General features: G+C 34.5%; 3 protein-coding genes across 7 annotated transcripts in view; 2 read left to right on the top strand and 1 right to left on the bottom strand.

Moving 5' to 3' along the window:
- Positions 1–30,886: 30,886 nt before the first annotated feature.
- LOC145279299 (splicing factor, suppressor of white-apricot homolog) lies at positions 30,887–102,565 on the bottom strand. Of its 5 annotated transcripts, none has more exons than XM_080130713.1 (17): positions 102,315–102,565; positions 83,858–84,018; positions 79,440–79,556; positions 71,671–71,741; positions 68,422–68,644; positions 63,145–63,334; positions 59,664–59,876; positions 58,428–58,629; positions 57,595–57,754; positions 55,644–55,793; positions 53,850–54,044; positions 52,231–52,465; positions 48,214–48,420; positions 42,046–42,429; positions 39,850–40,062; positions 37,465–37,585; positions 30,887–31,145 (listed from the first exon to the last, which is right to left on the bottom strand). In XM_080130713.1, exons 1-17 carry the CDS (start codon positions 102,494–102,496, stop codon positions 31,065–31,067), a joined length of 3,105 nt encoding a protein of 1,034 aa, XP_079986839.1. In that variant the 5' UTR covers positions 102,497–102,565; the 3' UTR covers positions 30,887–31,064. The 5 variants fall into 5 exon arrangements, with proteins under 5 accessions (XP_079986839.1, XP_079986840.1, XP_079986841.1 ...); XM_080130714.1 differs by having other exon boundaries at positions 48,214–48,417; XM_080130715.1 differs by having other exon boundaries at positions 102,282–102,554.
- Positions 102,566–127,022: 24,457 nt separating this feature from the next.
- LOC145279283 (vacuolar ATPase assembly protein VMA12-like) overlaps positions 127,023–144,179 on the top strand; it is a 59,934-nt gene continuing 42,777 nt past the window's right edge. The window contains exon 1 of the mRNA XM_080130712.1: positions 127,023–127,418. Coding sequence (XP_079986838.1) covers positions 127,211–127,418 — 208 coding nt within the window. The 5' untranslated portion in view covers positions 127,023–127,210. The remainder of the gene's footprint in view (positions 127,419–144,179) is intronic.
- Positions 128,461–132,494, top strand: LOC145279251 (TBC domain-containing protein kinase-like protein). The gene has a single exon (XM_080130709.1). The coding sequence runs from the start codon at positions 128,587–128,589 to the stop codon at positions 131,272–131,274; it is 2,688 nt and encodes an 895-aa protein (XP_079986835.1). The 5' UTR covers positions 128,461–128,586; the 3' UTR covers positions 131,275–132,494.

Below are 144,179 nucleotides of genomic sequence, written 5' to 3'. Positions count from 1 at the left end.
CACAAAACACAGAAATTTCAGTTCAAAAAGTAAGAACCGTCCTTTTTCATTGACAAGCAAAATGTGAAATCGTCAGGTCAAAAAATAAAAATAAGATAAAAATAAAGATAGATCGTCAGGATCAGGAACTGGACGTCCGAGGGCACTGGAAGGTAGGTATCAGCGGGCTGCTCAGCTGGACGTCAGTGGATACTGGAAGTGAGCATCAGCGGGTGCTGAGCTAGACATCAGTGGATACTGGAGGCGGTAACTGGTTATTGGTAGGCTCTAGAGTGTGTAGCTTGACGTTGACCAGCACTGAAAGGGATAGTTTGATAGCTATTGGCACTGGAACTGGCAACCAGACATTAACAGGCTCTGGTGTGGTAGCCTGATGTTGACCGGCACTGGAAGGCTGAAGGAGGCACTAAGGGCTGGCTGGAAGGAACTGGAGGAGTAGGCAGGCGTCTCAGAGGCTTCTCAGAGTGCAGGCAGCAAAGAAAGAAAAACTTTCAGGAGGTTAGCCCTGAAAAGGGCTGTTTGTGAAAAATTTTCTGAGTTCGTTGTGGAAAAAATATAGCCCTGAAAAAGGCTGTTTGTGATAAACTTGAAGAACTGCTGCTGCCAAGAGCTTTGACTGGCCATGTCAAAGTGTTGACTCCTTGCTCCCCCCGACGTAGTACATTATTTATTTGCTTCCCCACTGAGCAAAGTAGGCACAAGGCCGTTTTTTAACATGGAGAGTGAGAGGAGGGGGATCAGTTTCACCGAGGGAACTGGATAGTGACAATTGGTATGAAGGGTTTCCCCTACACTGACCAAAACTGATTGCTCAAGAGCAGTGGTCTTATATATTATATATAACTTTGATTGCAGCATCTGCCGGAACAGATACTACACTTTGAATTACTTTGCCATCCCAGGCTAGCTGGGACTTGGCGATGTGATGACCGCCGTAATTTGTTATTTATTTGCTTCCCCACTGAGCAAATCAGGCACAAGGCCGTTGAATGAATAATATTCGTGAATATGACTTACTTTGTTGGTGATGTCTGGGAGTTTCGTTTGATTGTGACCAGACAGCCATCAATGGACTACAAATGTGAAACTCATACAATGATGGAAAGCCAAGCAGACCATGTCCTAGTCAAGAAAAAAGGAAATTCTATATTTTTAATTTCATATGTAACATTGTGCCCACCCCCCTCAAGAGTTTGGAAGAGTGGGAGAAAGAGAAAAAAGAATTATGACAAAGGACAAGACGAAATAGGTTTATCAGGTGAATAAAGGTATAGGAAATAGGGTTGGTGGAAGGCAATGAATAGGAAGTTGTTCAGCAAGGAAAACAAAAGGAAGCTGAGTTAGAGTTGTGAATCAGGGTGTGATAGTGACCTGCGACAAAAGAGCCGTTGATATAGTGACACTCGAAAATATTGGATATCATTATTTTCTGTTATAATTTTAGTTTATATTCGCCATTTTGGTTAAGTAAAATATCGTCAAGTTGTTTTAGTTGCGTGTAAAAGGGGAATTAAAAACTTATGGTTGAATCCATTTTTTTTTTTTTATAAAAGTTCAAAATTATGCGAAAGTATTGGATAGGTGACACTTTTTTCACGTTTACAATTGAAACTTTGTATTTTAAATTAAATATAAAATATTAAATTTAAATTATTATTAAATACTAAATTTAAATTATTGTTAAATATTAAATTTAAATTATTATTAAATACTAAATTTAAATTATTATTAAATATTAAATTTAAATTATTGTTAAATATTAAATTTAAATTATTATTAAATATTGAATAAAAATTGTTATTAAATATTAAATTTAAATTATTATTAAATATTAAATTTAAATTATTGTTAAATATTAAATTTAAATAATTATTAAATATTAAATTTAAATTATTATTAAATATTAAATTTAAATAATTATTAAATATTAAATTTAAATTATTGTTAATTATTAAATTTAAATTATTGTTAAATATTAAATTTAAATTATTATTAAATATTAAATTTAAATTATTATTAAATATTAAATTTAAATTATTGTTAAATATTAAATTTAAATAATTATTAAATATTAAATTTAAATTATTATTAAATATTAAATTTAAATAATTATTAAATATTAAATTTAAATTATTGTTAATTATTAAATTTAAATTATTGTTAAATATTAAATTTAAATTATTATTAAATATTGAATAAAAATTGTTATTAAATATTAAATTTAAATTATTATTAAATATTAAATTTAAATTATTGTTAAATATTAAATTTAGATTATTGTTAAATATTAAATTTAAATTATTATTAAATATTGAATAAAAATTGTTATTAAATATTAAATTTAAATTATTATTAAGTATTAAATTCAATTTATTGTTAATTATTAAATTTAAATTATTATTAAATATTAAATTTAAATTATTATGAAATATTAAATTTAAATTATTATTATTATGTATTAAATTTAAATTATTATTACATATTAAATTTCAATTATTATTAAGTATTAAGTTTAATTTATTATTAAATATTAAATTTAAATTATTATTAAGTATTAAATTTAAATTATTATTAAGTATTAAATTTAAATTATTATTAAATATTAAATTCAAATTATTATTAAATATTAAATTTAAATAATTATTAAATATTAAATTTAAATTATTATTAAATTAAAATTATTATTAAATATTAAATTTAAATTATTATCAAATTTAAATTATTATTAAATATTAAATTTAAATTATTATTAAATATTAAATTTAAATTATTAATGAATATCAAATTTAATTTCTTGTTAGTATTAAATTTAAATTATTGTTAAATATTAAATTTAAATTATTATTAAATATTAAATTTAAATTATTATTAAATATTAAATTCAAATTATTATTAAATATTAAATTTAAATAATTATTAAATATTAAATTTAAATTATTATTAAATTAAAATTATTATTAAATATTAAATTTAAATTATTATCAAATTTAAATTATTATTAAATATTAAATTTAAATTATTATTAAATATTAAATTTAAATTATTAATGAATATCAAATTTAATTTATTGTTAGTATTAAATTTAAATTATTGTTAAATAATAAATTTAAATTATTATTAAATATTAAATTTAAATTATTGTTAAATATTAAATTTAAATTTTTATTAAAGATTAAATTTAAATTATTATTGAATATTAAATTAAAATTATTATTAAATATTAAATTTAAATTATTATTAAATATTAAATTTAAATTATTATTAAATTTAAATTATTATTAAATATTAAATTTAAATTATTATTAAATATTAAATTTAAATTATCATTATTATATATTAAATTTAAATTATTATTATCATTATTATTATTATATATTAAATTTAAATTATTATTAAGTATTTAATTTAGGGTTCATAGAAATGTCATGGGTAGAAAGTTGTTCAACAAAAAACAAAAAAAGAAGCTGAAGTGGGATTTTCAGTCAATGTCAGGCGAACAAAAGACCAGACATAAAAGGTAGATATATTCACAGTTAGTTGAGGATCAGTTTATAGTCAGTTTATGGTTAGTTTATGGTCAGTTTATGGTTAGTTTATGGTCAGTTTATGGTCAGTTGATGGTTATTTTATAGTCAGTTCATGGTCAGTTTATTGTCAGTTTATGGTTAGTTGAAGCTGTAGCTGTGAATTTTGCAACAGTTTTATGATAGTTGGGAATGATTTATAGACAGTTTAAGGTTTGAGACAGTTGACAACAGTTTCCAGGTGGACAATGGAACACATGAGGTGGCTCAAAGGAGAATGAGATGAGCTGATGACAACTGACAAACACAACCTCGAAAGTAGATATAGATGCATTTTTTATCATGTTGAGGGTCGATGGTGTCACATACACACCCAGAATTTTTTATTTCTTTTGTTTCATCTTATTTTTTATTTTTTTTACCTGTGAACCACTGCGCACCCTTTGGCAGTCACCGACGTGAGAGATGATGATGATGATGATGATGATGATGATGCCAGAACGAGAAGAGAAGACTTCAGAAACAGTGTTGGGGTCGGTGGTCTGTCGAACAAGGAGGAGAGCACATGTTTATCAAAAAAGCATTATTTGATTGAACGACAAAAACCTAAAGATTTTTATATCCTTATTTTTTATTTTCTTATTTTTTTTATTTATTTTTTTTATTTATTTATATATTTTTTTTTTTTTTGTTTTGTTTTTTCTATAAATTTTGTCTTTATTTGATCAACACAAAAGATCTTTCAAGTGGGTCCTATTTTAATGAAATGTTTTTATTCCTACATTTTTTTTTGATTGCAAAAAGTTTATGCAATATTTCTTTTAGTTTTGTAATTTGAACTTCTAAATAAAATCGTTAATTTAAGGTCACTTTTAGCAATGGCAATGGAGACAATCTTGAACAAGACGGTCGAGGACAGTTGTGAGTTGGACACACTTCCTGATCTCCATTAATGATCTTCCAAATCACATCCTTACATCATTCGTAGACATTTATGCTGATGACACTACCATCTATAGTAGCACATCTAAGACCATAAACGACCAAGTTCTCTCCCATTCTCTCTCCTCTGATCTTGAGCAAGTGGTACAATGGAGAAAGAGGTGGCCTGTTACTTTTAATGCATCTAAAACCAAGCTTTTATCTTTACATCATCAACACTCTGATCCCCATCTGGCATCAATTGAAATGAATGGCTCTCATCTTGGGGAGGTCTCATGTTTTGACAAGCTTCTGGGATTGACCTCCTGATCTTAAATGGAACACATACATTAAATCTGTTGCCAAAGCCGCTGGAAAAATGGTGGGATCCTTCTATCGATCCAGTAGATATCTCACTGCTGATGCAATTCTCTATCTATATAAGAGCCAGGTACGTCCAAGGATGGAGTACTGTTGCCACATCTGGGCAGGAGCTGCTAGAAAGGACTTATTCTGCCTTGATAGAGTTCAAAATAGACTTTGTAGCCTCATAGGGGATGTCCTTTTCTCTTCCCTGCAACCTCTTTCTCACAGAAGAGATGTTGCGAGTTTGTCTCTGCTTTATCATTGTTTTCATGGCAAGTGCTCGACTGAGCTCCAATCTATGGTCCCCCCTCACCAAACTTTCACAAGAAACACCCGTCTATCTGAAAACACTATCAATAATTTCCCCCACTCTTTATCTGTGCCTAAACCTAAATGTAGATTACATGAACAAAGCTTCTTTCTTAGAACAGCACGCCTATGAAATTGTCTTCTGTTTTCCTGCTTTCCAGCTGACTACAATATGGTTGCCTTCAAGTCTAATGTACTCAAATTTTTGGTAAGCCGTTCCATATAAGTTAACAAATTTACCAAATTTCCATTACTAATGAGTACTATATTGTCCAGTTGTCTACTATACACTCTTTAATCCTTATCCTTGAGTGGCCTCTTGGCCTTGATAAGTGGTGATGCCTATGTTGGGGTCGGCGATGTCAAATGAGCAGGGGGGGGATACATGTGCTCAGCCTCTGTCCCATCGACGAAATGTTGCATCCCTTTGCCTGTTCAATAAATACTTTAATGGTGAATGCTCTGACGAACTGCAAGCATTTGTACCTCCTCGACGTGACTACTCCTCGACAAACCCGACAAGCAGCTAAGTCCCACCCCTTTACAATAGAGATCCCTAGGAGTAAGGAAGTCTTTTACTTCAATAGTTTCTTCACCAGAACTGCAAGTCTTTGGAACTCCCTTCTGGGATTCTGCTTTCCCAACTGTACTGATATGCAGAAGTTCAAGTATAATGTGAACAAACATCTTTCTACTCATCTCCTTTCATAATACCCTGCAACTTATGTCCCCGATAGTAGCCCCCTACTTCCAAGTGACACTTGCCTTGTTTGGGGTGAAAATTGATTTAAAAAAAAAAAAAAAAAAGTTTAATCATCATCCCTCTTTTTTTTTTTTTTCTTAACGTTGGGGGAAGGGTACGTAGTTAGTATCACAATTTTATATTGTTTTTTTTTCTTTTAATTCATTTACTCCAAACAAGACACTGACATTTAAAGGGTTACTATGAGATTAGGGGCCAGATTTATAAGGAGAATACTAAGTGGGGACTTGTGCAGCAAGCTGTTTTTTTTTTATATTCCATTGGTGCAATAGAGAAATGAAACAAAGGAGGGAGTTCCAAAAGGCAAGCAGTCCAAAGAAAGAAGCTTCGAGAATAGAGAGTTTTCCGGTAATCTACCGTGAAAAATATGTTTGATGAAAAATATGTTTGATGAAAAATATGTTTGATGAAAAATATGTTTGATGAAATCTTTTTGTGAATATTCCAAAGTTTCTGTGGAATTTATCATGTTAGCATTAATGAGACTCCCCAGTTGAAGGAATGTTATTTTAAAGAAAGTGGGGATCACTTTTCTATAATAATTTAACGTATAATGATCACCCACTTTATGGCCACTACTAGTGTAAAACTTGATTTTACGTCGCTGAAATACACATTTGCCGAATTTTTGTTGGAGGAGCGTCAACGTGTGGGTACTCAATTTACGTAAAATTCTTCATATCTTGGAAACTACTTGTTTGCTGGAATTTTAAACGCTATTTTCGTTTTCAACATCCTCAAAACCTTATGTCTTAATTTTCCAAGTTTTTTATATAGTGTGGAAAGTCGATTGTCTGCCCTTGCTGATCTTGTATTCCAAACATTCCCAATAGGTGTCGCTAGCAATGTATCATTCAAAAACTAGATGGCATGACGTTTTTCTTCGAAAAAATGTCTCATAATATTTGATTTTCTTAAATAAAAAAAACCCTACTTGATCGATGTATGTGATTTTCGGAATATGGCATTTTCATGCAGTGACAAGTACGTACATTATAAAGATTTTTTTCAGATTTTTATAATAAAAAAGATTACTTGTGGACCATTTATAGACTTCTTGCACCGAAAAATCTTCTTACGGAACACTTTACTCAAAAGAAGGCGATTTTATGAATAATTAATTGAACTATTTTGCAAACTTTCATTTTTTTTTTTTCTTTATCTGTCTCACATATAAAACAATTTTCTTGCATTTATTTCAAGCAAAAATATTTGAATTAATCGCAGGTTGTCAATATTTGCATTTAAAAATGATAAAATATGGGTCAGCCACGATGGCTTCCAAGCTTCATGTGTGAAGGCCGGAAAATATCTTTTCGTAAGACAGGAAACAAGTAAATCTCTTGATTAATAATAACCTCTCTCTCTCTCTCTCTCTCTCTCTCTCTCTCTCTCTCTCTCTCTCTCTCTCTGTTTTCTTTCATTTTCTTTCTCTCACTTTCGTCTTCTCTCCATTCTTTTTTCTTCCTCCTCTCCCCCATACACATTAATTTTGAGCTTTTTTGTTGTTTTTATAACATTTTTATATCAATTGTTTATCCAACTGTGTGTTTATTCGAATTTTCTCTCTCTCTCTCTCTCTCTCTCTCTCTCTCTCTCTCTCTCTCTCTCTCTCTCTTTCTCTCTCTCTCACACACACACACACATACATATCTGCTTGCTCTCAATCAGTTATGGACATACATGCATACATACATACATACATAGAGAGAGAGAGAGACAGACAGAGAGAGACAGAGAGAGAGACGGACATTTTCAACTATAAATTTTAATTGACAAAAAAAAAAGGGTAAAAAAAGCAATTTATTTGTCAAAACAAATTACTTTATAAATGAAATAAAGTTGTTTGTGACTTTTTCACTGACTCTATACATCGCAAAAACTGGAATAAAATCGGTTAATTCTTACAAAGTAATTCTTATCAGCTGTTATTGATGTACCCAGCTGGACACGCATAAAAACTAACGTAAAAAAAAAAAAACAACAAAAAAAAAAAAATGGAACATTTATTCAACTGGCCACAATAAGAAAAGAAAAAAACAAACAAAAAAAAAAAAATGGAACATTTATTCAACTGGCCTGGCCACAATAAGAAAAGAAAAAAAACAAACAAAAAAAAAACGATAAGTTCAGATAAAAAATACAAAAGCAAGAACCAATGTCCGTAGGATACGTCCATTTAAGTTGCGCGCTTTATGATGATAATGTCATTTAGATTTAAGCGTGACAAACTATTTCGAACTTAAAAGGCTTGAAGGGTTTTAGGCTATAGAACAGCTAGAAATATCCTCCCAATTATTAAATCCTTTTTCGCTGATAAGCTTATAAGAGTGATTATTGTCGACAGGCAGAAATCAAAAGTTCACAGCATCAACGCTGACATTGCTCACGATTTACTCCTGATCTGAAATGGAACACATGCATCAAAGCTGTTGGCAATATCGCTGGGAAAATGGTTGAATTATTGTACCGCTCCAGTAGATATCTCATTACTGATGCAATCATTTATCTATCTAAGAGCCAAGTACGTGCTAGGATGGAGTACTGTTGCCATATTTGAACAGGAGCTGCTCGGCGGGCCCTATCTTGCTTTGAATCTTGCCTTGATAAAGTTCAAAACCGACTTCAAAACCTAGTAGGAGGCGATGCCCTTTTCTCTTCCTTGCAACCTCTTTTCCATAGAAAGACGTTGCGAGCTTGTCTCTGCTCTATTGTTATTTTCATAGCAAGTGCTCGACTGAACTCCAATCTATGGTTCCCCTTTGTCAAACTTTCACAAGAACGCTCAACTAGCTACAAACACTATCAACACTTTTCCTAACTTTCTCACTGTGCCTAAATCTAAACCCAGATTTCATAAACAAAGTTTCTTTCCTAAAACTGTCCGCACATGGAACACTGTTCCACTGGCCTGCTTCCCGCCGATTACAACACGGTAACCTTCAAATCCAATGTAAACAAATTCTTGTTGAGCCGTCCCCATAAATAATCAAATTCTACCCAATTTACACCATTAACTATTACTACACCCCCACCTTACATTCATTAACCCTTATCCTCGATTAACCTTCAGGCCTTGATAAGCAGTGACTCCCTTGTCAAAACAAAAAGAAGGAAAATGCTGTTTCAAACTTGAGAGACCAAGGAAAATGTGTGACAGACCAACCAACGGATAAATGTTCTCATAAAAATACAAATGGACAACAAAAAAGTGCAGACATTTTATTGTGCGTTTGACATTTAATAAAAGGTTGTGTGAACGCCATTTTGTAACAAAAGAAATGGACACTTTGAACCACGAAGTTTGAAAACTTTAAAACTGAACAAAAACAAATAATTACACACAGCGATAGTGGAAGGGTGAAAACTTATGGAAAAGAGTTGTAAGACAACTGCCCGATTAATAGCATGACCAACCCACGTGTTACATAAATGTGACAATAGTGTATGAGAACACGAGGATCAGCTGCGTAGGCGTCTTTTTGTCGGGGTTGAAAAGTAAAGACATACCTAGGATTTGGGGTGTGGCTGGTCTTCTAGCTGGAATCGTCTTTGTGTTGGAGTCCCCCTGACTGGGACTGCTGCAAGCACCATTTCGACATTAAGCATTCAAGGCAAATCAACAATGAAACACAATTGTAATCTATATATATGTTGTGGTGGCACCCACTCATTTACATATGTGGATAATATTACACATAAATAGCAAGACTCGGTTAGTCTGAGTGTGTGTTAACCAGAAGCCACCGAAGGCCGAGCCGAGAGCAGATATGTTCTCCAGCCAAGACTCTCTTACCTGACAACCATTATGTAAATATACTGTGAATATACGTTTTCTAATACACTTCTTATTGATCTACCTTTGTTTGTTGAGTCTTCATTTGTATTGCTTTATACGTTATTTGGTTCAACCTGCAAACATAACAGTTGGCGACAAAGATGAACGTCAAACATAACAATATATGAAAGGCAAAATGTATGTATGTATGTTCGCTTTTTGTGTACGTCTGCAAAAGGCTTTTTTCCGAGGCCTGCTCAGTCAGCTTGCTCATTCTTAACAACTTTTTATATCACATCTAAATGATAATATCTTTGACTTAACAACGAGGGTTGCCTGTCTATTTAATTTGCCCGACTTTTACCAGCTCGCTGCGTCTTTCAAAAGCGAATGATGGTGCGGGGGAAACAGTAACTCGCTTGCAGTGCAAAACTAGGTCAAACATCACGCCACTTCCTCACACCTGTATATTTCACTTTATAAACCTTAATTTAATGCACTTATCAATTCCTCTCCCCTCGTGGCTGAGATGGTTAGGTGCCTGGCTTTTTCCCCCTTTCCTTTCCACCCTCGCGTCAAGGCTTCGGGGTTCAATCCTACCTTCCTACTAAAACTTTTTTTTTCTTTTACACCTCCAAACACCCGGCCAACGTTTTTTTTTTTAGACACATGCGTCAAACACCTGGGAAACGCCGGATACCCCCCCCCCCGCTAGTCTATAATATAAATCTCAATCGTCGATTAGTATGTATGTTTGTATGTCTGCCAAGAACTTTTGACAGACGGATCCTGACGAGATTGGTATCGTTTTGAAGCTCGACGTCTCGGACAACACATATCGAAAAATTGGCCCAAAATATTAATTCTCTCACCCTCAACAAGGAGGGGCCTGTTTTGTCATCGCCATTTTTGCAAGTCATTTTTTCTTTTTGATTGACTATGCTTAATTTCGACGCTCTCGACTTCTGGTCGCATGATGGAGACATTGACTAAGACTTCATGTTTTTTTTTCCTCCTTCGCGTTATGGGTTCGAGCCTGCCTGCCTGCTACCACTTTTTCTTTAACCCCTCGCGCCACTCTATTGTTTTTTTACTTGACACTCTGGCAACACCGGATTGTTTAATTTTTTTTGTTGTTGAAAGAAAATAATGCCACGGAATGTATTGGGGCTCATATGGTGTATGCAGGTGTGAATGAAACAAAATCATGAAATACCAGACAAGACATGAAGCCACTTGATGTAAGGAGCTAACGAGAATGAAATGTGATTATCACAAAGACAAAAGATGTCTATTGAACTTAGTCTTGAAAAGACCAAAGCTGTAGGTGGAAAGAAAACAGTGAACAGGAAGAGAGTTCCACAAACTTGCAGTTCTTGGAAAGAAGCTGCTGGAATATGAATTACAATGAGGTATTATTCCTTCTCATCTTCCATTAACTTTATCTCGACATTCACCCCCCCCCCATCCTTTTTCATTCATTCTTACATCTAAATGCAAACTCAAACTTATTGGATCTTATTTTTCACATTAACCGAGGAATATCTATGGACTCGCTGTTTTAATACGTCATTGTAATCAGCTCCTTATTCCAGCAGGATCTTTCTATGAAATATCTCTCTCTCTCTCTCTCTCTCTCTCTCTCTCTCTCTCTCTCTGATTACTTATTTCCTTCTACCTATAGCTTATTTCCTCAAGATTAATGTCAAGAGGCATCGGCTGTTCGTTTTTTAGAACGTTACAAGTATAGGTGTCCTGCCTTTTGATGGAACCTCTTGATATTAACTTCCTTTGACGTAATATTTTGATTGCAAACTTTGCTTTCATATTAACTGTGGTATTTATTTGCTTCCCCACTGAGCAAATTAGGCACAAAAAAATCTAAGACGCTAATTTCATATTAACTGTATCGTCTGAAAAAGTCTCTAGTTACTGGTAAATAGCTGACCGAAGCATGTTCATGATTGCGTAGCAACATATTACTGCTTATGTAAAAACAAATAAAGAGTATATATATATATATATATATATATATATATATATATATATATATATATATAGAGAGAGAGAGAGAGAGAGAGAGAGAGAGAGAGAGTAAGAGAGAGAGAGTTAGATGTAATTTGTAATAACGTTTGTTCCTCATCTCCTAGGTCATTACTCCTCTTAACCGTGTTGAGCTTTCTCTATCTTGATAGGTTTGCTTTGTTATTGGTATATTCTTTATTAGCTTCCTTTAATATATATATATATATATATATATATATATATATATATATATATTAGAGAGAGGGGAGGGAATAATAAATTGACATTAAAGAACATGAAGATGAACTTAAATTTTATCCACAAACGTTGATCAGGCATAAAATATAACTTTAATTCCTGAGTAATCGATGAATTCAAGTTAAGACTAGCTCAGTTTATCTTTAGCCAATCAGATTGTCGCACATGAAGCCATTATCATTTGGGGGCGTGTCTTTCTTCAAGGAAGGACACACAGGAGACTTATTAGTCTGTACTGAGAGGGGGATGACTTATCACCTGAATTCTTAAATAAAGGGCATACTGATGATGTTTATCCAGGGTGTTGGGAAGCACTTCTCCTTAAGGCAACGCTTAAACAGTTTGGTAAGTATGGGGGCAAGTTCTGGTTGTAATTTTTTTAACACTATAATTAAAATACCGTCAGGACCAGTTGCTTTACTGGAATCAAGGTTCTTGATTAGCTAGGCGACCTCACGCACAGATATTTGTATGTTGCATAGCGTGTTGTCTGTTATAGGAGGGAATACGGGGAGTTGATGGCCTTCGTTGCACAGGGTAAAATTTGCCGCAAAGTTTTTGGCAAATAGTTTGGCCTTGTCAGATGCTGTCGAGATGATCTCTGGTCCATTGATAATGGTTGGGATAGAACGCACGTTTCTGTTCAGGATCCTATTTGCTATTTGCCAGAACTGGTGGGAACCAAGCCGCTGCTCAGCTACTTTGGATTTAACAGATTGAGCATATAGTTCTCTTGCATTTTTTATTACTCTTTTACAGTGGTTGCTGGCGGTCCTGAAAGCAGCTTTAGTTTCAGTGCATCTATTACATTGGTAGCTATGGAAAAAGTGATTTCTGTGTGCGATGGCAGCAGCACATTCAGGGGAGAACCATGGCTGGCTGTTAGGTTTTTGTTGGAATTTTTTAGATGGTATGAATTGGTCTATGCCTACAAGTAACCATTCGGTCAGGTCTGATACTATAGAGGACACATCCTTTTTAAACATGGAATGCAGAGGTAGATCAGATATGAATGTACGGAAGCTATCCCAGTCCGCCATAGAGTATTGGTATACAGTACGGTGGAGGGGTACGTCTGGGGGCTTCTTACATTTCATTTTTATCTTAACTGATACAACGCAGTGGTCGGAGGATCCCAGAGGAGATAGAACAGAACATGAGCATAGCTCAGGGGAAGTGGATAGAAAAAGGTCTAGAAGGCTTGCATACTGACCGGTAGTATCGGGCACACGGGTGGGCTCGCAAACAATCAGAGTGAAGTCATAGGCAATGGCAAAATCATGACAGAACCTCCCCTCATCGTCTGTCTTATTTGAGTGGGTCAGCCATTCCACATTATGGACATTGAAGTCACCGCAAATGTGAATGTTAGCCGAAGGATGAGCAGACAGAATGTAGTCAATTTTCTCTGATATACTCTTAAAGACAAGAACTCCGCTGTTGTGGGGGCGATAGAGGGAAAATATAAATGCGGTGGTGTAAGCAAGTGCAACCCGGAAGCACATATAAGGTAGATTAGGGTCTTCTCTGGAGATGTCCCTGCCACATGAGAAGACATCTTTAATGTAGGCACATATTCCATGCCCGCGGCGATCTTGGGGGTCAGATTTAGATGTTAGGTTAGAGTATCCTTTAATTATGAACTCATCTAGGGAGGTGGTCGGCCCTATTCCAGTTTCGCTTAGAAAGAATATGTCAGGTTTCGTCTCCTGTAATTGGGTTTCAACCTCTGGAAGGTTAGAACGTAGATCCCTGATGTTGGAGAAGGAGACATGGTAGTAGGTGTCTACGAAGGAGGATGGATATCAGATGACGCTAGTACCCGTCGATGTCTCCTTTGTTGGTTTTGAGTGATTGGTCTCTGGGAGATCATTATCCCAATAAGATTTATTCTTTTTTTTACTTCGTTATCGAAGAATGTTTCGAAAGATGAACAGTTGCCAAGGTTTGCAGATGAGAAAGAAATGTTAAAATGTGACACTAGATAAAAAGTGGAGTTTAAATGTAGAAGAAAAAAAAACAAAAACAAAAAACAGCTCTCCAAAATGATTTAAAAAGTTCTTCGTCCCAGATCAACAAATTAACAAATGAAGGAGATAAGGCAAAAGTATGAAACGAATCTCTTTCGAAAGGAGAAGGTAATTTTAGTCATTATCAGGATGTTGAGTCCTTTTGTGACTGGAAAAACCAATTTTGGCTCTGAATAGTCGGGGACATTGGTCACATTGTATTGTGGGGGTAGATGTGGTTGGTTGGCTTTAAGGGCCCTTTATTGCCGTTTGGTTCCTATTTTCTTCAAATTGGCTTGAACCCACTTTGGTTCTGTACCTCCATTCATGTCTGTTGCTCGATGAGGCTTTAAAGGTGCTTGGATTTATAATGGCCTCACCTAGAGATTTCTTCAGGTGGTCTATGAATCTAAGCCTCGGGTTCGATTTCCTGCATTTAGTTGACTGGAGAGCAATTGCTTCAGCAGTCTAGTGTCCTCCATGCGAGTCACATGGCCAGACCATCTCAGTCAGTGTTTCATGATCACGGTCTCGATGCTGGTGATGTTGGCTCTCTCGAGAACAGTTATCTTGGACACAATCGTCCCACTTAATCTGCATAATGGTCTGCAGTTCAATAGAAATAATAAAATCATGTTGTAAGAGAATCTTTAATTTACTCCTTCTGTCTGGAACCTCTTGGCCGACAATGTTTTTTTTTTTAGCCCCATTTGTCGAATCTTTACTTTTTACGTAATATTCTGCTGACTTATTTCTCTGGTGAAGAACTGCTGCCCGTCCAAATGATTTCCAACCACTTGGAAATCATTTGGAAAAAAAAAAACTTGCTAAATGGGTAACTCTTGAATAATAATAAGTAATAAATAAAAAGAAACGCTGTTCTGACGTGTCATCTTCCTTTTTATGCAACAAGAACGACCGGGTTGTGACTTGTAATGAAATGTGGGTTCTTTACAACAACCAGCGACGCTCAGCTCAGTGGTTAGACGCTGACTAAGCTTCATGACGGTTCTTCAGGTCAGAGGTACAAAAAAAAAAAAAAGGTCATGTGACCAGTCTCATTCATTATTTTTTTTTGAATACAGGCACAGGCAAAACCATTATGGTGGAAAAGTGCTGTCAACAAATGGATGGAATGCATCAGAAACTTTAACAACAGAAAAGGCCCAATGCTCCTCCACAACAATGGCCAACTACACGTTACTAACCCGACCAGAAGAACGAATTGAAACTGCCTCATCTGTCATACTCTCGAGACCTTTCACCTACCGATTATCACATTTTCAAACTTCTGCGTGAGAAATGCTTCAAAAACCCAAGTGATATCAAAAACGCCTTCAGCGATTTCATCGTCACAGAACACAAATTTTTTACGTTACTCGCATAAATTTGTTTTGCGTTCGCAAAAGTGTTTATTCTGATGATGCTTATTTCTTTTTTTGTTTGAAACAAGATATGTTCATCTGAATTTAAAAGTTAAAAACCACAAGAACTTTGTCTACCTGATATGTTTTGATTGAATTTCTAAAAATTGATGACTTTTTTTAGATTTTGTATTCATGCTGTGGCCGATGTTGCCTTAAAGATTCTGTGTTTCGGGTGATCCCGGTTCATGCGCCCAGCACCGCTCGTAAAAGGGTCTCATTCTTCAGTCAACTTGACGTGTTTGTAGATTGTCGGAAGCGGGTAGTGCTAATGGGGGATTGGAACGCCATCTTAGACCCTGAGATAGATAAGGTAGGAGGCGATGCTAGAGGATCAGAGAGGTGCGAGTCCAGCCTGGCTGATCTGATGGCTAGATGCGGTCTGGTCGACAGGTTTTAGGTCGAGCATCCGGGGCAGGAGATGTGGACGTGGACCAATAGCGTTTTCTCTTATCCAAACACTTACTTGGACAGGATGTTAGTTAGGAGAGGCAAAGTAGACTTCTTATCTTGTCCCACCTTCATTTGGCTAGGCCAGACGGACCATAAACTAGTTATGGCCCGGCTGAAGCTAGGAAATAGACCCAAGTTAGTGGCTCACTGAAAGTTAAACACCTTCCTTCTGGAGATACAAGACTTCTAAGAGAAGCTAATAGAATTAATTCAAAAAGCACTAGTGGGGGCGGTTACCGGGAGTAAGTGGTGGGTAGGTCTAAAAGACAAAATTAGAACCTTCTCCGTCAAGCATGGCCAACGCCTCGCACTAGATAAGGCCAAAACGAAGAAGAAGCTAGAGCAGAAACTAGCCCAAGCTATGGGGGAGGGTGATAGGGTTAATCAGGAACTAGCTAAGCATGAGAATAGCGAGCGTTATGAAGGTCAAGTAGTCAGAGCTAGGCTTAGAAAGGTAGGCAATGAAGCAGTCAACTCCAACACTGATGCACGTCATGAAATTTCTAGGCGTGGCTCAGACAAGTACATTGCAAAGGTAAGACATCCGGATGGACGCACCCTGGAATCGACTTGGGAGATCTGTGAGGAGTTTCAAGAACATTTCGAGGAGCGTTTCACGCAGCAGCCCGATCTTCCAATCCTTGAGTTTAGTGACTATTTTGGTCGACTCTCCCTGCCTCGAGGCGGCTGGTTGTGAGGGCCGGGTGATGAAGCGGGAGGTTTTTACTGCGCTGAAGCAGGTCAGCTGTGACAGATCGCCGGGACTTGATGGTCTGCCATACAAACTATATTTGAGGCTGTCGCCCATGTTTCTGCCTCTTCTGACAGATGTGTTCAACCATTGGTTTGCTCAGGGATCCATCTTGGGGCAAGTCACCAAGGGAGTGATCACATTGCTGAGGAAAGGTGACGGGCATGGTGGGAAAGAGTTAGACGATTACAGGCCCATAACTCTTCTAAACACAGAGTTGAAGATTTTGGCCAAGGTCCTGTCGAATCGGCTGCAGATTGTTATCGGTGAATTGGTTGAACCGGAACAAAACTATGCTGTGAAGGGGAGATCGATTCAGAACAACTTACACCTGATACGCACGATCCTAGAGGGAGGGATAGATGACGACACGGAAGCCGCGCTGATCAACTTAGATCAGTCCAAAGTTTTTGATAGGGTTGACCATCGTTTCTTGGCATCTGTCTTAGAGACCATCGGTTTGAAACCGGACTTCTGCAAGTGGATCTCCGTGATGTATTGACAGCCCACAGCCGTCATGCAAGTCAACAGAAAGCACTCAAAACCTTTTGTTATTTCTCGGTCGGTTCGTCAGGGTTGTCCGCTGTCACCCCTGCTCTATGTCCTGGCTTTGGAGCCCCTGCTCCGCAAGCTGAGACGTGGGGAGGCAAATTCAGTCCTGCGCAGAATTGCAATACCCGGTGGCTCAGCTGCCAAGGTATCCGTGTTCGCCGATGATGTCACGGTCTTTGTGTCAAGCTTCAGAGACATCGAGATCGTGTCAGAGGCACTCACTCAGTACGAAAGAATTACAGAGACCAAGATAAGCCGCAGCAAGTCGGTAGGACTGCGGTTGGGTGCCTGGAGTGGCAACGCCAACCTCCCGGTGCCCTTCAGCTGGACGGATGGCCCGGTTCAGATCCTCGGCGTGTGGTTCGGACCGGGTCTCCAGCTTGACAAAAATTGGTTGGAGGTACGGTCAAAGGTGGAGGCTGCAGTCAATTTGTGGCTTCCTAGGAAACTTTCCTTAAAGGGTAGAGCTGAGGCGTGTGCCACTTACATCTTTCCTCTCATCCTTTACCGACTGGCCGTACTTCCCTGCCTGCACAACACCTAACAGCTCTCGTCGAACTCTTGTCCTCGCTTCTGTGGGACAGAGGAAGACACTGGGTGAGCAGACAGGTCTGTATTCAACGTCCGTGTGAGGGAGGTTTGGGAATTCCGGACTTGAAGTGTCATCGAGACGATGAGAGGCTGGCCTTCCTGAACCACTATATACAAGAGGACCAACCGTGGCACCCCGTGGTTACTGCCGCCTAATCATGCTTTCTTCGATTGCTGTGAACTCCACCGGTACTGGTCGTATGTCAGCGAGGTGACAACTCGCATTGATCCTGAGCATCCTCACCCAATTACTGTATCCAATGTCGTGGACAATGTGAGGCCGCCGTGGGACCGGGCAAGACAAATGGTCTACGTTACGATCCTGGCTATGGCGAGAATGGTGATTTGGACGTCGCATTTGCAAGGTTACCGGGGGGGTGTTGTTTTTTTCTGATCAGGATCTGATCGCTTTCTTTAAACACCAACTACAGGTGAAGATCAGATGTGATAGAAGAAGGCTGCATCGCGTGGCATTTGACAGAAGATGGATACATGTAGCACGTCTGTGTGTACGAAGATGGGCCAAATTTGAATACGTGTTCCCCACCCAGATATGGCACGCACAGTTCCGTAAAGTAAAATTAAACAAGTAGCCTCTCAGCTAGCTGAGTGTGTTCCATCCCTCCCCAATTAGGAAGCCTCCAAGATCCCCACCCTCTCCTACTTGCAATTCTTATTTTCACCCCTTCCTCTAAATTTCACCCATCTGGGAGAGAAAGAAATACAAACTAACCCCCATCCCTTACCCACAGAATTTTCTTTTCTCCATTCACCCACATCTAGAGTGCATCCCCACCTAGAGACTAACCTGCAGAAGCGAGATTCGTTTTGCAAACGTAGTGGAATGGGTAGTCTATCAACTAGACGGGGTTGGAAGGGTCTTACTAATCACCTTTTGTTTTTTCTTCCCCCACCCTCGACACGAATGAATTATTGTATGATTTTTATTATCTTTGTTTTTTACACGTCAATAAAAAAATGTTTTAAAAATTGGGAGTTGAGTAGGACGTCCCCCAGTACGAAAGGGTGAATGCGATATTATGGTGAAAGAAGATACTAGCTGGGAGAAACTTTTCATTTTTAGTTCTGGAGTGACAAGGATGACCAACGACTCCCACAATCCCCCCTTTTGAGTTGGCCATGTACCTAAGTTTTTTGTTCATTGTTGATTTTCACTGTATTTTTAACATCGGTTAAAATCAATGGAAGTAGTAAAATCTTTTCTCTCTAATTCCTCTTTCCCTCGCCACCACTTACACCGTTTCCGGTATCGTTCACAAGGGACAGTTACGAAGGAATGCTGGTTTGGGTTTTCTTTACTTCGTAGTTGCTTAAAAAAACTGGAATGGAATTTTACCATGCCTTTCATTCTATGTTCCTATTGGGTGAAATGCACCACGGAATCAACCGATACCGACATTCCCATAAACATTAATTCTTATCCCACGTGTACTTCTACGTTGCTTAATTACCATTTATATTATTTCAACAAATTGCATAGCATACTATTCAAACACACTTACAGAAATTTGTGTTCTGTAATACAACTTCAGTTTACACACAAAAAATTGCGTTTACTTAAAAAAAACAAAAAAACTAACCTTTGATTCCATGTTTTACTACAAACTCAACTGGTCTCCAACTCTTACTTACGTATCCAAATTTAATTATGACATGTTTGTTTCTCTTTCATCTTAGCTTCGTCGAATAACACTTAGCAGCCGATATTCAAATGGACTTTTATATCACATTGCATTATACAACCGTTCACTTCTTCCATGTAATTTTATCGATTACGCCATTCACGTAAAAGGCATTTACAAAATGTATAGTCCGTTTAGGCTTACCCCGTTCATTCGTCCATTGTAGAACGCCGGATTTCAATATTCTTTGTTTTACATTTTTCTTTCATGAAATACACTAACATGACCCAAATGCCACCTTTTCGCTAATTATATTTATTCAAACAGTTGCCGAAAAACGCAAATAGATTTTCCCACTTCCTTCGTTTCAAATTTTTCTTTAAAAACACACATGCATTCAGTTTCACTTATTCGGCAGTGAGGGGGGGGGGGGAGAGAGAATTAAACCATAAATTATAATGTGGGATTTTCTTTTACAGTTTTTGATATACAAAATTAGTGATTCTTTCCGCTAAAAAACATTCACATACAATTAAAAACAAAACATTCAGTTTCATCTCATTGCCAGGGGAGGGGGGGGACAAATAAATAAGTTGAGTTTCATTTCTTTGCAGAGAGGGGCCTACTGGGAACATCATGTTATTTTTTTCCCAACATAAAAAAAAAAAAAAAAAAAAAAAAAAAAAAAAAAAAAACGAATGGAATTTTAACGTTCCTTTTCGTCCTATGCTTTCTACTGGGTGAAACACACCATGGACTCAAAGGGTTATTTATGCCATATTTTTTCTTTTCGCTTTTCCGAATACGTTCATTTCTTTCCCTTATTTTTGCTTTTCTGATTTTTTTTGTTGTTCTTTCCGATTTTTTTTTTATATTTAAACGGGTTATTCGCTTATTCTTTTATTTACCCCCCCCCCACCCCCACACACACACTTCCAAACACCCGGGCATCTCCGCTAGTGTGTGTGTGTATATATATATATATATAAATAATCATTGGAGCTCAGACGAACACTTGCCATGGAAATAACGATAAAAAGACAGGCTCGCAACATGTCTTGTGTGGGAGAGAGGTTGCAAGGAAGAGAAAAGAGCATCCCCACTAAACCACGAAGTCTATTTTGTACTCTGTCAAAGCAGGATAGGCTGTTTTTAGCAACAGTACTCCATCCTTCGATGTACTTGGCTTTTATATAAACATCATTCAGAAACTTTGCGAAAAAAAAAAAAACACATGCTGGTCTCCAATTCTGCACGAATTAAAATATATCTAAGCATATTTTACAACACTATGAGTGTGTAAGATTCCAAACCCGACAGTCCCGGAATCGTAGAACTGGCTCTGAAGGGGGGGGGGGAGGGGGGGTATACACAAAAATAAAATAAAAGACAAAGACATTTTCATTTTGAGAAGTTTTACTATCAATTGAAATAAAGAAAAATAAAATTAGAAAGATCTTATGGAAGTTGAAGATGGAGAATACCTCCATAGGAGGCAGAAAAATGTGTGCTTCATTGTCCAAACGACAGTGAAGCACGAATTGAAAGGTGGGCAGCGGTCAAGATTAGAAATGTGACATGGAGTGAGTTTTTTTTAATTAAACTATTCAATAATGAAACACAAATTGCACAAAAATATTTACATTTTCAGAAGATAAAAAAACTTTATATTAAAAGAAACAACATTTACATGTAAACATTTTTGGTTCTTTCATAAATAAAATCGACATTCAACAACACAAACACTTGAATTTTTTTTCTTCAGTCTCTCCTTGTATAGAAAAAATTTTTTGTTTCAAGTATAAAAGCCTGATATTTTTCATTTTACAAAAAAAGAAAAAGAAATTCTCTTAAATCCAAAATGTCAAGAGGATTTCCTTTTTATTGCTGACGGGGTTTTCATCCGTGGAAAATATTTATACAAAAAAATCATTGCAGAATTAAAAATGTCATCCACTAAATATTAAAGCATATCTAGAAAAGTGAGAATGTGTGCGAGGACACTTCTGAACCTATATACTCAACAAATTTTTTTATCTAAAAACTTGGAATTTGGTATATAGGGTATTCAGACATGTGGAAAATTTTAATCGATTTTCATTTATAAAAAAAAAAAAAAAAAAAAAAAAAAAAAAAAAAAAAGGCTGCTCAGGGAATAAAAATTGAAAAATTGGTACTAGGGAGTCATCGAATTTTTGTCTGTAAACCATTTCACGACTGCAAAACATGACAGCTCCTTTATGTTAATAAGTAGGTTTGAAAACACTTTATAAAGATTGTGTCAAGCTGGTCTAATGGTTACTTTACTTGATTCACTGTGTAAGTTTTAGTTTCAATCTCAGCTCGAGTATATATTTTTTTTTTTTTTTTTTTTTTTACTTGCAAGAAGTGAACAGTTTAAAAAAAAAACAAAAAAAACATAATACTCGCATGCACAAGTCTCAGTTTCTGGATTAATTAAAATATAATATTTATGCATATTTTATGACCCGACAAAGCCGGGCGGCCTGTTGGTAGAAAAAAAAAAAAAAAATTCATTTTATACTGGAGTTGAGAAACTTGGAAATATAACATTAAGTTGGGTGATTAATTATTTATTTATTTTTTTTAACCAAACTTTTTCAAAAATGCACAAATATATATTACAAAAGATCAGAAAACTTGGTGCCATCAGTTTCTAATCTCAAAGAGGATCAGTATCTGGTCATGTATATCGGACTCTCTTTAACTTCTATTTATATCCATTTCCCTATAGATAGATAGAAACAGAAGCTGAAGAGAGTTCGACATACGCGAACAGAGACTGATCCTCTTTGAGATTTGAAACCGATGGTACCAAGTTTTCTGATCTTCTGTAACACAAATATAAATAGTACATTACTTTGATATTTTCTTGTAATCGAGCACTTTACTGGGGTTTATCTCCCACAAACCTCATATCGAAAAAATGTTTATTCAATTACATTTCACCTATTTATACGAGTCCTCTAAATTATGAAGCTCGATTTAACTACAGAATACAAATCAATATTTAAAGTTTATATTCAAAATTTTAACATGTTGACCATTGTTGCGATCGTTTTCTTTCAATTTTCACATTTTGTCATCATGGCCATTATTCATTTTTCTTTTAAAATGAGTTTCTATTCTTCTGTTGAGTTAAGGGCGAAATAAATAAAAAATTGACATAACTATATGAATGATTTGGCGCTACGAAACAGTTACTGTCAAGAATTGAACATTTCAACATACTTAAAGAAATAAACAGTAAGATGGTCAACATCTTGAAACTTTGCATGAATATATATATATATATATATATATATATATATATATATATATAAACCTAGACATTTTTTTGTTATTTAAAAACAAATTGGGAGAAATCCAGTTGTATACGATGGCACTGATTTTGTTACGCAAAATCTTAAAAATATTTTAAGATTTTATTCAGATTGCTGTTTTCACAAATGATATGTTTTGTCAAAGTTATAAATTTTCAGGAATTTCGAATTGAATGTTTTATGTTAATCTATGCGTAAAAAATAATCCAATAAAAATGTACAGCTTGAAATTTCCGGAAAAGTTACGAACTACAACGAAAGGAACATGAAGAGTGGAGAGCGCAACGAAGGGAAACATAATGAATGCAAGAATCGAGATGACGACGACAGTTCAAAGCGTGGCAATACTTTAGAAAGAATGGCAATACTTTAGAAAGAATGGCAAAAAACAGAAAATCTGGATTTTTTTTTTTTCATCTTGAAAAGGGTAAGAAATTAAGTGCTTCTATATTATAATAAAAAAAAAAAAAAAAAAAAAAAAAATTGAATTTCAAGTAAAATAAATGGCACCTATATAATTTATGTCGCAAATGGTAATATATCCAAAAATTATGGAAAACGATAAGGTATTGAAATAATTATCCATGAAATGTACAGCTGGAAATTTCCGGAAAAGTTAACTACAACGAAAGGAACATGAAAAGCGGAGAGCGAGAAGACTGGTTGTGTACACTATTATGCTTATTTAGGTCAACTGTGATTTGACCATCTTGGAAAGAGTAAGAAATTAAGTGCTTCTATATTATAATAAAAAAAAAAAAAAAAATTAAATTTCAAGTAAAATAAATGGCACCTACATAATGTTCATGTCACAAATGGTAATATATCCAAAAATTATGGAAAACGATAAGGTATTGAAATAATTATCCATGAAATGTACAGCTGGAAATTTCCGGAAAAGTTAACTACAACGAAAGGAACATGAAAAGCGGAGAGCGAGAAGACTGGTTGTGTACACTATTATGCTTATTTAGGTCAACTGTGATTTGACCATCTTGGAAAGAGTAAGAAATTAAGTGCTTCTATATTATAATAAAAAAAAAAAAAAAAATTAAATTTCAAGTAAAATAAATGGCACCTACATAATGTTCATGTCACAAATGGTAATATATCCAAAAATTATGGAAAACGATAAGGTATTGAAATAATTATCCATGAAATGTACAGCTGGAAATTTCCGGAAAAGTTAACTACAACGAAAGGAACATGAAAAGCGGAGAGCGAGAAGACTGGTTGTGTACACTATTATGCTTATTTAGGTCAACTATGATTTGACCATCTTGGAAAGAGTAAGAAATTAAGTGCTTCTATATTATAATAAAAAAAAAAAAAAAAATTAAATTTCAAGTAAAATAAATGGCACCTACATAATGTTCATGTCACAAATGGTAATATATCCAAAAATTATGGAAAACGATAAGGTATTGAAATAATTATCCATGAAATGTACAGCTGGAAATTTCCGGAAAAGTTAACTACAACGAAAGGAACATGAAAAGCGGAGAGCGAGAAGACTGGTTGTGTACACTATTATGCTTATTTAGGTCAACTGTGATTTGACCATCTTGGAAAGAGTAAGAAATTAAGTGCTTCTATATTATAATAAAAAAAAAAAAAAAAATTAAATTTCAAGTAAAATAAATGGCACCTACATAATTTTCATGTTGCAAATGGTAATATCCAAAAATTATGGAAAACGATAAGGTATTGAAATAATTATCCATGAAAAACAATGATAAAGTTTAAATGAAAAATAAATTGTCTGACATTTTGAATTACGTTCATCACATGACGTAAGCAACAGAACTTAATTATCTCCCCTGTCGACTTATTTCACAAATTTCTTTCATTAATAATTTTCTACCTATCGTTCCCCATAATTTTTGGATAGGTTACCCTTTGTGACATGACAATTAGATAGGTACCATTTGTTTTGCATGAAATTCAATATTTATTTTCGTTATTTCGCACAAAGAAACGTCAAAAATTACCATTTGAAACTGGTGAAATATTGCAGAGTGAAGAGATACATTACAAAGAAACAAGACATGAATTTCAAAAAAAGAAGCTATATTAACTACAACTACAAAAACGACAACTAATAGAAATATTAGTGAACAATTGCCCAGACTTGAAATTTAAAGCTTTTTTTTTTTTTCACTATTTGACATTTACGCAAAACAAGACAAAAAAAAAATGACATTGTTGGAAACAGGTGTAAAATTATGATCATAAAAAAACAAACTAAATTTGAAAGTCTAACTTTGCATTTTTCTGTTGAGCTGACTTATCAAAACAAGCTGGAATTAAGTATATATCGGCAGAGCTGGAAAATAATTATACTCCCAAAATGCAAGGTTTTTTTTTTGTGCATGCGTGTATGTGGAGGTGTGTATGTGTGTGGCGGGTACATTTTATTTCACTGTGTTGTGGAAAATCAAAACATTACGACAAATTCGACAATGTCATATTCATGTTTCAACAGTTAAACTCTACAGCATCGTTCTGAAGCCTTTCATCAATCGCTAACCTTCTGGGAATTTTGAACTGAATTCTTCATCTCATTCATAGAGATAAATAAAAGGTTCAGTTTAAAATTCCAGGAATGTTACAGGAGAACAGCCGATCAAAGATTGGAGTGTAACGTTAAGCACTAACAGGAGACAACAGTAAAAAACACACACAAATAGCAAAAACTCATACATAAAAGTATGAACAATAATGGTCATTTGAAGAGTACATCAACAAAACCATTTGAAAGTGAAGATGCCATATATATATATATATATATATATATAAGAAGAAAAAAAAAAAAATTTATCAGCATTCTTTAAAAGCGCAATTTTAATTATAGCGGAAGGAAGAGGAGTTGCTTATCTAATCAAAACTATAAATCAAATCTGTAAAACTCAAATCGTTTCACAGATTTGATTTATAATTGTAACAAATCAGTACTTTATTTTTTCGCTTCTCATTGAAATTTAAGGAATTTAAGGAATGGCGGTGAAATTTTCTGCTATCTTGTAAAAATCCAATTGGTATTATTTTCAAAGATGGAACAAGTCTTTCGGAGTTAACGACATGACTTGACGGAAACAGATTCTTTTATAGTTTCTATTTACTTGTCTACTCATTAGGTGCAATGTTGGACACAAGGTCAATTTAAAATGTGGGAAAGTCCAGTTCCCTATAAAAGGACTCTGGATTGGAAAATAAAAATAACCTCAATCTAGAAGAAAGTCTATATATAAAAAAATTGCAATCATTCAATATTTTAGCTAATTTTAAAGAATTTCCATTTCTTGTGCCATATAGTACTAATAAACACGAGACGTAGAAAAAATTAAACATTTTACATCCAGATGAAACTGGGTCAATCTGATAGTAAACTAAAATTTTTCTCTATCTCTTCAGATAATCCTGATATTAAGCCGACAGTGACAATGGGTTATAAACATAAAAGATAAATAAGTTGTACTGTTGCTGGCACCAGTCAGTTTAGAAGACGATGGGGTTGCATTTGTAGATGTGATCGAACACTCTTCTGTGGCTGAATAAGCCGTTTTATGATTTACATTGCCCGTTTCAGACATCGCAGGTGAATACCACCATAAGTAATTTCCCCAACTCTTTATCTGTGCCTAAACTTAAATGTAGATTCCATGAACAAAGCAGCATTCTTAGACTTGCATGCCTGTGGAATTGTCTTCCGTTTCCCTGCTTTCCAGCTGACTACAATATGACCATCTTCAAGTCCAATGTAAACAAATTTTTGATGAGCCGTTCCCCTTAAGTAATCCAATTTACCAAATTTCCACTACTAACGATTACCACAATATTGCCCCATTGACCCTCATTAACCCCTATCCTCGAGTGGCCTCCAGGCCTTGATAAGTGGGGGATTTCTGACCACCACTAAGTTGTACTAATTAATAAGGATTGGAAATAGAGAATTGTCACTGTTGGTTCAATATTAAACTGCGATAGTGTTCATGAGAGTTGGGGAAGCATACAAAATTTTTTCAGCAAAATTGTTGGTAAGTTCTTTTTTTTTTTTTGACACTAAACCATTTAACCCTTCATTGTGTAGAACGGTTCAAAGATACTGGAATTGTTGCCAAAGAAACATTCGTTCAGTAAAAATTATTTTATGCAAATTTAAATAATTTATAATACACTGCATTAGTTTATAAATAACACGTAATTTGGCTCTGAAAAGACTTGTTAGTTCAAAAGCTTGTCAATGTCATTCAGCCAACAGCTGCTCGGCGTCTCCTATCTTGCCTTGATAGAGTTCAAAATAGGCTTCAATCTCTTTCTCGGCAACCTCTTTCCCACAGAAGAGACATTGTGAGTCTGTCTCTGCTCTATCGCTATTTTTAGGGCAAATACTCAATTGAACTCCAATCTATGCCCCTCCCCCCACTTGCCAAACTTTCACAAAAATACAGTCGACTAACTACAACCACTATATACAATTTCCTCCACTCTCCGTGTCTAAATCTAAATGTACATTTCATGAACAAAGCTTCTTTCCCAGAACTTCCCGCGTTTGGAACACTGTTCTTCTGACCTGCGTCTCCGTTGAATATAACATGGTAGCCTTCAAATCCAATGTAAACAAATTTTTGTTGAGCTGTCCCCATAAATAATCAAATTCTACCCAATTTACACCATTAACGATTACCTACACTACCATCTTACATACAATAACCCTTATCCTCGAGTGGCCTCGGGGCCTTGATAAGTAGTGACTAAAAAAAAAAAAAAAAAAAAAAAAAAAAAAAAAAACCGTAATCTATACAATATAAATGCTCTACGTTTTTTAATTCTATTTTTTTTTTTTTTTTTTTTTTTTTACAGTATTGAAAAATTTTCAAATACATATCTGCCACACAAAAAATTGCCAGTGATAAACATTGGAATTCTTGCAAATGAACACCTGTTCACAAAAATCCTATTTGCCAGTAATTCTGTTGATTGCGATTAGTTGGGAATCCAAATTTATTGTGAAAAAAAAAAAAAAAAAAAAATTGTCATGTCGAAAATAGTAATATATCAAAAAATTACTAAAATTCATTGAGTATAAAGTTATAGTTTTAAAAAAGGTAATTTTTATGGAAAATTGGATAAAATTGCATTTTTCTTAGACATTATGAAGTAGACAGTACACGCAGGGGACATAACTCCAAAACGAATATTTTAGATTTGTTCATGGCTACAATATTTGTTGCCTACAGCGATAGACCCTTTTTTTTTTTTTTTTTTTTTTTTTTTTTAACTAAAATCATAATAGCAGTTGTTCTACTTGACTAGTTTTCGTAATTTTTTGGATATATTACTATTTTCGACAATACATACTGTTTTTTGCTTAAAACATTAAAAAAAAATCTGACTATATCTTAACAAGCAGCAAAATTTCAAACGAAAATTAAAACTATGTAGCAGTGGAGGTAGAGATTTTATACAAGTTTTTTTTCTTGATACAAAAATTTGTACGTTAAAAAAAATTGTACGGTTAAAAAAGACAAAAAAAAAAACAATACGATTCAATAAAAGGACTTAAAACTGCTGCTCCATTTTGTGATTTTTCACTTTTAGAAAAAATTGATATCGGGTTTACTTCGACCATTCAAACAAATTTGATTTTTTGTTTTACAACCTTTTCTTAAAAATCAACACTATATATGTGAGCATCTGTTATTTACAAAGTTTATGTACGACATTTCGTTTAAGTTTTTCAGTAATTAAAGGGGCAGGCTGGAGACAGAGACAGATGGGAACAAATAGGTGACGCAATAGGAATTTGAAAACTAATCAAAAAATCTATGATAAAATAAAAGATCTGCATAGAAATATCAAAGTCATCGCAAAAAATTGATGAAATACTTTGAGTTAGGGCAAAGAGAAGAGAAATAAAATTATTTGAAGTAATTTGAAATCAATCACGCAGTCTTTAAAGTTATTTTTGTTAAACTTTATCAAAACGTTTCTTTTACTAAGGCACTAAATATCACCATTAATGCCACCCACTTCCTACGAATTGCTTTTTAGAAGATGGGTGGTCAATTTGTAACCATAATTCATTGTAAAACAAGCAGAGTATGTGGGATCCCCTCCACAAGTGACAAGTTTACTTTCACCATGACTAATGTTTATGCAAATTAACAAAAAAAAAAAAATCAAGGTGTGGTTATTGAGAAAAGTATGAACGGACGAATGGGAGTGAATTACTAGGTCCAATCCCTCCTTTGTCCGGGGACTGATAAATCCTTACCCTTTTAAGCTTTGTAAACAAGAAAAGTAGTTTTCTTCAATTACTTTGTTACGGGAAGAAGAAGGGGGGGGGGTGATCAGGTTTTTAGTGTATGGTTAGAACGAGAATTAATTAATGGTAGCCTGGTTTGATTTCACCTGAACAAACAAAGCATTTCATTTTTTTTATAGAAACACTTATCCTGCCTTAGCCGAGTTCAAAATAGATTTCATAGCCTAGCAGGGGATGCCCTTTTCTCTTTCCTGTAACTTCTTTCCCACAAGAGATGTGAGCCTGTCTCTGCTTTATCGTTATTTTCATGGCAAGTGCTCGTTTGAGCTCCAATCTATGGTCCCCCTTGCCAAACATTTACAAAAAACATTCATCTAGCTAAAAACACTATCAATAGTTTCCCCCACTCTTTATCTCTGCCTAAATCTAAACAGATTCTTCTTTCTAAAAACGCCTGTTGAATTCTCTTCCGTTTGCTTGCTTTCCAAGCCGACTACAATATAGCCGCCTTCAAGTCCAACGTAAACAAATTCTTGATGAGCCGTTCCCTTAAATAATCCAATTTACCAAATTTCCACTACTAATGATTATGATATTATCCCATTGATTGCCGCACACTCATTAACTCTTATCCTCAAGTGGCTTCCGGGCCTTGACAAGTGATGACTCATTTGGATGGATGCCAGATACCCCCAAATTGCAACTGTCAATTGTTTACATTCAGTATGCCGTCATCTGTCTCAGAAAGTGGGGATTTTGTTTGTTGTCACACTTTTTTCAAACACTATGAATAATAATCAAGGCAAGTTTATGAAATGCAAAAATTATCAGTGGTTGTTTAACTATTGAACTTCATTTTTTTCAGTTTGAAGCACAATCACAGTATCATATATATATATATATATATAATATATATATAAATGATTAACTAAAATTAAATATTTTTTAATCATTTACATCGTAATTCAGATCATAAAGGGTTGAGAAGAAGCTACCATTTAATTCAGATAATATTGAGTTGCTGCTCAGCAGTATGGAGATGATTGCAAGAAAAACCATACATGGGTGTGGCAAGTGGACTCCGTGTCACGCCTCTGAGAAAACGCAGTCTCAACCTCTACTGACCTTCCCCTCAACCTGAAGCTATTATCTGTGGGGTGCAGTTGAGAAAGATGTCAACTGTATTATTTGCAACATGAAAAACAAACCAGGAGTAAATGAGTTCTCAGGCATTTCTCAAAGGATACCATGAAGGCTATGTGTCTACCTGAAGGAGGTTCAGGGCAGCTTTTTAAAATAAAGAGCTCATCAAAGAGTTGCACTTTGTATGCAGGGGTTGCATTAAGACATGCATCTCAGAGAAGGAAGACCGATATAAAAACCTGAGAACTTACGATCTTTGTCTTGTGACAATCATCTGCACTGACTGAGATTAGCAGAAGTTCCAAAAAGTGTGGTTGGTTCTACACAAAGCCTTCACCACTATAAATAATCTTGTGTGGATTTGGCGCGAACTAGTTGCTTAAACCTCATATGTCAGAAAAACTCTGCATGCAAACACATATTTTATGTATTTATTTTCAGTATTTACTTCAACAGTGCTCAGTAGACAAGTAGAGCAAGTTTTTGAAAATGTTTTTATGGCAATCAAGCTACACAGAATTTTCCACATTTCATTCTCGTGAGAATTCATTAGACGATTCTATAATTTGTATCTTCATGGAAGTTGGGATTTAGTTTACAATGGATTAACGTGACAAAAGGATAAAAAAAAAATGTGATATTTAGTGTCTAATAAACAAAAAATTTTATTTTTTAAAGTGCGTGATTGATTGCAAGTTGCAGGTGTTATAAAAACTGAAAATCTTGAAAACCGATGACTTTAAAGCAATTTTTGTCGGACAACATTTTGAGTGCAAGATTCTTGGAATGATTTTTCAGCAGTAAAACCGATTCCGGTTTATTCACAAAATGATGCTGACAGATCTTAAAACAGATCGTCGTAAAAGGAGGAAGAAAATGAATACAAAATGTGTTATGATAATGGCAGGGGATTCAGAGCTGATCACTATTGGTCCAGTTTCGTCATATATCAGGACAGTCCTTCTCTGTTAAAATTGCTTGTCGACTTGCTTTTAACATAGCACGCACTTTCGACAAGATTGTCTGGAAAAAAAAAAAAAAAAAAAATTAAAAAAAATTAGACAAGAAATCTATGGAAAAAAAGAAAAACAAAAAAACAATGAATAATAAACAAAGAAAATATTACAATACAAATTTTTTTAAAAATTTAGAAAATACTATATATATATAGTATATTATTATTTTGTATTCCTGCACGTCACCAATTAAAAAACGAATAAAGAAAAGTTATAAGCTTTTATACTTTTCGCATTCTTTTTTATTCATATATATATATATATATATATATATAACAAATTAATATACTTATATATAACAATAAAAATAATTACACGTATAAAAAAAAAAAAAAAAAAATTATATGTATAAAGTAGAACCCCGAGATAGGGTGGCCCTAGGATATGATTTTTTTTTCAGGTTATGATGTGGAATACAATGTTTTTCCAGTCCCTGGTTACAGTATTTGCCCCGCCTTATGGTGTTATTTATAATGTTATTTGATTACATACAGGTGTATTATATACTGTACTGTATTTTATTACTAATTTTTAATGCCGTATCCTGGGGGTTCTACTGTATAATAAATTATATATATAAATAAATAAATGAGAAAACACTCTAACAGAGACAAATAAATACATATACCTAAATAAAACAAGAAAAAAAGTATTCACTTGTTTACACTTGTTTTTCTTGTTTTATTTATGTATATGTATTTATTTGTCTCCTTTCCTGTCTTATTCGTCACCCCCCCCCCATGCTACAAAGTAAACTAGCGATAAAAAACAAAACAAAATGACGGGAATTATTTTTCTCTATTAGAGTAGATACAGTTAGGACTTAAAAAAAAAATGTAATTTTAATATTTACACATCTGAACGTAACGACTTTTATTCTATAAATAGATAGGAACACGTGCACAATTTACCCGGAAATAGAAATCTTACGCTCTAGAAAGACAACAACGTGCCAGTTGGCAAAAAGACGCCGGACCATTATGGCAAACAGACGTTAAGTATGTTTAAAATTCATCCTAAATGTTTTTCATGTCACCTTGTTTAAACTTGTTTTTCTTGTTTTATTTATGTATATGTATTTATTTGTATCTACTTTCTTGTCTTATTCGTCACCTCCCCCATGCTACAAAGTAAACTAACGATAAAAAATAAAACAAAATGACGGGAATTATTTTTCTCTATTAGAGTAGATATAGTTAGGACTTTATTTAAGTAATATACTTAATATATACTATTACAGCAAGCTTGCCTATATTGAAAATGCTTGCTTCCTGGCTAGCCAATCAAACCATCTAATATAGTTAGTCTTATTTTCTATTATATTCGAAATATAATACAGTGACATTAGCAAAGAAAAAGTCACCTATGAAAACGAAACTCCTAAATTAAAACCTTGAATAATTATCTAAACTCGAATGTAAATTAATATTAAGCCGACTTTACAAATTGAAAAAATTATTGGATTTTAATTATAAAGGTGAAGCTCCATTATTCAAACTCGAGATAGATAAACTTCCACCCATTAATATGGGAGGGGAGATTATCATCAAAAGTGTCCTGAATTGATAACTTAGCACCGGACTTACTACTTAGATATAAATAAGTCACTTGTACCCATTCCCCTCCCCCCTTTTTTTTTCTCTCAAATGGAGAGTAGATAATACAGTGGATGTGTTATCGGCAGCTCCAGTAACTCCCGCTTCTTGTTTTTTTCCCCTCAGTTCTCATTCAATGAGTGATTTTTCTGACAAAGGGTGAAGAAAAAGCTGCTTAAAGGTCGGTAGTACTTGGTGAACAGTAGTCTGAGATGTCGCATATTTTTCTGTCTCTGTCTGTCCTTGTGGCCATGTAACTAGTAAGGGTGCTGGAGGTAAACGTTTTGTCTGGGCTGACGTTATCCGCCTGATAGTCAGGGACCCGAACCTTGGATTAACCACTAAGGCGCAAAGTACTGGGACTGCTGTATTGTCATTTGGTGAGTGGATCTGGACCATGCAGTACCCTCTGGTGGGGCCTCTCGATGCCATACTAGTGGGTAATTGTTACGGCTTTACCTTTTCGTGTGCTACAAAAAAAAAAAAAAATTTTCCTGTCTTTTTCTCTCTTACTTTCCCTCTCTGTACTGCTCTAACCAAGTATGCCGACCTATTCCACAAATCCCAAAACCTCAACATGAAATATATCCAGAAAAAAAAAACTCGAATAAACCGAGAACCCCATCTTCCAACATAGACCCCTATTACTAGGTCTCCTTCTCCAACATCAGGGGTCTACGTTCCAACCTTCCAGAGGTTGAAACCCAATTACAGGATACGAAACCGAACTTATTATTTTTAAGCGAAACTGGAATAGGGCCGACCACTTCCCTAAAGGAGTTCATAATTATCGGATACTCTAATTTAACAGCTAAATCTGACCCCAAGATCGCCATGGGCATGGAATATGTGCCTACATTAAAGATGGCTTCCCGTGTGGCAGGGATATCTCTAGAGAAGATCCTAACTTACCCTATATGTGCTTCCGGGTTGCACTTGCTAACACCACCGCATTTATATTTGCCTTCTATTGGCCCACAACAGCGGAGTTACTATCTTTAAGAGCATATCTGAGAAAATAGACCACATCCTGTCTGCACATCCCTAGGATAACATCCACATCTGTGGTGACTTTAACGTCCATAACGTGGAATGGCTGACCCATTCAAATAAGACAGACGATGAAAGGTTTTGTCATGATTTTGCCATTGCTTATGACCTCACTCAGATTGTTCGCGAACCCACCTGTGTGCCCGATACACCTGGTCAATATGCAAGCCTCCTAGACCTTTTTCTCTCAACTTCCCCTGAGCTATGTTCCTGATCCTCTGACCACTGTTGTATCAGTTAAGATAAAAATGAAATGTAATAAGTCCCCAGACGTACTCCTCCACCGTACTGTATACCGATACTCGAAGGCGGACTGGGATAGCTTCCGTACATTCATATCTGATCTACCTCCCCATTCCATGTTTAAAAAGGATGTGTCCTCTATAGTATCAGAACTGACCGAATGGTTATTTGTAGGCATAGACCAATTCATACCATCTAAAAAATTCCAACAAAAACCTAACAGCCAGCCATGGTTCTCCCCAGAATGTGCTGCTGCTATCGCGCACAGAAATCACTTTTTCCATAGCTACCAACGTAATAGATGCACCGAGACTAAAGCTGCTTTCAGGACTGCAAGCAACTACTGTAAAAGAGTAATAAAAAATGCAAGAGAGCTATATGCCCAGTCTGTTAAATCCAAGGTAGCTGATCAGCGGCTCGGTTCCCACCAGTTTTGGCAAATAGGATCCTGAACAGAAGTGTGCGTTCTATCCCAACCATTATCAATGAACCAGAGGTCATCTCGTCAGCGTCAGACAAGGCCAAACTATTTGCAAAGAACTTTGCAGCTAATTCTACCCTATGCAACGAAGGTCATCAACTCCCCATATTTCCTCCTATAACACAGAACAAGCTAGGTAACATACAAACATCCGTGCATGAGGTCACCAAGCTAATCAAGAACCTAGATTCCAGTAAAGCAACTGGCCCTGACGGCATTCCAATTAGTGTTAAAAAAGCTTCAACCAGAACTTGCTCCCATACTTACGAAACTATTTAAGCGCTGCCTTAAGGAGAAGTGCTTTCCGACTACCTGGAAGACCTCATCAGTTTGCCCTGTATTTAAGAATTCAGGTGATAAGTCATCTCCCTCTCAGTAAAGACCAATAGGTCTCCTGTGTGTTAGTAGTAAGTTGCTGGAATCCATATTAAATAGAGAAATAGTAAACCACCTCAGCAGAAACAACCTTCTTACTGACACACAATATGGTTTCCGCTCTGCAAATCTACAGCAGATGTGCTGACGGTTATATCTCACAGGATTAGTGAATCTCTTGACAAAGGCTTCCTTTCTAGGGCAATTGCTCGACATATCAAAAGCCTTCGACAAGGTATGGCATAAGGGTCTACTTCACAAGATTTCCAGCTACGGTATAACTGGAAATGTTTTCTCAATCATTAAATCATTTCTCTCCGATAGGCTCATAAGAGTAGTGGTCGATGGACAAAAATCAGAGGCCATCAATATTAATGCTGGAGTCCCTCAGGGGTCAATCCTGGGCCCAACTCTCTTCCTGATCTACATCAATGACCTCCCTAAACACATACTTAAATCATTCGTTGACATCTACGGCAACACATCAAGGCTGTAAATGACAAAGTTCTCTGATTCTCTCTCCTCTGATCTCGAGCGCGTGGTTCAGTGGGGGAAGACGTGGCTGGTTACCTTTAATGCATCTAAAACCAAACTCCTATCCTTACATCATCAACGCTCTGATCCCCATCTGGCATCAATTGGGATGGATGGCTCTTGTCTGGGAGAAGCCCTGTGTTTTGACAAGCTTCTGGGTTTGACCTTTACTCCTGATCTGAAATGGAACATGTACATCAAGTCTGTTGTCAAGGTCGCTGGGATCCTTCTACCGCTCCAGAAGATATCTCACTACCGATGCAATTCTCTATCTATATAAAAGCCAAGTACGTCCAAGGATGGAATACTGTTGCCATATCTCGGCAGGAGCTGCTAAAAACAGCCTATCCTGCCTTGACAGAGTACAAAATAGACTTCGTGGCTTAGTGGAGGATGGCCTTTTCTCTACCCTGCAACCTCTCTCCCACAGGAGAGATGTTGCGAGCCTATCCTTGTTTTATTGTTATTTCCATGGCAGGTGCTCGTCTGAAATCCAATCTCTGGTCCCCCCCCCCTCGCCAATCTTTCACGAAAAACACCCGTCTAGCCGAATTCACTGTGAAAAATTTCCCCCACTCTATATCTGTGCCTAAATCAAAACGTGGATTTCATGAACAAAGCTTCTTTCTTAGAACTGCACACCTGTGGAACTCTGTTGCGGATGCCTGCTTCCCACCTGACTACAACTTGGATGTGTTCAAGTCCAACGTTAACAAATTCCTAATGAACTGCCCCCTTAAGTAAACACTTCATCAAATCTCCACACTAACGCAATGTACTTGCAATAACCCTTATCCCTGAGTGGCTGCCGGGCCTTGATAAGTGGTGACCGCTGTGTAAAAAAAAAAAACTCTAAGAAATAATCATAAATTTAAGTTTACCAGAATGCATTTCTTTTTTTTGTCTAAATCCATATTGTTGGTCAGTCAGAAGTTTAGCATCTGTAAGGTGATGGACTAGAGCATGGTTAATTAAGGTCTCAAATATTTACGTCCTTATGTTTTTGTGTTAAAAACTATTAAAACAGGTTTTCAATAGGGGCGAAATTCACCCCATAGGGGTTAATTTTGGGTTCTCAGAGGGTGAATTTTCAACCCATTTTTAGTTTTAACTTTTTCTTATTTATATTTACAGAATACAGAGCCCATCTATAAAATAAATCTCACCTGCGTGTTTAAATGTATGTCTGCCTAAAACTTTCAACAGAGGCGATGGATTTAAGAGATCGGTATCATTTTGAAGCTCAACCCTTCGGACAACAAATATCGAAAAATTGGCAAAAAACATTAATTCCTTCACCCTTAACTGAACACTTTTCTACAAAGACGGGTCACTTTTTTTTTGGCCGATATTTTCGAAAGTCATCCCTCTTTTCAATTGACTAGCCTTAATTTAAATCTTTGTCACTTCCGGTTTTGTAATGGACGCAATGGCAAAGACGTCACATTTTTTTCCTTTTTCGTGGTATGGGTTCAAGCCTGCCTGCCAACCATCACTTTTTTTTTTTTTTTGCTCAATACACACCGCCAAGCACCAAGGAAACACCGGGCACCTAGGCTAGTCATGAGTATAAAAAAAAAAAAAAAAAAAAATCATTCATAAAATGAACATGAATTCACATCCATCATAAATGGAGAAGAAAAAAGCGCCAATGTGTTATTTGTTGTAAAGTTTTGACAAATGATTCGATGAAACCAGCAAAGATGAAGCAACATTTGTAAAATGTTCATCCTCGTCAGAAAGACAGGAAGAATTTTTGGAATACTATGGGAATACTCTTAAAAAAGATTTTTAGTAATATTTTTTTTTATTTACGGTGCACTTTTTGAGGCAGGCAATTTTGGAAAAACAGGAAATTGGGGGGGGGGGCATTCTTGCAAATGATGATAGGGGTGCATTTACCAAGGTTGAGATGACCATGTTTTCGATTCGATCTACAAAATAGCCATGACTGGCAAAAAAGTTATAATGCATAGAAAGACGTCATTCAAAAAAAAAAAACCTATCAGTATTAACGAATGTGAAAATGGCTTTGTTCCCTTCCTTACCTCGGATACTTGCGATTCCACTTTGGTTCCTATCGTTTCTTCACTCTGCTGATTATTTGGAACAATTGAAGTATTTACATCATTTTCAGCTTCGGAAGAAAGTTCAATAAAGGAATCTGGCCTAGAAAAGAAAAAAATTGAAAAGTTTAATTGTATGGCAAACAATCGACACATCTGCTGAAATGTACTTCTTTCAAAATAAGAAAAATGATTTGTATATACGAGGTGCCTTCAATAAGTTTCCAGACGTTTTTGGTACACGCATTTAAAATTGTCGTAGACTCTTAAAAATTTGGTATCTCATTGCTATACATCTTATGAGATGACCGACCAATTTTTATGATTTCAGGTTCAAATGAACAGCTACAGCAGGAATTGGAATACATCTTACCAAAGCCAGATTGTCACAGCTGGTGAATTTAAAAAATGCAATCTGGACGTGAGGATGATTTAGAAAAATTATATGCAATAAAATTCTGTTTTAATCTTTAGAAAAAAAGCCACAAAAAATATATGGAATACTTCAAATAGCTTTTGGACTATCTTGCATGAATCGTACATCAGTTTTTGAGTAGCATAAGAGATTCAAGGAAGGCAAGGAGTTTCTGAGGGATGATGAGGTGTAGGAGGAGTAAGGAAGTCAGAACACCAGAGTTGATTGGCCAAATAAAGAATTTCATGGATAAGGACAATCATGTGTCTATAGAGACAATAAGTACACAGTTTGATGTCAGTGTGGGAACTGTAAACACAATTATTTGTGAGGAACTGAAGATGTGGAAGGTTTGCGCAAAGTTTGTCCCAAGGGTGCTCCATCCTTGTCACAGACTATTTGACCAAGATTGACATCAAGACAGTTCCTCACCCTCCCTATAGTCCAGACCTTCCCCTCTGTGACTTTTGGTTATTCCCTAAACTCAAAGAAAACCTTAGAGGCTGTCGTTATGAGATGATCGTGGAGATGAAAGAGGCTGTGACAGGAGTCATTAACATGCTCACACAAGAGGACATACATGGGGCCTTCCAGAAGTTAATGGAATGGTACAACTGCATTGCAGCCGGAGGAGATTACTTCGAAAGGGATAGAGTTTCAGGTGTGCCCTATAAGTGTCCATATGAAAAAAGTCTGGAAACTTATTGAAAGCACGTCATTTATTAGATGCAGCCCCAGAGATGCTTCAGTTTCAAATTGCATTTTAATCTTTAATCAATATTCTGTGTGACCATATTCTTCTGTCGACTGGATTATCTAGCTCTGGGGTATATATTTCAAAATGGCTATACAGTTGTGGGTTTAGTTGAGAATCTGACATACAATCTTATTAAATAGTTTTGCAATTTGGCTGCTGCTAAGATGGGATGCAAAATTACTGTTTAAACATCTATGTTTACCCAAAAGCATTGCTTTTTACGCTAACGGCAGTTATTTCGCTACCCAATATGCTAAACCCAAGATAGGGAGCATTGTCATCCACATACAGTACCGTTTCACAATTCATCAGTGCAGCTAGACTAGCAACTACCTCAAGCCAGGATTGAAACATGACCGCCTTGGCAACAGTTAGACAAAGTTATTTTACATGTCGCTAATCTTTTGTGAGAGGAAATTTTACAATTAAAAAAAAAAAAAAAAAAAAAAAAAAAAAAAATTTCACACACTTGTGTTAGAGAATGGAGAGAGAGAGGGAGGGAGAGTGTGAATTACAGTGTAGACACGTTGACAGGAAGTTAAGATCAGCTGATTGGATTGCGTGTGAGTCATGTGATCAGGTTAGCTGAATCGAAGAGATTTGGTTGCGACTTGGAGAGCGGACGGCTTTGCCGTTGTCTCCTCCCCTTCGCTGGGGGTGGGGAACGAATGTTGACGTGGCAGAAATAAGACCTAGAAGAAAAAAACCACAGGCCAAATTCACTTTCCACCTTCTGCAAGACATCTGGGAAAGTGAAATAAACTATAGAACCAATTTCTTGTCTTGGTGTGAAATAAATCTTCGTCCTCAAAAACAGGTATCAAGTCTCCCTCCCAGACGAGAATTTCCAGATGGACCAACGAAGAAGCAGAGGTATGTTCAAATGACATGTCACACACATATTCACACTTAACAGCATATGAACATATGTAATAGAAAGACTACTAGACGATCAAACACAACGACATTAACTCTGGTAAGATAATTAAACACTCAATCTTTTATAAATAGACACGTTTTAATATATCATCTCCATTCCAATTTCAACCAAAATACAACAAACGCTCAGTTTATGATACAACAACGTAACACTTGAATCTGGAAATCCTTTTAGCAATAAAAAAAAAATCATTCGATTGGAAGTTGTTTTTGCACGTTGATATATCAAAGATAAAAATTTTTTTGAAGGACTTACTTGGTCGTGAGGTCAATTGCTAGTCCTCCATTTTTGGACAAGTCCTTCTTTTCGATCACATCGTTTTTCTTCTTCAAAGAATTCTCTTTTTTGCCAGGCAAGTGAGATTTTTTATCTTTGCTGTCTTTTCGTGATTTCGATTTGGAAGTAGATTTTGATGAAGATTTTTCACTTTCTAACCGGGAAAACTTGCTTCGTTTTTTACTTTGTGATCTGAAAAAGAAATGCATAAAAAGAAATGCAAATGAAATGAACACAATCAGGCTGTATTGAAATAATATTCTCAAATAAGAAATAGTATCAAACGAGTTGTGTTTGAAGGCTATAGCAATGTGGTTCATAGGAAACGCCATGAATATGAGCACATAAAAGGATAACAATATTAGGAATAATTTTCAATTATATTAGGTTTATTTACCAACATAATGTGTTGTACAAGATGGTAGGTGTTGATGTCCCTAATTTTCGAGAGTAGTATCTCTTCTTTAGAGGAGAACAAATAAATATGTATACAATTGTTCAGTGAGAAATTTCTTTTGCCTATTTTTTTTTTCTTATTTCTTATTTGCGGAAGTCAGGGTCTCAGTCTGGCTGTCAAATCAATTTCCAGGATACAAGTTTTAATGGAAATTAAGTATTGTTAGGAATTATTGCAGTTATTTTTTTTTTATGTATATAACTTTGTATTATAGGAAGTAAAAAAAAAAAAAAAAAAAAAAAAAAAAAAAAAAAAAAACTGTCAAGAAAATTTTTTTTTTTTTTTGCTGACTTGAAAAGTTTTTAGCTAAAAAAAAAAAAAAAAAAAAAAAAAAAAAAAAAAAATCATTAATTCCAAGGGAAAACGCTTCTAACATTAAAAAAAACATGAACAAGCATTTTGGTGCTGGTTTGCATTGGTGATCTTTTAAACCAATGCATTTCAGGTGAAAACATTACATGTCATGACAAAATTGGTGTATATATATATATATATATATATATATATAAGCGGATCCAAAAGATGTGTTAGATGTACTATTAATAACAAAAAAATCAGCCACAATTATGTTCTGAAATGCATTGGCTTAAAAAAAATAAATAAAAAATGGCGGACCTTTAATTTGTCAATTTAACTTAGGAGTTATCTCCCCTATTTCTCATACTGAATTGGTCGTAGAACCATCCCACACTAAAAACATACGATAAAATCTGATAAATTATATTTTTTGTTGTAATTATTTTTCTACTTAATCATTTTTCATAATTTTTTACAAATTTCGCCATGGCATATAAGTATATAATGTTTTCACTTGTAATGCGTCGGTTTAAACGATTACTAATACAAACAAGCAGTAACTTAAAAAAAAAAAAAAAAAAAAAAAAGGACTCCAATTACTTCGATTCATTTTTATTCCATGATACGAACAGTTAGGTGCAATATAATCACGGAAAATAATTAACTACCATATATTTTGGCGTATAAGCGACCGTCAGATAAGACTAGGTACAAAATCGGAGCCATTTTTAATAATTTTATCACATATCGGTTGTATAAGACAACTGCTAAATCATGAAACCATGTTTGGTTTGCTTAAGCTAGAGATTGTTACACCTGGTATCTTATGAAATATTTGGTTTTTAAAGATTTTTTTTTTTTTTTTTTTAAGAGATTTTTCATATGCCGAAACATACGGTATGTTTTTCTAAAAATATATAAGGTACTAGCAGATTGTCCAGTGTTGCCCGGTCATAAAATACGCTTATTATATTTTAATCCAAACAGAAACGTGCTCGTGAGTATTATGTATTTTTTAAACAGTTCATTTCTTGTAAGCAAAAAATGTATTCAAGCTGAGATCAAAAGTGAAACACAAACACAGTGAATCAAGTATGATAACCATTAGACCAGCTTGCCACAATATTTAAAAAGGGTTTCAAGCCTTGTAAACAGTTGACAGATAAAATCTAATGACTCCCAATTTTTAAATTTTCATCTATTAGCACCCCCCCCTGAAAACCGATTAAAAACATTTGCACGTCTGATTACCCTAATTTCAAGTCTATAGATGAAAAAATTGTTGAGTATATAGGTTGAGAAGTATCCTCACACTTTTAGATATATATAAATTTAATCAATTTTTTTTTTTTTTTTTAAAAAGGAAAACGAATGAGAGATGAACACTCACATAAAATGTTAATTTTAAAAAAAATGCTTACCTGGATCGAGAGCGCTTGTGCTTCTTTTTAGAATTTGGAGATTTTGAATAAGATTTTAGTTTCCTTAAAGGCGATTTTGAATGACTTCGTTTCCGTGAAGGACTTTTACTATTTTTTTTCATATGGGGCGACTTGGATCGATCTCTGTGTGTGCGAGACTGGGACCGAGAACGAGACTTCTCACGACGATGAGATTGTTGCCCTCCTATTGCGGAGGATGAGGAGGTGTACTGAGATCGAGAAAGATGTGAAGGAGATCGAGACCGTGAACGATGTCGCAATTTGGAAGATCTGTTGTGAGAACTTGTATAGTTTGGGGAGTAATCTCTACGCCGACTTTGACGTCCACTTGGCGCATAACGACTGGGAGACCGAGACTGGGACCTGGAAAAAAAAAAAAAAAAAAATTGTTAATATTGTTCTATTTTCTTTTTTTAAAGGAATGTTAGAAAAAAAAAAAAAAAAAAAAAAAAAATGATGAATCAGCAAAAACGATTTACAGTCATTCCTTTTGTTAGTTGCAAAAATTTATATCATTTTCAGGTGCTTGTTAAAACAGATCAATTTTTTAAAAAGTTTTAATCAAAAACAATATTACACACTTATGTTGAAAATAGTAATATATTTAAAAATAAGAATTCATTGAGTAGAACAACTGCTATTGTGTTTTTAACAAAAGTTTATTGCTATAGACTAAACTTGTCACCATTGAAATGTAATGTAAAATGCGTTCTGAGTTATGTCCCTTGTGTGTGAACTCTTCGCTGTCTATAATATCTAAGAAAAATGCAATTTTAGCTAATTTTCAATAAAACTTTTAACTACAAATAACTTTCTACTTGATGCATTATAATTTTTGGATATATTATTATTTTCGGTATGATAATAAAGTAATATTGTTTTTGCTAAAAAAAAAAAAAAAAAAAAAAAAAAAAAAGGCAGAACGATTTATTGGCTCATTAGCAAGCATCCATTTTTCTTTATTATTATTCATCAGCAAATGTAAAAGTGTGATGAATTTTAAAGTATGTTTGTGAAGCAACAGTCTGAAGTCTAATAAATGATCGTTCATGCAGGGCGAAAATTACATCCTTCACGAGATAACCCCGTTAATATGCATACATGTAGAACACAGCTGATGTTGGAATTGATAAAAAGATTTGGTTATTATTTAGAATTCGACTTAATACAAATCTTTATCCTGCATCTATTCATCACAGAACAAAGATGTCATATTCCAAAAATCAAAAACTGTAGAACTGAATTATGTTGTAAATGATACAAAAAATTTTTAATTTAGTTACTTTAATGATTGTCTTCAAACTGAAAAAATTATGAAGTTCGATAGTTAAACTACCACTGAGAATTTTTTGCATTCCATAAATTTACTTTGATTATTATCAATAGTGTTTGAAAAAAATGTGTTTATGACAACAAACGAAATTCTCCATTCTGATACAGATGGCAGCATACTGAATGTTATGTAATGTAATCAATGGACAGTTGCAATCTGGAGGTATCTGGTATCTACCCAGATACTGAACTAATACGTACAAGGTGTGTTTGAATGAATTCCGCTTTATTTATACTGTTATGGTCATTTATTTACGACCGAACAAATTAGTTCAACCAGGTTATAAAGGGTTGAGTTTTTTGGGGTTTTTTTAACTAAGAATATCATTTGAAATTTTTAGCAATATTAAGAGTAAATTGTATCCATTATAAAGGTAATCTTGATAGTTCGAATTGAGTTGTCTCACCCTTATTTAAAAAAAAAAAAGGGGCGGATCAAAAAATAGTGTCTCACTTTGTAATAAAATTTGATTTACTTAAAAAAAAAAAAAATCCAATTTGTGATTTTTCTAAATATGACATCTACGTTCCATGACAAATACATCATAAAAATTTATCTGTATTTTTGTGTTTTATGACGTCAAATTTTAAATAACCAAAAATTCCTTTATAGGTAGTTATAGTTATGTAGAAATACACTAGTAAAAACTAGTTTGTCAAATAGCTTCACTCACAATGAACACACAGACACAATTGGTAAAAAGAAAATAAGCAATTAAATGATAGTAGCCCCTACATCAAAGTGGCAATGTGTTTTGTTTAGAGTGAAAATGTAATTAAAAAAAAAAAAAAAAAGAAGCAATTATTGCCCTTTCAATCTCACCTCTGACAGGCAGGCGTCGACACTTAACTTCTGTTTAAATATCCTTTCCCTTTTTTACTCTTTGATAATGAAACCAACTACTGCATACTGATCCAGCCTTACCGAAGTAAGCTAAACTTTGAAAAATCATGAACGAACTCTACAATCCACAAATTATTTAAACTTTTGGAATATATAATCTTAATTTACACATGATCAGCGCACACGCAACACACACGATCTCATGCATTTTCCACCAAAAGCTATTGTCTGCATAAAGTAATGTATAAATATTTTTTTACTTGTATTCAATAAAGTCCACGGTTGTACATACATGACAACATCAAGGAAGTCCATCCTGCCTTATAACCAGAAGGTGCATAGCTCTAGTTTAAAAAACCAACCTTCCTTCATCGTGACAGGATGGTAACAACATGGTGGTGTCAGGATGTTAGCAGAGAGAACTTAAGTTCAGATAAAGGCAGACACTGGCTGTTAGCCAGTTCACTTAGGATAAACATGTGTTAGTGTTGGCCGAACGCCATATTGAATATCCACTTGAGACAAGGGACATAACTAAATATATAGAAGAAAGCAACCAAGTCCAATAATTTTAACATCACTAATGTCTTCTGGTGTCAGGTGTAAACCAAAGTTCCAACAAAAATAGAAGCTGTGCATGTGTGGTTCCCCTCTGGTGCTGCATGTGAGATGACGCCACAAAAAATAGTGACAAAATGATGAATGTGAGAAGTGTGAAGGACCAACATTGCCTTCACATTTTCGCCAAGTTTCAGAAAAATCTAATGAATGGGGCAAAAGTTATGGAGTAAAAATGTGTCATTTTTTGAAATTTTCGGTCATTTGTGACCCCTTTCGAACTCCTGGGAATGCTGAATCCCAGTGAAAATGGATAAACGGTGCAGTTTCATGCCTTAACACATGTATATTTGAATTTAACACTATGGAAAACCATTATACAGACATACACATCAAGTTTGAGTAATATGAAAAAAGAGCTAAAAAAAATCATGTTTTTTTTTTCAAGTCCTTAATGTCCCAGAGGGATGCGAACCAGAATTTTGCCAGGGTTACCCATACTGAATTTATATTAAGAACAATGGCCTCCACATTTTGGCGAAGTTTCATGAAAATCTAATGGATGGATCAAACACTATGGGGCAAAAAGTGTCATTTTTGACCATTCTGAGGCATTTTTGACCTCTTTTGAACCCCTGGGGACGCCGAATCCCAGTGTAAATGGATAATGGTGTAGTTTCAGGCCTTAACACATGTATATTTGAGTTCACCACCATGATAAAACACTATATAGTCAGACATATCGTTTTTGTTGAGAAATATGAAAAAAAAAAAAAAAAAAAAGAGTCACAAAAAAGGGGCATTTTTAGCACTAAAGTCCCCAAGGATGCGAACCAGAATTTTGTCAGAGACACCCATACTAGATTTATATTAATAACAATGGGTTCCACATTTTGGCCAAGTTTCAGAAAAATCTAATGGATGGATCAAAAGTTATGGAGCAAAACAAGTAATTTTTGGTTATTTTGGGACACTCTTTACCTCTTGAGCCCCTGGGGACACAACTGGAATTTTTGTAAAAAAAATTTTTTTACTGCGCACATCTATTTAATGAAATAGAATTTGTGGCAAAATTTCAGGAAAAGCTAATGGACGGTTATCCAGCAATTGTCCAGAATAACAGACACACGGACGGACACCACTAAAAACATAGGTCTCTCTGATAAATTGGGGGGACCAAAAAAACAAAGAAAACTGGTTATTAACACAAGTTTCTTAGAATTTCAGTAGAGGCTCCCATCTTTATCAAACAGTTTGTTACCTGTTCCTGTCCCCTGATCCATTCAATTTGGATTCCTTAACGAACATTTCCTTTCCTCTGGCCACATCAACTCTCAAACATCTGTCACTCACAAGATTTGATAATTTAAAAGTATCTACCAAAGATGCGTTGTCTGTTCTGCAAAATACTCCAGGCAACTTGGGCTGTCTGAAAATCTCTTGCAGCATCGCAGCTATAAATACACCTGCATCAGCAGCTTCACTGAATGCAAGAGTCTCAGAGGCCAAGTTTTTTTGATGATCAGCATATAGGAGGCAATCTATTTTACCATCAACAAAAATGATAATTTCATCCTCTTCTGTCCATCGTTTTTACCTTTGTCTTCCTTTCTTTATATTGGAGAAAGGACACATAATTGTTTGGGTTTATAATGACACCGTCTTCTGTTTAACGCACAATTCCAGAAATTTGAAGCTTCCATTTTCATGCATTCCAACCTTTTTTTTTTTTTTTTTTTTTTTTTTATAATCATTTCCACAAAATATAAAGTCATCAAGTTCTTGGATAAATCATGCAAAAAAAAAAAGTGCATGTGCACTTACCATTCCTTTTAGTTCAGTTAATTCTTGAGTAACTCTCATCCCATGAACAGGGCACATCATTCAATCCACAAATACATCTTTTCAGCTTCTGCACTTGTGATCCTAGACATGCCTCAGACGATGGTCCGAGAAATACTCTCTAGCATATCAACTTGCAAAAATGCTGAGGTGAAATCAAGTGTCTCCACTTTCCAATTCTTAACAGAGGCTGTGAACATTACACGATGCATAGCTTCACGGCTGCATGTTGGAGAGTGTTTTTATGCTATGTTAATTTTCTTCATAGTCACATGCTACAAGACGAACCTTCGTTATCTTTCTGCTATCCTTAACTTTCTGTTATCACCCATTTTGTTGATATGCATTTTTTACCTATGTTAGGGACACATTCATACACTTCATGAGTTTTTATTTCTTTCGATAACTGTATGCCTGTGGAACGGTTCTGTTTTCCGGCTTTCCAACTGTCTACAATATGGTTGTTTTCAAGTCCAATGTAAACAAATTCTTGAGCAATCCCCTTAATCCAATTTACCAAATTTCCACTACTAACAATAGGTTTCATTTGACCATTGCACACTCATTAACTCTTATTCTTGAGTGGTCTTTGAGCTTTGATAAGTGGTGACTTCATTTAAAAAAAAAAAAAAAAAAAAAAAAAAAAAAAAAAAAAAACATCTTTTGCTTGTTCTTATTCAGTTGTGAGGAAAACATGTTCTTCATGATCTGTTACTTAGGGAAGTTCTAACCACTGATCCCAATCGGACATTAATTTTCTTCAGCTGGTTCTTTTACAATTTTATATATCTGCCTAAAATCTTACAGCTGTCACAATCTATCACACCAGCAGCTTTCATGGGAAAAGAAAGTTGTTATAGATAAAAATCGTCACAGAAAAGTCAGTTTGGTCAGAGATTGCGAGGCTGTATGACCATTTTTTCACCACCTAACATCTGACAACCACGCACACCACCTCACGTGCCTTTCAGAAATGCGAAAACACCGAGTAATTCTTTATCATCAAAAGCTGATTTGTCGGTGTGAAATAAAAGCAATATATTTTTTGTAGATCAACTGTGTTGTGATTTTTACTTTGCAGTCAGTGTGTGTATATATATATTTGTATTGGTTAATAACCTTTGATAGTTAATTATAAATTAAAAAACATACCTTGTTAGTTTCAAATAAAATCCATATTGGAAGTCATATCCATGGTTGACAAAAAGACAACTCAACATGTAGCATATTTTAGTTTTAAACAGACATTAAGAGAGACACGTCTGCTTTTATTTACATCTTGATATGAAGAGAGAGAGAGAGTACACATAAACACTTGTTTATATAGTAACTAAATTACTGAAAGTTTAAAAGATGCGAGTTAAACCCACACAAGGGGAGGCAACTCCTTATGATTTTCAAGGGACAAAACTGTTGTCTTCACAGTATTAAAAACATGTTTAATATTGACAAATTCCCATAATTTGTACGAGCAACAAAAGTAGATGTTAACAGACAAACGCATTTTCAACAACCACAACGAATACGTAACACAGAGAGAGGGGGGGGGGAGGAAAGAGATTAATACATACCGAGATTGTGACTGATGTTTTCGCTTACTAGGACTCGGTGATTTGGTTGCTGATGATTTTCCTTTTCTAGAAGGAGATTTTGAAGAACTTCGTTTCCTGGAAGGACTTTTAACTTTTTTATTATGGGGCGAACGAGATCTTTTTTCTCGAGTCTGAGATGGAGACTTTTCATTGCTGTGGGGCAACACAACTGTAGAATTATATCTGCTTAAAAAAGAAAAAAAAAAAAAAGAAAAAAAGTGAATTACTTAGGACTTTAAGCGAATCATGGATAATATTGCAGAGTTTGACATAATACACCTGAAGATGGTCGGAAGATCAATTGAAACTTTGTGAAAAACAAGAAAAGAACAATCCAATGAATCCAACTAAGACGAACAATCATCTTAAAAATTCAGAAATGTAAAAAAAATTACTATTGTTTTTTTTCACCCTGAACAAGGGACAGTGCCACTAAGTCGTAAGGGTTTACTATTCGGGACTAGATCTGCAGGGATACAATGTAGGGAGTTGGGCAACAACATGTTAGCTCACATTACATTTGAACTTTTGCATGTAAGTAGTCAGGGAAGTAAGGGCCTGGGAAGGAATTCCAAAATCTAACAGTTCAAGGGAAAAAAACTATTTCAGTCGAAGGCTTTTCAGCATCTAGCAATCTCTACAGTGTAGGGGTAGGATTTTGCTGCCTGTTGGGGGGGGGGGTATTTACGTCATGGGAGTACTTTGGTTTCATCCAAGAACTTATCATTGAAATACTTGTAAAACACGCACAAGAGGCTACATTTTGTCGATGGGACAGAGGTTGGAGTTTGGCTGCGATTCTTCTTTTTTAAAACTTATTTAAGAACGAGAGACTAACGGAAGATGCACCAGCTCAGATGTGGTGATATTCCATGCATCAGCAAATAGTGGTTTTGTAGAGAGACTGGATACTCTCAGGTGTGAGTAACCCATCTCTAGTACGGCAGAGGGAGTTCACGTTCCTTGCAGCAGCCTTGGTAATTATCTCCACATTTTTTTTCAGTTTATGTTTACGAATGTTAAATCTAAGAGCTTGAGGGAAGTACTTTAGCCATGCAATCACTGGTTAAGAAAGTTTCTTGTAGTTATTAAAGGAAACAAGCTTAGTTTTGGCAGCATTGAATGTTATCATCCAGTTTCGACCCCACCCTACTACAGACTGGAGGTTTTCCAGAGTTTTATCCGTTTCCTTAGATACGTGTTCATCTGTTTGTCCCTTTAGTATGTTATAGAGCGTACCGTCATCAGCAAATCTCCCCATCTTAGAGACAATTTTATCAGGGAGGTTGTTTACGAATATAAAAAATAATAATGGTTCAAGCATTAACCCGTGGCACACCTGCATTTATATCATGTTCCAGTTACTTGCCTCCCCACAAGGGCAGAGTTAGACACAGGGTCATTTTTTAATGCGAGAAAAATCCAGCTCCCAAAAAGGGACAGTCTGGATACAAAAATAAAAATTACCTCAGTCTAGAAGACTTTCTTCCACTGATCGAGGACAGAAAAGGTGAAGTGAAATATCAGAACAGATACTACACTTTGTTCCTGGCCATTTATATCATGTTGTTCAGATGTTTGACAAAAAAAAAAAAAAAACAACCTGGATTTTTCTCTTATCCAAGGATTTGATTATGTTAAGTATTGTCATATTCGGCATTTGTGTCCGAATACAGAAAAGTTCAGAAGGGAAGTTAAGTATACGTCAAATAATAATAATACCAAATGATTTAATTTTTATGAGAAGACTATCAAAGGTGTTAGATATGTCGAGATTGTAAAATTTACTAATTATAGAAATGACTACAAACTTTTGGATTGTGTAAGTGAATGGCAAAAAACATTGGGAACCAACCAAGGGAAGGGGGGTACAGGATGTACTAATTTATGCTTTTGGTTTTTTTACGTTTTCTAACGCCAAACAAGTTATATTGCCAGTGATGGCTACTGTAATTAAAGGTGAAATTTATAGGTGTCATTTTTAAGTGAGGAAGCAAGATAGTTCACATTACATTTAAATTCCTGCATATTGGTACTATCAAGCAAACATGGAAGGAATTACAATCTAAAGAGAGAAGCTATTAGAGGAAACGTTTTTCTGCATCCGAGGGTTTCTATAATGAAGTGATACGATTTTGTTGATTGGAGATATTTAGATTTAAGGGGTACAAATGCAGTAAGTTCAACGGAGCACATTTCATGGAAATACTGGATATCACATTGCAGAGATCGGACAGGGGCTAGATCTTGATAGACAGTGTAGAACTTGTTAGGTTAAAGACTTTTAGAAATATAAGATATTGTAAGATGTGAGAAGTTTTCTAGCCTGGTAGAGGGAGCTTACTTTCTTCATATTTCTTGTCTAATATAAATGACATTTAACCAAAATGAAATAAAAGAACATTTCAATATTTGAGTAAATTTCAATCAATTTTAAGCTAATGGGAACTGCTATCTAAAACTATGAGGATTTTCTTTTCATTATAAATATTTACTTATTGAGTTGAGTTTTTTGGAAATCCGACGATTAAAAGGTTCAAAGATGCCAGTATTATGAACCCTTTTTTGGTTCCCCGACAAAAGGAGGGTGGACCTAAAAATTCACCTTTGTCCGTTCATCTGTCTGCACTTTTCTCAATAACTACGCCTTGGAATTTAAAAAATTTTTGCACAAACATTAAACATGATACAGAACGGATTTTCCGGGAAAATACCGGTTGCCCCCCTAGGGGTACCTTTTGGGTTAAAATGGCTAAAATTGTTGTGCTTATTAAAAAAATTTGATGTCTTGGATTTTTATAAAACTTTCTAAAAAGTTGTAATTAACTCATTTCTGTATAATTTTGTTTGTCTATACTTCGCGATAACTCTTGGGTGTGCCCCAGGGGTTCTTTTAGGGGCTAATAAAAATACTCCATTTTTTAGACTATTTATCATAGTTGTCCAAAATTTCCTCTGTATGCCTATTTAGCAGTTTTGCATGGTGCTGAACTCAAATTTAAATATGTTAAAACCTAAAACTGTACCGTTCATTCATTTTCACCAGGATTTGATGTCCCCTCGGGATTTTGGGGGCTAAAGGAGGGGGGACAAGTGCTGAACTTAGTCATTTTTTTTTTTTAATGCCTCATTCACTGTGCACTCACAGGGAACCATGCATGCTTCACTTGTTAAGACTTGTACTGTGATATGACGATGCAATTTAGTTTCCTTTTTTTTCAACCGATTCGCTCCAAACAAGGCATGTTGCCATTTGTATGTAAAGGGCTTCGGGATTATATTTACAGAGACACTTTGTAGTGAATTTGAACAAAGAGATGTCTGTTCACATTACATTTGAACTTCTGCATGCCAGTCACTACAGTCTAAGAAATAGGAGACTGAGAGGGAATTCCAAAGTATAGCAGATGTCTATTTAATTTGCCAGACTTTTACCAGCTCGCCGCGTCTTCGAAAAGCGAATAAGGAGGCGCGGGGAAACGCAAAACTAGGTCAAATATCACGCCATTTCCTCACCTGTATATTTCACTTAATAAACCTTAACTGAACACATCAATTCGTCTCCCCCCCCCCTTTTGTTTCCACCTTTGTGTCAAGGCTTCGGGGTTCAATCCTACATTCCGACCAAAACTTTCTTTTACACTTTTTTTTTTTTTTTTTTTAATATAATAAATGTAAACAGAACTTTTTTTTTTTTTTTTTTTAAATAAAAACTTTTTGGTAAATTTTTACCAAAAACATTCAACATTTTCCTTTAAAATGACTGATAGATTTTTGGGTATGCTGAAAACAAATATTATATTTAAATTTTCTAAAAAAAAAAAAGAAAAAAAAAAAGGTAATTAAGCAATTTCCTTATGTTAAAAGTGGTGGTCAGTGTTGTACGTACAAGTTCACATATTTTTGGCATAATTAATATACTCAATATTCACAGCAAGCTATAACATATACTGACCCAACGGGTCACGATTAGTTCTGTATAAAATAAAAACTTACCTTCGCGACAGATGATAGGCACAAGGAGGTGTGGGCGATCTTGAGAGTCTGTGATGAATTTTGCTGTGACTTCCTGATTGATCATTTTTCTCATTTCCCTTTTCAGATGCAGATTTTGCCATTTCTTTCTTGGAAGTAGATTCCATCGGATAATCCGAAGAGTTTGTACATTCGTAATTATTATCAAGTTGTGGACTGTTCGTTTGACTTGGGATTGGGGTGTTACCACTTAAGCCTGATAAAAAAAATCAAACGCAAAAATATTTTGGAAAATCTGTCAACTCTTAGAAGCATCTTGAATAAAGTGAAAAATATGGAACAAATAGACAAACTGTTTACAAAAACAAAAAAAAACAAAAACAAAAAAAACAAAAACAAAAAAAACAAAAACAAAAAAAACAAAAACAAAAAAACAACAAAAAAAACAAAAACAAAAAAAACAACACGCTTTTAGATGCAAATAAAAAGATTCTTTTTTTTCTTAATTAATTTTTGATTTAAAATCCCTTGTCAGAAATAGTTCTTGAGTTTTAATTCTTTTTTTTTTTAAAACCAAAACTGAACTATTTCTCTGGCAGGGAATTTTAAATCAGAAATTAGGAAAAAAAATAAAATAAATAAAGTTGCTTGTTAAAATATAGTTGACAAATCAATTTTTTCAATATCATTTTAAGCAAAAATAACATTACGTACTTAATTATGTTGAAAGTAGTAATATATATATATATATATATATATATATATACATATACACACACAAAAAAAATTACAAAAACCATTGAGTAGAACAGCTGTTGTATTTTTAGTAAAAAAAACAAGTATCGCTATAGACAAATATTGCAGCCATAAACAAATAATCTAAAATATTAATTTCAGAGTTATGTCCCCTGTGTGTAGACTCTTACTGCCTACTTTATAACATATAAGAAAAATGCAATTTTACCCAAAAGTTAGTTTTAACTATAACTTTCTACTTGATTTTTCATAATTTATGGATATATTACTATTTTCGACATGACAATTAAGTACGTAATATTGTTTTTGATTAAAACATTAAAAAATTTGAGCTATCGACTATTAAACAAAAAAAAAGGGGGGGGCAGATAGAGAGGAATAAACGTGCATTGGCTACTAGTCTCTCGCTCCTTGACAAGGTTCTAAAGAGTCGCCAATCTGATAGGCCCTGAACTGGCATCTAAGCTTCAGCCTCTGTCCCATCAACGAAACGTTGCATCCTTCTGCCTGTTCTACAAGTATTTTAATGGTGGATGCTCTAACGAACTGCAAGCACTTGTGCCCCCACGACATAAACACCCTCGACAAACCCGACAGGCTGCAAAATCCCATCCCCACACTGTAGAGATCCCTAGATGTAAAAAAATCTTTCTACTCCAGTAGTTTCTTCCCCAGAATCGCTAGACTTTGGAATTCCATTCCAGGTCCCTGCTTCCCCAATTGTACTGACGTGCAGAAGTGCAACGTGAACTGACATCTTGCTGCCCAAATCCCTACATAGTACCCCACTAGTTGTTTCCCCTGATAGTAGCCCCCTACACTAAAGTGGCAATGTGCCTTGTTTGGGGTGAAAATGTAAAAAAAAAAACAAAAAACAAACGTACTCATTTCACAATGATCTCCAACTTCAGGATTTTCAGAGTTATTGCCTTGAGGCACCAATTGGTTTGAAGACTTGAGCATGTTGATGAAGAGGGCAGCTTTACGCTTCCGTTCAGCTTGAAGTTGTTTTTCTTTTGTGGCCTGAGCCAGTTTCTCCCGAGCAGCCAATGCCAGACGATCCTTTAGTTTCTCTTCAGCTAAAAAAAAAAAAAAAAAAAAAAAAAAAAAAAAAAAAATATTATATATATATATATATATATATGAAATAAAGATCAATCAAATATTTTATTTTAAAATCAAAAATATTTTTAACCTTTATTGATTATAGACAAGAAAAGTCGTATTTCTATCTGTCCAGCTAAAACTCAGAAACAACCACTGATACACTTACAAACCTTATAGTCAAATTCAGTTAATATTCATAAAATGAAATTGTCTTTATACAGAAATTTAAGTACACTCACAGACTTTATAATGCTAAAGATAATCAATTTACAAAACTAGTTGACGCCACGAGCACAGGTCACTGTGGCACAATGATAATGAACTCTTTCTGTATTTCCTTATCCTTGTGGGGAGACAAGTAAAATTAAAACTAAGCTGGTGCCGTTATCATCTCAAAATGTCAGCATACATCAGCAGGCTAGATTGACAGATGTTTATAAAATGCCAGCCATGTCAAAGCAATTGGGGCAGACAGGCGCAAAAGGTCAAACCTACTTAACCAACACCAGGAATTGTAAAACAAGAACAACATTTTAATTTTTTAATCTGTATATTTTGTTATACGGCATTCACCGCGAGTTGAACAGACTTTCTCTAAAGGAGGAAATATCAAGGGAATATTAAATTCACAAGCAATCCCCAGTCACCTGTATAATAGGCTTCTTTCTCCCTCTCGTTTTCGTCATCATGAGAGAGATAATCAGTTGATATTGGGAGACTTGAAAGTGGGTTTCAAAAAACAAAAAAAATTGAACTATTGAATTTGTCTAGAACAGGTCTAATTAAAAATTACTTCAAATTGAAAAAAAAAAATTAAAAAAAAAAAAAAAAAAAAAAAAAAGATACGCTGTTTACTTTTTTCATACAAGTGTGATTCCAGCATAACAATCCCTGCCAATACTGACATCGTTAAGAACTGTTAAGGTGACATAGCTGACGACATACTAAACCATTGATATAAAAGGGACTTGTCTTATGCTTAAAACTAAAGGAGTTGGTTGCTGTGCTCAGGAGATAACCATTTCAGATACATCCCCACGGGACAGACACACCAAATGACATTTTTTCCCCGATAAACAAAAGTTAAAGTCTATTTTAGGATCACTATTTTCATGAAATAGCTTAGCGTTAATATGAGAGTAATGAAGTTTAGATTGTTTTAATCCAAAGCAGGAGATTATGAATAAAGACGTAGTAGATGGTGTGATGAAAGTTGGGTATAGCAGACAAGTTTTTTCTATTGTTTTTATTATCTTAAAAAAAAAAAAAATGCACGCACTAAAATCCTATGTTTTACAACTGATTATTAATAAAAATAAAAAAAATGCACACACTAAATCCTATGTTTTACAACTGATTATTAATAAAAAAAAAAAATCAAGAATTTACAACTGTCTAAAGATTAATTTTATTTAGAAAAAAATAAAAATGAAAAAATTTTGATTACGTTTTAAATTAAACAAAAACTCTAAATATTTTATGCAAATTTATGGATTTTATCTAATTTATGTATTTTCATGTTCAGTCGAAACTATATTGGTACAGATTAACTATTAAATTGAAAAAATTACCTAATTTTCTATCCGTATCCTCTTGCGAAGGAGAATCTGTTTTTTCCAATTTATCATCAGAAATTATTTTAGTTTCAGTCGATTTTTTGCTTAATTGCACTTCACCCCGGTCTGTATCAGGACTGTTCGATCGAGATTGTTTAGGAACGTCTGAAAAAACAAAAATGAAATTTTTTTTTAATATAAATTGATGCAAACAAGTTGTTTTTTTTAATACCATGTCACTTCTAAATATCAACAATTCTAGGTAAAAATTAAATTTTTCTCTCTTTTTTTTTTTTTTTTTTTTTAAAGATTTTCATCTTCAAATGACATTTGAGGATGAAAATCTTTATAGCTATAAAAGCGAGAAAAATGAAAAGATAAAAATCCGATGACCCCTCCACGTAGCAATTTTTCAATTTTGGTCTCTTAGCAGCCCTTTTTTTCTTGCTGGATGACAACTGATAAAAAGCTTTCCACATGTCTGAATACTCTACATATCAATTTACAAAACTAGATAAATTTGTTGAGTATATAGGTTGAGAAGTTTTCTCACATTCTTGCTTTTATAGATATATAGATATGTATACGAAGAGTATTTAAAAAACAATGCCCCATTGTTTTTATTTCAATCGAATCGATCAAAGAGGATTACAAATTGCATTGCTATGATGACTGAACTTATGCATTCTTAACCTAAAAGTTGCAGATATTGACAGCGTGAGACTAAGAAAGCAACTCCTGTCCTGGAATTCATCCATACACAAAAGTGAACCAATCAACATTCACCGGCACCTGTTGAACATTTAAAGTCAATGCAGTCACAGAAAGCAGGTTCTGAACGTCCATGCACACACACAAAAAAAAAAAAAACACTCGTTTAAAATGGTATCAATCCTTTCTTTGTAGCTTTTCAACTTTTTGAGTAAAAAAAGCTTTACTTTTGGAACGACCCTCATATATGAAGAAATGGTTTATAACCAAAACAATAGATAACTATATAGCTAAAACTTATAATCGTGAGGAAAATATAGGAATGTTCCAGAAAAGAGGAAGAATTAGATCTTTCAGAGCTGAAGTAAATATGTATTAAACAAAATGATTTTTATTTAAAAATTCAGATAAAAAAAAAATACAAATCTTTGATATATGTACCAGTCATTTAATAAGATAGCATATTCCACAAATCATGGAAATTGATCAAATAGTTAAAAATCAAATTTTATGAGCAGGAAGAACATAGATCCATCGACCGCCATGTTTTTAAAATTCAAGGGCGGACAACTCTACCAGAATTTACAGATTGTGCTATGACTTAAAAATTGCTTAAAATCATAAAATTTTATTTTTTAATTAAAAAAAACTACTTGATCAATTTAGGTGATTTTGGGAATATGACATCTTTGTTCATGATGATTACGTATCTACATAAAAATTTTCTGTATTTTTCTTTTTAATTAAGTGTAATTCTAAATAAGCATCAACAAAATTACAATAGGAATTTAGATTTGTGTACGATCATTTCAGAGACAATATCTTCATCAGCACAAAATATATACACATATATAAATGGAAAAACCTAGATTTCGAATGTTATCTTTTTGTAGAAAAAAAAAAAAAAAAAAAAAAAAAAAAAGTGTTGGGGACGCACCCTTACTACCGGGAATAATGAACTCTTCTTTGACGTCACTTCTGGTTAACAAGAACTGGTTTATGAAATCAGAGAGACACGTGGAGAGTATGGTCTTCACTAGTTCAGCAGTGAACAATTTACCTCTTTCATGTATTTTTGTTAATACATTTAATTGTTACTGTCTTCCACACCAACACCACAACAATTTGAAAACAATATTTGAAATAGTAATTTGTTCAGAAACTTATTTTAGAAAAACAAATCAAAAAGAAAGAGTGGAGGAAAAAAAAAAAAAAAAAAAAAAAAAAAAAGAAAAGAAAAGGAAACATGGATTACCTCCTTCCGTTTCATCTTCACTGCTCTCACAAGCAAACACTGGACGCTTTTCTAATGGCACACTTTCTTGTTCTTTCGTTTTTGTTTTGATAGAAAAACTCACTCCTTTATTTTGAGCACATTTTTGTTCTTCCATTTTTTTACGTTCTTTTTCAAATTCCTGAAAAGAATTTTAATTATTCCGTTATAATGAAGTTTAGAAAACCAATACAATGCAAATTCTTTTTTAAACATACATTTATTTAAAATCAGATTTTCAGTAAATATAGCACCTTCAGGGTTAGTGTAAGTTTGTGTTTTTCTCTTGTGGCATGGTGTCATTAGAAAAAAAAAAAAATCTGATCTTTAAGGATATTTTTTAAATGTTCAAAATTAGGAACGTGCAACTCCCATGTGAAATTACGTTTTTTTCTTCTCCGATGTAAATGCTGTTTCAATTTAAATTCATAAGTTTTGAACGCTACATCACATGAAGTTTACTTTAACAAGTGACACGATGCAACGATAAAAGGCAAACCAACCATGCAAGATCCCCTTTCACAAGTGAAAAATTTACTTTCACCATGACTAATGTTTATGAAAAATTTTAAAAAACAATCCAAGGCATGGTTATTGAGAAAAGTATGAACGGGAGTGAATTAGTAGGTCCAATCCCTCCTTCGCAAAAAAAAAAAAAAAAAAAAAAAAAAAAAAAAAAAATCTCCATTCTTTTAGGTTTAACATTATATACTTCCTGTTATGACATGTTTTTACAAGTGGACAAAAAAAGACAGGTATGGGAAATTGAAAAAGTAGATTAAAAAAAAAAAAAAAAAAATTCAAGTAGTTTTCACCTTGAGATGAAGTTGTTTTTTGAACTTGTAATACGGATGATGTAAATGATCTTTGTTTAGAAATTCAAAACGTGGATCACATTTATTCTTTACGACCATCTCAAATTCTATCCCATTTTTTGCAACATAAAGTGCCATCTTGTCGATGACTGGCTGTACATCCGGGGCTGGAGGGATTATATCGCTTCGACAACCAGAATCACTTGAAAGACAAAATAGAAGAAAATAAAGATTTTGTATGTTTGTTAAAAACAAAAAGGAAAAACTTGAATTTTTATGTGAAATGCTTAAAAAAATTTTTTAATATACATTATTTCCTTTATTCTCAGTTATAATAGAAATTTTAAAGATTTATATTCTGATTTAATAATAAAATTGAGTTTTCATCCAGTTAAATATTTGATATTTTCAAGATTAAGTAGCGTTGTTATTTACAAGTTTTGGACTGTTCTCATCTCGGTTGGTTCTAAAAATTTCCAATTGCTTAAAGTATAACTAATCATTCAATGCAAAATGGAAAGACAGAACATGAAAATCAAACATGGCATACTGCACCAAAACAGTACTCACTCTTGTTCGATTGAACCCGTTTCCTCCAAAGTATAAAATTCTCAAATGATCCCTAGTCACATGTGTATGCCCGTCAGGGGAGATGACGTCATAAGTTGTCTTTTTGTAGCAGAGAGATGTTGCCATCCCCCTACATATACCCCTAATATTCCCAAATGGTTACTCATCATCTGGTACTGACCAGACTAAACGTTGCTTAACTTTGGTGATCAACAAATATGCAAATGTTTTGGAAGTCAGTTTTTAGTTTTAGTGAGAAACAGGAATTCATTTTTATGATTTTTTTTTTTTTTGCACAATTTTTGACTCTTATTATTTAATCCAACTGAGGTAGATATTCTCATCCAATTAAACATGACAATCCAAGACAAGGAGAATAGTTCAAAACAAAAATGCTTTAATAAAATTTGGAATAAAATGCTTTAATAAAATTTGGAATAAAATGCTTTAATAAAATTTGGAATAAAATGCTTTAATAAAATTTGGAATAAAATGCTTTAATAAAATTTGGAATAAAATGCTTTAATAAAATTTGGAATAAAATTTTTTAATAAATGTTTGGAACAAATTAATAAAGAAAAATAATTAGTAATTTCACAAAAGTTTTCATTTCAAAATTTAAAAGCCATGCCATCACAATTTCAACAAAATTCTGAAACAACTTACCTTCCAGCGGTGTTCTCTGGCGAATCACACGAATCATATTTGGGCAAACACAAAGGTATTGCATTATCCGTTCCTGGTGGGGGAGGTTGGTGAGATTGTGGCAAGGTGACAGGTTCAACACCAGGAGGGGGAGGAACATTTGGACCATACACAGGTTGAGCCATGAACGGAGGTTTTGGGTTCGATTTCGATTCACTCTCTTCTTTTGCTTTACTGGTTTACAAAAAAAAAAAAAAAAAAAAAAAAAGTTTTTTTTTGTAATTTTTAAAAATACTTCATCAATCACGCTTAAGCACAAAATATTTTCATCAGGGGAAAAAGTCTGGCTTAAAAATTATACATAATAAACAGATCCATCCAGATTTAGAAGTTAACTATACTAAAGGACATTGAATTATTTAGAAATATTAATGTGATACTATCAGCTAGATGACACGTACACCCATATGCTACGAACAGTTAAATATGGAATATCTGAGGAGAGAGAGAGAGAGAGATACATTGGTCCAGGTAAGGAGTCTGACCAGATAGTTATTAACGTTTCCCCTGGAAAGTGGGGGGGGGGGTAAAAGAGGGAAAAAGAAATCTAACAAAAGAGGAAACGGGTTTATCAGCAGAACAAAGGCATAGGAAATTATTCATCAACACACACACACACACACACAAAAGGCAGCTAAAATAACACTGTTAAGCAAGGTGTGGCAGTTATTTTAGGACAAAAGACTGAACAAGGGATTAGTCAGTTGATTTTAGGTGCTGGCTGTGGGTTTTGCAACAGTCCAGTTGATGGGAGTTTCCAGTTGAACTCAGTGGCTTGGAGAAGATGAAGAAATGAATTGATCAACCGGCTGATGAATACAGCTTTGACAATAGATGTAGATTTTAGCGTCAAATTTATGCATAATTAAAGTTTGATCTGAGCTTATGACGTATGAAGGAAGATATCTCATTGCTTGATTTTGATCATGTTATCAAGATGTCATTTTGAAGATCAAGCTAAGTCTTGCATAGCTCGGACAAATCTAAGAAACTGTATTGAAATATTACATAGCCAAAAACAACTCATTAAGAAAAATCCATAGTTTTAAGTGCAATATGATAAAGTGCAAGAAGCAATGTCAGCTTCTAGCTACATCAACAAACACCGTGCAGTAGCATACAGCTCTCTCATTAAGTACAGTTGATTAGGTTCTTGTCCAGAACTGAACCTAATCAACAAAGGCAGAAAAAGCTTTATGATGGATGCACTCATCATGGAAAGAAGTTGTCATATTCCAAAAATTACGTAACCTGATCAAGTAGCTTTATTTTTAATGAAAAAAAAAAAAGTAAATTTTATAAGGAAAAGGAGACTGTCTTATGTTGCCATCTAAAAAACAAAATAAGTGCAGATAACTCTACAATAATTCAAACTTACAAGATCAGTTTAAAAATGATATTCTTAAAAAAAAAAAAATAAATAAATAAAATAAATGAATAAAATGAAAAAAGGTGCAACTACACCATAATGATAAATTTCAGAAAAACAAAAAATCAGTTTAAAAAATAAAAATAAAAAATACTTAAATATTATGGCATTATTTAAAAAACACGAGTTTTCAATCTTTATCTGAATAAATCATTGCCATATTGTTTGAGAACACATAAGGGAAGTAACTCAGTTATGCTAAAAACGAAGAATGCAGCTTATATTTATGATTGTTAACGTGCAATTTATGAAACAATTGGCTATAGTTACACTTGGAACTCTCCAGTGTTTTTTAGCCAAACATTTTATTGTTGCTCATTTCATCAAAAAAAATGTTTCTTTAATAATTTTTCCTACTTTATTGTTTTTCATAATTTTTGGATAGTTTCATTACTGTGACATGACAATCAAGTAGAGACCATTGGTTTGTCTTGAAATTCAATATTTAAAATTTCGAATTTCACTATTATAGTGCAGTTGCCCCCCCCCTAATTTTTGGAATATGACGTTCTGTAACGGGTACATAATGATTTTTTTGCCATTGAATTTGTTTTTAATTTAAAATGAACTATGACTTGCCCGCATTTTTATTATAATTACCAGAAGAAAAAAAAAAAAAAAAAAAATTAACTAAACTAAATACACCTTAATTTTTTTAATTTGGTAAATGTCATTTTTATATAATTGTACACAAATAGAATTACCAAATAATGAAACTTACAAAAAGTACAAAATCAGCACTTGTTAATGGGTGAGGTTATTAGCATAAAAAATTTAAGGATTTCAAAGAAATAGGGGGGGAAAAAAAAAAAAAAAAAAAACTGAAACAAAACCGGGGAGGGGGGGGGGTTCTTATTTAAACTTCGACTGAAAAAAAAAAAAAAAAAAAAAACTCTTTATAATGTACGTACCCATCATGGAACAAAAATATATTTTTTCAAAAATCGCGTAAATGGATCAAGTAGGTTGTTTTTATAGAAGAAAAACAATTTTATGACGAGCAAGATGGGAACCGCCATGTTTATTTTTCAATTTAAGAGTGGACAACTCAATTCGACTACAGAGATTTACGAATAGTGCTAATCATCAATGGCTGCTAAAAATGATAAAATTTAATTTTCTTAGTTAAAAATAAAAATACTTGATCAATTTACGTGATTTTTGAAATATATCTTTGTTCCATTATGGGCACATACCTCATGAAGAGATATATATATATATATATATATATATATAACTACTTAATTTACTCACATAAATTTATATATGAAAGTATAGATTTATGCTTAAACTTTAAGTATTTACTTCAAAAGTGCTCAATACGTAGGTAGAGCTAGTTAGTAAGTTTATTCAGTGTAGCTTAATCGCCATATATTTTATAACGTACACTATATATATATATATATATATATATAGTTTATGATGGTTGTAAACACACACATATAATATATATATATATATATATATATATATATATATATATATATATAAATTAGAAGGGAGTATTTTTTATTTCGCGTTTCATCCACTCTAGGATTCTTCAGGCTGAAGAATCCTAGAGTGGATGAAACGCGGAATATTCAGTGTAGCTTAATCGCCATATACATTTTATAACATTATATATATATATATATATATATATATATATATATATATATATATATACACACACACACACACACACACATATACATACACACACTTTTTTTTAATCAAGTTAAAAAAAAAAAAAGAAAAAAAAAAAAGGAGGCTGATACAAAAATGGAAATTAAAAGTTGCATACAAACCATACAAATTCATGAAAAAATAAACAAAGCAAATTACAGTTTGTTAGCATTTTTGAAATATATCTTTGTTCCATTATGGGCACGTACGTCATGAAGATTTGTGTTATATATATATATATATATATATATATATATATATAAATAAAAATAATCACTTTTTTTTTTTTTTTTTTAAATCAAGTAAAAAAAATTTACGAAAAAAAAAAAAATATACAAAGCAAATTACAGTTTGTTAGCATTTTGTCTGGCTGTAGATGCTCTCACAGATCGTATAAGGTCGCCGTAAGATGTATTTTGCACATCCACTACAGGCAGTTTTACTGGTTTGCGGCATTCAGCAGGTTGAGACTTAACAGTTAAAATCGGATGCAAGTAACCTCCATCATTATCCTCATCATCATCGTTATCGTCATCATCTGAAAAAAAAAAAAAAATAAATAAATAAATAAAAATAAGATAAAATAAATCAAATGCTAAAGTGTAAAAAAAAAAAAAACCCAAAAAAACTGGCATTTGTGAAATTAAAACTAACAACAAACTTATATATTCAGTAAAATTCTTATTTGCAAAAGATTTTATAGTAATTACCAAACCATTTTTGGTCCCCCGACAAAAAGAGGGTGGACCTGTAAATTCACCCTTGTACGTTAATCTGTCCACACTTTTCTCAATAACTACGCCTTGGAATTTTTTGAAATTTTGCACAAACATTAAACATGATACGAGTAAAAAAAAAGTAACAGAACGGATTTTTCAGGAAAACCTTTTGACCCTTTAAAAATTATTTTAACCGGCTAAAGACCCATAAAAAAACGGTCCATAAAAAAATCCAATCATTTGAGACCCCTAGCGGCTTAATTTTGAAAAAGATAAAATTTGAAAACATGGAGACAGAGTTTTATAAATTAGATTATGATGAAATTTTGAACACATCACATGATGACACTTCAGATGGCTGTATTTATGACCATCTGACTTGGTAACTTATGGATTAATTAGCATACTAATTAGCATATTTAAGTTTCATTTTAATGGCATTAAGTAAAAACATAAAAACAGTTAAAAGGTTTATCATCACGCTGGACACCATCATTTGTCATCATCACACCGTGAAAAATCCAAGATGGCAACCATGACACAAGAGAAATTAACAAGATATAGTTTGTAACGTATCAAATTCAAGGAAATTTTGTACAGATTGCAATTCTGCTTTATGTTCTAATTATATTAACATCTATATATATATTTATGGTAGAGGTTTAGGCTTCTTACCGTGGGGTCCTGAGATTTCGAATCTTGCTAGATTCAGCCACTCTGAGTCGTAGACAACGAAACGTGTCAATGGATAATTATATTTTTAAAATAATATAATCATGCCGCTCCCCATTTAGGGGGTACCAAATTGGTCAAAGGGAAAAATTATTCCCAACTCGCATTTAGGTAAAAATGCACTTTCGTATAAATAATTGAATTCATACAAAAAGTATCGCTAACAAAACAAAAAAAAACATCTCTCTCTCTCTCTCTCTATATATATATATATATATATATATATATATATAGTAGAAGTCTGGGATACATTGACCCTAGAATACGTTTTTTTTCCAGGTTATGATGTGGAATACAATGTTTTTCTGGCCCCTGGTTACAGTATTTTCCCTGCTTTATGGTGTTATGTTATTTGATTATACATGTGCAATTTTTAATGCCACACCCTGGAGTTCTAATATATATAAGTTTTGTGGTTAATTCTGAAAATCAAAATATAGACACATATTCGATTTAAGAATTTATTGTTTGACAAAAGGAATATATAGAAGGGGGTTAAGTTAATTTCCTTAATCCATGGATTTTCAATAATGGGTCATACCATCAGAGGAAATGAAATGCGGTTAGCAAAATGTTCAGCTGTGAATAGACACATATTTTGCTTTGCAGCACAAATATTGAAAAAGGTTTTTGGGTGGTGAATAATAATTATATGAAAATAATTATAGGAAAGGAGTTTCATACAACCTGGGCAGTCCATTATCGGAAGGAGAACGATGTCTCCCGGGGTATTAGTGCCAGATAGGCAGAATATTGGTCCAGGGGAAACGCACACAGATGATGTAACTAAAACAGAACACAATTGCAACTACTTTTCTGATTTTGTCATTTAATTTTATATGCTCCATAGTAACATTGAGCTTCATAAATAAAAGAATTGGTATGAATAAAGTGTGAAATATAATAGAAGAAACAATTTTTCCCATATTTCTGGAAAAATAAAAAATTTGCATTTCGATGAAGCAAGTAAGGATAGATTTGGCAGATTTAGCAGGTATTAATCTACAAAAATACCAAATCTTGCAATATTCATTTTTAAAAAGTCCTAGTATTATATTTCACTTTCTTGCACATCAAATGCATTACGATTCAACTTTTGAGGTGACAACTTTTTGGTTTCCATATCCATGTTTAAGTTAGTTCACTGTGCAAAAGTTCAACCAGCTAATGCTTATATTTAAAATTTGAAAATTACCAGAGGAAAGATTAGCAAATTATTAGTGTAGCCGAGCTAAAAATTAATATTTATATTGCCTGAATTAACATGAATATATATTTTTTTTATTATTTCAACCCTGGGTGTAATCAACTTAATTCATTGCAGGTTGTTTCAATATACTCGAGGTGGAAATAAAAACGTTCAGCTCTACTAAAGTATTGAGCACTTTTTTCCTTTTACCAAATAACCTCTCTCTTTCATATATATATTATACACACACATCCACTCTTCTATAAAAGTTACTTTGTGTGTGTGAGTTCTTTCCAGGTTCCAAAACGGCTGAGCCTATCTTCAGCAAATTTCACACAAAGGTAATTTATATGTCTGGCAGTGTTCTTAGATATGATTTGTACAGAAATTCATAAGATAAGTATCGAAAACTGAAAAATTCGATCTTAAAAATCGTCTTTTTTTTATAAGAGAGAAAAGAATTTATAGAGGAATATTTTGTGTTACACTGACCAAGGGAAATAAAATCTCAGCAAATCATTTCTTAAATAAAAGATTTATTATAATCTGGACATATAGCTCAGTGGTAGAGCATTCGACTATAGTTCAAGCCAGGGTGTACCTCACCATTTTATTTTGAGTTTTTCTTATTAATGAGTTTAATTTACGATAAAAAAGAAAGAGTTACCATTTAAAGTCGCCGCATATCGTTTGCATATTTTAAAACTAAACATTAATCAGAAGTGATTTTTTTAGGGCATTCATTGTCAAGCTTAAACATCAGCTGACAGGATTGTAAACAAACACAGACAGAATTTGATTAACGACTTTTTATTTAAAAAAATCATTTTTTTTGCAAATTAGTCCATCAGGCAAATTATTCCTTTTTTTTTTTTTTTTTTTTTTTTTTTTACATGGTGGTCACTGCTTATCAAGGCTCAGAAGCGACTCAGGGATAAATGTTATTGTGTGTATAGTACGTTAGTGTTGAGATTTGATAAAGTGTTTTAAGGGGGCGGTTCATCAGGAATTTGTTTATGTTGGACTTGAAGACATCCAGGTTGTACCTATTTACTATGCCTCCCCACGGGACAGAGTTAGACACCAGGGTCGTTTTTTAACGTGGAGAAAAGGTACAAAAATAAAAATTGTCTCAGTCGTGAAGGATTTCTCCTCCACCGAAAGAGAACAAGAAATAATAGTGCAGCATCTGAAGAACAGATACTACACTTTGATCTTGTCGCGAAGGCCAAGGAATGTAGTCAGGTTGGAAACAGGCAAGCGGAACAGTTCCACAGGCATGCACTTCTAAGAAGCTTTGTTCATGGAATCTACGTTTTGGTTTTGGCACAGATAGAGTGGGGAAAATTTTTGACAGTGGTTTCAGCTAAACGGGTGTTTTTCATGAAAGATTAGCGAGGGGGGGGGCAGGGATTGGAGCTCAGACGAACACTTGCCATGGAAGTAACGATAAAACAGACAGGCTTGCAACGTCTCTTCTGTGGGAGAGAGGCTGCAGGGAAGAGAAAGGGCATCCCTCACTAAGCCACAAAGTCTATTTTGTACTCTGTCAAGGCAGGATAGGCTGTTTTTAGCAGCTCCTGCCCAGCTGTGGCAGCAGTACTCCATCCTTGGACGTACTTGGCTTTTATATAGATAGAGAATTGCATCAGCAGTGAGATATCTTCTGGAGCGGTAGAAGGATCCTATCATTTTTCCAGCGACCTTGGCAACAGACTTGATGTATGTGTTCCATTTCAGGTCAGGAGTAAAGGTCAAGCCCAGAAACTTATCAAAACATGGGGCCTCCCCTAGACGAGAGCCATTCATTTCAATTGATGCAAGATGGGGATCAGAGTATTGATGATGTAAGGATAGGAGCTTCGTAATATATAATAATCAATAGTATTGATTCTATAATAATACATATGCAATCTGCATAAATTAAAATATCATGTTTAAGCGTATTGTACGACCGGGTAACGCTGGGTGTTCAGCTAGTGTGTATGCGCACGCACACACACAGGAAAGTATGTCTGAAAATCAAAACATTTGAAGGCTAGAAAAATACGCAAAATTAGATGCCCAGCATCGAACGGTACATTTTCTGGCATTGCTAGTTACAGAAATCTGCAAAATAGAAGCACCCCAGAGAACATTCACCAGCAAAATATATGGAGTCAACCAAATGAATTACTGCGAGAGGCTGAAGGAGTCGCAATTGTATTCACTACAATGTCGAAGAGAACGATATATTACATATGGAAAATATTGGAAGGAAGGGTCCCAAACACAATAGTCGAAATAACCCACCAGAAGTGAAGGTGGCTCTGCTATATAAAAACCACACATGGGACTACACAGAGGATTAAGTCCTTCATCCATCCCAGCTTCACCTACAGTGGTACAAAAATATTCAACTGTATTCCAGCCGTAATAAGAAATACAAGGAGAGCATTTCCGACACTTTCAAGAAACATTTGGACATCTGGCTGGAAAAGATATCTGACCAACCACCAACACCAGGCTACCATAATCTAGTGGACCGGACCTTTGTATGAAGTGAACAGCCTGGGTGCAGTGGAGCTCCAGCTCAGCTGTGTCAATAACCGACAGAATAACACAAACTACTGCTAGATTTAGTGAATAAAAACTACAAATTTAAATAGAAGTCATTTAAATAGCGTTTTAAAAAAATTGCATTTCAGGTGAAAACTATTTACTTACGTGTCATTCTGAAATTAGAAATTTTAAAAAATTACGAAAAATAATTACAAATTTAAAAATTATCAAGTTTAGCGATTTAAAGTTATGTTTTAATGTTATATCATCTTTTAATTTTTGGAATTTAAAATTTTGCCATGACGCATATGTAATAATGTTTTCACCTGAAATGTGTTGGTTTAAAAAGATCAATACAAACAAGCACGACAAAGGATTCTTCTAACATAATTACAGGATAATCAAGTTATTTTACAAATAAAAAATAAAAGAATCCCAACTTACCATTTCCTTCACTGTCATTTTCAACTTTTGGCTTGTATTTTCCATTCTTTATCATTTTAATCATATGTTTGTAGTACGGGCAAAGTTTATTGTCGATGTTTAGAAACTCAAACAAAGGATTATTCGCCTGCTTCGTCTTGATCATGATCTCCATTTGACCACCATGTAACACAACAAAATTGGCCGTCTTCTCAATAATTGCGTTTATTTTATTGCTAGCAGGCTTAAAAAATAAAATAAATAAAAATTACATATTACACACTTCATAAAAATATAGAAAAAGAAAAACTTTTAAAGAATACATAATTTAATTCTCAATTTACTGAATTGGCACTTATTTAGAATTCAGCCTATTTTTAAAAAAATAAATTGGCAAAAAACAAAAAAAAAAAACAAAAAAAAAAACAAAAAAAAAACTTCAATGGAATGAAGAAAAAAAAATTTCAAAGCAGCAATGTTTGACCTAGATATAAAATTTGATTTTTCAGTTAAAAAAGAATACTTGATCAATTAATGTGATGTTTAGAATATGATACCATGATGAGTACATACAAAAATTTTTTCGCATTTGCTCCAGTTTGGAGGGAGCTTTTCGGTTTCCCAAACATGGGTGAAAATTTTAAGGTTGGAACTAATACATCTGAAAAATGCTTGATTTCAGATGAAAGGCCATCTTTTTTCTTGTTTTTCAGTTTTTTGATGCTGTCCAATATTTCAACAGTAGTGGGGGAATTGGGGAGGGGGTGATGTCACAGTCACCAACTGCAGGAGGAACAGTTGGGATTTTAAGGGGTTCAACTAGAATGGTTAAATAGTGAGGCAACGTGATCACTCCAACATTGGAGTGATTCTTCAAGATTTGTGATAGGTTCACCTTGTTGATTGAAAATTACTTATTGCAGCCTTCGAATACTTTGTGGTCGATTGAAGGCAAGTGTACAACTTTTTATTACCAACTGATGAGGCTTGTTCCATATTTTTATTACCAACTGATGAGGCTTGTTCCATATTTTTTATTACCAACTGATGAGGCTTGTTCCATATTTTTTATTACCAACTGATGAGGCTTGTTCCATATTTTTATTACCAACTGATGAGGCTTGTTCCATATTTTTTATTACCAACTGATGAGGCTTGTTCCATATTTTTTATTACCAACTGATGAGGCTTGTTCCATATTTTTTATTACCAACTGATGAGGCTTGTTCCATATTTTTTATTACCAACTGATGAGGCTTGTTCCATATTTTTATTACCAACTGATGAGGCTTGTTCCATATTTTTTATTACCAACTGATGAGGCTTGTTCCATATTTTTTATTACCAACTGATGAGGCTTGTTCCATATTTTTTATTACCAACTGATGAGGCTTGTTCCATATTTTTTATTACCAACTGATGAGGCTTGTTCCATATTTTTTATTACCAACTGATGAGGCTTGTTCCATATTTTTTATTACCAACTGATGAGGCTTGTTCCATATTTTTTATTACCAACTGATGAGGCTTGTTCCATATTTTTTATTACCAACTGATGAGGCTTGTTCCATATTTTTTATTACCAACTGATGAGGCTTGTTCCATATTTTTTATTACCAACTGATGAGGCTTGTTCCATATTTTTTATTACCAACTGATGAGGCTTGTTCCATATTTTTTATTACCAACTGATGAGGCTTGTTCCATATTTTTTATTACCAACTGATGAGGCTTGTTCCATATTTTTATTACCAACTGATGAGGCTTGTTCCATATTTTTTATTACCAACTGATGAGGCTTGTTCCATATTTTTTATTACCAACTGATGAGGCTTGTTCCATATTTTTATTACCAACTGATGAGGCTTGTTCCATATTTTTTATTACCAACTGATGAGGCTTGTTCCATATTTTTTATTACCAACTGATGAGGCTTGTTCCATATTTTTTATTACCAACTGATGAGGCTTGTTCCATATTTTTTATTACCAACTGATGAGGCTTGTTCCATATTTTTTATTACCAACTGATGAGGCTTGTTCCATATTTTTTATTACCAACTGATGAGGCTTGTTCCATATTTTTTATTACCAACTGATGAGGCTTGTTCCATATTTTTTATTACCAACTGATGAGGCTTGTTCCATATTTTTTATTACCAACTGATGAGGCTTGTTCCATATTTTTTATTACCAACTGATGAGGCTTGTTCCATATTTTTTATTACCAACTGATGAGGCTTGTTCCATATTTTTATTACCAACTGATGAGGCTGGTTCCATATTTTCAGCAACTTTCTGCCAGTAAATGATGCGATCAGCTCTTATAGAGCATGCAGTTTCAAAACGCAGTTGAAAGTCATCTGAGCTGGAAGATCGAGTTCGTTTTGTATGGCTTGCAAACTCAATTGTGTGGCTTCATATCCGATGTTTGACAGGTCTTTCGATGGTGCCAAGAGTCTGATGTGTTACGTCATTGACATTGTATTTGAAGGATTGCCACAGGTTCTTGATATTTATGTCAGTTGACTGAAATGCTTCTAAACTGTTGAAATGGATGGCTAGATAATTTGAAAAGAGTTTCGAATAGATTCACACTCGAGCCAAGTTGTGAGCAAGACCGCTGTGGTAGATAGGATACAATGCCTAAGATCTACAAGTGATTGCGTTTCTTAAGACTTGATTTTTCAGACATTCCAGCATGCAAAGTTGTGGAGTTGGCAGCAATAAAATAGTCCAGCTTGCTGATTTGACACTTGCAACACTGGGACAGCGATAGCATCAGGTCCCATGTATGTGGTAGACTTATTGGAAGTTACTAAGGAGTTTAGACTTTACGACTAGTCCCCAAACCCGCGTGTAAACCCCTGTGAAGGGAGGTTGAGTTTTTTTGTTAGGTTATGTTGCTGAACTTTTTCTTCTTCCTCCCCTTAGCTTGATATGTTCGTAATTTAACCAAATAGAAAATGAATTTCCAGGGTTTGTTGCTTAGCTGGTTCAATAATACGAATAAATATTAGTGCTATCATCTAGCACAGGAGATTAAATTATTTCTTAGCTAATATGGCCAAGTGATGATAAAAAAAAAAAAAATTTTAAACATTGCATTCGATACTGTTCGTTACAGACTAAGTTTTCTGCTCTTCTGATTCACCAAATTTACTTTTTGATTAAATGTGTAATCAAAAATAACGCAACAAACAGATCTACACGTCGTTCAATTGATTTATAATTTTAGCATTAGAGATAAGCAAACATTCAAATAACTTACAATATTCATTTCCGGAGGAACTAGCAATTCTGATGGTGCAACAAATTTCTCGACTGCAGCTTCCAAGGCAGCTATGTACAAAAAACAAGGATATTAGAATAAGTAAAAAAAAAAAAAATCGAATTTGTCCGATAAACTGAAATGAGTATTCTAAGTTAGGACGTAAAATGTCTTAATATTTAAACAAGAAAAATGCACATTTTATTGGAATAATTTAAGATTAGATTATGAAAATTTTCACAAATCTAAAACAAAAATAAAAAATTAAAAAGATACAATCTTATATAAACACATTTATATATATATATATATATATATATAGCAAACACAAATGTTTATGTATACGTATAGACAATTTTAACTGATTTTATAAAATTAACCAATTTCCAAATATGTTAACTAATTTTAACTTCAAAATACTGGAAACCATAAAATAAGTTTTGCCAAGAAATTTTATATTTTGATATTAACTTGATGAACGCATGTAACTTATCAAAATTGTGTCGATTTGAAGTGCTGATTTTTTAAAAAACTTTTATTCATCCCCAATCAAGGCACAGTACCACTTGGACGTAAGGGGGCTACTATTTGGGATTTCTCTACAGAGACACTATGTAGGGAGTTTAGCAATGAGATGTTTGTTCACATTACATTTGAACTTCTGCAGTCAGATAATTCCAAAGTCTAGCAATTTGAAGAAAGAACATGTCAGAGTAGAAGGTTTTCCAGCATCTAGAGATTATAGAGAAGGGATGGGAATTTGTTGCTAGTTGGGTTAGTAGAGGGGGGCACAAGTGCTACAAGTTCATCAGTATGTTATCTCATATTCAGTGCAATTGTATACTAGTCCAACAATATTTCGTCTTCTGCAAAAGTTTTGTTGTAGATTTTCATTTGAAATTATGTTTTTCTTTCAACTGTGTCAGTTTTTATATTTTAGAAGTGATTAAGAACACTGTTCTCTTAATATTTTTCCAAATTTTCTATTTAAACCTCAGATTTAAAAAATATACATCCAAAGAAAACAATGCATTGTAATTTATATTTCTCCTAACAGTCTTATTGCATTAATGATCCAAGTAGATCGACATTAGAGTTGATAAAAAAACTCAATGATTACTTTGTATTCAATATGTAAAAATGAGTGAAAGTTATCAAACCCATTAGAAATTTTGTTTGGAAAAAAAAAAAAATTTGGCAAAGCAAGATAAAATGTAACAACCTTCCACAAATTTTATGAATCAATATTAAAAAAAAAAATTGTAAATAATATGAACTTTATTTTTAAGAGAATTTGAAAGGATTTTTTTTTTTTTTTTTTTTTACAAAGAGTTGCTCCAGTGTCTGTAATAACTTATTTAAATTTGTTGTGTACTCCATTGTTATGACTGATTAAAATTAAAAACTTTTTCTTCCAATTTAATAAAAGTTGTCGGCTTTGATTTTTATCAGATAAGCGCGTTTGTTATCGCTTTTCGATTGGCTGAAAAACTTCATCAGCATTCTGCATATTCCGGCAATTGATGTTAGCTTCCTGTTGAGTCTAAACAGACATTTACACAAATCCAGCATGTAAATTGCAAAAGTATCACAAAGTGCATAAAAAAAAGAAAAAATAGCGTAACAAATTGAAAAAAAAAAAAAAAAAGAAAAGTAACAAATTGAATTTGACAACAACTTTTACCCATGTTTTGTTTTTACAAGTTCATTTCAAAACTGAAAGAGTAAAACTCTCCAATTTTTGTTTCTCACCTACAAAATGAATTTTAAAAGATTTTATTTTAGGTTTCCATGATTCTGAATTTAAAATTGGTTCCATTATAACAATGTCAAATTTTAAAAACAAGGAAACAAAGAATTAAAAGAAAACAATATTAATGTAATCTTGCAAATTGGCTTATTATTATTATTATGCACAATAACTGTTCTCTATAGAAACGAATATGTACAAAATGTTTACGATAGCAAATCATAATTTTTCACAAAATATAATGGTCAGCATAAATTTAAAATTTGTATAAACAATTCAAAGCAGAGAAATTTTATTTATTACTTATTATTATTATAACAACAAGAGTTAAGGTGTGATTAATTTAGAAAATTTGAACAAATTTTCAACTTTTTCTTAGATCCAAAATTCTGTGAAAGTTCTATTTCCACTCTAATTGATAGCAATATTTTGAAATAAAATTCATATTAATGTTATCAGATCTGAATTCTTGTATTCATGAAAGCACTATAAATATTTTACGAGACATGTATCTACATATAGGTGGGATTAACTGAAACTAATTTACTGATCATTATAAATTTTAGAACACAGCTTTCAGGCCATGCGGGTTATTTTAAGTTGAATTTACATGTATGCAAAGAGTTGGAAGCATAAAAATTCAGATACCTTGATTTTCATGGGAATTAAAAATTATTTTCAGAATTTTATTTTGGAGTATTAAAGAGTTATTTAAGGGGGGGGGGCAGTATAGGAACAACCACCCATTTGAAAATGCTGTTATTTTGTATTCAACCTCCAAAAAAATACAGAAAAATCTTTGATGCATATAATTATCATACTAAACAAATTCAATTTCTTAAAACCCTACTTTTGCTAGCCACTAAAAAAAAAAAAATAATAATTATTTTTTTTTTAAATTATATATCTTTAAAATTGTCAATAAGTTCACTAAAAAAAAAAAAAAAAAAAAAAATCACATAAATTGATGAAATAGTTTTATTTTTAGATAATCAAATTTTATGACTGAGAATTAACTGTCACCATTATTAAAAAACAAAATTATCAAGAATCCAAGGGAGGTAATTTCATAGTTACTGGATTTGTTATAATGCCAATGAACTCAACTTCACTTAAAAGTGATTTTCTTTATAAAATTAAAACTACTTAATTTATGTGATTTTTGGAATCTTTCTGTTACGTGATGGGTATGTACATGATTCTGAATTTAAAAAAAAAATTAGATCAAATTCTAAATAACAAAAAATTCAAATTCAAAAGTGCTACAAATTTCATCTTCTATTATATAAATCTCGGCTGTGCGAGTGTGTTTGTATATCCGCTAAAAACTTGTCATCCGCATTAAAGCAGCACGAACATGGTATCATTAAAAAAAAAAAAAAAAACGAGCTCGGACACAGATCTAAAAATTAGAAATAATCGTCAATTATCTCATGTAAAAAAAATTGTTTCATTTGAAACAGGGAAGTCAGGTTAAAATGTTAGTTTTAACATGGTTTGTAAATCTCCCGCATGAAGAGCAGACTCGTTCTTTCATTTTAAAAAGATAAATTTGTAACGTCATAACATCTGCGTTGTCATGGTACAATTGATAACATGTTCGCTTATGAACTTTTTCAAGTTTGCATTCACCATGCAGCATTTTATTTTTTTTTGCTTACAAAATTTTGCTTTTGATTCTGACTGATGGCACCAAAGTCTTTTTTTTTTTTTTTTTAATTAACTATATTTTGCAGCCAGACAATGCTGGGCGCTCCCTGCAATAATTATTATAAACTAAACTGCCACTCCTGTATACTAACAATAGATTTATTTTTGACAATTTTTAAGATAATATATTAAAAAAACCAAAAAACTATAAAAATAATAGTAATGCCTTTTTTTTTTTTTTTTTTTTTTTTAAACCCGTTTTTATTTTTAATGGACAGCAAAATTATAGAGGATTTTGAGAAATTAAATTTATTTAGTTGCTTTATTAAAATAATAAATATGAGATGTACATAATTACAACAAGATTTTTAACAAATTTTCTACATCCGAGCAATGCCGGATCCATCTGCTTGTAATCCTTAAAAGCAAAAAAAAAAAAAAAAAAAAAAAAAAAAAAAAAAAAAAAATAACTACAGCCTTTGATCCAGGAAAAACGATGGATTTCTTACGAAAGGAGAGTCAACCATTAATTTGGTCCTTCATGTTATCACAGGGTCATAGGACAAGTTGATATATCACCACAGTGTTGATTACCTGAAGCGTCTGGTATCATGAGGATTGCCCCTTTCCAGCAAGATGGTGCTCCAATTTAGCGAGGAATCTCTACAACAGGACAAGATTTTCCCCATTGACCGATGGATACAAAATCATCTCCAAGAAGCCTGGATTATATTCTGACGGACTTCTTTTTCGATGAGACTGGTCGAAGGAGAATGTTTAGCAATGGAAAACTAAAATTTTCAATCAACTGCAGGAAAATAAGGCTGTCACAGAAGGTATAAATAAAAATGAAGACTTATTTTTTAAAACCTTTTGAAAGATTTGTGGCATAGAAAAAAAAGACGTGCAACAAAACAGTTCAAATATTTTGATGAAATGAACTGAAAAATTTACAAATTCAAATTACCTCATTCCTTACCTTCCTGAGAAGCAAAAATAGAATTCAATAAAAAAGACCTTGTTCAACATCTGTTATTTGAACCAATAATTTCATTGCAACTTTTATTAACAATATCTGGTTACAAGAACACACAGATTAAATTTAGTAAATTATTTGGTTTAATCAGAGAAATTTGTAAAATAAGTAGATTTTCAAAACGGTTATTTTTTTTTGAAATTTTTTGTAGCCCCCCCCCCCCTCTCTCACCGACTTCTTGAAAAAAAAAAAAATTGACTGAAATTTTTTTTTTTTTCAGTACGTAAGTACCTGTTTTTCTGTGAATGTTGTGCTGGCATATTCAAGCAGCCTACATAAACCACTGGAATATGCCAAACGCTGATCAAATGTGAAAATGTTAAAGAAATTAAAAACATCATATATTAATTTCAATTAGAAAACTGGAAATACAATAAAAAAAAAAAATCTATGGTAAATTTCATGAATAGTTATTTTTTATTTTTTTAAATAATGTGTATCGACAAATAAAAACTTTTTTCATAAGAAAGTTTTTTTAAAGGGGTAAGAGAGGGGGGGGGTTATGACAAAAAGTTTTATTTTTCTGTTAAGTAGGAAATGTGCCATATATTTTTTTTTCTTCAGATTTTTCTGTTATCTGCTGCGGATACCTAACGAAATACTCTTGGTATTGCAAGAAGCTTTCCACATTGGTCATGGTGTTCCGAACCACTGACATACTGTGAATTTTGAACAGTGTCTATGTCGTAAGACTACTTCATCCAATTTATCTGCTGCATTGGTTGAGCGTTTAGTCATATACTCCAGTAGTTTACCTAAGCTGCCAGAACATGTCGAGGCAACATTAACAGGGGGGAAAAAAAAAAAAGGTTGTTCTCTGCATAAATATTTTAACGACCCCAAAATTTATTTTCTACCATTATTACTAAATTTAGTTTTTTCAGTTGAATTTTGAAAGTCACAATTTTATAAATAATAAGAATTTCATGCAGAGATCTAATATCAGTTAAATTTTATATTCTATCTTGAATTAAACCCACAAACTCTACACAGAATCTAATATAACTATTAGTGATGAGATGATTCCAATACAATAACCGATTCTGTACTAAATTTCAGATTCCGATTCTTTATAAATCTCTAAATATTTAACAATAAAGTTATTTAATCCGATTACTATAAAAATGTTAAATGTGCAGATATTTTCTACAAAATTAAAAACTTGTGGAGACGATTTATAGCTTTTAGTTTTACTGATTAAGATCAATAAGTATTATTTTATTATTACTAACAGTGGGGGGGGGGGGATTAAAAGAATTGTTTCTGGCATCAGAAAAAAAGGCACAAATTTTTCAGATTCTGATACCCCAAAAATTCCGATTAATTGCCTCACCACCAATAAACATCCACTCAGTCATATCTTATTTGCAAATCGTATTGTTAGATTAACTTTACGCATCCACGACCTGAAAGTTTCATCTCTAATAGAGATGTTGACAGTGTGAGACTTTAAGAAAACAACCAGTCATGGATGTGCGTCAGCAGAAATGTATCATTGAATTCCTGGTAAAAGTGCATCGAAAATGACTATGTAGAAAAATAAATTCTATAGCACAAAAGGCTTCTTTTAATGCCATCACTCCGTCTTTGTACCTATTTACTATGCCTCCCCACGGGACAGAGTTAGACACCAGGGTTGTTTTTTAACGTGGAGAAAAGGTACAAAAATAAAAATTGTCTCAGTCGTGAAGGATTTTTCCTCCACTTGAAGAAAAAATGGAAGTGCAGCATCTGAAGAACAGATACTACACTTTGATCTTGGCCCGTCTTTGTAGCTCTTCAACTTTTGGAGTAAAAAAAAAAAAAAAGAAAAAAAAAAAGAGGCTTCACCTTTGGAACAACCTTTGTACTATGCATAGGTGCAAAGTTACATCAGAAAAATATCACTGGTAGTCGACAGAAGTTTTGTAAACATTTTTGTTAATACGTTCAGCCATAATGATGTGCATGGCAGTAATAACAGCAACATGACAGCAAGAAGAATCTTTTTGTCTTGTGTTGAAAACTGTTGTTTCCGTCTTTGTTTTATAATAGTTACTCGCTTTTTGGCATTCAATTTCGTTTTTTTTATATAGCATGCTGTAAAGTTATTTTTTATATAGCATGCTGTAAAGTTACATATGTACAAGTTTGAATTTGTCCGCTCTGGAAGGGGTTTTTGGAAAAGTATATGAATATATTCAGATCACTAGCCAAAAGAAAAATTCTGCTATGACGTTATATTTTAAGACATATTAATTTTTTTAATTTAACTTTTAGAGAAAAATCTGTGGTTCTTATTTAGAATTCAGTGTAAAAAAATCTTTTCTCAACTTTTATATTCTAAAATTAAATATTCTTTCCTTAAATACAAATTTTAATTTTTATAAATAGATACTAGAATAACAGACTTAAATTCTATGCGCTGATATAACAAATTTAAGAGTTTAAGACAAAAAAAATCAATTGAAATCCTAAATGTAGCATGTAAGTTTAAAAATAATTTGATTTTTCTAGAAAAATCAAAAAGGAGTTCTCATACAGAATTCAACCTAAAAAACAAATATATATTTTTTTTTTGTTTTTACACACACCTGTCACAAAACAAAACAAATGTCATATTCCAAAAATCACAAATTGATAGTATTTTATAGAAAATAATTTTTTTTGATTTAATAATTTTAATAGTAACTAGTAGCCATTACAAAGCTGACTTTGATCTCAGTAGTTCAAATTGAGTTGTTTTCACCTTATTAAAACATGGTAGATCAAAACGTTTTTTTTTAAGAAAATCCAAAAGTTTTTTACTTTATCAATTTATGTGATTTTTTAATATTTTCGTTCCATGATGGGTACGTACATTAACGATTTTTGTATTTTTTTTTAACGAGGTTTAATTCTGGACTTGCACCAAAGAAGCAAGGAAATTGCTGAAGATACTTTATTAAGGACACACACAAGAATGCCCTCATTGAGAATGGCAAACATGTTTTGGGGATGATGCAGCCAACAGCAACTCTTTAAAAAAAAAAAAAAAAAAAAAAAAAAAAAAAAAAAAAAAAAGATCCCAAGATGTTGAGATTAAATAAAATATTTAAGATATAAAAGTTATCGTCATTTCCTATGAAAGTAACACCCCGACCGCATCAACAAACGCGGACACAAAAAAGAAAAAAAAAAAAAAGCAACAACAAACGCTTCAAAAGATTTCTAGCAAAAGCAAGTCTCATAAATTGTTACACAAAGAAAACATTTAAATAAACACAAAAAGTACATAAACTTTTACACATAAACTCAAGTTGTTTGGTTCGATAAAAAAAAAAGGACAAATATTAATCATCATGCAAGACTTACCAGTTAATTCTTGATCATCATCCGTCGGAAGTGAAGGATCGTATTGTTGCTCATAAACAAAACCAACGGCATTAAAACCTTCCGATAGAGATTGATAATAGCGTTTCCATTCTTCCTCTACAGAAAGAAAACAAAAAGTGGTTTAGAGAGAAAATGGAGGGAGGGGCTGGCATTCATCGTTATCAATTATTTGTACTGGTGCATATTGTAAACCAGGCTTAACAGTCACAGACAACATGAATTAGAACAACTACATTGAGGCAATCGCTAGGGCTGCTGCGAGGAAAGTGGGCCCTTTCTACCACGCTAAAAAGCTACTCACACCCGAGTATATCCTGTATCTCTACAAGGCCACAGTTTGCCCATGCATGGAGTATTGTTAGTGCATCTGCGACTAGCTTCTCGCTCCTGAACAGGGTTAAAAAAAAAAAAGTTGCCAACCTAATAGGTCCTGAACTATCAACTAGACTCCAACCTCCCCATCGCTGAAATGTAGTATCCTTGTGCCTGTTTTACAAGTATTTCAATGGCAGATGCTGCTTCCCTGACTGTACTGACATGCAGAAATTAAAGCGTAATGTGAACAGACATCTCGCTGCCCAACTCCATAAATAGTACCCTTGTTAATCTGGTCCCAAATTTAAAACTACCGGGGTACTATGTAGGGATTTGGGCAGCAAGATGTCGGTTCACATTACACTTGAACTTCTGCATGTCAGTACTGTTGGGGAAGCAGGGACCTGGAATGGAATTCCAAAGTCTAGCTGTTCTGGGGAAGAAACTATTGGAGTAGAAAGATCTTTTACATCTAGGGATCTTTACAGTGTGGGGGTGGGATTTAGCAGCATGTCGGGTTTGTCGAGGGTGCTCACGTCGTGGGGGCACAAGTGCTTGCAGTTCATCAGAGCATTCACCACTAAAATACTTGTAGAACAGCCGTGGCCCTGTGCCTTGTTTGGGGTGAAATGACAATTAAAAAAGTCATATTCCAGCGTTTGCTCAGCTTTGGCCAGAACATGACGTCAACAGCCAGATTATGCCGAGTGTCACCAATAAAATTATGCTATGTAAAAAAAAAAAAAAAAAAAAAAAAAAAAACTACTGTAATTTGGTCTTATTTTTTTTTAATAATAACTGTCAAGAAAAGGTTAGAAAAAGTAAAAATTAAGGGTTTTTTTTTTGGGGGGGGGGGGGGGGGGCGCAAATAATTTTAAAGAAATGTTTTACAAAAGAATTCAAAGAAAATCATAAACCAAGCGAACACGGAGATACATCAGTTTCACAATATACACCAGTACCCAATTATTTGTAATTTACTCAACTGTACTCTGAGGAAAAAAAATCTGTTAAAAAAGTCAAACGATGACAAAGAAATGGGAAAAGCTTGTAAAAGTACATTATCTGTCAATTTTAGGTCTACAGACTCGAAATTTGATATACAGGGTACTAAGATTTGGGAAAATCTTTGTAATCCATTTTCAGCCAGAAATTTGGCTATTAAGGGGTCAAAGTTCAATGATTTGACCTTTGAGAACTCTACCAAACTCCTCCGCCAATTTTGAATATAAACACTTGAAATTTTAGATATAGGTTCCTTGGACATGGATCTAACTTAACTTGATTTGAACCCAAAACAATAAATGTTAAGGAGTCATAATAGGGGTCAAAGTTAAAAAAATTGACCGCTTTTTTTTTTTTTTTTTTGCTCAACATACACCTCCAAACATGATTGAGAAACACGAGATGATAGGTAAATCCTCCTACCAAACACTAATTTTTTTATAAACTTTTTATCTTCACCCCCCCCCCCCCCATTTCAATTAAAATTTGTAAGTAGGAATAAATAATTAATCTTTATTTAAAAAAAAAAAAAAAAAAAAAAAAAAAACTAACCCTTTAGGGGAGCCCTAATTAGTAAATTAAAAAAGTGACCGATCAACATACATTCATCATAAATATTCTCATGGTGATCGATTATAACAAACCTGCTTACACGGCTTCGTAAGTATCTAAATTCACTTCTATTTAAAAGTGGAGTTCCCAATGGTCAAGAGGAAAAACACTCGGCAACAAAACCAAAGTTAGCTTTGTTAACTAGGTTCAAATCTCCTGACCAGCAGTAACCATCATTTCCTGCACTGATGATTACATAAGCATAACACACTAAAAGATATAGAAAATTAATATTTTTTTTCAGAATGGGGCCTCAACATTGGATATAGTTCAAGGTCATATCCACCAATTCTGTACTAAATTCCCAATTCCGATTCTTTATAAATCTCCAAATATAAAACTATAGAGTTGTTACCCCCCCCCCGATTACCATAAAAACACGTTAAATGTGCAGATATTTTCTCAAACGTAAAAACATACTCGTGAGTAGATCTACACAATAATTTTACAAGTCGTTTCAAATCAATTTTTTTTTTACAACCAAATAAGTGGAAGATTTTGTTTTATAAAAAAAAAAAAAAATTGTTTTTGGCATTGAAAAATAGGCAGATTTTTTAAATCCGATACACCTAAAAGTTCAGATTGTTTATTTGACTCCCGATTCCGATTAATCATTCAAACATTCGTGACAACAAAATAATGTAGTAACAACGAAATAATGCAGTAACAACGAAATAATGCAGTAACAACGAAATAATGCAGTAACAACAAAATAATGCAGTAACAACGAAATAATGCAGTAACAACGAAATAACATCAGTTGAAAAAGATTTACAACTTTTTATCAAACTTAAAGCAAATTTGAAGGAAGATCAAGTCTGAATATATAGGAAATGTTTACAGGACAGCAGATATTGGAAAAAAAAAATGGACGAGAGTTCTTGGTCGATGAAGACTACTTGAATTAGCAGAGTTAGTTGGCAGAGAAAACCCAAGGAAAAGATAGAAAATGAGGATAAACTTTCTATAAAGAGAGATAAATAAAGACTTGACCAGAGATAGGTTAGAAGTCAGATTTTAAAAGCTGTCCAACACAATTTTAATGAATATCCTGGGAAAGTTGGATTTTTTTTTTTTTTTTTTTTTTTTTACATATGTACTATGTGTTTGTATTATACACAACTAGTAGGGTCACCCAAAAGTCTTAATCTCAAATTATTTAGATTGCAGAAAAAAGTAAACAATTTGTTGAATCGTATCATTTGGATTCATCAGACTAGTGTTCTCATCTTGGGTGTAATTTTCACGTTTCGGTTGATGTACCCATTCGACCATCTTCAGATGTATTTTGTCGAACTTGGAAATTTGGACGAAATTTCAAAAAAGAACAGTAATCCGAGGAATCCAAAGAATACGAATAATCAATCCGAATCTCAAAAATTCAGAAACGTAATTTGCTTAATATTGTAATTTGAAAAAATGTCCAAACTCCTGTATGGCAAAATCCAGAAAAAAAAAAAAAATAAATAAATAAATAAAAATACAACACATCTGAGTATAAGATCGAACTCACGACCACTATTTTTAGTTTTGTTCAAGAAATCATGGTGTTAACTTTGTTTAGATGCATAAACCAGAAGTGTTTTCTTTTGAATCAAAATTAGGGCAATGGCCAGAAATGTTTGACAGCTAAAAATAGATTTATTTAGTTCAGAAGATTTTTTTTTTTTGCCACACACACACACACACACACACACACACACACACACACACACACACACACTTCATCTGTTGAAATTTTGGATAAAATCAATGGTCAGAAAAAAAATTCTGATAACTATGAATGTAATGTAATGTAATATTAATCATGCAAATGAAAGAGATTAAATTTGCAATTTACAGACACTTTTGGCATAATCTATAGAAATAAAACGTGTGAAAATATTTAGCTGATAAACTATTGGTCACACAAAACTGAGATTGACAGGAAATAATCATATAACAAGTAAAAATCTTTGGATGAATAACACGTACAGAAATATATCGGCAAGTTGAAATACAAAATGTTTGCTTCAATTTGCCGACATTTATAATACTTCTGTGCGTGCGCAAATGCATTCATAGCTTGAAGTGGCTTAATTTTAAATCTTATCTATTTGTCGATAGCTCAAATGGTAGGGAATGCAGTTGCAGTGCTAAATGTTTTGGTTTTGATTTTAGCTGATGGCACTAAAATCTTGAACTTTTGAAATTGCTACTATATATTAGGTACAATATAATATTCAATAGAGAATTGGCTCTGTAATAAAAAATATGAAATCTGCATGAATTAAAATATCCATAAACATTACGACCAGGCAATTCCCCACTAGCGTTGAATAAAACTAGCAACACAATTAAAAAATTGTGTTTAATAAACAAGCGTAAAGTTTTCACACAAATTCTTAGCAAGAAAATATTGAAGAGTAAAAAAAAAATCAGAAGAAACATTGCCAGCACTAAATAAAAAACAAAAGAGGACAAACCTTCATAAAGGGCTTGTTCCTGTACATCTGTATGTAGTTCCAGGTATCTCTCCTGGTCACACATAGCTTCGATGTGCTTCTCATCTTCAGAGAGTGCATCAAATTTTTTTTTTTCCGCATCATAAGCGCTCAGGTCATACAAGTGACCTCGACCGTCATACCTGGAGAAGAAAAGGTGGAATAAAAAATCAAGTAACAATGAAACAAAATTGGGGAAAACAAAAAAGAAACAATGGACATCACGACGAGAATTACATGGAGACGGTATAAAATAAACCTTTTTTTGCATCATCTTTTTTCAGTTAAAAACAAAAAAAAAATCCAATTTTTGTTTTCCTATAGATTAAAAAGATGACAATTTTTATAGACTGCATGTTCATTTTTTTTTTTTTTTTTTTTTTTATAAAAATGAAAATATAAAAGACAGTTATGCCAAAAGCATAAAGTGCTTGATGTTAAAAAAAAGGGTATTTTTAAAAAATCCTTTGCGATGTGTAATTTCTGTATTTATTTATTGACCGTTATCCTTATCTTTATATTTTTTGTCGTTTCATCACGTGGCGAAACAACTCTGAAGATGAGGATAACAGTCCACAAATAAATGAAAAAGGCAGGCGAGAGGAAAGAAAAGTTCAATTTTATAAGAGAGTCAAAAACTATTACTTCCCTTTTTATTTTGGGAGAAAAAAAATATTTTCACTTTCATTCAAGCCAGAAATTAGGAAGTTAAAAACTGAATTTATCTAAACTTATTTCAATCAATGTCTCTTTAATTACACCCCCACACAGTCAACAGAGTACATTTTTATACCTTACCTCAAAGTTTGACATTATAGAAGGTGAAATTATATTTTAGGTTGGGTACGAAAAATATATGGCGTCTCATTCAGTCCTAGATGTCTTCAAATCCAACATAAACAAATTCCTGACAAACCGCCCCCTTAAGTAAGGCATTATCAAATCTCCAATACTAATGATTACTACAATACTATCTCATTGATTACTGTACACACAATAACCCTTATCCCCGAGTTGCCTCCGGGTCTTAATAAGTGGTGACCCCCCCATGTAAAAAAAAAAAAAAAAAAAAAAAAAAAAAAAAAATTCAGTCCTGGGTAACACCAGAATGTTCCTGCTAGTAATTATAGAGTTATAAACCTGATGTACTTCCAACTACTAGTAAAGATAATGAAAAATCTATATAAACTTACATGTCTTATATCAAATCTAACTGAAGAGCTGCATAACAAAAACCATGTTTGGAATAAACCGGTTACTTTTAGCGAATTAGTAGTTTCTTTCTATTTAAGAAACAGAAGAGTGGAAAATAATTGTACAAAATCATTCAATAAATTATATAAACGCGTTATTTTCTCTATCCACAAATGACAGTTTATTGTTTAATGTTGTCTCTTGTACGGATTATATATTAAAAATTTCCATGGAAATAATTGATCGTATTCATTAAGGCGGAATGGACATGAGAGTCGCAGTGAAAGAGGAGACCATGGCTGCCTTTAATGAGGTCTACAAAATCTGAAGAAACAATAAATTTACACTCAGATGTAAATAAAGATTTTATAACAGCAACGTCTTGTCCATACTTCTACATGGAAGTGAAACTTAGCATCTCAAAATCAACCAAAAGAAGAAATTGGATGCGTTTGATTCCAAGTGCCTTAAAAAGATTCTATGGATCAAATGATCACACTAACCAACAGATAATATCAGAAATAATCTGCAAACGATGTTTAGACTGGCTTGGACGTGCCCTAAGATTGGGCCGAGAGAGAATTGCTAACCAAGTTTTCCAATGAGAACTTAGTGGAAAAAAAGGAAAGAAGGAAGACCAAAAATGGAAACAAACAACCGAGAAAGATTTTATTGCAACGGGAAAAAAAACTGGAGGGATGCTGTGGATGTGTCTTAAGATTGAAAATGATGGCATAATTTAATCGTCTCATGTGCTGCAGGATGCTGAGCTCTCTAAGTTTATGTGAAAGTTTTTATCAAAAAAATTAAAAACTTAGATTTTTATGTATAAATATTCAATTTGTAGATAGTGTCAGAAGTTTTAACAAGTTCCATTTTTACAAATTTCATCAATTGTTTTTTTTTAATTTTATTTTATAAAGAAGTCAATGAAATTATTTTCACAATCTATTTTTGTTGTAACATTAGAGGAAATGAACTTTATTTGTTGATAAATTAGTTCAAACAAATACGCTGTATTTATCGAAAAAGGCACGGGAATCGTTCCAATTAACATTTCCCACCCTCTTTACAATTTCTCTTCATTTGTGATCAAATGTTAAAATTTTTGAAAAGATAATTCCAGAAGTCATTAAAAAAAAAAAAAAAACGAAAAAAAAAAACGAGTTATGCAGTAAAATAAGACGTTTTACAAAAATGTTGAAATTTAAATCAGATACTCAAATTCTTTTGACAATAAAATATATTAAAAGATATATAAGAAGAAAAAAAAAAACAATTTTAATAGCTGTTGCATGACATTACCACCCTTCCTATTCCTACTTGTGAATTTTAATTGAATCGCGTAAAAGTAATTGATCATTAGTTGAATAAAATTGTTTAAAAAGTTTGTTTGAACATTAATTGCTACAAACAATAACTTTATATGACAATTTTCTGATATAAAAGAGAAGATTATAACCAAAATCATTATCGATAGCAGATGTGTTATATTAAAAAGGAAATATATTGAATGACTCGATTTTTTTGTGTAGAGTCGGATTAGAGGTTTCACCTTTAAGGTTACATGGAAGAGGTAAGTTGTTAAATGAAAATGGACATGAATTTCATTGAATTCATTGGTGGAGGTTGTATATTGTTAATCTTTCATGTGAAAGACAAGGTTTTCTGGTTTTTTCTTTTATTCTCATTCAGTTCACAAGATATATAGCCACTTGCACGTAAGGGGGGAGGGCTACTACTATTTAGGAGCATGTCTACAGGGACACTCTGTAGAAAGTTAAGCAGCAAGCTATCTGTTCACATTACATTTAAATTTCTGCATATTAGTACAGCCAGGAAAACGAGGAATGGAAAAGGAATTCCAAAATGTAGCAGTTTTGGGAAAAAAACCTATTAGAAAAACTTTCCGGCATTTAAGAACGACAGTGAAGGGGAGAGATTTTGCTGCTTGTTGGATTAGTCAAGGGTATTTTGGTCAATGGGGCACAAGTGTTACGAGTTCTTTAGAGCACATTCTACTATAGTACTAGTAAAACAGGCAGAGAAATGCAACTGCAGTGATAGGACAGGGGTTGGAGCTTGACTAAAAGTGAGAGATTCATTAGGTTGGAGACTTTTAGACGTCTGTCACAGCGGGAGAAACTAGCAATAGATGCATGAGCCCAGATATAATAATACTCGATGCATGAGTGAACAGTGGTTTTGTAGAGGTATAGGATACTGTCAAATGTGAATAATTTTCTAGCATGGTAGAGAGAACCCGTCTTTTGTTCAGCAGCCTTAGCAATGCCATTAATGTATTTGTTCCAATCCATGTTGCCTGAGGATGTTAAGCTGTGGAGCATTTTATGGTGGATGCTCCGACAAACTACAAGCCCTTGTAGCCCTTCAACGTAAATACTCCCGACAAGCAGCAAAGTCTCACCCCTACACAGTAGAGATCCCTAGATGTAAGAAAGCCTTCTACTTTAATAGTTTCTTACCCAGAACTGCTAGACTTTGGAATTCCCTTTTAGTTCCTGCTTCCCCAACTTTACTGACATGCAGAAGTTCAAGTGTAATGTAAACAGACATCTTGCTGCTCAACTCCCTACATAGTATCCTTACAACTTATGTCCCTGATAGTAACCCCCGACATCAAAGTGGCACGGTGTCTTGTTTGAAGTGAAAATGTGAGAGAAAAAAAAAAAAAATACCAATTGATATTGATTTCTTGGAGTTAATACAATTTTAACACAATGTCATAACTACCAAGCCCCATTCCTTAGTTAAGGTCCCTTTTTGGGACACTAAAAATATAGAATACAACCAAAAAGAAGCTTTAAATCTTATGTCACATGACTAAACTAACCAATCAGATTTCTATTCAGTTGACCCTAAGTTCAGACCTACGTCAGCATATATATATAGGGTGAGCCAAAAGTAGGTGGACAGTAAAAATCAGTTGTAATAATGAATTACATTAATATAATCGATACATAAACCTACTCAAAATGCTGTCCACTTACTTTTGACTCCCCCTATATATTAATTATATAAACGTGGCAAATTTTATATCTGCATTGAAGATATCAAGTTATGCTTTCAACTTTCAATGCAGATATAAAATTTGCCATTCATATTTTCATAGCAACAAAGTTTAAATGCAAAAACTAAAATAATCAAAATATACAAGCAAATTCATTTTTTTTTTTTTAAATGAATTTGCATTTTACAATGTAATTTTTAATTTTTCCAGTCAATAATTTGAACCATAATTTTTTTTGTGTCATGAGAAATTACGCCCTTTATGTCACGACTTGAAACTAGATATAAAGCATTCTTATCTCCCCATCCTTTTTTCGTGATGATTAAAAAACATTACGCTCTAATCTACTGTTTATGTCACATGACAGCATTTATAGATATTTAATTTCCCTTAATTCCTGTGTTAATTACTAGTAGCCTAGAAGTAGAATACTAACCTACAGAGTCATGATTTGACTGCATTCAAGTCTCCTGACCAGCAGTAATTTTCACTCCCTACACTGATGATTGCATAAACATGAAGCACTATTGTCACTATCTAAAAAATCAATATTTATTATGTCGAATAAGTTAAATATTTAAAAGACATTAGTATTCCCACTCTCCAACCTTTTTTCTTGATTAAAAAAAAAAAAAAAGATAAAATTCTTGATCATTGATAAAATGATCACAACCATTTGTTTTGTAAGCAGAAAAAAAATTGTTTTTGTTTCAATTTGTTCAGTTGTGTTTTTAAAATTTTTTTTTAAAAAACACTTTTTTGCCATTTCATTCAAATTTCAAACATTCAAATTTAACTTTTTCTGACAAAATTAAAAGATTTGATAATTTACCAATTTCTTTTTTGGTTAAAAAAAAAAAAAGAAAAGATATATATATATATTCTCATTGTAATCAAAACTTTTTATCATACAGAATGGATAAAAACTCTTAAAATTTGAAACAAACTTCTTGTCATTTAAAAATCTTACCCTGTCTTACCATTTTTTATTTTTTTATTTTTTTTACTCCGGGAGGTTCAAACGTACATTCTCTGCAGTTACCTGAAAATCAACGCAGTTGGAGAAAGAGGTGGGAAAGGAGCGGGAAGTGATAGACAAAGAATAAAGAGGTAAGGGTAGGTGTTGGAGGGGAATTTGGCAGTAGAATCGAGAGAATCTACCAAAAGCTCCTCTGTGTGTGTATAAGATGTGAAGAAAAGGTTTCAAAACAAAATAACACAATAAGATTTTACACGCATACAATCCGAACATGTCAATTTTTTTTTTTTTTTTTTTGAAAACAGACCTAAATATATTTTAATATTGTACGTAAAAAAAAAAAATGCCATCTATATAATATTTAAACTGATCTTGCTTGTTTGCACATTGAATGTTTTAGTGAGAGAAAGGCAGAGATAAGCAGGCTGTGAAGAGTGTGAGAAATTACATTACTTTAATTGTGTCCCTTCATTCGTGGATTGGTTTAACACATTGTTTTCATTACAGCTTTTCTCATTGGTTGCTTTAAATTTTTAACCCGCAAGTGCGGACAAGTTTAAACTGAAAACTTGAGTCTGAGCAAATCTTTCATGCATGATAGACTCATTTTTAATATTTTTATCGAGTTAAGGGCTTTGCCGCCCAATATTGTCATGGAGATAATGTAACCTTGAAGAAGTCTACAAAACTATTTGTTCACCAATTTATTTTTCCTTTCTATTCTCTTAATTTAGTCCGTTTCTCGTGCGGGACTGGAGTTGCTCATATGAACATAGTTATGGCTTACAAGGAGGAAACGAAATTCTGGAAAAAAGATTGGCTGTAAGTAAGCGTTGATTAAAATGAGTTTTTCTCTCTCAACTGAAAATTTGACCATCATTGTTTATTATTGATAATGGCTGTTATTTGGATTCAGCCAGGTCAAAGGTGTTGCATTACTTTGACCAATACCCTTCAGAAAGACTCCTATCCTCCCCTCAAAATAGGGTTAGGTTATGTCATAATCCATGCACAATGTAAATCCATAGACTCGAGGAAGTATTTATCAGCAGGCTTTGATGGTTTAGGCATGCACTTTGTCGTCCACCAACAGACCTGATTCACAAGGCAATAGCACCAACACTGCTACCGGGACGATGCAAGAAGAGTGATGATCAATTGGACCCAGTAAACCACTTCCTTCCTGATTTTTCTTTGCTGACACCACTAGATGATCCGAATCGATAATAGCAACATTGCTATCAGGATGACGCAAGAAGAGTGATGGTCAAAGCTGATTTGAAAGCTATGATCGGCATTCACATTTTCTGTGTGTGACAATCGAATTGCGTCTGCTGAAGAGTCAGCAGTGTATAGACTTGGATAAACTGCCTTCACTTGTGATGTATGGAATTCACTTGAGCTGACTCAACCCATCTTAGGTGAATGCCATCATAAGTACAAAAGGTTTACGACAGTCAACCAAGAGAACAGTCTTTCAGGCACGTGTGTGAAGCATGATGATGTACAGAAACGAAACCTAGCCAGTAAAGGTTGAGGAGATGCATTGCATGAAGAAACAATGTGTTATACAAGTTTCAAAGACAGTCTTGATCTGATAACATCGAAAGGTGTTATACAAGTTTCAAAGACAGTCTTGATCTGATAACATAGAAAGATTAAATCTGGACATTATTGGGTCGGTTGTTTTTGTTTTACGGCATATCAACCCTTTTCAGGTTATTTAATGCCGAATCCAAAGATTTTGAAGAAAATTTTTTTAATAGAATATATTTGTTGTTTTCAAGTCGGTTTCTATTCAACCCATAGTTGGGACCCTAACAGGTACTACCACTCCGGGTCAGAGTGGACCTGGGAGCAATGGCAATTAACGGGTGGCTCCACACTCCCCAAAGACCACAAGCTGGGGCCTCACCACTGGATATAGTTTAAGGTCATATCCAGAACCAGGACATTATTGGGAGACTTGTGCAGAATAGATTTTGATGGTCTGATTACAATGAAAGAATGAACGAGGATTCTTAGAAGTAGAATGATCGAGGTAGCCGAGTCAAGACAACATAAGTGATAAAAATGAATTTGAAAGAAACAGATTAAGACTGGACCAGAAAAATAATAGTTTGGAAGTGAATTTCTAAAAGCCATCAAACATATGTTGGCACATAAAATGAATGTTAAAATACATACAATATTTTTTTCCTTTAACAAATAATCACTTTTCCAACGCTGTGTAATTGTGTGAACATGACCAATCTATCTATGCATCTATAAAAGTGAGAATGTGTGAGGACACTTCTCAACCTATATACTCAACAAATTTTGGATCTACAGACTTGAAATTTGATATATAGGGTATTCAGACAGGTGCAAAACTTTTTAATCAGTTTTCATCTAGAAAAAAGGCTGGTAAGGTGTCAAAATTAACAAATTGGTATGTGGGGGGGGGTCATCGGATTTTAATCTGTCAACTGTTTCATGAATGCGTATGCGTGAATCGTTCACGTGGCAGATTTCTTATGTTATGTTTTTTTTTTTTTTAAATTAAATGAATAAAATTAAATTATTTAAACAATAAAAGTTTAATAGAACAATGTAATCTTTTTTTTTTAACAAAGGCTGTTTAAAAAAAAAAAACATCTGAAGAAATTAGAATATTTACACCTTCAAGTATATACAGAAAAATCTTTATGATGTATAAATTCATCACAGAACAAAGATGTCATATTCTAAAAATCATGTGGGTTTGGCTAGTAACTTTTCTATATGGCTAGTAAAAAAAAAATATTTAGTTGTCAAAGATTAACTAAAGATAAATTTGTCCATAGATCTTTGTTGCGCATAATCTGATGATACCATCTTTCAGGTCGGCCATCTTACTTTTTATCGATATACTGCACAATTTTTTTTTTTTTTTTTTTTTTTTTAAATCGATATACTACACGTTTTTTTCCCCAAAACATCTACTGGACTATTTTGTCATTTTTGTAGTTATAATAATTTAAACATGAAATGTAAGTATGTAATAATGTTTTTCCATGAAATTCTTTTGTTTGAAGATAGATTATTCAGTGAGACAACACTATAGTAAAGTTGCACCCTGGTTTAATAGCAAGCGATAGGAATGAATGTAGTAAGTTCAGGAAACCATTACAAACCAGCAAAGTGCTATTGCTACCAGGCATGGATGGTGTGGGAAGATGATGAGAACTAGCAGCGAACCGGATGTTAACGCATCCACCATGAGAGACAAAATGAAAAATTGTCATTTGCACATGGCTCCGCAGATCGCTTCCGCTTGGGAAGATAAAAATAAGATAACTACAAAATAATTATCGACCAATGGCAGAGCTCCGCACCTAAAATAAACACCTCAAATATCACAGTCGCTGGGAGCCGGTTTGCCACTATAAAATGAGGGGACCAAAAAGAGGAGAGGGAAGTAGATTCGCCCAGCTGCGTCAGTGAACGCACGGACGGATTCTCCCACCCGACCTAAAGAGATGAAGAAAAAGAAATAAGGCACCAGTGAACTGAAGCCGACTACGCTCTCATGTTATGGGCCAAACACCTTCAATTCTAAACAATGCCTAATTCACACAAACCAAAGAAGAGAGGAGGAGAAAGAAGACGAAGACGCCGGGCTGCCCACTGCTGATGAAAAAGCCTCTCGCTTTCCAGTTACAAGCCGGGATACGCATCACCAACAGCAGGATGACCGACCCCTACCCTAACCCTCTCCATCGTCCAAAAGATAAGTTACATTTTATGAACATTCATTTCTTGTCAATTCATACATACCTACAAACATTTTACGAACATTCATCTCCTTTGTTAAATCACATTCCATCCTACGAACACTTTGCCTCTCCTAATACAAATTGTTGGTAGCAAATAAAGTCTGTTCTCAACCTTCAACATTCGTCTGTCTTTAATTATATGGAGTCAGAATCTACACACTTCCAACATTATTCATTTCATAGATTCTTGGTTGTGGCCTCTATGGCATCCTTTCCCACCCCTAATCCCCTTTTCATAAAAAAACGAGAAAAAGAGTGCATTGAAAGAATGTTAGAATGCCTTTCGTAGTAGGATTAGTTGGCAAGCGAACGCCAGCGAAAACATGGAAGTGATGGGGAAGAATTAAAGATGTGGTCACGGCTAGGTTAGAAGTCAATTTCTAAACACCAGTCAACTGAATAATATAAGGCGTTCGAAACAAAAGAGATGTGTGCAAAAGACATTTATGTCACACGTGTAGGTAAACAAAATTGTCCCGATTTACAGAATACAAAAGTACAATAGCTTTATTTAATGACAGATTTTAAAGATGAGGAAAAAAAAAATCAGTGTTTAATTATATTGATCTTTTTAATCAATGCATTTCAGGTGAAAACATTATGTACTCATGTGCCATGTCGAAATTAGTATACATTCAAAAAATTGGTCCAGTAGATGATGTGCTATAAGTATTACGAACAAAATTAGCCACAGTTATGGTGCCAAAGTTGTAGAGATGGAAAAAAAAAAAAAAAAAAAAAAAAAAAAAAAAAAAAAAAAAGAATTTAGTCAAAAAACATGGTTGCAGATACCTGCCTCTTCCCGGATTTTGCAAACTCTCCACTAAAACATTCATTAAAACTTAAATCACTAAACTCGAAATTTCATTTTTACATGTAATTATTTTTTTCTACTGGATCATGTTTCATAAATTTCAAAATTTATATTAATTTTGGCATGACATAATTACATATTAATGTTTTCACCTGAAATGCGTTGGTTTAAAAGATCAGATATAAACAAGCACGAAATCCAGTTCCTCAAACAGAACACTCTGGATAGGTACAAGAATACTAGCCCTATTAGCACTCCCTCGTGAATGAGAAGTTCTCATACAACAGGAATACACTCCTTTGAAAAGAGAAGGCTTGGGAGGATGCTTTCCCCATACACTGAAAATATCTATTTACCACCTCCCCACAATGGTTGGATGCGATCAAGTTAATGTGAGAGATATTCAGCTCCCCAAAAGAAGCCTTGGAACAGACGTGCTTTTCTTAAAATATTTACTTTATTTCCTACAAAGTCATTTTTAAAAATCAAAACATGAGCAGATATCCAGTTGTTATTTACAAGGTATGGTTATAATCAAGTTCCATAGTTCTTTGCCATCTGATCTTGTATGTATTAATGCCCTGGAAAAGTCACTTCTGATTAAGATTTACCAGTTTTAAAATATAGGAAAACAAACAAAAACACAAAAACAAGCCAAGTTTGTTTCCATATTTTAAAACTGGTAAACATTAACCAGAAGTGACTTTTCCAGGGCATTAATACATACAAGATCAGATGCCAAATATGTTAAATTACAAACTTGTTTTTAACCAAAAGTTTGTATGTAGTATACAGAAAGTACTATTTATCAATTTTAAAAATTGTAAATTTTCACTTAATATTTATTAAATAGTTTTCTGATTGTCATCTTAAGAAAAAAAAAAAAAAAACGAAAAAAACAAAAAAACAAATCTTACTTTCTCGCTCTAAACGTTCGTGATTGTTACATAAAAAAAATGTCATTAAATCGATATTGTTATTTATAACTAATACGATTAAGAACTGTTGGATTATACACAATTAAAGACAGCAATTACATTAGCAACAAAACTTACTAACAAGAAACTATTACTGAGGACAGCAAAAAAGGTGTTTGCTAAGATACAGCCGACAGAATGATTTTTTTTTTAAATCATGCAGTTTTAAGCAAAAACAATTAAGTCGAAAATAATAATGTATCCGAAAATCACGAAAATTATGTAATACTGCTTAACATGGGCAGGTTGAAAAGAAAATACCTTTCGGAATAAACACCCTCAACCTCTCCATGTTAAGAATGGCTTTCAGAATAAACAGGTTGGACAACCAGTGCACATTGACCTTATAAATAATTTTCTACTCTAATTTTCGTAATTTTTGGATATATTACTATTTTCAACATGACAATTAAGCACTGTTGTTTTTACTTAAAACCACACATTAAAAATTTTTTTTTTAAATCCATTTGCTTTGTGCTAGGTCCGTACATCATAAAAATTTCTGTAGATTCTTTTCATGATGAATTCTAAACAAGAACCGGAAAAATAACTGGTTTGTTTTACAATCCTCAGAGATTGTAAAGTCGTAAAAAATTCAAATACATACTAAATAAATGTTATCAAAGGCAAGTTACTCTTCTACCTATCTGGAAATGTTTTTATTCACTTTTTTTTTTATTGTTTTATTTTTATAGTTTTGAAATTTTAAATTTTAATGATTTTATTTTCTATTAATTTCTTTTATTTCAAAAAACAGTGTTTAATGTTATGTGAGAACATGAAAAGTGGCAGCAATTTGGCTCGTAAAATTCAAAGTTTTGAAAATGATTTAAAACTAAAGAATTATACAAAATAGTGTTAGAAACCCACCAAACATGTCACTGTAATATATATTAAACAACTAAAAACTTTTCCAGATAGGTAGAAGAGTGACTTGCCTTTGATAACATTTATTTGGTATGTATTTGAATTTTTGAGGATATGTGGATTGTAAAACAAACCCAATAACTCAATCAGAACTAGTTATTGAATAATAAAAAGTGAAAAACAAAAACGTGTATCAGCATTTAAACTCAGTTTTATACAATTGTTTTATTTTTGTAGTTTTGAAATTTTAATGGTTTTATTTTCTATTAATTTCTTTTAAACAACTTGATGTGATCGCTACCTGAAATGTTAGAACCCTTCTAGATTGATACAGAAAATCGCCCTCGGTGTCGCACCACCCTAGTTGCCATGGAGCTCGCCCGCTACAGCATTGACATTGCTGCCCTTAGTGAGATGAGGTTTGCTGGTGAGTGGTCACTTGAGGAGGTCGGCGAGGACTACACCTTTTCTGGAATGGTCTCTTAGAGGATGCCTGTCGCATTCATGGTGTTGGCTTTGCCATCCAGTCATCTCTGCTTCGCTACCTACCAGAGACACCAACTGCCATCGATGGTGTAAAAAAAAAAAGGAACATCTACAGATTCCACCGACCAAGAGTCATTATGCCACTCCGATCAGTACCTATGGTCCCAAGCTTGACTCTGACGACATGGAGGACCGTTTCTATGACAACCTCACGTTTACCATCAGGAAAACCCCAGGCAGCAATAAGATCATTCTGCTGGCCGATTTTAACGCAAAAGTTGCTAAAAACCATTGGACGACATGAGTCAGAAATGTAAACAAACGGTCTGACTCCTGTCCCTCTGTGCGTAGCTGGGTCGCACTATTACCAACACCTTTTAACTTTGTGACACGTACAAGATGTCCTGGATGCACCCAGAGTTAAAACACTGGCCCCTTATCAATTTTGCCATCGTCAGACACTGATCTGTGTGATGTGCTCTTGAACCGTACCATGCGTGGTTGCTGAATGCATCATTGATCACAGCCCGATTCGCGGAAGTCTCTGGCTAAAAGTACATCCACCTGCCCGTTGACAGAAGCCAAAACGGCGACTCTACCAGTCGTCTTTACGAGATCCGGCAATCTCAGCGAAATTGTGTGATGCCATCACAGAGTCCCTCCCTCTCTCCTCACTGCCATCCATTCCCATGCTGGCCAAACCACCATTCATCAATGAAGTGAAGGAGGCCATTCACAGCCTAAAAAACGACAGCTGGCCCTGACAGCATACCCGCTGAGATCCTCAAGTGTGGTGGAACTGATTTCCATCCTGGATTGCTGATCAGCAGGGTGTTTCCCACATCAGTGGAAGGATGCTAACATCATCTTTGCCTACAAACGTAAGGATGGCCGTGCTGACTGTGGCAACAGCTGAGGCAGCTCTCCTCTTTGTGGCCGGCAACGTATCGGCTAAGATCATGCTCACCAGAATTCTGGACACTTGATCTTGTCCCAGAATTACAAGTGGTTTTCGCCGAGAGCGTAGTACGACTAATGATTTTCTTTGTTCGTCTACTCCAGGAAAATTGTCGTGAACAGCATCATGAGCTCTATTTGGCCTTCGTAGATCAAATCAAGTCCTTCGACACCGTGAACTGTCGAAGGAAAGTTTGGTTGCCCTCCTACTTTCGTGTCGATCCTCCAGAACTTTCAAACTGGCATGCATGCTCGTCTTACCATTTCACGGACAGAATCGGACACTTTCGCCACGACTGTCGATGTGAAGCCGGGACACGTCTTGGATCTGGTCATTTTCAACCGGTTCCCAGTTGTCGTCACTTTAGTTTCATGCCGTGAACTTCAAATGTTGTTGCTGTCCAATACCGTTTTGATGGCAGCCTCTTCAATTTGAAAGATCTTCAGGTCAAGACTAGAAACTCTGAAGAGCTCATCTTCGACTTCCAGTATATCGATGATGATGCATTCCCTAGCCATACCTCCAGTTTATTCAATGCAGTCTTGAACACCTACCACTGAACTGGCCTTTTTATTAACACAGGAAGACAGAAATCCTGCCAAACGTGTCTCCAACTGATGCTCCCAATCTTCACCGTTAATAGCATTCCTCTAAAGAATATCAGCAGCTTTACATACCTTGACTCCAATCTCTTATTCTCCTGCAAACTTAACAATGAAGTTCAGCGCCACCTTAATCTCGCCTCTTCTGCTTTTGGCCACTTGAATGATCGAATGTTTGCCAACCGCAATCTCAGGACCCACACTCCTATACAGTTTTGAGGCATGGGTTCCGTATCGCTATCACATCAGGCTGTTGGAATCATTTCACATCAGATGACTACAGCAGATCCTCAGCCTCCATTAGTGGCACAAAGTGTCCCATTCAAAGATTCGCAGGAGAACTGGAGTTGCCCCTCTAGAGTCACTCTTTATCCGTCGTCAGCTTTGATGGTTGGGCCACATCATCAGGATGCCCTCAAACAGTTCTCTTCGGTCAGCTCACTCACGTCCGTCGAAACATCAGCTGCTCGAAGAAACGTTACATAGACTGCACGAAGCTCACCTTCAATCCCTGCAATATCTCCTTCAATCTTTTGGAGACTTTGGCAGTAGACAGAGACACTTGGCACTTCACATGATAGTGAGATGGCCTTCAACAATGAGCATGAGCGAGCAGCTATGGAGCGTCACACACCGAGACACTACGAGCAGCAGCCACTCACCATCAAAACCCAAATCTTGTCTATCTGTGCAAAGCAGTGTTGATCAGGCATCGGCTTCAGTCGTCAACAGAGCCACAAAGATGAAGATGTTGTCATCAACATGGATGGACTACCATAATTAACTATGGTTATCTTTTTGTAGTTTGGAAATTTAAAATGTTAAAATCTTCATCAAGATTTTATTTAATATTAATTTCGGAGCTAATGCACTTACTGATCTGCACTATTTTTTAAAATCGTATGTCCAAGTTTAAAGTTTTATGTTTTTTTATTCAATTGTAAGGTTGAAGTAAAGAATAAGTACAAAACACCCTCCCCATGTTAAGAATGGCTTTTTAAATAATAGCGTTATTATTTACGGCCAGATCACTCTCTGCACTAGTACCTTAATTTCTTTAAAACAACTTTGTTCTAGTTTTGTTAAGTTTAATATTAGAAAATAAAAAAATTGAAGAGCGTACAGAAATGACCAGCACCACTGATAACATAAGAATTACATTGCCCATTATCCAGCAAACTTCTTTTTTTTTTTTTTACACGGTGGTCACCACTTATCAAAGCCCGGAAGCCACTCCGGGATAAGGGTTATTGCAAGTACAGTACGTTAGTGTGGAGATTTATTGAAGTGTTTACTTGAGGTGGCGGTTCATTAGGAATTTGTTTATGTTGGACTTGAAGACATCCAGGTTGTAATCAGGTGGGAAGCAGCCAGACGGAACAGAGTTCCACAGGCGTGCAGTTCTAAGGAGCTTTGTTCATGGAATGTACGTTTCGATTTAGGCACAGATAAAGAGTGGGGAACATTTTTCACAGTGGATTCAACTAGACGGGTGTTTTTCGTGAAAGATTGGCGAGGGGGGGGGCAGAGATTGTAGTTCAGACGAGCACCTGCCATGGAAATAACGATAAAACAAAGATAGGCTCGCAACGTCTCTTCTGTGGGAGAGAGGTTGCAGAGAAGAGAAAAGGGCATTCCCCACTAAGCCATGAAGTCTATTTTGTACTCTGTCAAGGCAGGATAGGCTGTTTTTAGCAGCTCCTGCCCAGATATGGCAGCAGTATTCCATCCTTGGATGTACTTGGCTTTTATATAGATAGAGAATTGCATCAGTAGTGAGATATCTTCTGGAGCGGTAGAAGGATCCCACCATTTTTCCAGCAACCTTGGCAACAGACTTGATGTATGTGTTCCATTTCAGATCAAGAGTAAAGGTGAAACCCAGAAGCTTATCAAAACATGGGGCTTCTAGACGAGAGTCATCCATTTCAATTGATGCCAGCTGGGGATCAGAGCGTTGATGATGTAAAGATAGGTGTTTGATTTTAGATGCATTAAAGGTAACCAGCCACGTCTTCCCCCACTGAACCACTCGCTCGAGATCAGCGGACCTGTATGAGTGTCCATCCCCTAAAAATGCGTGTTTTTCAACTTTGTTTAAATTTTTTTTCGACGATTATCACAGATTAAGTATTAACTGCAGAAAAACTTTTGTAAAAAATTAAATTTGATAACTTTAAGAAAGGGGGTTCACTTTCTCATAACGTTCTAATCACATGACACGTCAAAGAAATTGACAAGTCAGGTAGCAATGAGGTAGAACATTATAATAAAGTGAACCCCTCCCGCCTTAAAAGTCATTAAAAAGTTTTTTCTACTAATATGATCAAGTTTGTAATCTGATAATTGTCGAAAAAATTAAGTGGCCACTCTCGTATAGGTCCACCAACTACTTGTTTGCAGCAAAATACGCGCTTCTTGCTTGTGTGTATAGAAATGGGCACCATTAATAACATAAGGAATTACGTGTACAGATTTTTCTTAATTTTTGTTCTTCAACGCCCGGGTGTCTTTATTGAAAGATGAGAAAAAAAAAAGAAAAAATTTTTTTTAAATGCCCCCCCCCTCCACTGGATAGCCAGAAAGTGGGTGCTCATTTTAAGTAATAAAATTCATGTAGAAAAATGATCATCCACTTCTTGAAAAAGTAATTTCTGCATTTCATGAAAACTATTTCAGCGGACCTGAACGAGCTTCCCCCCCCCCCCTGCCGTAATATTATTAAGGCAGACTTAACTTTCATATTAGCAGGAGAAACTTAAGTTTATCTAATGACTTTTTGAGTGTGTGGGGGATCATTTAAATTATAACGTTCTATTTCATTTTTCTTTTACACCACAAAAATAGCTTAATAAGGAGAGTGTTTTGCTGATCGACCTAAAAGTGGGTATCAATTTAATAAACGTTATAATTTAAAAGCGATCCCATGTTAAAAGTCATTAAATAAAGATAATTTTTTCCCTGCTAATATGAAAGTTAAGTCTGTGACTGACGATAATACTAAAAAAAAAAAAAAATAAAAAAAAAAAATAAATAAATAAAACATGAAAAGGAATAAATTTTTTCCAGCCGAAGGAGGGGGGCAAGCTCATTCACGTCCGTCAATATTTCTCTGCAACGGATTCGTTTTTAGCACAATAAAATTTACATTTATCGTTAAAAATTGACATTTAAAGGTTTTCGAGTACGCTGAAAACGAATATCACATTATTGGCGCAGACAAGTAGTTTTTAACACCTTTGTTTTCACTGGTGGCCATGTTTTCCCAACTGAACAAATACTAATGCGCATGCACCACGTTACGAACACACCCCATGTTAAGAATGGCGACAGCCAATGAAATTCATTAATATGGTTTGTATCACTGTACACAATTCGAAAAAGTTGTCGAAAAACAAATATATAACAAATATTATCAAAGGCAAGATAAGTTACTTTTCTACCAAACTGGATACATTTTTTGTTTTTATTCAATGTAACATGTTTATTCAGCTCGAAAAACATGCAGTGTTTACCGATGTATTGGAAAATTCAAAATGGCGCCCAACACTCTCTTTAACATGGTAAGTTTGGGAAAAGGTGTTATAAATAATAAGCTAGACAAAATACTATTAAAAAAAAAAAACGAATATATGTCAACATATGTAACGGTAACATATATTGAGCGAATTTCTAATAGTATTTTGTATAGTTTATTATTTATAACATCTTTTCCTGAACTTACCGTGTTAAAGAGAGTGTCGGGCGCCATTTTGAATTTTCCAATACATCGGTAAACACTATGTTTTTCGAGCTGAATAAACATGTTACATTATAAACACTAAAAACATTCAGTTTGGTAGAGAAGTAACTTATCTTGCCTTTGATAACATTTATTTGTTATATATTTGTTTTTTGACAACTTTTTCGAATCTATGTGTACAGTAATACAAACCCCATTAATATATTGGATTAAAATGTATTTGTATTCAGAAATGCCCCAAATTTGAATGTGATATTCATTTTCAGCATATCAGAAAAACTCTAGTCATTACAGTTAAAAAAATTTAGGTACTGTAGTGCACTTATTGATCCGTGCATGCAGCGCGGATCAGTAAGTGCACTAGCACCAAAATTTACTAATTTAATAATGGGTATTTATGCAGAATATGGACCGAGCCTCTTTTTTCAGATATGATTTTAAAGCCGATTTCAATTTTTTTTAAAGTATTTTTTGGTTTATTAAATTGTTAGGTCAAAGTACAGAATAGTTAAAGTCCCTCCACATCCGGGTTAAGAATGGCTTTCTAAATAACATTTCAGCACAGTCAGTATTCTGCGTAAGTACCGTATTTTGAAAGACAAAAAATAAGTTCGCTTAACAAACAAATAAACTGATATTAAATTTATACATTTCAAATTGTAATTTTAAAACTACAAATCGAAAGAATTTAGGACGCTAAAAACATACAAAAATCTACGGTTTTTGTACGCTTTTAGCGTCCCAAATGTTCGTTTTCAAAACCGTCATTTTTTTTTACCATTTATTAAAAACGTGTTTCTTTTGTATTGAAAACCTCCACATCACATACACACAGGAGAAGCATAAGCCATTTTTTTCTTCGTAAGACAACACAAAAATAACTTTGAAAACAAAAAAAATTGATAGTATCAATGAGAAGGGATTAAGAATTTCAAAAATTCGAAAATATAAATCGAAACCTTTTAAGCAATCATCCTGCGGTTAGCACAGACCTGTCTATCATGACGTTTTCATCGCCCATCCAAGGAATGAGGTGCCTTTCGGCTTCAATGAGGGCCGCTTTCTCATCGTATGGGAACAGCTTGCAGGCATAACCAAACACGAGTAATTCCTCCTGTTCCTTTTTCTTTTCACCATTGTCTACGGGGTCCGCGGTAAGCCAAGGAGCCGCCATAATGTCACCTCTGGCACGACTAAAGCTCGTAATGGCGGAAAAGATTTATCGGTTGATCGTAGGGGAGTGAGGAGGAGGTAAGCTAGGAGAAGAGAGTAGGGGGAGGGAAATCCGGCCTTTTCATTGGCTGAAAATTGAACAGAAGAACAAATAGCAGCAGCAGCTAACGCCAACATTTAACAATAGGAAACAGCCCGACTATAAAGATATTCATTTTATACAAGATATTTCGATGAAGTTGCAGTATAGGTAACAGTCGATATATATATATATATATATATATATATATATATATATATATATATATATATATATATATATATATATATGTCTGTGTGTGTGAGATTTTTCCTTAAAACAATATACGTTTATAAGGTACATATTCCATAAGACTATCTTAAATGCAAATGTTAATTAAGCTCAATGAAAATGGATTTACACTTTCAGAGCATATATAATTTTATTAAACATTTCAAAATGACAGGAATATATACCTAATTGACATTCATATTGTTTAAATTACTGCGTCTTACACGTGTTTCATTGAAAGGCATAAACCAAACAAATTATAAGAGCAAATAGTTAATAAAACATGTTAAAAACACGTTGAAAAAGAGTTAAAAACATATTTAATTTGAAAAGGAAACACTAAGTAAGTGGATAGTCCTTAATCCACAGAGTTTCGAAGAAATACTTTCCTTCTCATCAGAGGGTAGGATTTAGCAAAATGCGGGATTGGATTTTGCTTGCAAAAGTATTTGATGAAACTACAAATAAGTCAAAGGTCTTACTTGAAAACAAAAAGTGAAGCAGAGGGTAAAAAGGGATTTCACGTGAATGGATAGTCTGGTGAAAGGTAAAGTATCCAATGACGATAAAATCCAAAAAATGCAAATCCAAGAAAGTTAGTTAAATTTCCATTCGCATGAGTAAAATCCAAGGGAATCGTGTAAACCAGGCTTAGGGTCAAACAAATCCAACATGCCTCCTCCCTTAAGGCTTGCATTCACAAATATCCGTGGGCTTAGAACTAATTTAGCTGATGTTGAAGCATTTCTCCTAACAAATACCCCGGATATCTTAGCGCTAAGTGAGACTAACCTACACTCTTCCATCCATTCTAACTACTTTAACATGCCTGGATATCTCGCACTCTGCCGTAAGGACTCTGACAGACACATGCACGGACTTGGAGTTTACATTCGTAATGTTACATGATAAGGGCTGTCCCCTTTTCATGTAAGTATAAAAATAGAGAGATTTAGTTAAAATGAAAATGAAATAGCATAGATGAAATTCGAACCTCGTAATTTAGGTTTAGAAATAGATTACGAGAGAGAATTAGCAATAGAATGTGAAAACAAACCATTGTTTAGCTTAGAGATAAAATAGTTTCAAGAAAAGAATGTGCGTTGTCAATTCTGTTATGAAAATTCAATTGAAAGAATGCAACTACAAGATAATTTAATAAACATGTTTTTAACATATTGGAAATATAGGTTACTGGGAATATAGGTTAAAACTCCTTTTGTAAACAAAGGAAAAAGTTTTGGACACGCATTTCCAGAACACGTGAAAGAAGACACATGTTTTAACATGTGTATGACGTCATGGAAAATGGGAAGTTCTCGATATAGTTAGAAACTTTGGAGAAACTGGGGGAGAGACAGAGAGGGAGTTTGAGGACAACAGACGTCTGCAGTTGGGATTCGAACGTCTAGAAGCGAGACGGTCACTTTTGAAACTTAATATGTGAAGCTTTGAATTCTTGATGATGAAAACCACGACCGGTCGGGAGAAGAAATAAACCCATCATGTGTTTTTATAAACGTCGTCTTTGTGTTGTAATTCTACCAAAATGTAAAGTGAAAATTGCTATCATATGTCTTGTATATCATGTGTTTTAAAATGTCTTTACATACAATGTCTCCTCACTCTAAGAGCTTCTACTGAACATTAATATATATGAATCTCGTCATAACACGAACAATCTCTCTTACAACAACATCTCTCTCTAAGACACTCTCTTTAATAAGACTCTTATATATAACAGTAATACCCTTCCCTTGACTAGAGAAACAACCCTAGAATCGGATGATCAAGCCTTTATGTGCTTTAGACTAATCATGCAACACAACATTAGCTACTTTTACTTTCTCTACCGCTCTCCCTCGACCCAAGACTGCACCATAATAAACAAAGTCTCTAACAGCATAGACACAGCACTCTCCATCAACACTAGCGCCCAAGTACATGTATTTGGTGACTTTAATGTCCATCACAAAAACTGGCTTGGATTCTCTCCTTACACAGATGCAGCAGGTAGCACAACTCATAGCTTCTCTATATCTCACTCCCTATCACAAATTGTTACTTTTCCAACCCGTTTCCCTGACCAGGAAGAACAACATGCATCACTTTTAGATCTGTTTTTGACCACAGTTCCTGATGATTGTATAACGAATGCCGACAGCCCACTTGGGAACGCTGATCATGCAGTGATAATGGTTGAAATCGCCCTAAACTCTAGAGCCAAAACTGAAGAGCCAGTGCTCAAAACAACGAGATATTATAAAAAGGCTGACTGGGAAGCCATCAGAGATCATATCAGAGATGCCCCATGGGGAAATATTTTTTCTCTTCCTGCTGAACAGTGTGCAACCAAGACCACTGAATGGTTCAAAACTGCAATCGAAGCGCATGTTCCCATGCGGAAATTTTATAGCAAGCCCCACTCTCCCCAATGGTTTACTTCGACTTGCACAACTGCCATTGCTCAAAGGCAGCATGCATACCGCAGATTTAACCGACATAAGTCCAGTTCAAACAGACAGAAGTACATAGAAGCTAGAAGTAACGTTAAGAAAGAAATAGCGACAGCTAAGAGAGAATTCACGGAAACCACTAAAAAACGCATCGAAGCACAAAAACTAGGAACTCGTGACTTCCGGAAAATCTACAACAGTATAGTAAATAATGGGCAATCAACAATTCCCCCACTAACCAACAATCACGAGGTTGTTTGCTCAGCAACCGAAAAGGCTAACATGCTTGCCAGTCGATTTGCCTCAAACTCCACACTGGACCCTTCCAACCACCCCCTACCTGAATTTCCTATGCGGACAGACGCCACGCTAGACGATCTACAAATCACCCCTGCTCAAGTACATGCTATCATAAAAAACCTTGACACTTCAAAAGCATGTGGACCCGATCTCATCCCAGCTGTGCTATTAAAAAAGTGCTCAGCTGAAGTAGCTCCAGTTCTCTCCAAACTCTACAACAAATGCCTTAATGAAGCTTGCTTTCCGGGCTGTTGGAAAACTGCTTCTGTGGTACCAGTATTCAAGAATTCTGGCAAAAGAACTGACCCATTAAATTATCGCCCTATTAGCCTCCTCCCACTTTTTGCCAAAATATTTGAGACCTTAATTAACCATGCTCTAGTCCATCACCTTACAGATGCTAAGTTTCTGACTGACAAACAATATGGATTTAGACAAGCCCCTTCCACAGCAGACATCCTAACTGTAATCTCTGAACGTATATACCATTCACTGGACAAAGCGGGGGAGGGCAAAGCGGTAGCTCTAGATATATCTAAGGCTTTTGACAGGGTATGGCATGAGGGTCTCCTTAGGAAGATTAGATCATACGGTATCACTGGTAGAATACTTAACATAATTAAATCCTTCTTAGATAAGAGAAAAATCCAGGTTCTCCTCGACTGTCATACATCTAAACAATATGATATAAATGTGGGAGTGCCCCAGGGGTCTATCCTTGGACCTCTATTGTTCCTGATATTCATAAATGACCTCCCCGACAAAATTGCCTCAAAGATGGGTATATATGCTGATAACACCACACTCTATAACAGGCACAACAGGAAAACAAATGAACACATATCTAAAGAAATGGCAGAAACACTAGAGGATGACCTCCAATCTGTAGTGGAATGGGGACATAAATGGATGGTCACATTCAATGCTGCCAAGACTAAACTAGTTTCATTCAATAATTACAAGAAACCTTTTCTACCACCTATAGCAATGGCCAACAACTCTTTTTCTGAGAGTACGTCTTTCAAGCTCCTCGGCCTAACGTTCACAGGAAACATGAGTTGGAACAATTACATCGAGGGCATTGCCAGGGCCGCTGCAAGGAAGGTGGGCTCTCTCTACCGTGCTAGAAAACTACTAACACCCGAAAGTATCCTGTACCTCTATAAGGCCACCATTCGCCCATGTATGGAGTATTGGTGTCATATTTGGGCTGGGGCATCGGCTACTAGTCTCTCGCTCCTTAACGAGGTTCAAAAGAAAGTCGCTAATCTGTTAGGCCCTGCACTGGCATCTAAGCTTCAGCCTCTGTCCCATCGACGAAACGTTGCATCCCTCTGCCTGTTCTACAAGTATTATAGTGGTGAATGCTCTGACGAACTGCAAGCACTTGTGCCCCCACGACGTGAACACCCTCGACAGACCCGACAGGCTGCAAAATCCCACCCCCACACTGTAGAAATCCCTAGATGTAGAAGATCTTTCTACTCCAGTAGTTTCTTTCCCAGAACCGCTAGACTTAGGAATTCCATTCCAGGTCCCTGCTTCCCCAACTGTACTGACGTGCAGAAGTTCAAGTGCAATGTGAACCAACATCTTGCTGCCCAAATCCCTACATAGTACCCCAGTAGTTGTTGCCCCTGTTAGTAGCCCCCTACACCAAAGTGGCAATGTGCCTTGTATGGGGTGAAAATGTAATTTAAAAAAAATGGTTTAAAATATTCCAAAAGGCAGAAATCCGTGGAATAATTGACAAATAGGTACAAGGAAATGGGGGAAAGAATTCCAATAATATTATTAAAAGAAAGATAAGATATGTGAGGCAAGGCGTAATTAAGAAAAATGAGTGAAGAAGAAGAAGAAGAAGAAGAGAAAAAAAATGAATGGTGATTGAATTCATTGAATTAAAATAAAAAAGCCAAAGTCACTCAATAAGGATTTCTTATTCAACAATGCCTAATTTAGCACAAAGAATCTTAACATCTAATAACAAAAAAATTAAATCAGCCCAAAAATCCCTTTCTCAATTAAACCCAAAACTAACTGTAATTGTAATAACAAACATCTTTGCCCACTCAATAATGATTGCATCCATAACGATGTTATATATTCATGCACAATTACTGAGCTCCCACGCAATCCTTCCATAACAGACACTAATATTGTGTTTTCAAGTTATCCTTCTTCCCCTCCTCCATCTGATATAGTTACTAATCCAATATACCACCCACGCAGCCCCTCCATCTACAATCATACAACTAGCAATAATAATAATGATAATAATAATAAGAAGAAGAAGAAGAAGAAGAAGAAAAAGAAGAAGAAGAAGAAGAAGAAGAAAAAGAAAAAGAAGAAGAAGAATATTCTTATTTTAACAACCATAATTCTAATAATAACCAAAGAACTTCTCTAACCACTTTAATTAAAAAACTTAACTTTAATAATACCCCCTTCTCAATCAAATGGACTATCCTAAAAAAAAGTTGTCTTATACTCCAGGCTCTAAGTCATGTCGCCTCTGCGCAACCGAAGCTATAACTATAATTACTTCTCCTCAAAGTAAAATTATAATAAATTCTAAAAACCCAATTACAAGAGACAAAACCGGACATATTCTTTCTAAGCGAAACTGAAATAGGGCCGACCAGTTCCCTAGATGAGTTCATGATTAACAGATACTCCAACTTAACATCTAAATTTGACCCCCAAGATCGCCATGGGCATGGAATATGTGCCTACATTAAAAATGGCTTCCCGTGTGGCAGGGATATCTCCAGAGAAGAGCCTAATTTACCTTATATGTGAATTTATATTTGCCCTCTATCGCCCCCACAACAGTGGAGTTACTATCTTTAAGAGTATATCTGAGAAAATAGACCACATCCTGTCTGCACATCCCTCGGCTAACATTCACATCTGTGGTGACTTCAATGGCCATAACGTGGAATTAAAGTATTAGACTGAGGACTGCTGATTACAGTTGGTGACGATGGGGACTTGCAGAAACACTGTCTAGACTGTTTTGATTTTGGCATGCGCTTTTTTTCTACATGGGAGTCGCCACTTATCAAGACCCGGAGGCAACTCGAGGATAAGGGTTATAGGGTATACATTAGTCAATGGGTTTATAGCATAGTAATCAAAAGTAGTGGAAATTTTGTAAATTGGATTACTTAAGGGTATGGCTCATCCAGAACTTGTTTACATTGGACTTGAAGACAATCGAATTGTAGTCAGCTGGAAAGCAGGCAAATGGAAAACAGTGCCACAGGAATGCAGTTCTGAGAAAGAAGCTTTGTTCATGGAATCTATGTTTAGGTTTAGGCACAGATAAAGAGTGTAGGAAATTATTGATAGTGGTTTTGGCTAGACGAATGTTTTTCGTGAAAGATTGACGACGGGGGGACCATAGATTGAAGCTCAGACAAGCACTAGGTAGAGAATCGCATCAGAAGTGAGATATCTACCAGAGCGGAAGAAGGATCCTACCATTTTCCAGCGACCTTGGCAACAGATTTGATGTATATGTTCCATTTCAGATCAGGAGTAAAGGTCAAGACCAGAAGCTTGTCAAAACATGAAGCCTCCCCAAGACGAGAGCCATTCATTGCAATTGATACCAGATATGTGAGATGAACACGCATTTCCTTCTATCCCACCAGTTCGCTACAAATTGGTGACACCCGAACGTGAGATGAACACGCATTTCCTTCTATACCACAAGTCTCGCAACAAACCGGCGACCGACTGATGTGAAACAAAAACACATGGTGACTCTACTTTTTGTTAAATTAATTGTTTTGAGCGAGACGTGCATTTTATTTGATAAAAAAAACAACAACTTTTCAACAAAGAAAAACAAGTGAACTACAATGATGAAACCCCTCGTCAGACTTGGCAGAAAAATAAAAACGGATCTGTCGACTTGATACCGAATTTTAAAATATTCGAGCTCGACAAACATTTTTCACAGTTTCCTGACATTACCCTGCAACAAACGCGAGGAGCAAAATCACATAGGCCTATGCAATTCCCTCCCGCACAGCAGACGCAACAACAAAAAAACAGGACATCCCTATCAACACATAGGAAGAAGTTGAATCAACAATACGAGTTGAGATGCACCACGCACACTGATAAACTCACAACTGGAAGTTTTGTTGACAGCCGGCAACTGGACACCACCGTTCAACGTGAACGAATGTGCAACTAGCGCTCGTACAGACAATACACACACTACCGCAGACTCACTTGCGAAGACACCGTCAACTGGACACACCATGTCAATATGAACAAAAATTTTCCTTCCAAACGAACAATTCATTAAAAATGGCTTTCCATGTGGTAGGGATATCTCCAGAGAAGACCCTAATTTACCTTATATGTGCTTCCGGGTTGCACTTGCTTACACCACTGCATGTATATTCACTCTCTATCGCCCCCACAACAGCGGAGTTACTATCCTTAAGAGCATATCTGAAAAAATTGATCACATTCTGTCTGCTCACCCTTCAGCTAACATTCACATTTGTGATGACTTTAATGTCCACAATGCGGAATGGCTGACCCACTCTAACAAGACAGATAATGAGGGGAGGTTCTGTCATGATTTTGCCATTGCCTATGACCTCACCCAGATTGTCCACGAACCGACCAGTATACTACCCTTCTCACAACTTTCCCTGAGCTATGTTTAAGTTCCGTTCTGTCTCCTCTGGGATCTTCCGACCACGCGGTTGTATCAGTTAAGATAAAAATGAAATGCAATAAGTCTGAAGATGTACCTCTCCACCGTACTGTATATCGATACTCTACCGCTGACTGGGATAGCTTCTGTACACTTATATCCGATCTACCACTGCATTCCATGTTTAAAAAAGATATGTCCTCCATAGTATCAGACCTGACCGAATGGCTAATTGTAGGCATAGACCGATTCATACCATCCAAAAACTTCCAACAAAAACCTAACAGCCAGCCATGGTTCTCCCCAGAATGTGCTGCTGACATCACAGAAATCACTTTTTACATAGCTACCAACGTAATAGATGTACTGAGATTAAAGCTGCCTTCAGGAATGCCAGCAACCACTGCAAAAGAGTAATAAAAAATGCAAGAGAGCTATATGCTCAGTCCGTTAAATCCAAAGTAGCTGAGCAGCGGCTTGGTTCCCGCCAGTTTTGGCAAATAGCAAATAGGATCCTGAAGAGAAGCGTGCGTTCCATCCCAACCATCATCAATGGACCTGAGGTCATCTCTTCAGCATCAGACAAGGCCAAACTATTTGCTTAGAACTTTGCAGCTAATTCTACCCTATGCGACGAAGGTCATCAACTCCCCATATTTCCTCCTATAATGGACAATACGCTCTGCAACATATAAATATCTGTGCGTGATGTCGCCAAGCTAATCAAGAACCTTGATTTCAGTAAAGCAACTGGCCCTAACGGCATTCCAATCATTGTACTGAAAAAGCTTCAACTAGAACTTGCCCCCATACTTACAAATCTCTTTAAGCGTTGCCTTAAAGAGAAGTGCTTCCCAACACCCTGGAAAACCTCATCAGTATGCCCTGTATTTAAGAACTCAGGTGATAAGTCCTCTCCCTGTGTGTCATGAGTAAGCTGCTGGAATCCATATTAAATAGAAAAGTAGTCAACCACCTCAGCAGAAATAACCTTCTTAGTGACATGCAATATGGTTTTCATTCTGCCAGATCTACAGCAGATGTGCTAACTGTTATATCTCATAGGATTAGCGAATCTCTTGACAAAGGCTTCCTGTCTAGGGCAATTGCTCTTGACATATCAAAGGCCTTCGATAAGGTATGGCATAAAGGCCTACTTCACAAGATCTCCAGCTACGGTATAACTGGAAATGTTTTCTCGATCATAAAATCATTTCTCTCCGATAGTCTCATAAGAGTAGTAGTTGATGGGCAGAAATCAGAGGCTCTCAATATTAATGCTGGAGTCCCTCAGGGGTCCATACTGGGCCCAACTCTCTTCCTGATCTACATCAATGATCTCCCAAAACACATACTTAAATCATTCGTTGACATCTCTGCTGATGACACAACCATCTATGGCAACACATCAAAGGTTGTAAATGACAAAGCTCTCTCAGATTCTCTCTCCTCTAATCTTGAGCATGTGGTACAGTGGGGGAGGAGGTGGCTGGTTACTTTTAATGCATCTAAAACCGAACTCCTATCTTTACATCATCAACGCTCTGATCCCCATCTGGCATCAATTGATATGGGTGGCTCTCGTCTAGAGGAAGCTCCATGTTTTGATAAGCTTCTGGGCTTGACCTTTACCCCTGACCTGAAATGGAACACATACATCAAGTCAGTTGCCAAGATTGCTGGAAAAATGGTAGGATCCTTCTACCGCTCCAGAAGATATCTCACTACTGATGCAATTTTCTATCTGTATAAAAGCCAAGTACGTCCAAGGATGGAATACTGCTGCCACATCTGGGCAGGAGCTGCTAAAAACAGCCTATCCTGCCTTGACAGAGTACAAAATAGACTTTGTGGCCTAGTGGGTGATGCCCTTTTCTCTTCCGTGCAACCTCTCTCCCACAGGAGAGATGTTGTAAGCCTGTCTTTGTTTTATCGTTACTTCCATGGTAGGTGCTCGTCTGAACTCCAATTTCTGGTGCCCCCTCGCTAATCTTTCATGAAAAACACCCGTCTAGCTGAAACCACTGTTAAAAATTTCCCCCACTCCTTATCTGTGCCAAAATCAAAATGTAGATTCCATGAACAAAGCTTCTATCTTAGAAGTGCACGCCTGTGGAACTCTGTTCCGGTTGCCTGTTTCCCACCTGACTACAACCTGGATGTCTTCAAGTCCAATGTAAACAAATTCCTGATGAACTGCCTCCTTTATTAGATCTCCAAAACTAACGTACTGTACACACAATAACCCTTATTCCTGAGTGGCTTCCGGGCCTTGATAAGTGGTGACTACCTTGTAAAAAAACAAAAAAAAAATTCACTTCACTGTCCAAGCAACTCGCTGCACATGTCAGCAGACAATAAAAAACAAACAAACAAATGTCAGCCCCCCAAAAAGAGTAAACACCTTTTCCACGTAAGTAAATATTTTTTTTTTTATGAACACACTCCGTTTTTTTTTTAAAAACTACCACACCCAACTACCTAACCCTAACCCTAACCTAACCCTAACCCTAACACCAACACCAACAGCAAAAAAACAGGATGAAAAGTCAATTGCCCAAAACAACAGTTATAAAAATATATATATATATAACATCCTAACTGAATGGTTAATTGTAGGTATTGACCATTTCATACCCTCTAAAGTTTCAGCAAAAACCTAACAGCCAGCCATGGTTCTCTCCAGAATGTGCTGCTGCCATTGCGCACAGAAATCACTTTTTCCACTGCTTCAAACGTAATAGATGTATGGAAACTAAAGCCGTTTTCAGGACTGCCAGCAACCATTGTAAGAAAGTAATAAGGAATGCAAGAGAGTTGTATGCTCAATCTGTTAAGTCCAAAGTAGCTGAGCAACAGCTTGGTTCCCACCAGTTTTGGCAAATAGCAAACAGAATCCTGAACAGAAGCGTGTGCTCCATCCCAACTATTATCAATGGACCTGAGGTAATCTCGTCAGCATCAGACAAAGCCAAACTCTTTGTCAAGAACTTTGCAGCTAATGCTACTCTTTGCGACCAAGGCCGCCAACCCCCAATATTTCCTCCTGTATCAGAAAACACGCTATGTGATATACGTATATCTGTACATGATGTTGCCAAGCTAATCAAAAACTTTGATTCCAGTAAAGCAACTGGCCCTGACGGTATTCCAATTATAGTACTCAAAAAACTTCAACCTGAACTAGCGCCCATACTTACAAAACTGTTTAAACGTTGTCTTAAGGAGAATAGTTTCCCATCTCCCTGGAAAATCTCATCAGTATGCCCTGTATTTAAGAATTCAGGTGATCGCTCATCCCCCTCTCAGTACAGGCCAATAAGTCTCCTGTGCGTCATGAGTAAGTTGCTAGAATCTGTGTTAAATACAGAAGTAATCAACCATCTCAACAAAATAACCTTCTTAGTGACACTCAATATGGTTTCCGTTCTGCTAGATCTACAGCAGATGTGCTTACAGTTATATCGCATAGGATTAGCAAATCTCTCGACGGTGGCAATCTTTCTAGGGCAATTGCTCTTGACATATCTAAGGCCTTTGATAGGGTATGGCATAAAGGTTTACTTCATAAGATCGCTAGTTATGGTATAGCTGGAAATGTCTTCTCAATTATTAAATCATTTCTTTCTGATAGGTTCATAAGAGTAGTAGTTGAGGGGTAAAAATCAGAAGCTCACAGTATTAATGCCGGTGTCCCTCAGGGGTCCATCCTGGGCCCAACTCTTTTCCTGATCTACATTAATGATCTTCCAAATCACATCCTTACATCATTTGTAGACATTTATGCTGACGACACTACCATTTATGGTTGCATATCTAAGACAGTAAACGACCAAGTTCTCTCCAATTCTCTCTCCTCTGATCTTGAGCACGTAGTACAATGGGGAAAGGAGTGGCTGGTTAGTTTTAATGCATCTAAAACCAAGCTTCTCTCTTTACATTATCAACATTCTAATCCACATTTGGCATCAATTGAAATGAATGGCTCTCGTCTTCAGGAGGCCTCAAGTTTTGACAAGCTTCTGGGCTTGACCATTACTCCTGATCTTAAATGGAACACGTACATCAAATTTGTTGCCAAGGCCGCTGGAAAAATGGTGGGATCTTTCTATCGATCCGGTAAATATCTCACTGCTGATGCTATTCTCTATCTATATAAGAGCCAGGTACGTCCAAAGATGGAATACTGTTGCCACATCTGGGCAGGAGCTGCTAGAAAGGACTTGTCCTGCCTTGATAGAGTTCAAAATAGACTTCGTAGCCTCGTAGGAGATGTCCTTTTCTCTTCGCTGCAACCTCTATCTCACAGAAGAGATGTTGCGAGTTTGTCTCTGATGTATCGTTATTTTCATGGAAAGTGTTCGACTGAGCTTCAATCTATGGTCCCCCCTCGCCAAACTTTCACAAGAAACACTCGTCTAGCTGTAAACACTATCAATAATGTCCCCCACTCTTTATCTGTGCCTAAACCTAAACGTAGATTCCATGAACAAAGCTTCTTTCTTAGAACTGCACGCCTGTGGAATTGTCTTCCGTTTTCCTGCTTTCCGGCTGACTACAATATGGTTGTGTTCAAGTCTAAAGTAAATAAGTTCTTGATGAGCCGTTCCATATAAGTTATCAAATTTACCAAATTTTCATTACTAATGATTACTATATTGTCCAATTTCTACTGTACACTCTTTGACCCTTATCCTTGAGTGGCCTCTGGGCCTTGATAATGTGGTGATGCCTATGTAAAAAAAAAAAAATGCATAAAAAAGAATACGAAAAGTATAAAAGCTTATAACTTTTCTTTATTCGTTTTCCACTGGTGACGTGCAGGAATACAAAATAATATTATGAAAAAAAATTAAAAACTTTTTTCATAAGTACATAATTTTCGACCGATCCTTCAGTCTTCATCGGTGTAGTGAAAGTATGAGCATACACGGGGAAAAGGGCAATGGAAAAGGAAGGAAGGTAGAGGAGGAGGAAGAGAAGAAGGAGGAGGAGAAGGAGGTATAGCCAATGAGAAGGTGCCACGTCAGTCTTAAATATATACACATATAAGTACGCACAAAAAAATATGCAGTGTATATATATATATATATATATATATATATATATATATATATATATATATATATATATATATACACTGCATATTTTTTTTTTCCTGGGAAGGGGAGTATTGTACGAACCCTTTCTAGTCTCGCATAAAAACATGTGCTCACATTTCAAGCCATTTTTCTTGTCATATACATACGCGCACACGTACACAACAGACAGTACACACACATAGATATATTCACGTTCACATACATACACTCACATTCACGTGCATACACATACATGTACGCACACATACGCGCACACGTACGCACACATGGGCAACGTCACTTCCCCTTTAAAGGAAATCCACACATGTGCAAAAGACCGGAAACAACTATAAAAGCTGCTCCCCTCTCTTCAATTCAGCTTCCGAGCTGAGCGGTCGACGGACCATTCGCTCCCTTTCGGGGCTCGCATGGCCGCGCGCGTCACGTCCCCAGCTACTATGTGTGGGGGAAAGAGTCAACAGACAGTACATACACCTCACACGCTTTCTCTCTCCATGGCCTGGATTGATTTTCTCTCTTTCTCTCTCTACAACGATAGATTTTCCTTCTCACCAGTTAACAGCGAGAGACGCACGTCAAACTAAACACGTGCTGTACCCTTTTCTTTCATTTGTTTCTTCACAAAATAAATTCTAGTTCGTTTATTTCAATAAACGCGTTGTTCGTTTCTTCCTCAAAACAATTCTTTTTTCTTATTTCCTAACGACTGGGGGATATGTATAATATATCCACCAGTCAACTACAAGATGCATTAAAAGTAAACAGCCATTGCTTTCCTCATTGTAGCACGTGTTCAATATCAAAGGAGAGAATCGGAGTGAACTTGGTCATTTACGGCCTTTGATGTGTTGCCATTTATGGTAGTGTCATCAGCATAGATGTCAACAAATGATGTTAGGATGTGATTTGGAAGATCATTGATGTAGATCAGGAAGAGAGACTGGACCCAGGATAGACCCCTGAGGGACTCCAGCATTAATATTGTGAGCTTCTGATTTCTGCTCATCAACCACTACTCTTATGAACCTATCAGAGAGAAATGACTTAATAATTGGGAAAACATTTCAAGCTATACCATAGCGTGAGATCTTATGAAGTAGACCTTTATACCCTATCAAAGGCCTTTGATATGTCAAGAGCAATTGCCCTAGGAAGGAAGCCTCCACCGAGAGATTCACTAATTCTATGAGATATAACTGTAAGCACAGATCTAGCAGAACGGAAATCATATTGCATGTTATAAGAAAATTATTTTTGCTGAAGTGGTTGACTACTTCTCTATTTAACACAGATTCCAGCAACTTACTCGTGACACACAGGAGACTAATTGGTCTGTACTGAGAGAAAGATGACCAATCATTAGAATTCTTAAATACATGGCATACTGATGAGGTTTTCCAGGGTGTTGAGAAGCAATTCTCCTTAAGACAATGTTTAAACAGCTTTGTAAGTATGGGAGCTAGTTCTGGTTGAAGTTTTTTCAGCACAATGATTGGAATGCCGTCAGGGCCAGTTGCTTTACTGGAATCAAGGTTTTAAATTATATTAATAATTAATGAGTAAATAATATTTGTATGTTGTATTACAACCTATTCACTATTTACATATGTGAATGGATAAAAATATAATCCCATGATTTGTGTGAAAAAGTGACGCATCACAACAGCAGAATTCCAGATCGACCTATTCCTCAATACAGTACCTGGGGATCGTGTGACTAATGCCCACAGTCCACTTGGAAACGCAGACCACCTAGTGACATAAGTGTAACCCCTACAGGGCAGCTCAGGTGCATAGGCTTGGGGGTTGAGATGCAGTTGTAGCCGATACCTGTGTCGTCCCCCGTGTTTTCGTCTAAGGGTCGAATTCGTCTCCGGTGCCGTCGGTCGCTCTCCGGTTCCGCTTTCGAATCAGCTTCCAAACGTCACCTGGACTATCTGAGAAATATATTGCATTCACAACGGCGTTTTCAATTAAAGAAAAAAAAGTCAAAGCTTAAGTGGTTTTTCTTAACATAGAATTGATTATTGTCTTCGACTTTACAAATAATAGTTACACACTGGTCTAGTCATGCAACTTAGAGGGTTAGGGTTAGGGTTAGGGTTATGCAACTTAGAGGGTTAGGGTTAGGGTTAGGGTCATGCAACTTAGAGGGCTGGCAGTTTTCTTTCTTTAACCAAGTTCTTCGTTCTTTTTCTATTTTCAGTCTATGGGGAAGGATCAGCTGACAGAGACACGCGTATTGGGAACGTGCCGTCCAAGCGCATCACAAAAAGAATCTGCCTCTCCCTTTCCTCACCTCGTTTTATCAATATCACTAGCTGTAACCCCCCTCACACACACACCTCTCCAAATATGCCCACAAGTGGCAGTCAACCAATCAGCGGCCGCGCCTTTGTTCGGAGGGGGGGGCAGTAAGGGCTTGCTTGGTTGCTGAAAAGAAAGAAAAGAAAATAATAAAGCAACCCTTACATTTATCCAAGCAAAAAGAAAAGGAAAGAAAAGATTTTCCTCTCTCATCTTCTCTCCCCCACCTTCTCCGCCCCATCAGCGAGGAAATAAACGTTCTCATGCCAGGAATACGAGATGTCACACCTAATTAGCCTCAACAGACCTGCCACGTGGGCCTTCGGGTGGTCTCTTCTTCAGTCACTGAACAACATCTCTATCGGCGGTCTATCAACCCAAGTCCATCTGTTAATTTTCAGAATTATCTTTATGACTTATTCTTGCGTTGACACGTGCTAGAGGGAGGGGGAGATCATTTGGATTATCCACCAAGAAACGGACGTATTCTGTTTAAAACAACATCAAACCATCATCATTAGAGTCCAGCCGTGCAAATTCTCCTGAATTCGTGTCAATGAGACCACCCAGGCGACAAGCTGTTCTTTAATCAACTAGCAAGGTCTCTCGGTATCGCTTGGTCCCCATAGGGTCACATCTCGCCCCCTACCTGTTTTGTCTTTTACTTGTAAATGACACCCGAGCCCCAACCCGATGCTCGGACAGTCCATAACAGGAAATATTCAAGTTCTCAGATCAATTGTCTCTAGTGTGAGAAGGAGAGTGATAGAGAGAGGGAGAAAAAAATAAATAAAACAACCAAAAATCACACCTGCCAGCCAGCTCCCCCCTCATACTCTAAAAACAAAAAAAAAGAGTCGAATAAGAATTTAAGAAAAAAAAAAAAACTAAAAAAAAGGATAATTGTTCACTCGAAAGTCCAAGAGTCTTCACATAGATGTCAACCAAAAAGCAACAATTGTTCTCTTTTTTTTTTCCATTCCCTTCTCTGTGTTTGCATATGTGCATGTATGTGTATTTTAGATCAGGTGACGAGAGAAATGACAATTCGATTAGGGACTAAGCATGCAATGAAAATGTCTTTCAGTTCACTACAAAAATGAGGTCTCTCCCACCTCTTACATATACTCGTCATTCTCCTCGTCTTTCTGGTACGCCCCTTTTCTTCTTTTTCTCATTTCCTGACAATGTCCAACTTTAACAGCAAGTGCCAATGTTTCGGCTACCATCTCGGATATCTCTTTTGCAGGTGGCGTTCCCACTTGGACCTCAGTATCGGAGGCTGCAGCTTTTGTACTCTGTCTTGATCTAGATATGGTGCACTCATTGGCATCCCCTTCCACTCAGGTGCTCGTATTGTCCGTGTCTTAGTTTTACCCCACCTGTGTCATTATCACCATATGATGATGACCGCAATGGCATGCCTCCCCGACCAGGCCACTATGTTAACCACATCCTCACCCCCTCTTAGGTTCTGTTCACCTACAGGACTTAGTTCTCTGAGCCTCTTCCCTTCCGACAGCGTGACACCCCCCCCCCCAGTGCAACATAACACTACAGTACCTATCCAACAGAGTCCACAGGCAACCCTAAATCATGCAGTAGCTCAACCTGTATTTTCAACAATACGTCTCTCAACTCTCCCGGGGCCACTATGCTGGGGTGACAGGTTTCCTGATGACAACACATCTAACTGCGCACGTACATGTTCTGAGATTAATATCAGCGACTGTCTCATTGGCCACAGCCAACAATTTAAAATATGTCTACACCAGATAGTCCAGTTCTTACAGTCCTGTCATTATGACGTCAATTATATTGGTCACTTCTTCTCTAAATATCTGCATCTGGAAAAATAATCCTCTCAACTGGCCCTGACCGTGGTCACCTCCACCCTGGTGACATTTGGCACAGACTCACTATTTTCACCAACTGTGCCAGCACTTTCGGATCGCTCTCTATCGTTTCTAATTTCTCCTAATTGCTTTTATATCTCCCTCGGACATTGTCCCAAATAATACATTGAGAGCTTTTCCCTCTATGGGTAGCACAGACATTTCCTGCAACGAGAAGGATGAGAATTTGGCCTTAGTCGTAGCCACCTTCCCAACCTCTCTTCTTTTTGCTTTTTTATTTCTGCTGAGGAGATATCTCATCCTTAGTTATCTCCTCACCTGCTCGGTCCAACCACATGTCACCTGACTAACTTGGCTTCCTAATCGTGGGTGCAACTCTGCTCCATGGCAATACCACCACCGCCTACTCAGGCTGCCACATCCCTCCTCGGTGGATTGCCCTAATGAAATCCAATCCTATCCACACTGCAACAACCGAAGTCAGTGAAACGAAAACGGAGTTATGGTGGTTACCATAAATTTTAACAACATTTGAAAAACGGTCACCATTTCAGTCGGTCCCCTTTTTGGGGCACATCTGACATTAGCGAGAGAACAAGAGTGCTGAAAAAGAACGGTTGTGGAAAAGAAAACATCGGGTTATAATTAAGTGTGATGAGACTTTAGGATTGATGATGTTTTATAAAAGTTTCCAAGATATAGGGTACAAAGAGGATGGTACATTTCTTTGATAAAAATCTTTACCCAAGGAAACTGGTCTGTCACGTGTTCTTTTCCGCATGTCTAAGACAGATTTCTTCTTTGTATCTCCCTCCAACACAGCTTCTTTGCTTACGTGGAAACCTAAGAAATCTAACTCTGGTACTGAGCTGCCAAGGGGTCAAAGTTCAAAAGATTTGATCTTTGCAGTCTAGCAAACTACTCAGCCAATTTTGGTCTAAACATTCAAAATTTATACATAACAGGTATTCAGACATTTTAATCTGTTTTGGGGCGAAAATTTGGCTGCCAAAAGGTCAAAGTTGAAAGAGTTGACCTTTGCAGATTCTACCAACTTCCTTTGCCAATTTAGAGGTAACTTGAACATGAGTAAAACTTTGTATTTTGATTTGAGACCAAAATAATAAATGTTAAGGGGTTCAAATTGGGATCAAAGTTTTTAAAAAATTGACCTCTGCGGTCTCTACGAAATAACTCAGACAAATTTTGGTCTAAACATTTGAAATCTTATATAAAGTGTTTTCACACGTAAGGCAAGTTATGAACAGTACATAGGGCCCAAGCAAAGCCGGGCTGAACTGCTAGTATATATATAAAAGTGAAAATGTGTGTGTGTGTGTGTGTGTGTGTGTGTGTGTGTGCATTTCCCTACCAATACTGTCAATTTTCGGTCTAAAGACTCGAGATTAAATATAGGGAGCAATAAGAGTTGGGAAATTCTTTTTAATCCATTTTCGGTCAGAAATTTGGCTGTGAAGGGGGGCAAAGGTCAACGATTTGACTTTTGAAAACTCTACCAAACTCCTCCACCAATTTGGGGTCTAAACACGAAATTTTAGAGTTAGGTTACTTAGACATGAATTAAACTTTTGAATTTGATTTGAGCCCAAAACAATAAATGTTAAGGGGTAAAAAAAAATTGACCTCTGTGATCTCTACCAAATTACTCAGCCAATTTTTGGTCTAAACATTTGAAATTTTATATAAAGTGTACTCAGACATAGTGCAAGATTTTTAGTCGGTTTTTGGCTGCCTCGGGGATCGATCTGTGTATCTCAGGGGTCAATCCTTGGGCCTTTATTATTCCTGATATTCACAAATGACCTCCCTGATAAAATAGTCTCTGAGATGGGTATATTTGCTGACGACACTATGCTCTATAACAGACATGAAGAGAAAGCAAATGAACACATATCAAAGGCAAAAGCAGAAACCCTAGAGGAAAACCTTCAATCTGTAGTGGAATGGGGTCAAAAATGGATGGTAACGTTCAATGCTGCCAAGACTAAGCTCGTTCCTTCTCAACCATCAATAGCTATAGCTAATGATACATTACCTGAAAGTACTTTGTTCAAAATCCTCAGCTTAACGTTCACAGGGAACATGAGTTGAAACAGATACATCAAGAGCATTGCTAAGGCTGCTGCAAAGAAGGTGGTCTCTATCTACCAGACTAGAAAGTTACTTACGTCTGAGAATATTCTGTATCTCTACAAGACCACCATTCGCCCATGTATGGAGTATTGTTGCCACATTTGGGCTGGTGAATTTGCTACAAGTCTCTCCCTCGTAGACAAGGTTCAAAAGAGAGTTGCCACTTGATAGGTCCTACACTGTCATCTAAATTTCAACTTCTATCCCATCGACGAAATGTTGCATCTCTCTGCCTATTTTACAAGTATTTTAATTGTGAATGCTCTGACAAACTACAAGCCGTTGTACCTCCTTGACGTAAATAACCTTGACAAACCAGACAAGCGGCAAAGTCTCACCCTACACAGTAGAGATCCCTAGATTTAAGAAAGCTTTCTACTCTAAAAGAAGGTCTCGTTAAACGGACATGAATAGTCTCCAAAATGTTCAGATGAAATCACGCCCGTTTAAAGAGACCTTCTCTCAGTAAGCAAAGGGATTATCTTTTGGGTCTGGATGTGATTAGTCTCTAAGGCGTTTCCTCTCCATTGTATAATTATCATAATGATAGATTTATTTTAGTCGTTCCCACAATTTCTTTTTCTTTCCATAGTTTGATTTTGTTTTAGTCGTTCCGCTGTTTGAATTCATTTCCCTGTAAATAAAAAACCCTCGATTCAGCTTTGAAAAGTGAGGGAGAAATCCGGTTGGTTGACTCTACTACCTTATTTATTTATTTTTTTCAACCTCCATTGAATGTTTTCCCTCTGCCCTTTTCCTTTTTTAACAGCTATAATAAAAAAATATAATTGTACCCCTAAAAAATAATAATGTGTGTGTGTGTGTGTGTGTATGTGTATTAAAATATTGTAATGCCCCGGTTGGCAGGTGTCAGGTCACAAGAAAAGATAACAGATTACAGATCGATAATTAACAACAGCCTGCATTCCAAGTTTTTTATTTTCCTTTATATATTGTTTAAAGGGTGTACCCTTTCATTTTCTCCTTTCCTTTTGGAATCATTTTTTCTATGCCATCATTCATTGGCCATCATTCATTGGCCATCATTCATTGGCCATCATTCATTGGCCCTCGTGCTGGTTTCTCAATGGTATTACATATGCCGATATTTATTTTTCTGTCAGTACAGGCTTCAACATGAGATACTTTTGTAGTGGTGTAGAGGGTAGCTCTATATTGCCTTAGGAAGTGACGTAACTGGGTTTTCCAGTTGTAACCTTCCACCGTGCTCGCAAGTATAAATCTTTTGCAAGTACACATAAAGCACTCCACCTCTCCATATATCAAATGTGATTTTTCTGTGTCTAAAACTTGACTAATTGGCAAAATCTCAGAAATCTTTTCCTTGAAATGGAGGAAGACATTATCAGACTTTAAAATGATTGCATACCCTTGCCCGAAAAAAATCAGGTTCAGGTGAAGGATAACTGAACTTGCAGACAGTGAAGGGAGTATTTCGACTTCAGGGAATCGACTAAAGCCATCAATTGTGGTTTGCAGATAGTCTTCAGATGGAAAAAGACCTGCAAAATCAACTGAAATTTCACTCTACAGAGCAGTTGGGAGGGGGAGTGGAGTGTATGAATACAGAGTTTGTGTGTGTGTGGGGGGGGGGGTCGGGACTTGGCTGGGGATGCAGCCATGTTTCTTTCACTTGTTTATCTATTCCTAAGACCACACCTTCTCTCTTTGTTTTGTTTTGCCTTCGTGCGTATGATAGGTTATGTCGACTGACGTTTTCCTTAATTTCCTGTTCCAGAAGGATGAGACCATCATGCACTAATAGTTCATCCTTGAATGGAGAAAAACTTTCATCGTCCATCTACAACTGCAACCTGCACTTTCTATAACAGGGAGTTTAATTTCTTCAGGGGTGATGGATTTGACTGTGGTGTTTTAAAGTATATACCTTATGCTGCATTGTCTTTAAATGACTGAGATAGTCTGTAGGGTTCAGACCATCTTTCCATCTTGGTACATCAAACTGTATTGATAAGGTATGAGATATTCATTGTTGGTTTGAGACTCTTCACAATCCCAAGAAGTGGTTGGTGGTCAGGGGTAATAGAAAACTTTGCTCCATCAAAATAGAGATGAAAACGTTCGGTTGCATATACAACAGCTATCATCTTTCTTTCAGTCTGAGAGTATCACTGTTCTACATCTGTGAGGGTACTACTGGCATAGCATATTACTTTACCATTTTGTGTCGGAACTGCACTTAATCCAACTAGGCTTGCTTCTATGAAGATGTTGGCATCTTTATTTGGGCCAAAGTAGACCATAACTTAAGCTCCTGTTCAAGCTTGTTTAACACTGATTCTTCTGTTTCTGACCATCTCCATTCTGTATTCTACTTTGTTAGTTGTTGAAGTGGTTCGCTAATAGTAGCATAGTGTGGAATAAATCTTGCCACATATTGAGCCATGCCTAAGAATAATTGAACTTCACTAACGTTATTGAAGGACTTGCATTTTGTTATAGCCGATACCTTCTCTGCATCAGGTGAAAATATGTCCAAAGAAGATTAGTTCTCACACAGAGAAAAGGCATTTTTCTCTGTTCAGTTTGGCTCCTACATTCTATAGACATTTCAGTGTAGCTGTCAGGCTGTAATCATACAATGTTCCTGATGGTTAATTATTAAAGTTAAGAATCAAATAAAACATACAGGATTCACACTGTAGAAATCAAACCGATGTCAACAAAAAGAAAATTAATATGTAAAATGTTTTTTGTTTAACTCACAGGCATGAAGAAACGTTTGCCTTTATTTACATTATGAGATACAAAATACTGTTAGAAACTTGCTCAATATATGTTACCGTGACAAAGGCTGACACATAAATTCAGTGGGGTTTTAACAGTATTTTGCATATTTTTTTTATTTTTAACTCATTTTCCCAAACTTACCATATTCAGCAGAGAGTTTGGCGCCATTTAAAGTTTCCAATACACCGGTAAACACTGTATGTTTTTCGAGCTGAATAAACATGTTACATTAAATAAAAGCACAAAAACAATTATCCAGTTAGGTAGAAAAGTAACTTATCTTGCCTTTGATAACATTTATTTGTTATATATTTGTTATTTGACAACTTTTTCGAATCTATGTGTATAGTAATACAAACTCTATTTCTCTATGCAATAATAAATTTGGTTGGAAGTCCAAAATTCAACCTAATAAAAAAATAAAAAATGTAGAAAAAAATTTATAATGAGCAAATTCGTCCTGGAATGAAAATGTCATATTTTAAAAATCACGTATTCAAATAGTTTTTTTTATTTAACCAAGAAAATTTTATGATGAAGCGAGAATGGTTTGTCTTGATCTTCCATATTTAATAAATAAAAGGAGACAACTCAATTCAAATTATCGAAATCGTATTTAAAAAAATCTCTGGTGCTTCTACACTATCAGAATAAAATTTTGTGGTCGATAAGTTTTCGAAAAAAATTTTGTGGTCAATAAGTTTTCGAAAAAAAAACAATGGTTTCTACTAATTTTTTGTCAATTCTAATAAATTGCAATGTTAGTTTCTAAATTATCCGGTCGAAATTTTATTATTTTTTTTTTTTATTACATTTTCACCCCAAACAAGGCACATTACCACTTTGATGCAGGGGGCTACTATCAGGGACATAATCTACAGGGATACTATGTGGGGAGTTGGGCAGCAAGATGTCGGTTCACGTTACACTTGAACTTCTGCATGTCAGTACAGTTGAAGAAGCAGGAACCCGGAAGGGAATTCCAAAGAAACTACTGGAGTAGAAAGGCTCTCTAACATCTAGGGATCTCTACTGTGAAGGGGTGGGATTTAGCTGCTTGTCGGGTTTGTCGGGGGTATTTACGTCGAAGGAAGTACAAGTGCTTGCAGTTCGTCGGAGCATTCACCGTTAAAGTACTTGTAGAATAGGCAGAGGGATGCTACATTTCATCGATGGGACAGAGGCTGAAGCTTAGATGACAGTTCAGGACCTATCAGGTTGGTGAATCTCTTTTGAAAACAACTTTAATCGTGTTAGCAGGTGAAAAACTGCGGTCATCTTGTTTAAATAAAAACAGAAAATTACCTCCCCTTTTGAATTCTCCTGTGTCTTACATAAGCAAATGCGATCGTTTTCATGAAATTCTATTTTTATTTTCTTTAACAAATAATTTTCTACTTTATTGATTTGCGTAATTTTTCGATAAAATCATCTTAAAAATACGTAGATACCTTGCTTTCATGTAAAATTCAGTTTTATGATTTCTGAAATTTCGTTCTGATAGTGTAGAAGCGCCAACTTTTCTATATAAAAAAACTTCTTGATCAATTTATATGATTTTTGGTATATGACATTTTCGTTGCGTGACAAGTACGTACATCATAACGATTTTTCGGTGCTTGTTAAGATATAGTCGACAGATTGATAAAAAAAAAAAAAAAAAGTGGTTTTAAGCAAAAGCAACAATACTTACTAAATTGCCATGGCGAAAATAGTAATATATCCACAAATTACGAAAATTCATCGAGTAGAAATTTATTTATCATTAAAAGTAATTTTTACAGAAAACTAGAGGAAATTGCATTTTCCCCAGATTTGAACATCTTGAAGATTGCGGATACTTATCTCCATTTTCACGACTTTGATGGCTGACTTTTTGTTTTAGCTTTGTAGCTATAGACTTTTTTTTTTTACTAAAACACAATAGCAGTTGTTCTATTCAATGAATTTTCGTAATTTTTAGATATATTACTATTTTCGACACGATAATTAAGTAAGTACTTTAAATTTTGCTTAAAAAACCACATATTTAAAAAATCGATCTGTCAACTCTAACAAGCATATTACTTAGCCTTCGGAACAAGATCAAAGTGTAGTATCTGTTCTTCAAATGCTGCAGTGCTGCACTTCAATTTCTTGTTCTCTCTCAGTGGAGGAGAAATCCTTCACGACTGAGACAATTTTTATTTTTGTTCCTTTTCTCCACATTGAAAAACGACCCTGGTGTCTAACTCTGTCCCGCGGGGAGGCATTGTAAATAGGAATTCTAACAAGCACCGATTTTTTTTTTTTTTTGATTTTTTAGGTTGAATTCTAAATGAGAACCACAATTAGAACTGGATTTGTTATTCAAGGGAAATAATCTAAATTTATTATCTCCCTTATGACTATCTATTTTTGATTTTTTTTTCAAATTGTTTTTTAAAATTATTTAATTAAAACATATGCGACGTACAAAAACAGGCTTTTTATTTATTTTCTTATTATTTATATGTGCGAATATTTATTTTTATTTTATTCTTCTAAAATGGTGTGAGATTTTTTTTTTCGTATCATTTCGGTCGTTGTCGGCTGATGACGTCATCACGCAGCTTGGGTTCTCGTGGAAAAAAGCGGTGCGCGACTACAAGAAAAACAAGTCTCGATATTTACCGTCGGATTTCTTAAACAATAACAACAGCACCAAAAACAGGAAAAAGTGAGGACTTGAAAATCGATTTTTTTTTTTTCAGAAGAAGAGAAGGAAGATTAGATTTGGATCAAAAACAAAAAAAATGGTTTACGAAGCCGAAATTTGTGTTTCGAGCGATTTGCAAAGGTCACTAGTGGATTCCTTAAATTGTGGTCGCCTTGATGGTTCGACCAAGACGGAACTGCGGAAATTACTTCATTTTGGCGATCATGTCGATTCTTCAAGCAACTCGACCAAAATTATTGTACCCATGCGATTAGTGAAAGCCGTCCACGAAGCTTTAAAGCAAGGTAAATATTAAACAATACAAACCAAGTATAATAATTATAATAATAATAATAATAATAATAATATCACTTACGTATGATAAATACATAAACGCATCTCATCACCAAAAAGAAACAAAAAAACAAAACAAACTTAATTCTATCAATATTTATTTGTTATTGATTCGATGATGAAAAAAAGTGTGCACGGTGACAAACACAACATCATCAGAGTTTAGTATATAAATATTTATTAATATATACAACAAATACTCATTCAAGCTCACGTGCTGTAAAGTATTCTTAAGAAAATGTTTAAAAGCTAAAATACTTTTTTTTTTTTTACGTTTGTAGAAAAAAAAGACAATAAATAAAAAAAAAATATTGTTTATTGCCTAAAATTAACAGTTTATTGCAAAAGATTGTCACATTTTTTTTAAATCTCAGATTATTTTATTTTTAAAATTATTATTTAAGCTTCTGCTGCCAAAGTTAATTCCTGCTCTGCTTTTATTGAGCACTCTTAATAACTTCGTTAAATTCATTCATTTGAAACCATAACAAGATTTAGTTTCCCCTCCATCAAGGCCAGAGATTTTGGGATATATATATATATATATATATATATATATATATATATATATATATGCAAATCTCTAATTATTTAAAAAATATAAATAAAAAAAAATAAACAGAAAAACATTTATATTTGTATTATTTGTGTCGGTATTAAATTTTGGGAGGTGTGTCTACTGTCTCACCCCCGCCTCTTTTCTTTTTTTAGATAACATTTCCTTAAAATACATTTTTTGTATCTCTCACCCCTCTTTCAGGTTATTCGAAAAGTATTTATTCCTATAGTTTCTCTTTAAAAAAAAAAGAAGAAGAAAAAAGACATTTTTGCGCTCAAATAACTGAATTTTTGGTATTGTTTTTCGGCACAAATTCAATATCGAAGAAGCAAGAAGTTTATCTAAATTTATATTAAAACGAAAACTGCAAAAAAAAAATCACGTGCTATTTTTTTTTTTTTTTTTTATAATAGAACAGAAATTGATTTCTATAATTTAATTCACAAAAAAAAAAAAAAAAACTAACACAAAATGAAACACGTTTATTATTCTTTTCATTGATAAAACATTAATTCATTTTCTGGTAACGAAATAAAAAAAAAAAAACAAAAAAAACAACCATGCCTCAATTAGGTGATGCCGAATTTAGCGTGACTACATTTTTTGCTTCGTGCCACCCTAATGACAAATGCGGTGCCAACGGTCTACCATTGACCCCAAATTCTATTAAAATCTTGGGAAAGTTCCAACTATTATCCACCCTGGAACATCCTAACCTTTGTAAATATATCCACATTGTTCGCGGCAAACATGAACGGCTCATAGTCGTTGCAGAACATTACAAAAGAAACCTGGCACAGTCGATAAAAGACAGAGTGTTTTCTACCGAAAGTGAACTACTTAACTTGGCTTATGGCCTCCTCGAAGGTTTGAACTATTTGAGCGGCAAGAACATAACGGTCCGCAACCTTTGTCCGGAGAATATTCTTTTCGATACGGAAAACAACGTAAAAATCTCCAAGTATGGCATGAACTACATGACCGAATGTGGTCAAGATGTCGCATATCCTCTCGGATTGGCCCGTTTTATGGCACCAGAAGTTATTTGTTCTGGTCCAGTTGTAGTAGATGAATATAGCAATGCGGTCATTCAACCGCATTTGGGCCCAAAAGTGGACATTTGGTCGCTTGGCTTGATTCTGCTGGAAGCATATACGGGTTGCCAACTCTGGTCAACGTTATCGCTTCAACAAAAAATACGTAAGGTGCTAAACTTTGTCACATCCAAATATGAACCATTCGATATTATTTGTAAAGAAAACAATCTCGAAGATTCGTTGAAAGATTTATCCGAAGATGCCATCGATATGTTAAAGCAATGTTTAACCGTAGACCCTCAGAATCGTACATCGGCTTCAAGTTTGCTTGGTCACAAAGTTTTTGCTGGAAAATGTCCCAGAGAAGCACCGTACATGAACGGCGTTCAGTTATTCTTTGCAAAAACCAACTTAAAAGATCTAGAATTACCAACAGCCAGTGAATTGGCGTTGATAAAAGGCAATGATCACTTATTTCACAGGTCGATGGAAGAAGTGTATTACCTGTGGAGGTTAGCTGGAGGAGACCTTGAGTCTGTTCTTAAGCGAGCTGGTATGATTAAATCACGGCCACCTATAACCCTGCTGCCATGCTTTGTATTGGCCAGTGGAGAATGGTTCGGCCAAAAGAGGGATCAGTCAGAACTCTTGGACAGCACAGTGATTGTGTTGTCTCAAGAACAGCTTAGAAACAGATTGAAACACATCGGAGAGGCTGCTTATTATCCTTTACTTGAAGACGAGAAGGAGACCTTACGCGGACTGCCTACATCCCCCAGCAGCGGTGATCTTTCCCAGACAGCAACGCTTCCACTTGTTATCCGTGAAAAAGATGTTGAGTATCAGTTCCATCGGATAATTCTCTATGAACGACTCCTTCGGGGATATCCTTTCAAGAAGGCTCATATATGGAGAGAGGCCAGGATAGACACCCCGCCTTTATACAGAGCTCAGGTATGGGCAGCTCTACTCGAAGTCGAAGGAGACGTAACCGCACGTTATGATTCCATAGACAAAGTAACAGGATGTCCAACTGATCGCCAAATCGAAGTCGATATACCTCGCTGTCACCAGTATCATGAGCTTCTTTCATCTCCCGAAGCTCACCACAAATTTAAGAGAATACTTAAAGCTTGGGTCATCAGCCATCCGGAATATGTTTATTGGCAAGGACTTGACTCGCTGTGTGCCCCTTTTCTTGCCCTTAACTTCAACAATGAAGCACTCGCATTTGCCTGCCTTGATGCTTTCATACCAAAATATCTGAACAAATTTTTCCTGAAGGACAACTCACCTGTGATACAAGAATACCTGGCCGTGTTCTCGCACCTTATTGCGTATCATGATCCTGTCTTGAGCAACCATCTTGATACGATTGGCTTTATTCCAGATTTGTATGCTATTCCGTGGTTCCTCACTATGTACGCCCACGTGTTCCCCCTTCACAAAATTGTCCACCTGTGGGATACGCTCTTACTTGGTAACTCTTCATTCCCGCTTTGCATTGGCGTTGCCATACTTCATCAACTCAGAGATCAACTTTTAGCCTTTGGCTTCAACGACTGCATCTTGCTCTTCTCAGACATGCCAGAGATTGACATTGAAAGGTGCGTGCATGACTCCATCAAAATCTTCTGCAGCACACCAAAAAGCACCACCTTTCGCCAACATGCACGTCCTTCGAAAAGAAACTCTCGTCGCGATATCCGGCCCAATGTGTCCTACTATTCCAGGGACTACAATGACCAACCGGCCAATGACCTTTCCAAAGACTCTATCACAATTGAGGAACTAAAAGTTGAAAAGTGTCCTCGAATATCAGCGGAAGATTTAATTGAATTAGGAGAACTAACAGGACCTTCTATTACCCGGAGTCCGACCAAAAAATCCCAGAACAGTAAACCAAAACTTCTTGTGTTAGACATTCGGACTGTTGAAGAATTTAAGCGTGGTACAGTGGCTGGGAGTATTAACATTCCATTTCAGTCGGCGTTTAATGCTGATGGGACTCTTGCATCTGCACAGGTTGCCCAGACGCTGACCAATCACCGTCTCCAAGTTAAAGTGATCGTTGGCTCGACGGTCAAAATGATGTCGGACTTTGCTAACAATCTTGTCGCTCTTGGCTGCTTCCATGTTTGCCTATTGCATCGTGGCATTGACGTTCTCAGATCCACAGGTCTCTTAACGGTACCTCCTGCTGATATATAAATTTGGTCTTTTTTTATTTTTTTTTAACTTGGGCTTTACTGTTATTTTGGACATTTTTTTCTTTCATTTTTTAACTTTGTGTTAATCACCTGGGTGTTCCAAGCATAGTTAGTCCCATGGGGTGCTTATACACCCCAATACAAAAATTTTTATAACATTATTATTTTGTAAAAAATATTTATCCTTTTATGGTTCAGGATATATCTACATTCCTGTTGAACAGTTTGAATCACTTGTATCTTGTTGATATTAATATAAAATAATACAATGAAATAAATTATAAAACTAAGGAAACATCAAAATATTACATTAGCTAAGTTCATAGTTACAAGACTGAAAGAGTAATAAATTATAAATAAAATAATCCCATCAAAACTTATGAATAAAATACCAAAACATATTAATTCCATATTAAATATTACAAAGTAACCTAATGATACATAATGTGCTTATATCTACAAATTTTCATTCCCACTGAAAAATACAAAAACATATAAATCATAGAATCATACGTATGTTAGTCAAGTGGGGTGACTGGACACCCCAGAAGGACAAAGCGAGGTCTACCTCCAAGAAAAACTAAGATAAAACTGCATCATACCACGTGTGCTATACCCTCATTGAGTCAGGAGAGTACTGGGAGGGAGGAAAAGAAATAAGCTGCCAATTAGGAATTATGAGCGCTTAAGCAAAATTGGGGTGACAAAACACCCCATGGGATTAACGCAGGATTAAGAACTTCTTTCAGAACAAGGGGAGAGAACTCGATTTTTTCAGAACAAGGGGAGAGAACTCGATTTTTTCAGAACAAGGGGAGAGAACTCGATGATTCTGCATTTGTTAATCTGTGATTTCCACAAAAAATTACTCGGGTGTGCCTGGTGGATGACGGGAATAATCAGAAACGACCAGGCAAGCCTTATTACTAAAATCACAAATTGTTACAACTCTTCCCCTCCCCATGTTAAGAACGGCGACGACCACTGAAATTCATAAGGTGATACATTGGAAAATAATGTCTTAATATCCAGAAAACTGCTTGTCGACTGTTTTTGGTTCTTCCCGTCATTGGTTGAGCACACCCGAGTAACTTTATGGAAAATTGTGGGTTCATAAATGAAAAAGTACCTTAAATTCAAGAAGATCCAAAAATGTCAAAATTTTGTGTGACTTTTTGTTGAAAACAAAAAAAACATCAAAGTAATAGAATAAAACAAAAAAAAAAATTGATGTTTGTCAATTTTTGAGATAACAATTTGGTATTCATATTATTTTGAATCTTCGGACTACTGTTCTCATCTTGAATGTCATTTTCACAACGTTTCGATGCAACCTCTGATCTTCTTCAGGTGTATCTTGTCAAACTTGGGAATTTGGACGAAATTTCGAATGGAATCCTTTTACTTTACGGGAGTAGCAAAAACCCGTGGCGCAGTGGTTAGAGTATTTGGAAAAATCAATTGTAAAGTGATATTGCGTTGAAGGTTCAATTCTTGGTGTCGGCGACCAAAAAATATATCTGCGAATTACTTTGGACCTCTATCCAGTCATAACTGACGGAACAAAAGCATGTTACTCCTGTAAAGTAAATAAAGGGTTCCGTTCGAAATTCCATCCAAATTCCTGAGTTTGACAGAAAAATTCCCAAGTTTGACAAGATACGCCTGAAGAAGGTCGGAGGTTACATCGACCGAAACGTGAAAATCACACTTAAGATGAGAACAGTAGTCCGATGAATCCAAATAATACAAAACATTAATTTTCTGAACATTTATTGAATTGAAATAAAATTTAAAAATTCTGAATTAACATTTTAAAGCTTGAACAGTCAAAAATCTGAAATGAATGAAAGCTGTCGTTATATGAAAATGTATGACTTTATAAATTTTTAACCCTTATCCTCGAGTGGCCTATGGGTCTTGATAAGTTCTGACTCCCAAGTAAGAAAAAAAATATTCCAATAAGTATGCTTCCACCATTTGCATGTTGATCCCATGGCTTTTTGCGACAAATCACTCATATTCAATGTATTCACATCCAGTTTCAAAAAAAAATCTTTGGAAAAAGTTGCATTGCCTCCCCCTGAAAGGAGTTCTTAAAAAATGAAAACAAAAAAATTGTCTAAAATAACAATTATGCACAAGGGATTTTTTCGGGTGTGTATGCAGTTTAGCAAAAATATTAAAAAAAAAAAAAATGAAGAAAAGTCTCTATGATGTATGTGTTTGAATGAAGATCTCATAAAAAAAAAATTGTTTAATTTGATCAGTTTTTTTTTTTTTTTTTTAGAGAGGAAAATCAAATTTTAGTCAGATAGTCAGAATAAAGATCTCATAAAAAAAAAATTGACATTTTGACAATTTTGAAAGTAATTTTTCTTTTTTGAGATTTATTTTATTAAAAAGAAAAATCGCTTAATTTCAAAATTGTCAATGTCTACGTCATGAGGAGTCTGACTAAAACTTGATTTCTCTGTAAAAATAAAAAAATTGATCAAATTAAGCGATTTAAAAAAAAAAAAATTTTTGATGAGAACTTCATTCCATAACGGGCACGTATATCATAGAGATTTTTTTTACTCTATCTCCGTTTTTTTAATATCGTTTGCTAAACAACATACGCATCCTTTTGTATTTTTCTCACACTCTTATGGAATCTTCCTACAGTAGTACAATTGTTAGCAGGTTCATCTTGCATGTGATTTGTTAATGCTGCAAGTTCAATCTTCACCAGGTGCCTCTTATATTATTAGTCTTGTACCAGACTAAGTTTGATAGACAGTAATGATGGGACGATTACAATATTTTCCCTGATTCTGATACAATTACCGATTCTGTTTTAAATTCCGATTCAGATTCTTTAAAAATCTCTAAATATTTAGCTATAGAGTTTTTTTGTTTTTTAGCTTACCAGAAAACCTGTGCAATATGTGCGTATATTTTCACACAAAAAATACACTTGTGCATTATGCTGATTTTAGTTTTAACAAATAGATTGAAGATGACAAATATTTATCAATTCAATCAATGGAAAATTAAGCATATAACAAAAACAATGAAAAGAAACAGTGCTTGTTAAAATAGTCAACAGTGATTTAAAAAAAAAAAATGTCGCTTTACAAAAAAACGATATTACTTAATTATCATGTTGAAAATAGTAATATATCCAAAAATTACCAAGTATCGAGTAGAAAGTTATTTATAGTTAAAAGGAAAATTGGTTAAAATCTCATTTTTCTTAGCCATTATAAAGTAGACAGTGAAAAGTCTACATGCAGGGGACATAACTCTGAAATGAATATTTTAGATTTCTTATTAATATTTGTTGTCTATCCCAATAGACTTTTTCTTTTTTTAACTAAAAACACAATAGCAGTTGTTTTACTCAATGAATTTTCATAATTTTGGATATATTACTATTTTCGACATGACAAGTAAGTACATAATATTATTTTTGCTTAAAACGATATATTTTTAAAAAATCAATTTGTCAACTATATCCTAACAAGCACCGAATCGTTTGTCGACACTGAAATTAGGCACTTTTTTCTGATTTTGATACTCCAAAAAGTTCTAATTTTCTGATTTCGATTAATCATCCCAACACTAATACATAAGTATGACTACCTCTTCCGACAGAACAAAATTATGTTTCATTCTTTTAGTTATAAAATTTTTTATTATACAGAGTGTGGTAATAAAACTTTGTACGTTTGTTCGTTAATAAAGAAGTCTAAATAATCTATTTAATTATTTTGATTTCATTAAATTCAAGGTATATAATTTGTTTTATTTTGGAAAATGATGTATTTAAAATTACAACATTATAGCAGTTCACTTTAGAGACCAGACAAAGTGTGGATCTTTTTTTTTTTTTAACAAAGATTGAGTGAAAAAGCTATAGCGCTTCTCCGTTGACTCAGACATTTCTACCTTAATCTTCATCAAAAACTGAAAACTGCTAAAGCAATAACATACACACACACACACACATATATATAGTGTAATATAATAATGGTCCAAATATCAACTTTTCTCATTTGGTAATTTTAAAAATTTATATATATAACAAAATTTTTTTTTTCTAAAAAAATCTTTATTTATGAGAACAATTTTTAATCCATTACGATTGGTATATACAATGTTTCAAGCAAAAGATTAACCTAATATATATATATATATATATATATATATATATATATATATATATAATGAAGCATAAATGAAAACCGTGAATTAAAATTTACATGTGAACTTTATTTTCGACAGAATACCTCAAAGATAATTAATAAATCCTTATTCTGCAGAATTTCAAAGAATGCAAAATTCTTCTCTTCAGAGGAAAGAAATGTGTTAGCAAATTTATAGTAAAGCTAAAAATTTGCTGGTTTTAGCATTGTATGAAACTGCATTGTATGAAACTGCATTGTATGAAACTGCATTGTATGAAGGTCATAAAATGCAGAAAAATATTTGTAAAATGAATAAAAATAAAAAAACAAGCCGAAATTGGTAATTCCAGAGTGAAATGAAGTCTTTTGGTAAGATCAAGAAATGAAGAAATGTTTTTAGAAAGAAAAAATATATATTCGGAATTTCAATTGATTTCAATGCACAGTGATGAAGTTTAGTTATATTCCAATCCGATGTAGTTAAAATAAATAATCCAAAACAGTTAAAATAAATAATCCAAAACAGTTAAAATAAATAATCCAAAACAGTTAAAATAAATAATCCAAAACAGTTAAAATAAATAATCCAAAACAGGTAAAATAAATAATCCAAAACAGGTAAAATAAATAATCCAAAACAGTTAAAATAAATAATCCAAAACAGTTAAAATAAATGATCCAAAACAGTTAAAATAAATAATCCAAAACAGGTAAAATAAATAATCCAAAACAGTTAAAATAAATAATCCAAAACAGTTAAAATAAATAATCCAAAACAGTTAAAATAAATAATCCAAAACAGTTAAAATAAATAATCCAAAACAGTTAAAATAAATAATCCAAAACAGTTAAAATAAATAATCCAAAACAGTTAAAATAAATAATCCAAAACAGTTAAAATAAATAATCCAAAACAGTTAAAATAAATAATCCAAAACAGTTAAAATAAATAATCCAAAACAGTTAAAATAAAGCCTATCCGTCGTCGAAATAATGCAGGTTATCAAATAAGAGTTAAAAACAGGAGAAAGCCAACATTAACCCTTCGATCATCACTGGAAAACTTTTCTTGAAAATGATTTTCTTAAATAGTAACTATTATTTCTGGTAGTTAGAACCAATTTTTGATATTTTCCAATCCTTGTTAAAATCCTTTCCAGTGATAATTCTATAATTTTTTTTTTTTTTTGTCATAATTAATCATTTATTGTGATTTAACATTTGTAAACTTCAGATTTCATGTAGGCCATGAAAAAATAATCACTTGAAAAAATCGGGGGAGCATCTAGATTATTCAATTTCATGGCATAAAGAAAGCAAATCTGTCAGTAAACATCACTCAATTCATTGTATGCGTGATGACTTCATTTTGATGAAACCATAAAAAATATTAAAATTAAAAGAAAAAGAGGATTTATTGCTGTACTTTTTATAAATTGTATGCAATGAATATTTTTTTTTTTTTTTTGCTTAGATTTAGGGAGATGAGACTGATTTTTTTTTTTTGTGTTCATATATAATAGGCAATAAAAATACAGATGTAACTATAATATATTTTGGTTAATTTATTGATATTATATCACCGCATTTCAGGTGAAAACATTGCCACCTACTTAGGTGTTGTGGCAGAATTAGTATAAATTACAAAAATGATCTAGTAGAAAAATAATTACACGTAAAAATAGAATTTACAAATTATTGAGTAAGAGCTGTGCGACATTTCAATATGACAAACTGACTTATCTCCCTTGACTTAAAATAAGGGTCTGCCATTTTTAAATCGAACATAATTATGGATGACGTTTTCTTATATGTCTATAGCACATCTACTGGATCATTTTTTTGTAACTTTTTTATATTCCTAAGTTCACCATGGCACATAAGTATATAATAATTTTTTCACTGGAAATGTGTTGGTTTAAAAAATAACCAATGTAAAGGAGCATTTTGTTAAAGTTATTGGTTCCATCTTTGTCTCTAATCCATTTCTAAATTCTACAACAACTCTTTGACTATCTTTCCATGTCCCTCTGCTATGCATTGATCCATGAACCAAACTTCTTTATTCCAATTTCCTAGAAAATAGGCTAGTCAATGTATTTTTGAGAAAATCAGAGATCAGTTATTTCTTAAAAGCAAAAGTAAACGATCATTCTAATTTTTTTTTATCTAAAAAGTAAAAATAATAAAAATATTTGTAAAAATAAATTTAAGGAAAATAACTAGATTTTTGTTTTTATATTTCCTGGTACATTGTGAACAAGAAAATTATAGACATTTAAGTTTTTAATGAAAAGAAAAAAAAAAAATGAAAATATAAAATGATTGATTTGTTATTTAGTAAAGACCCCCCCCCCCAAAAAAAAAAAACTGCTTCAGGTTTATGATTCCAGAAACTTGATATCTTTAGGTATTTTGTCATGCAGCAGTGGCTCGCAAATTAATGTCGAACAATATTACTACTGTAGGGAGTGAACTCCTTACGAGGTGTCTCATTCTTGTGGTTTTGTACTTAGGAAACATCAACTCTGTTGCCGAAGCTTAAATGTATATACAGGGTGCGTCTGTTGTTTGAGAACATTTATTACATTTTTAAGAATAAAAATACAAAAAACAACACATTTGTAATTAAATAAAACTACATTCGTACATGAGCGACGCTCTTATTTAATGATTTCATTTAATGAAATCTCCCTCCGTTACAATGACAACTTCTATTCGAGACCTAAACCGTTGGCAGGTGCGTATAAGATGATCCTCATTGACGTTGTCCATTATTCTGACTACGGATGCTTTCAGAGAATCTTTGGTGTTGTGAGGATGTCTATTAACATCTCTCAACAATTCCCCACACATAATAATCCGATTAAGGTCTGGAGAACTTGGAGACCACAAGTTGGTCAAAGTTCTTTTCATATGAAAAAAACCAAACCATGTCTTGTTCAGAATGACGTTTCAGTTTGTTTAAAAATTGCTTGGATCTCACTAAACAGTTTTCTTTGGTCTCGGACATAAGCTGGTGTCTCTTCATCACATAGGACTTGTATAAAAAATTTTCATGGACAGTTCTTTGAAATTGTGGCTTTGGAAACACCAAAATCTTTTGCAATTGACCCCATTGACTTTTGGAGGCTCTCGTCAATGATATTCTGAACTTGTTGAATAAACTCATCTGTTCTAATGCTTTCAGAACGTTGCTGGCGTTTTTTACGTTTAGCAACAGGAAAAATCTGGCCATCATTATCTTCTAACACTTTATGAACTTTAAAAACAAATGATCAGGCAACTTGAGAAATTTTTCAATTTGCAAGTCACTGTGTTCTGCCATTATTGCAACTAGTACAGTTTTAATTTATTACCTCCCCTGATCGATTGTCTTTAAAAAAAAAAAAGTTAATATACAGGAAAGAATTGGTAAAGTAAGTGATGTTCCCAAATGCCAGACACACCCTATATATATATATATATATATATATATAAAATTACAATTAAATTTACCAAAATGATCCAAGATGGTAAAAATAAAGTGTAATATAAATATTAAAGAAATAATATTTATAAAGTAATCTCAACCAGATGTAAAAGCTCAATAAAACCAAATAGGAGATAGAGCTTATAATAAGAGCAAACAGTTAATAAAACATGTTAAAACACTTTGAAAAAGAGTTAAAAACATATTTAATCTGAAAAGGAAACACTTGATAAGTGGGTAGTCCTTAATCCGCAGAGTTTCGAAGAAATACTTTCCTTCTCATCAGAGGGTAGGAATTAGCAAAATGTAGGATCGGATTTTGCATACAAAAGTATTTGATGAAACTGCAAGTAAGTAAAGATCTTACTTGATAACAAAAAGTGTTTTTTAACATATTTTATTAACTGTTTGCTTTTATATATATGTATTAAATTCTGTTTTGTCAAAAAAATGTATCCTATCGGTCAAAATAAAGGCAAAATAATGGCACTGTTAGATGATGGGTGGCCGGATATCGACAAAAAAAAAATGGCATAGAAATTCTTGACAAAATGTTAGCAATACAATTACACCAGGAAAAAAGTGCCTTATCATTTTTTTTAAATAATCCAATTGTTGTTGTGGCTGCTCAACTAGTCACAAAATCATAGAATCCAAATGCATTTCGATAACAAAGTATTATTTTTTTCTTGTACCCTCCCCCTTTTGCTTTAGTTCTCGCATTCCATGAATGATGTTTCTGATAAAGGTGTGTGTGATTGTGTGTGCGTGCTGTTTTCTAAGTTGGCTGTCATTTTGAATCCGTATGTTGAGGGTTTTAATCCTCTTGTCGTATTCATCATTATTTACATATCAGTCTGCCCATCTTATTGGCTTACATCCTTGAATGGTTTGTGGCCTTGATAAGTGGTGACTTATTAGTGTATAAAAAAAAATGGATGATGGAATTAAAAGGTTTCCGTCATGTTGTTTGTCCTTTGAATAAACTAACGGCACTTATGTTACCGTGCTGAAATAATCTAAATGTTATTATTTAGAGAGCCATTCTTAATATGGGGAGGGTGTTTTGTAATAATTCTGTACTTTCACTTAACAATTTAATAATAAAAAAAAAAAGATATTGTAAAATTTGAATTTAATTTTAAGATACTATTTTTAAAATATAGGACGGTAACATAAGTGCATAAGCACCAAAATAAACATTTACTATTTTGACGTTTTCGTAATTTATGGACACTTTACAAATAGTTTTGGTTAAAATTATTCAATTTTATTTCAAAATTTCTATAAATTATTAAAAAGGCAAATAGTTTTCTATTTTGTGATTTTCTTAAATTCTCCAGGATTAAACAAGCCCCGAAAATTAATTCGTGATCGGCTGCTCCTCGTCATAAAATTGCTTGAAAACTCTGTTCCCCCTTTAAAATATAATCTAATTTCTTTTGTAATAAACGCCTACGTCTAACTGTTCTCCTCTGAACCCCTATTGCTTAACTTGGCTGGGGGCATTGGGTATATTTCTGTTCAATGCCAATAAAACTAATCTCATCACCTCTATTCGGTTTTGCAAGACAATGGATACCCCTTGTAAGGGTAGTTGCTCATGTAATTGTAAGGCAAGGTTTGCGCAATCTCCAATCATATCTCCTGAATCGACACTGCTTAAGTCCAGCAGCATGGAACCAATACCAAGATGAGCAGAGACCTGGAATTCCGTTTTATTACTGATGCTTATGGCATAAGATTATAATATATAACAATATGTCGACAAGAGAATCTACACCAAAAATTAGACTATTTAAAAAGAAATAAGACCAATTTTTCATAATGGTGTGATTGTAAAGGAATGGTATAGTTTCTGTAAAATTTTGAAATTATATTTTTCTTTTCTTTTTTTTTTTGTTTGAGTTTTTATTATTTTTTATTTATTGTGAATGTGCCTAACAACTTTAATATTTACTGTAAAAACATTTATACTTAATCATTTATTTTATAATTTCACAATATTTAAAAATTAATGAAATTAATAAATTTATCAATTCTTTTCTTTTTTAAGTAAACAATTTAATTTCTTACACAGTAAAATTTTTGTTTTAAAAAATTGATTTGTTTCATTTATTTAATCATAATTAAAAAAAATCATTGGTGAAAATATTTAATCATAATTAAAAAAAAAAACGTATTGGTAAAAATATTTTGTAAGGAATTTCTTTTGTCTTTATCCCAATATTCTTACAGTGTCAAAATAATTTGAAAGAAAATCTTGTTTTTGTTTTTTTATTTCTTATAAAGAAATACAAGAAATCCTTAAATGCATTCATTTTCTACTGTTGTGTGTTGAGTTTATTTTGACTTTTAATCTGATTTATTCGTTTGTATAATCTTGAGAATTAGATGCAACAAAATAATTTTATTTTATGAACATTTCTTTTCTTTAACATTCAAAAATAAATTTCCTTTTTAATTATCTTTTTCATTTAATGCTGCCATAACATTTATAAATTGCTTTTTATGTGTATGCATCATAAGAGTTGAGATATGTTTATTCAATTATATTCAATCTTTTATTCATACCAGTCCATTAATTTATGGAGCTCAATGTAACTACAAAGCATATATAAATAAAAGACAAAAGTCTATTTTCCAAATTTCAAGTTGTTGACCATGTTACCGTTTGTTTCTTGAAGTATGTTGTAATGCTCAATATGCTGTTGGGTTCTTCCGAGGAAAATATTAACTGTCTCTGATGAGTTGTGTGGTGTTCGTATGCCCTTCAACAAAACACCTGTGAGACAAAATAAAATATTATGAAAGAAAATATATATATATATATATATATATATAATTGGCTTTAGAAGGTAAAAAAAATCAGTTATTTTCCTTTAATTAGTATACTCCCCACCCCGCTCCCAATGAAATCTGTATCAGTTTAGTCAAAGAAATAATTTTTTTTTCTAAATTTTTGATATTATTCATCTGAGGCAATATAAACTTTATGAGTATATGTTTTATATTTTTTTTTAGTTTTAGACAAACCTATAAGATTCATCCATCACTTGCGAAAACGACCGTGATCATGCAATTATTCTGTGGGTTTGAAGATGGTGTATTAGACCGATTCGATCTCTGAAGTATTTCCCTGCATGTTGGACACCAGTGAGATAATTCTGTATCGGAGATGTTGATGGCTCTCTCTTTTCTAATGTCACATTTTCTCTTGTGATCTTCATTGCGTATAGATTCTGCAATTGTAGCCCCTTTGTGAGTTGCAGCATGCTAGGAACATCTGCCTTGGGTTAGTTTTTCCCATGAGTTAGAATACAAACCGAACCATTTGAGAGAGACCTTCAGATTGTCCTTGAACTGTTTCCGCTGCCCTGCTGCAGGTCTTTTTCCTTCGGACATATAAACATACATAGAGATATTATAGTTCGCTTGAAGCATTGTTTCTAGTGTATAGATAAGTTTAAGATTTAAAAGCTTGTGACAATTCAATGTAATTTGATGCTGAGTTGTCTATATAAAAATTTGGAATATAATCGCAGGCTCTACCGTTAAATGATCAAACCAGGACATGTTACGGATATTGATAGCTTTGTGTGTTGAGTTAATGTTGCGTCAGCATTTAAGGCATCATGTGTGTGTGATGCCATGGAATAAAATGAATAAATATTAAGATCGGAAGGAGAAAAAAGAGGAAGAGATGTGTGGTAATTTAGAAGTTACACTCAACAAGAACGCAAGTTTACTTCTCGTAGACTTTTGAAAGCAAGCCAGCTGATATGCGAATCCTAGAAAGAATTCTGCCACGGCTGCTTATGACATCATGACATTGTAAAATAAGGTTTTTAAATGTAGTTTTAGTTAATTGCGCGCATGTGTGACTTGGGGAAAAAAGTGAGGCGAAAAATTAACCCCCTTCCAAAAAATTGTCCACTTGACTGCTACAGAATTAATATGCTTTTCTAATTTTCACATATGGTTCCCTCCTCTCCAAACTTTCACAAAAAACTCTTGTCTAACTGAAACTACTATTAAAAATTTCTCCCACTCTTTATCTATGCCTAAACCTAAACGTAGATTCCATGAACAAAGTTTCTTTCTTAGAACTGTACACCTGTGGAACTCTGTTCTGTTTGCCTGCTTTCCATCTGACTACAATATGGTTAAGTAATCCAATTTATCAAATTTCCACGACTAACGATTACTACGATATTGTCCCAAATAACTACCGTGCGCTCATTAACCCTTATCCTCAAGTGGCCTCTGGACCTTGATAAGTGGTGACTCCTTTTTTGAAAAGAAAAATAAATAAAAAGCCCAAAATACAATAGAAATAAAATCAGCAATCGCATTTATTAACCTATTCCAGCTTGGCCTACATAAATAGAAGGCCATTCTACTAAAGTTACATGATCTGCTGATGTCACAAAACAAAGTACAATGGCCACAGTGATAGGTGATAAACTATTATGAGAACAGTCATTGTTTTTGGTTTAATTTTCCAAGAAATTGCTAAGGGATTAATAAAACTGAAAAGAAAAAAAGCTAGCAGTATTCACTGTAGGCTGGTTGAACCAATATTCTTTGAAGTTTCAAATCGACAAATGTATCTCAATCAGGGTAGGCGACGATGTATGATTTTGCAGTTATTACAGGGAGGTGTTGACAGCCTCCTACATACAGTGCCTGGTATTTCCAAATGGTCGCTCATCTAGTACTGACCAGGCTCAGTTGCTTAACTTTGGTCATCTAACGAGAACTGGTGTGTCAACGTGATCATATTGTATACTCAACAATGGTCGACATGCTATAAAACCCAAGAAAAAATCACACAACATTTTGCAAGAAAGAAGTACAGGAAAAGAACAAAAAGTTAATTCACAAAAGCCTAAAAACGTTTATATCAGAAGCGAAGGAGGCTGTCCAGTGCAACTTTGCTATAAGTGTGTCGTCCAACGCAATTGTGTATTTTCAAACAAAGGCATTTCAGGGAAAACATTACGTACTTGTGTGTCATGTCGGAATTTGTATAAATTCTAAAATTTACGAAACATGATCCAGTAGAAGACATACTAGAGCTAATTTTCGGGGGGGGGGTGTACGATTATCGAGAATAAGCAAGATGGCCGACTTGAAAGCAGTTATCTCTCCCTGATTTCAAGCATCTAAACGGTTAATTTACAGTGAAATTGCAACTTTGAAAAAATTTTGTTTTTTTTTACTGATAATTACTGGACTATTGTTCATAATTTTTTAACT

Source organism: Euprymna scolopes, chromosome 1, assembly GCF_053919585.1.
Source record: "Euprymna scolopes isolate OS-2025 chromosome 1, ASM5391958v1, whole genome shotgun sequence".
In the NCBI taxonomy this organism is placed as follows: Eukaryota; Metazoa; Mollusca; class Cephalopoda; order Sepiida; family Sepiolidae; genus Euprymna; species Euprymna scolopes.
This window is presented reverse-complemented; position numbering and strand designations above follow the sequence as displayed.

Bases quoted from the DNA above. Each gene is read 5' to 3' on its own strand.
- LOC145279299 (XM_080130713.1), bottom strand. From the start codon at position 102,496: ATGGCGGCTCCTTGGCTTACCGCGGACCCCGTAGACAATGGTGAAAAG. The intron at 55,794-57,594 runs GTAATCCATGTT...TTGTTTTTTCAG, and splicing joins TGAAGATGAAACGGAAGGAG to ACGTTCCTAAACAATCTCGA. The intron at 52,466-53,849 runs GTACGTTTGTTT...TTTTTTTATCAG, and splicing joins TGGAGATCATTGTGAAATGA to GCTTAAGTGGTAACACCCCA.
- LOC145279251 (XM_080130709.1), top strand. From the start codon at position 128,587: ATGCCTCAATTAGGTGATGCCGAATTTAGCGTGACTACATTTTTTGCT.